General features: G+C 36.8%; 10 protein-coding genes, 1 long non-coding RNA gene and 1 pseudogene across 17 annotated transcripts; 6 read left to right on the top strand and 6 right to left on the bottom strand.

The window, feature by feature from the left end:
* Positions 1-19985: 19985 nt before the first annotated feature.
* On the bottom strand, positions 19986-20918 carry LOC147566603 (uncharacterized). The gene has a single exon (XM_086655009.1). It carries the CDS (start codon positions 20916-20918, stop codon positions 19986-19988), a length of 933 nt encoding a protein of 310 aa, XP_086511135.1.
* An 8983-nt stretch (positions 20919-29901) lies between these two features.
* Positions 29902-32481, bottom strand: LOC147566602 (uncharacterized). Its single transcript, XR_015237458.1, has 5 exons — positions 32111-32481; positions 31651-31695; positions 31404-31500; positions 30838-31017; positions 29902-30554 (listed from the first exon to the last, which is right to left on the bottom strand). It is a non-coding gene; the product is annotated as an uncharacterized LOC147566602 (long non-coding RNA).
* Positions 32482-42804: 10323 nt separating this feature from the next.
* On the top strand, positions 42805-45602 carry LOC147566601 (26S proteasome non-ATPase regulatory subunit 11 homolog pseudogene; annotated as a pseudogene). The gene is made up of 2 exons (XR_015230512.1): positions 42805-43019; positions 44098-45602. The product of XR_015230512.1 is annotated as a 26S proteasome non-ATPase regulatory subunit 11 homolog pseudogene (transcript).
* A 593-nt stretch (positions 45603-46195) lies between these two features.
* On the bottom strand, positions 46196-50507 carry LOC147566600 (uncharacterized). Its single transcript, XM_086653091.1, has 7 exons — positions 48602-50507; positions 48344-48434; positions 48026-48183; positions 47870-47921; positions 47350-47429; positions 47140-47233; positions 46196-47035 (listed from the first exon to the last, which is right to left on the bottom strand). The coding sequence occupies exons 1-7, from the start codon at positions 50198-50200 to the stop codon at positions 46290-46292; spliced, it is 2820 nt and encodes a 939-aa protein (XP_086509217.1). The 5' UTR covers positions 50201-50507; the 3' UTR covers positions 46196-46289.
* Positions 50508-59431: 8924 nt separating this feature from the next.
* On the bottom strand, positions 59432-61003 carry LOC147566599 (transcription termination factor MTERF8, chloroplastic-like). The gene has a single exon (XM_086653092.1). It carries the CDS (start codon positions 60895-60897, stop codon positions 59743-59745), a length of 1155 nt encoding a protein of 384 aa, XP_086509218.1. The 5' UTR covers positions 60898-61003; the 3' UTR covers positions 59432-59742.
* A 7939-nt stretch (positions 61004-68942) lies between these two features.
* Positions 68943-70097, top strand: LOC147566598 (transmembrane emp24 domain-containing protein p24delta9-like). The gene is made up of 4 exons (XM_086654999.1): positions 68943-69146; positions 69484-69702; positions 69779-69855; positions 69953-70097. The coding sequence occupies exons 1-4, from the start codon at positions 68943-68945 to the stop codon at positions 70095-70097; spliced, it is 645 nt and encodes a 214-aa protein (XP_086511125.1).
* A 5180-nt stretch (positions 70098-75277) lies between these two features.
* Positions 75278-78193, top strand: LOC147566597 (pectinesterase 31-like). Its single transcript, XM_086653090.1, has 6 exons — positions 75278-75884; positions 75957-76061; positions 76148-76225; positions 77092-77279; positions 77498-77671; positions 77793-78193. The coding sequence occupies exons 1-6, from the start codon at positions 75642-75644 to the stop codon at positions 77953-77955; spliced, it is 951 nt and encodes a 316-aa protein (XP_086509216.1). The 5' UTR covers positions 75278-75641; the 3' UTR covers positions 77956-78193.
* Positions 78194-79223: 1030 nt separating this feature from the next.
* On the top strand, positions 79224-82261 carry LOC147566596 (uncharacterized). Its single transcript, XM_086653089.1, has 4 exons — positions 79224-79491; positions 80508-80630; positions 81550-81652; positions 81737-82261. Exons 1-4 carry the CDS (start codon positions 79397-79399, stop codon positions 81980-81982), a joined length of 567 nt encoding a protein of 188 aa, XP_086509215.1. The 5' UTR covers positions 79224-79396; the 3' UTR covers positions 81983-82261.
* Positions 82262-82702: 441 nt separating this feature from the next.
* LOC147566595 (DNAJ heat shock N-terminal domain-containing protein) lies at positions 82703-93734 on the bottom strand. Of its 2 annotated transcripts, XR_015230511.1 has the most exons (21): positions 93171-93734; positions 93004-93073; positions 92481-92523; positions 91175-91252; positions 90983-91067; positions 90806-90888; positions 90142-90199; positions 89090-89200; positions 88503-88560; positions 88232-88328; positions 87821-87856; positions 86842-86978; positions 86509-86579; positions 86346-86399; positions 85114-85256; positions 84753-84896; positions 84087-84323; positions 83927-83986; positions 83288-83593; positions 82923-83158; positions 82703-82881 (listed from the first exon to the last, which is right to left on the bottom strand). XR_015230511.1 is itself a non-coding variant. In XM_086653087.1 (20 exons), the coding sequence occupies exons 1-20, from the start codon at positions 93292-93294 to the stop codon at positions 83030-83032; spliced, it is 2124 nt and encodes a 707-aa protein (XP_086509213.1). In that variant the 5' UTR covers positions 93295-93685; the 3' UTR covers positions 82773-83029. The 2 variants fall into 2 exon arrangements, 1 of the variants encoding a protein (XP_086509213.1); XM_086653087.1 differs by having other exon boundaries at positions 82773-83158; positions 93171-93685.
* Positions 93735-98549: 4815 nt separating this feature from the next.
* LOC147566594 (putative complex I intermediate-associated protein 30) lies at positions 98550-103688 on the top strand. Its single transcript, XM_086653081.1, has 7 exons — positions 98550-98852; positions 99207-99320; positions 99893-99943; positions 100518-100603; positions 101254-101334; positions 101598-101696; positions 103283-103688. Exons 1-7 carry the CDS (start codon positions 98633-98635, stop codon positions 103469-103471), a joined length of 840 nt encoding a protein of 279 aa, XP_086509207.1. The 5' UTR covers positions 98550-98632; the 3' UTR covers positions 103472-103688.
* Positions 103689-104998: 1310 nt separating this feature from the next.
* APC2 (anaphase-promoting complex/cyclosome 2) lies at positions 104999-114592 on the top strand. Of its 4 annotated transcripts, none has more exons than XM_086653084.1 (18): positions 104999-105030; positions 106505-106847; positions 107020-107109; positions 107355-107580; positions 109120-109412; positions 109602-109673; positions 110144-110388; positions 110613-111029; positions 111157-111358; positions 111489-111603; positions 112069-112151; positions 112324-112443; positions 112622-112710; positions 112783-112864; positions 113033-113215; positions 113697-113765; positions 113841-114019; positions 114239-114592. In XM_086653084.1, the coding sequence occupies exons 2-17, from the start codon at positions 106614-106616 to the stop codon at positions 113961-113963; spliced, it is 2643 nt and encodes an 880-aa protein (XP_086509210.1). In that variant the 5' UTR covers positions 104999-105030; positions 106505-106613; the 3' UTR covers positions 113964-114019; positions 114239-114592. The 4 variants fall into 4 exon arrangements, with proteins under 4 accessions (XP_086509210.1, XP_086509209.1, XP_086509212.1 ...); XM_086653083.1 differs by having other exon boundaries at positions 114234-114592; XM_086653086.1 differs by having other exon boundaries at positions 107012-107109.
* A 2765-nt stretch (positions 114593-117357) lies between these two features.
* LOC147566592 (NAC domain-containing protein 100-like) lies at positions 117358-119378 on the bottom strand. Of its 2 annotated transcripts, none has more exons than XM_086653079.1 (4): positions 119107-119378; positions 118598-118811; positions 118230-118507; positions 117358-118122 (listed from the first exon to the last, which is right to left on the bottom strand). In XM_086653079.1, exons 2-4 carry the CDS (start codon positions 118764-118766, stop codon positions 117508-117510), a joined length of 1062 nt encoding a protein of 353 aa, XP_086509205.1. In that variant the 5' UTR covers positions 118767-118811; positions 119107-119378; the 3' UTR covers positions 117358-117507. The 2 variants fall into 2 exon arrangements, with proteins under 2 accessions (XP_086509205.1, XP_086509206.1); XM_086653080.1 differs by lacking the exon at positions 119107-119378 and adding an exon at positions 118935-119067.
* Between the last annotated feature and the right edge of the window lie 2532 nt (positions 119379-121910).

The raw sequence follows: 121910 nt of genomic DNA, 5'->3' as shown, positions 1-121910 counted from the left end.
AACCAAGTTGCCGATTTCTGCATGGGGATCTGCAGTATTACATGCTGCTGCTTTGATCCGCCTATGACCTATTGCGAATGGTCAACATTCTCCTTTGCAACTTGTTTTGGGCCATCAACCAAATATAGCGCATTTGCGTATTTTTGGATGTGCGGTGCACGTGCCAATTACACCTCCTAAACGGGTAAAATTCGGACCTCAACGGCGTCTGGGGATATATGTTGGTTTTGATTCACCATCTATTATCAGGGATCTGGAACTTACGACAGGTGATACTTTCACTGCAAGATTTGCAGATTGCCATTTTGACGAAACAATTTTCCGCAATTAGGGGGAGAAAATTCGTCTGTAGTGAATAACAGGCAAATTGAATTGTGTTGGAGTACACACAATTTATCTCATCTTGATCCTTATACAAATTAATCTGAGCTAGAAGTAGAAAGGATAATGCATTTGCAAGGCATTGCAAATAAACTATCAGATGCATTTAATGATGCCGCAAGGGTAACAGAATCATATATCCCTGCTGCTAATGCTCGTTCACGAATTAATATTCCTAAAAGACCGGAGAAACTGCTATAGCAAATGAGTCGTCTAAAATACGTCAGAAGCATGGACGACCAATTAGTTCTAAAGATACTATCCCTAGAAAGAGGAATAACCAATCACAAAATAATAGTTCTTTAGAAGAGACTATAAATGATACACCCTCACTTTCTGAACAAATACCCCTTGAAGAGGGTGAAGCCCTTGATGAGGCAGAGATACCAAACAATGAGGAAATCTCTATAAATTATGAATGTTTAAAAGAAGTGTGGGACCGAAACGAAACAATTGTCGACGAGGTATTCTCTTTTGCAGTGGAAACCTCAATTCTGAAAGAGAATGATGATTATGAACCACGCTCTATTGAGGAATGTCGAAAAAGACCTGATTGGTCAAAATAGAAAGACGCAATTCAAGTAGAACTAGATTCACTCAATAAGCGTAGTGTTTTTGGACCTGTGGTCTTAACACCTAAGGATGTAAACCCAGTTGGGTTCAAATGGATTTTTGTGAAAAAACACAATGAAAATAATGAAATCGTTCGCTACAAAGCACGACTTGTGGCACAGGGTTTTCTGCAAAATCCTGGGGTAGATTATGAGGAAACATATTCCTCTTTTATGGATGCCATTACATTTAGATATTTAATCAGTCTGACAGCTCAAGAAGAACTCGATATGCATCTACTAAATGCTGTTACTGCATATCTATATGGCAATCTAGATACTGATATTTATATGAAAGTCTCTGGAGGATTTAAATTACCTGAGGAAAAACCACTGGTAATGTATTCACGTAGACTTAATAGAACTTTATATGGTTTAAAGCAATCAGGGCGAATGTGGTACAATCGCCTCAGTGAATACTTGGCTAAGGAAAGATATGTAAATGATCCTATTTGTCCATGTGTGTTCATTAAGAAATCAAATATTGGATTTGCTATCATTGCAATATATGTTGATGATATAAATCTAATTGAACGGTTGAAGATGTCTCAAAAGCTGCAGAATATTTGAAAAAAGAATTTGAGATGAAAGATCTTGGAAAAACAAAATTCTGCATTGGTTTACAAATTGAGAGGAGTACAAGTGGTATACTTGTCCATCAAAATTTATATACAGAAAAGGTTTTGAAAAGATTTCGCATGGATACTGCATATCCTCTTAGTACTCCAATGGTTGTCAGATCTTTAGATACCGAAAAAGATCCTTATCATCCAAAGGAAAATAATGAAGCACTACTTGGTCCTGAAATACCATATGTAAGTGCAATCGGTGCTTTATTATACTTGACTCAATGTACTAGACCTGATATTTCTTTTGCAGTAAATTTATTAGCCAGGTTCAGTTCGGCACCAAAACGACATTAGATGGGAATAAAACATATTTTATTCGAAGAATTCACCTGATGGTTGACAAGTAATAGGATACACTGACACGGGATATCTCTCTGACCCACATAAAGGAGTTTCACAAACAGGTTATATTTTTACTAGTGGCGGTACAACTTTCTCATGGCGATCAAGACAGCAAAGTATGCCCGCTACATCTTCTAACCACTCAGAGATTATTACTCTTCATGAAGCTTCCAGAGAATGTGTATGGCTAAGGTCTATTATCAGTCATATTAGATTTCCATGTGATCTTCCTGGAATTACCAAGTCACACACCATTATTTATGAAGACAATGCGGCTTGCATTGCCCAAAACAAAGAAGGATACATTAAAGGTGACAGAACGAAACACATTTCGCCAAAGTTATTTTTCTCGCACCATCTACAGAAAAATGGTGAAATTGATATTCAGAAGATACAATCATGTGAGAATTATGCTAACTTATTTACAAAGTCTCTACCTACTACAACATTCAGAAAACTAGTAGAATGTATCGGAATTCGAAACTTGAATAATCTAATGATGTAAAACTACAACAGTCCACGACATGATATTCATCAGGGGAGAATATTATCATATGAAGATTTCCACATCACTTGTACTGGATATCTACGCTCTGTACTCTTTTTCCTTCGTCCAGTTTTTATCCTTATGGGTTTTTCTGGCAAGGTTTTAACGAGGCAACATTTTGCGTATCCAGCGTCATTCAAGATTTTATTGAGACAGTTATTTCGCGTTGTGGTCATCCAAGGGGGAGTATTATAATATAGTGGATGTCCACATATATCTTATGAGTGCCTATAGTAATAATCCCAAAGGAGGTGTTGGTTACTTTGTTAGTAAGTATTGCTGATGTCGAAAATTGGCTCCCGGTTAAATCAACATGAAAAAGGGAGTTGATGGATGACAACCTCCGTTATGATAGAATATTATGTTTAGAGAGGTGAGATTCCTCTGTTCAGCTCTGCTTCTCTACTCTGCTCTGCTCCTTTGTTCTGCTTCTTTGATCCTTGCTCTTTGCTCCAGCTCCTGACTCCTTGCTCCAGCTTCTGATTCCTAGCTCCAGCTCCTGATTCCTTGCTCATGTTCGTCTGTTCCCAAGGGGGGGAAAACCTGCAAAGGATTTGAAAACCACTCCGACGCTCAAGACAGTCAGGGTGCTCTTTGCAGTAAAAGAATGAATATTGATTGATCCTTTTGGGGGGCGAGTTATGAGAATTCTGTTTTTGGGGGCGGCGATCCTTCTGGTATGAAGGGATCTTAGGTTTAGGAGAGATGATGTGTTTCTTCTCCAGAGATCGTGTCTTAGAGAAAGAGTCTGTTTTTCCCTCTGGAGGTCGTGCCCTTTGAAGGACGATGTAGGGGCCTTTTATAGGCGAAGGTAGGCCGACTGTCCTTAGTGGCGGTGGTGAGGCGGTGGTCGTCAAACCGTAATAGAAGTTACCTCTTTTGCGTATCTAGGGTTTCTCTTTGAGTCTATCCCGGATCTCTGATAAGTGAAAGTTCCTAAGTTCAAGGATACTTCGTTGATATCTTGCCAGAGTGATAGACCCTAAAGGAGAAGTTTCCTCCTTTAGATACATGAAGTCCAACCGGGCTTAAACACTTCAAGATGTGTAACCGACTGAGATCTTTCTGGAAAGTCTGGGATCAAGTCATTAGGTTGCGCATCACTGATATCTTCCCAGTTTGGGCGTAAGATATGGGTCGAACCTGTGGAGACCCCCTTTATTCCTTTAGAGATCCCAGGGCTGATCTATCCATGCCGAGGGCGTTTTGTGCAGAACTGGTTTCTTCTGGTCGACCTCCCAGTTAGGGGAATGTGTGGTGGACCGTCAGCGGTTTTAGCTATCCTGCTGCCTCGAGCCGAGCTGTTCAGAGAGACTTCTGATCTGATCTCTGACTCTTCATACGTTAGTCAACGTCTGGACATTTTATGCATCATCAAGTATTACATGTGGTAATTTAAGAATCCATATTTGATTGAGGATTGCCAACTCAATAGTTACCCACCACATCACCTACTCAATCCTATCTCTCCTCCGGCTATATAAAGCCATCGACCCCACTCTTTTGTAGATATAGAGAATGACTTTTACTATATATATATTGCAGTGAAGTGTTAATTAGTTTCTTTGAGAAATAAAGTGAAATTGATTTCTATCTTTCTTAATTAAGTTGAAGAACTTCTTTATTATCAACATAGTTACACTAAACTACAATTTGTATTCCATCCCGTGTTTGTCATAAAAAATCAATTATTTCTATGTCAGAAATAAAGATGACGGAGTAGGTTTTTATTTCTATATAAAATAGAAGAATTAGTTGCATAAATATGTAAGTTAGTCAATGCATATCATTTGTACTTTTTTTACATCTTGAATTGGTAGTCATTTTTTTTTTCTCTCAGGTTAATTTAGTGTCTCATTGTTATAATATTTTTTATGCATTTTTGGACAACACGGATTCCAATAATTAAAAATTCAAATTGGTGGGATATTTTTTCTTGCCTGTTTTTACATGTCTTAATTTGATTTATTTGTCTCAAGTAATTCCAAAATCAGTTCAAAATAGTCATTCAAACAAGCTGTTTTTTTGAGACATTCAAACAAGTTAAACACTCTAAACTATTCAACTCAATTCAGACTTTAAAACATACTTCACATCCGACTTAAAAAACAAACGGTACCTTCGAAGTCACCATTCGAAGTGGTGTATGGTAAGAGCCCGAAGGGAGTTGTCAATTTGAGGCGAGCGAAGCTTCGTAGACAAGGCTCGCCCCTATCTCTAAAGGGGTGTATACGTATTTTACGATAAACTCTAGTGGGCAGAAAAATTGCATTTCCTTCAAACTGGGCACAACAGGATAATTCACCACATTAAGTATATTTTTTAGAAAATCATCTATGATAAAAACAATCTTTCACTAAATTAGGATGTCAATGTTGTCTTTTGTGTTTATTTTTATTTTTGAGACACACGTCTTCTTTTTTGTGAGCATAACTTTTGGTTATTAGAGTATTGTTTTGTAGCCTATCATTATATAATTATTTAAACTTTTTTATCCTTTTGTGACATATCATTATATAATTGGGTTATTCTTTATGAAGAAATTCATAGTAGTTTTGGTTACATTTTCTAACACGATTGTGATGTTATTTTCTTTATATAAAATTCATTGTAATCGCCAATAACATTACAATATAGATAATCATCCAATTGTTTTACAACTTTTAATCAAGTTAATATTGTTTTCTGGAGAGTTTGGTAGTGGATTAAAGGTCTTCTGTGAATCTAGATTTCGTGCTCACCACAACGAGCAAACTGCACACTACAAGGAAGGATCATAGCTCTCATCACTACAAACTTGTGTATGTCCAATTGTGTCACTCTCCATTAAAAACAAATATATAAACCTGCTGGAGATGGATACTCCACGGATATAATTGACTGAGAAAGTGATTAAATTAGATTTTTGTCCATACTTTGCCTGTCGCACATTAAGTAATTTAAGTGATTTTCTCAACAAAAAAAAAAAAAGTAATTTAAGTGATTGGATAATAATGGGGCAACATTGTAATGCCCACTAATGCTTGATGTACTCAGTTAATTTCATCAATATGGTTTAAAGACAAAAAATTAGTGACAGATGTCGTCATACAACTTGTCTCTTAGTTACTCCATAGGTTACTGGACATTGTTTCAGTCACAAATTCTCCCAAAGTTTCATTACTCAAACACAACTGAATCTGTTCACGAATTCTCTCCATGAGAACTTCTTTTTCCTCTTATGTTAATGACACTGGAAGCGTTTTATCTCCATTCAATGTTCTCAACAAACCTTGTTTAACTAATGTGAAGAGGTACTAACCTCTTGATGATCGACTCGGATGAAGCCGAGGGTGATGTAGCAATATCTCGGTTGAAGCCGAGAAGTGGGAAGGAGATGCTCTCGGTGTGAACCGAGAGGAGGAGAAGTAACTCTCGGCTGAACCCGAGAGCTATGATAATGGCTCTCGGGTGAAACCGAGAGCGAGAGAAAGAGTAAACTCGGTTGAATCCGAGAGGACTGTGTAGCAGCTTCGGGTGAGACCGAGAGATGGAGTGAGAGAGCTTCGATGATGTCGAGAAGAAGAAGATGTTGATCGTGAGAGAGATTAGGTAAAACCTTTGTTTATTCACAATAACATGATTATTACATTATGGTTTGATCTCTTTATATAGGTTTACATTGAAGAAGTTTTAGAAATAGAAAATAGAAATAGAAAAACTAATTACTACAACATTCCTAATTAAACTAGGACTAGGATTCCTAATTATAGTAGGAAACCTTTTCCTAATCAATGGACTAATCCACTCGGTTTAGCCGAGTGGAGTAGACTCTCTAACACTCCCCCTCAAGTTAGAGCGGGAATGGAAGTAACGCCTAACTTGCCAATAATGTTCTTGAACGGTTCTGCCCCAAGTGGCTTTGTGAAGATATCCGCTAACTGATTTTCTGTACTGGTGAAGCGTGTGGCAATGACGTTGTCTTTAATCTTTTCACGAACGATGTGGCAATCTATCTCAATGTGTTTTGTACGTTCGTGGAAGACGGGGTTATCAGCAATGTGGAGAGCGGCCCGATTGTCACAGTAAACTGTCATCGGGTCAGAGTGATTGATTCCAAAATCAAGTAGTAAATACTTGAGCCATTGTAATTCGCATGTGAGGATGGCTAAAGCTCGATATTCTGCTTCTGCCGAAGATTTTGCAACTGTGGGTTGCTTCTTTGATTTCCAGGAGAGGGGGCTGGATCCCAACATTGTGAAATACCCAGTAGTAGATCTACGGGTTGAAGGACAGCCAGCCCAATCCGAATCACAGTATCCTGTAATATGGAGAGAGCTGTCTGCGGATAAGAAGACTCCTTTATCAAGAGTACCCTTCAAGTATCGTAGAACGCGATGAGCTGCGTCTAAGTGTACTTGGCTAGGTGTTTGCATGAATTGACTGAGGTTGTTTACGGCAAAGGTGATATCCGGCCGTGTAACCGTTAAGTAAAGTAATCTGCCTATGAGACGGCGGTAAACTGACGGATCTGGTAAAGGTGTACCGTCAGTGGGACTGAGGCGGAGTTTTTGTTCCATTGGAAACTCAGAAGGACGTGCAGCGGTGAGTCCAGAATCTTTCAAAATATCAAGCGCATATTTTCTTTGACATAGAAAAATGCCTTGTGATGAGCGAGATACTTCGATACCAAGGAAGTACTGTAGACGGCCCATATCTTTTAGTGAAAAAGCTTTATTTAAGAATATTTTTAACTGGGAAATAGCATGATCATTATTTCCTGTAATAATTATGTCGTCAACATAGACAAGGACATAAATTTGAGTGGAGTGAGATCGAAAAGTGAAAAGAGAATAGTCACTTTTAGACTGAGAAAAGCCTCGTTCGATGAGAACGGAGGAAAACTTGGAAAACCATTGCCGGGATGCTTGTTTGAGACCATAAAGGGATTTATGGAGACGACATACCTTAGACTCCCCCTGAGATGAAAAACCGGGGGGTAATTTCATGTAAACCTCTTCATCGAGGTCGCCTTGAAGAAAGGCGTTATTGACATCCAATTGATGGAGATTCCAACCTTTAATGGCGGCAATTGAAAGAAGGACACGAACGGTTACTAATTTAGCAACCGGAGCAAAAGTGTCATGATAATCCAACCCCTCGATTTGGGTGTATCCTTTGGCTACTAAGCGGGCTTTATATCGTTCTATAGAACCATCGGATTTGAACTTAATTTTATACACCCATTTACAACCGATGGGCTTTTTACCGGGTGGTAAAACAGTGATTGTCCAGGTTTTATTTTCTTCCAAGGCTGAGATTTCCTTGGCCATTGCCTCTTTCCAATGAGGGGACTTCATTGCTTGAGTGAAAGAGGTTGGTTCGGTAGTTGATAAAACCGAAGAGAGAAATTGTTGATGAGAATTTGAAAACGAATTGATGGAAAAGTAGTTTTCAAGAGGATATTTAATATTGCTTGTATTGGAACACACGTAATCATCAAGGTGACTAGGTGGTCGGCGGGACCGGACTGGTCGGCCGGAATCGGCAACAGCGGTGTCGGAAGAAGGATACGGCAATGAGGATTCATTGCTCGTCGGTGGAGTATACTGTTCTGGAGGCACTCCAGAGACTGGATCCCCATCACGGTCTGCTGAAGGCACTCCTGATGGGGAAGATGGTCCTGTGTGAACAGGGCCTGTAGGCGGGTCATCGGGGGTGTCTGAAGGCACCCCCTGTCCCGAATTCAGACTCGCCGGAACAGCAACAGCAGGTTCATCGTTGAATCTGCTGCTGTCCGGCGGTGATATTGATCGAGGTTTATCGGTTGCCGGAAACTCGAATGTGTCGTCGTCGTCGATGGAGATGAAAGGTGTCGGGCGCGAGCTAGACGGTTTATCCGTCGGTTCGGTTGACATCGGAAAACGATTTTCAAAAAAAGTCACATCACGAGAAGTATATATACGTCGTGTGGAGATATCATAAATTCGATAACCCTTTTGTCCATTAGGATAACCAAGGAAGATGCCGGCGGAGGAACGAGCGTCCATCTTGGTGTTGACCAAAGGGATTCGGGCGTAACAAAGACAACCGAATACACGTAAGTGTGTAAGATTTGGAGGAGAACCCATGAGGACTTCATGAGGTGATTTTCCATCAAGGATAGGTGTAGGTAACTTGTTAATGAGATAGACGGCGGTTAGGACGCACTCTCCCCAAAAGTAAAGCGGGAGATGAGCTTGAAGGCGTAAAGAACGTGCCACTTCAAGAATGTGACGGTGTTTGCGCTCAACAACTCCGTTTTGTTGAGGTGTATAGGTACAACTACGTTGGTGGGAAATTCCTTTTTCAAGAAACCAATGTTGTAAAGAATTGTTCATAAATTCGGAACCGTTATCCGAACGAATTGTCTTAATATTGCAATTGAATTGCGTGTTAACGTAATTAGAAAAATTTATAATTAACGTATTTGAGTCCGATTTGGAACTCATGAGAAATATCCAAGTGCAACGAGAAAAATCGTCAACAAGGGTCAAAAAATAACGACACCCGGAGGTGGAGGGAACCGGAAAAGGACCCCATATATCGGCATGAACTAACTCAAATATATGAGTAGAAGAAGAAGTACTAAGTGGAAAGGGTAGCCTAGTTTGTTTAGAAAGTGGACAAACATCGCACGGTACTTTATTCGATAAAAACTTAAAATTTAAACATGGAAGTTTAGAATTAAAAAATTGAAAACGACTAAAGGATGGGTGTCCCAAACGGGAGTGCCATAAAAGAAAAGACTCTTGACTAGAACTATCTAAACTTGAAACCGAAAGGATGGGACGCTCCGTGCGAAGGAAGTAAAGATCATCATGAAGACTACCATGCCCAATCTCCGTCCTCGTTGATCGGTCCTGAAAAACACACAAATTGTGGTCAAATAGGACGGTACAACGAAGTGATTTAGATATTTGAGAAATAGATAAGAGATTAAATTGAAAAGATGGAATATGAAGCACATCTTGTAAATAAAATTTATTTGAGAAATAAATTGTACCAATATGATCAACCTTGATTCGGGAACCATCCGGTAATCGAACATAGAAATCCGGAGGTGCAAGAGAATAAGAAGAAAATCGAGAAAGATTTGAACAAATATGTTTAGCGGCTCCCGAATCAATGACCCAAGGAGGATGATAAGAGGAAGAATACGTACCCGTTAAGTTGACAAGAGGATCCTTGTTGGTGCCCTTAGAATTGGTAGATGTGGGCTGTTGAGATCGTTCCAATAGAGCAAGGACGTTTTGGTATTGTTCATTGGTTAAAGAAGTTGCTGTAGGCACCCCCATACTTTGATCTAAAACCGAGTTGGCCCTAGGGTCTTCTCGAGTGCGATTTCGATTGCGTTGGCCATAATTGGGTGGATAACCATGTATCTTATAACAAGAAGTGACGTCATGACCATGAATCTTGCAATTGTCACAAAAAGGTCTAGGTCTTTTTGTGCGTTGCCTCTCCGAACCGTTGTAACGGTTTTGATTATATTCATTGTTACCAACGGCAAGGGCAGCATTGTTGGAGTCGATATGCATAGGAGTAATGAGATTTTGTTGAACCTCTTCTTGTTTAATAAGGGAATGAATACGTAGGATTGATGGGAAGGGTTCAATCAATAGGATTTGACTCCTAATTGACGAGAATCGGTCATTAAGACCTTGGAGAAATTCCATAGCTCTATCTTGATTTGTTCGATCAATCAAGGATCTACCATGACCACATGTACAAGGCTCGGTAATTAGCAAAGAGTTGAGTTCATCTTGAAGAGCCTTGAGTTTGGTAAAGTATGTGGAAACATCAAAATTATCTTGTTTGAGACAAGAAATAGCTCTCTTCAATTGGAATATTTTGGGAGCATTGCTTTGGTGAAAGCGATCATATAGATTGTGCCATATATCAAAAGCCGATTCATCATATAAGATTGAATCACGAAGAGGTGGATCAACGGAATTGATGAGCCAACTAGAGACGAGATCGTTACATCGTCCCCATAATTCTAATTCTTTTGGATCGGTGGGTTTTTCAATGCTTCCATCAACGAAACCAAGTTTAGCTTTAGCCCTTAAGGCCTTAGTCATTCCTCGTGACCATGAGGAGTAATTGTCACCGGTTAGAAGCGGTGTGATGAGAATAGTAGTAGGAGAATCCGAGTGGTGAACATCAAACGGCCCACTATTGGTGCTAGGATTAGCTTGAGAGATTTCCGAAGATTCGGCGGTAGTCATCTTTCAAAAAAAAAATTTGAATTCTTTAGGCTCTTATACCATGTGAAGAGGTACTAACCTCTTGATGATCGACTCGGATGAAGCCGAGGGTGATGTAGCAATATCTCGGTTGAAGCCGAGAAGTGGGAAGGAGATGCTCTCGGTGTGAACCGAGAGGAGGAGAAGTAACTCTCGGCTGAACCCGAGAGCTATGATAATGGCTCTCGGGTGAAACCGAGAGCGAGAGAAAGAGTAAACTCGGTTGAATCCGAGAGGACTGTGTAGCAGCTTCGGGTGAGACCGAGAGATGGAGTGAGAGAGCTTCGATGATGTCGAGAAGAAGAAGATGTTGATCGTGAGAGAGATTAGGTAAAACCTTTGTTTATTCACAATAACATGATTATTACATTATGGTTTGATCTCTTTATATAGGTTTACATTGAAGAAGTTTTAGAAATAGAAAATAGAAATAGAAAAACTAATTACTACAACATTCCTAATTAAACTAGGACTAGGATTCCTAATTATAGTAGGAAACCTTTTCCTAATCAATGGACTAATCCACTCGGTTTAGCCGAGTGGAGTAGACTCTCTAACAACTAACACACTCGCAAGTTCCATTCCTACAACACTTTTTTTTTGGCAAAATAATGAGCTGGAGGTCTAAAAATTGGAGTGGGAATTCGAACCCATGGAAGACAAAAAATTCGGAACATGTCCAAATGTTAGGGAAAGAACAACTTTTTCCTGTATTTTTTTTTCTTCCCTTCTTGCCCTTGGCCGGGTCGTTTCCAGCTTTCTTGACAATCTGACGCGGTGACAACAAGAACATTAAATTCTCGTCCAATCATCAGAACAAAATCAGATCAAGAACCCAAAGAATCCGAAATTCCCGCTAAATCTGGGATATTTTCCTTCTATTTCTCCCTCTAAAACATTCAAATCTTATTTTCATCTCTTTCTCTCTCAAATTTTGATCTGTTGCGCCATTTTTTTCTGAAATTTTGGGATCCCGCCCATTACTTTGTTCCTTCTTCCGTTTTATTTATACATCCAAAGGTCTTAAACATCTAAAAGTTTTTTGTTCTTCTTTTTCAGGTGAATGGTTTCCTTTGATGTTTCTTTTCAAGATCGATATTTTGGGTTTCTTTCTCTCTCTAAAAGAAGATCAAAGATCGACTTCATATGGTTCAGAAGATCAAGGATCGTTGATGATTTATGATCGATTTCGTATGGTTAGGTTCTTATTAAGAGATTTTTGAATGAAATCTTGGATTTTTTGGATTCATGGATCTTAAAATCATAAATTCAAGATGTAGCATTTCTTAAAAATTAAATCGAACAACAACAAATCTGGTATCTTTAACCCACATTGAAGATCTCTGTTGATTTGTGAAGGATATGTCCCTTCGGTCTGAAGGAGATGTCCTTCCTAAGGAGCGTCCTTCGACCAAGATGACAATGCGCTTAATTTATCAGATATGAGAACTTATCCTGAAGATCATCTAGTCCGATCAAATTAGGGATCGTAATGCTTAGCTAGAAGCCAACTACGATCGTCGAATCAGTTCGGTACTTTGCGGCTAACATAGACCGAATCCTACAACGGGTTACACCAAAGAGTGGTGACTTGATCGGAGAGAATTGACTAGAGAAAACTAGGCAAATAGATGGATTTGATCCAACTAAATAGGCCTAAAAGTTCGAATGGGATTCATTCATGACAAAGATAGAAAGAACCAGGCCGAAAGGGAGACCCGGAAGAAGCTAAAGGGGGTCGGCAATGTGATAACCGCTAGGGTAATGGGTCGGCCAGGCCAAGCCCACTAAAAGGACTAATCTGGTCGGCCACACCAAAGGCAAACCCTCGATGGAAATCTGGTCCATCTAGGAATCCCAGTCAGAAAGAGTTTCTGACTTCATCTTTTTTGTTGTCTGAATTGAATCCTAGTTTGAATATGATACAAACTTTGGTGTTTCTATATAAGGAACATCATAGAACAGAAAATGTGTGGAATTTTCTCAGAGAGAAAATCAATCTCTACAATCATCAAGTGGAGAGAGAGATTTTAAACAAAAACTCTCATTCTATCTATCTAGTCAGAAAGAAGAGTCTTTCTTAACCTTCCATTAAAGTTCTAGCTGACATTAAGGAAGGGATGCCAAGTCAACTTGCTCAGGTGTCTCAAGTAGAGGAGCTACAATTGAAGCTCTCATCTTCGGGATAAAGACATCGAATTTACTTAGAAGGAAAGCGATTAAGGTAATCAATTATCCTATTGTAGTTCATTATTAGTTCTTGCATGTGGTACCGAAAACTAGTGTTGGACATATTAGGTGTCTGATTCCTCTTAGAACACTAGATGACACTAAAACCCAACAATTTGGTTTATTATTTGTGATCAAACTTGGGTTTATTTGTAAGAGGTTTGTAAGATCTGTTATTTTTTTGGTTATAATTAAGAGTTATGTGAATGAATTCTACAATTTTGTAAATCCCTGAAATTGTGAATGAAATCAGATCTATTTCACTATGTTTTATGATTTTTTTTGAATCTGGGTTATCATATTTAGTTTCCGTGAGTTAGTGAATGAATTTTTTTCTTCAAATGTAATGTACAGTACTGGACATAATTTATGTACTGTACGTAACAATTTTTTTTTTATGAATTTACAGTGAAACAGTTTACATTCTAGCAAGAATTATAGGAACAAAAAGTGTCCAGTACATAGCAAAATGTGCAGTATATAAAAAAATATCCCGTACATAACAAAATGTCCTATGGATTTTCATTGAAAATACTTTACGTTTTGGAAGTAATGTTCTTAAATGTCCATCACATAAGGAGAGAATGTTTGAGAGAATGAAAGTAGTTAAGATTGGAGAGATAAAATATGTTTAAAAAGAAAAAAAAAATATGGAGAGAATCATGAAACAAATTTACTAAAAATTGTGTATAAGATTATCTGTCGTTCTTTGTAAACAAGGAAACAAATCATGGGGTAATCATGAAACAAATCAATGAAACTACCAAAAATAAGGAAAGTATAAATTGAAAATGAAGAAAATCTGGAGAACAAAGTGAAAAGAGAGAAAGAATATGTTGAGGTTGGAGAGAGAAAACATGTGTGGGCGAAAATAAAAAGAGTAGAGAGAGAAAATAAAACAGTAGAGAGAAAAAGTTTGTAAATGGCAAGTCGGTAAATTTTGCAACGACAATTCCGTGAATCAACGACAAACAGATTTTTCATTTTGGAGGTGTAGTCCTCCTAAAATTGTCAAATAACTGGGGTGTCAATGTCTAAGTTAACCTAAATATCCAACGAAGGGTACTTTTGTCATAAGTCACGCATGTGGTTGGAACGTGAACCACTTAACTGATATTTAACAGAAAATTGAAAATGTGGGTCGACGTCATACATATTTTCACTTTGAGGGTGTAGTCCTAATATTGGTAAGTTGGGGGTCAATGTTTAAATAACACTTGTTCTTAAGATAATACGTTGTCTAAATTCATACAATGATTAACCAGTCTTTCTCACTCGTACAATTGTCCGCCCTGGTCTAAAATATTCGCCACATCAACCCTAACAAAGAGAAAAATGCAACTAAAAACGGTGAAGAACATTTATTTCGAAAATTTGTATTGCTATTACATTCCTTTATTTAACTTAATAGGTAATAAGGCATTGATTCCAACAAAAATTGGAACATCATGGGCTTGCGCAGCAGTCGTCGCAGCTTGGAACACCGTTTTTTATCACACACGAGCAACAATTGACACAAATACTGGCGCAAGCTGCAAAACAATATACAATAAAATAATTGGCTAAACTTTCTTGTTCGAGCTATTGTGCAAATCTTAAAAGCTATAATGGTTGCAACAAAGATTAGGTATCATGGGTTACTATTCTAGCTATATACCGATATATTTCATATAGTGTTTGTTCTATATCTAGGTGGAGATGAAATGGATTTTTTACTTGTGTGCTTGTTGCAATCTACTTACAGTTCTCTATTTGTCTATGCTCAAATAGTGAAAATCCCAAGGCTTCTAGGGGAGAAAGTACAGTTTTTCAATTTATCCAAAAAAAAACCAACACTTTTTGAAAAAAAAAAAAAAGTTCTCCTATTTGAGAGACAAAAATATATAGCACAAAATTTGTTAAAAGAATAATATATTTATTACCCTTTTAAAAATGTACCCATCCTTGACCCCGGAACAACATTTGCAAAAAGAATTTCTCATGTATCCACAATATTTCTTGTATTTGTACTTTGAGAAAAGTAAGATATTGTGTATTATCTGAATTTCAAATCTCACTATAATTTTATGACAATGTCGATTAAAAAAATTAGTAGCATAAACAATTTAATTAAAAAAGATATTTAAAGAGCTAAAACATATGAGGTGCCAATATTTTGAACTTACCACTATTTGCTAGAATATGACCATTAAGGAGACTTTTACGAACGACAGGGAGTGATAAACCATGACCGGGAAACTGTTCAGCATTTAGAAAGGATGAAAGAATAACGGTGAAAAACATGAAAAACAGAACTCGGGAACCCATTATTGATAAGTGAGAAGGTAGATAGAAAATGATATGGAAGGAGAAGATGTTCTTTAACAATAGCTTGCTGCTAATTCCTACTATGAGCTTCTTTGGGCTGCTATTTATAAGTTTATTTACAATACATATGACCCGCCCCTACACCATCTAAATTGATTTGATTCACCAAACACAATCATTGAGATAAAATCTCTAAAACTTACTAAATTTAATTGAAATAGATTTTGAGTGTTAGTGTTGATATTCGACCAACTTAACTATAATCATATCAGAATCCTTTTTCTTTTCATTTATTCCTCATTGTAAATTTTAATTCCCTATTTTAACCTCTCCAGATCCAATGTATACTTCATTTGAAGATTGTGAAATGACGAATTTAATAGGCCGCGACTTTGGGGATTAAAGAAAAATCTCGGCATTAATAATTAATCAATAAACATTGATTTAGAACTTATATTCATCATTTAATCCAAAAATTGACTTGATCAAATATTACACCATCTAAAATGATTTGATTGACCAAACACAATCATTAAAATGAAATCTCTAAAACTTACTAAATTAATTGAAATAGATTTTGAGTGCTAGTGTTGATATTCGACCAAGTTAAATATAATCGTATCAGAATCCTTATTATTTTCATTCATTCCTCATTATTAATTCTAATTCCCTATTTTAGCCTCTCTAGATACAATGTATAATTCATTTGAAGATTGTGAAATGACAAATTTAGTAGGCCGCGGCTTTGGGGATTAAAGAAAAATCTCGGCATTAAGAATTAGTCAATAAACGTTGATTTAGAGCTTATATTCATCTTTTAATCCAAAAATTAACTTGATCAACTATAACCCCCATAATCTTCATTTTCTATTTCTCTCTCTCCCTCCTCCCCCCTCCCCCCATTGTCTCACATTATCTCTCTCCCGTTCTCTCTCTCACACTATCTTTTTCGCTTTCACTTACTATCTTTATGTCGTTCTCACTCTAGATCTCTCTCCCTCTCTCCCTCTCTCCCTTTCATTATAGATTACTCTCATTTCTCTCTCAGTAGACATATCTCCCTCCATATTTTACCTTGTATATATTTTTCTATCTGTGTATTTTCTTCAGTATCCCTCTTTTTACATTCTTTAAATTTTATAGAACTATAAGCTAAAATCACTATCTAAATTTTTTATTTTAAATCAAAATTCGGTCATCAATTACATGAGAGGCCAACATTGGATCAACCCATAGGTGTTTACTCATTAGTTGTGACAGAGACCGAAAGGTATTGAAGAGATTAATGGAGGGAGAGACAAAAAGTTTATCAAAAACATAAAAAATTGATTAATGGGAGATTCCCAATGATCATGGTTGTTTTTGATGATCCAAAAATGGTCATCAACTGACTACGATCAATGAGTCAATAAAAGACCGAAAGTTCGTGGGTCGACCAACGTCAAGTTAACAGGGAGGTTGAATTCGAAAGACGCCTGTCACTCAAGCCCCGAAAATTCGTGGGTCGACTGATGAGACATGAAAATGTCCCATCTGAAGCTCTTAACTTGGACTAGTTAGTCCATTTAGAGCGGTTACTCTGATGAAATGTTTGTTTCTTTTACCCAGGTGCCTTCTAAGGAGTTTAATGCATAAAAACGGATAAAATCGGAAGAAAGACATACAAAAGGGCATCTTGGTCATTTGTTGATTCTGCTAATCTTGGCTAATGCTGGTGCTCGAGTGAGAAACGGGGTCGAATACGAACCCAACGACGAGAAAAGGAGTCCAATCGGAGTTTGGATGAGAGAAATTTAGCTAGTCAAAATCAGTCGGGCAAAAGTCAACACAAATCTTTCAGGGGTACGTGGCGCAACAGGGAAGAGGATCTTGCGACTTGGATGGGATTCGGGCTACCTTCTGTTAGAAATGGTAGTACCTCAGGAAATCCAGGTATCTTCGATTCAGTGCAACCCTATGCAAGTGTATTTTACAGCGTGTACCAGATTGGACGGATGAAATTATTACCGAGCACGTGTCTTGTTTCTAAGCGCGTCGCCCAGATTCCCCAGTAGCCCGCGAAGCATCCAATCAAACTGAAAGGCAACCAAATTTAAACGTGATTCCCTCTTCTTCTCTTATTATTATTTTTTTGAATAATTTGAATATATAAGAAAAGAAAGTGGATATTACACTCGGCTAAAAGCCAAGGGGGAGCCAAAACAAGCAAAGAAGAAACCCGGCACAAAAGAAAACCAAAAAGCTACCCACCCCACTCCAGCCAACACCTCTGGGGGACTCGAGGACTATCCATTAGAGAGAACACAGAAAACTGTCCCACGACTCAACCATGCTATTGAACGTAAAGGTTCTTGCCCACCCGCACGATCTGCTCGAGTGGTAAATAAGACATTTAGCCGCGAAGAAGATGTGCTCAGACGTACGATTTTTGTCTCTGAAAATTCCATCATTTCTAGCACTCCAAACTGCCCAAAGAATGGCTTTGGGGATGATGTTGAGAATGGCTTTCTTATGTTTACTTCCTTTGATCCCTTTTCAAGGCAGTAGAAGATCCGAAATTGAATTGGAAAAGGTCCAAACAATGCCCACACTCATTCAGAACTTGTTCCACACGCATCTCGAAGTGTCGCACAGAAGGAACAGGTGTGAACAAGATTCTTCATCCTTCCCACATAGCCCACAACGATTTGGCGAGATGAGGCCCCGTTTCCTCAAATTGTCCATAGTGGGAATTCTGTCCCAAACAACTGCCCACAAGAACACACTCACTCTCATGGGGATGTTTTTTCTCCAAATATCTTTAAAGATCTGATTAGTCCCCCTGCCATCACAGGTCAATATACTGAAAAGAGACTTCACGGATAACTCTTCCTTTCCAGGATTCGGATTGGAGATCCAAACCCTAGAATCTGGTTGATTATTGAGGCAGAAAGAGGAAATGTCGTTTAACAGTCCATTTGCCTCCTCCAGTTCCCAATCGAAAAGACCTCTTCTAAGATCCACCTTCTAGATTTTCGAATCAAAGTCGAAAAATTCGCTCACCGTTCCTTCCTTCGAAACGTTAGTAGGAACATATTTGGATATGCTTCCTTAAGGGAGATGTCCTTGACCCAGATATCAGCCAAAAAACTCGCGTTCTTCCCATCACCGACCTTAATCTTGGATATGGATTTGAACTTATGCCACCTATTGTAAATCCCCCTCCAAACCGAGACTCCGTACGCTCCTTTGGGGGATTTAGACATCCACCCTAACTCATCTTCCCCATACTTCTCCTTTATAATTCTCCTCCACAGATGATTCTTCTCCGCTCCAAATCTCCATAGCCATTTAGAGAGCAGCGCGTCATACATACTTCTCAGACTTTTGATTCCCAAACTCCCTTGAGACAAACGCTTATAAAGCATCTCCCATGCCACCCAGTGGATCCTCTTGTTGTCTTTATCTCCATCCCGAAAGAAATCCTTGAACTTCTTCTCCAACTCATTGCAAATCGAAATCGGAGCAGAGAAAAGAGACAGGAAATAAATGGGGAGAGCCGAGAGAACCGCCTTTACCAACGTCAGCTTCCCCCCTCGAGATAGAAATCTGGCCTTCCATGGAGACAGACGTCTAGCCACCTTCTCAGTGACTGGGTCCCACAAAAGTTTAGACCTATACGAGTAACCCAACGGCATACCAAGGTAAGAAATTGGTAAAAAGGCTTTACCGCAACCAAAAACCAAAGCCAAAGTCTCTAACTCCACCACCGTCCCCACTTCAATAACTTGACTTTTACTAAAGTTAACTTTGAGCCCAGACGCTGCTTCGAACCATATAAGAGTATCTTTCAACTTAAGGATTTGATTGATGTCGTCTTTAAGGAAAAATAGGGTATCGTCTGCAAATTGGAGATAGGTAATAGGAGTACCATTGTTAAAAATCCTGAAGTTATCGAACCATTGAATCTCTTCCCCTCTTTTAACCATGCAGCTCGGGACTTCCACGACGAGCAAAAATAACAGTGGCGATAATGGGTCTCCTTGCCGAATCCCTCTAGAATTCTGGAAAACCGAAGAAGTAGTCTCGTTGATCAAAGCCGAGAAAGAAACCGATGATATGCAGTTGAAAACCCAAGCTCTCCATTTATACTTGAATCCCATCTTAGTCATGATGTCATAAAGAAAATCCCAACTAATCTTGTCGTAAGCTTTTTCTAAATCGACCTTTACCATGATACCCGAGGAACGTGATTTTATCTTGGAGTCCAATAATTCTTTGGCTATCAAAACCCCATCAAGATTTTGTCTATCCGAAATGAAAGCCCTTTGATTTGGAGAAATGATGGAATCCAGAACCAACTTAAGACGATTAGCCAAAACCTTGGAGATGATCTTATAAGGCCCCCCCACTAAGCTTATCGGCCGATAGTCGTTCAGCGAATCTGTGATATCCTTCTTAGGAATAAGCACAAGAAACGATTGATTCAATCTTCAGTCTAACCTGCCCGAAAACCAGAACTCCGAGATAACTTTCATAAATTCGATCCCAATGAAACTCCAACATTTAACATAGAAATTAATGGTAAAACCGTCCGACCCAGGGGCTTTATCTTTGGTCAGGTCTTTGATCGGCAGAAGGACTTCCTCCTCCGAGAAAGCTCGGCTTGGACCTCCGAAATCGACGGCAAGTCTTAACTGCCCACCCCTGGTCTCCAAAAGGCCGGCTCTTTATAAATGTTAGCAAAATGCTCAACCACCCGACTTTTTATCTGCTTGTCCTCCATGATGAGCTCATCTCCGACTCTCAAAGCTGCTATCCTATTCGATCTCTTTCTGCAATTAATAATGCCATGGAAAAACTTCGAATTCCTGTCCCCTGCTTCTAGCCAATTAACACTCGATTTTTGTCTCAGACTGATTTCCTGGAGACTAAGATATTTCTCCAACTCCGATCTCATACTCTGTCTAAGCGACAGTTCCTCGTCATCCAAGTTGCGAGTCTCTTCTAATTTATCGAAATTGTGAATCCCCTCCTGAAGCCTATCCATCGTCTCCTTCTGCCTTTTGAACTTACCTCTCGACCATTTCTTCGCCTTCTCTTTCAATAAGTTGAGCTTGGCCCAAAAGGTGATATTACTGTCCATCTCCTCCCACCACAATTTAACTTGTGGGATTAAATCCTTATCCAAAAGCCAAATATCTTCAAGACGAAATGGGGGACTACCTGAGTTGTTGAGGTTAGATTTCAACAGAATGGGAGCGTGGTCCGAAAGAGGCTTCAGGAGAATAATTTGAGACACAAGAGGCAAACTATCCTCCCAAGCTTTGTTAATGAGAAACCTGTCCAAACGACTCATCGAAGGAATGAATTGATTGTTGGACCACGTGAAAGCCATCCCATTCTCTGGTAAATCAATAAGCTCATTCCTGCTCACCCACTCATCAAATCTCTTCATCTTAGAGGTGATGGAATGTTTATTTCTCTTCTCACAACCAAATCTGGTGACATTGAAATCCCCACTGATGCACCAAGGCAGGTTCCAAAGGTCTTGAGCTGAGTCTAATTCACACCAAAAGGCTTCCTTACTAGATGAGATACAAGGACCATAAACCGAAGAAGCCATCCATTCAAAACCATCCGACACATTACATAACTTAAGAGAAATAGAGAAACTACCTACTATCCAATCAGAGCATAGAAAAGAGGCGGGATCCCACATACATAAGATACCCCCAGCCGACCCGGTGGCTAGCAACGTGCACCAGGCCACATTATAGTTACCCCAAAGACTAAAAACTAAAACATCATTAACACTAACAAGCTTGGTCCTGTAAAAACACAAAATTTGCCTTCATCTCTATCCTTAGATTCCTGACTGCAACCTTCTTTTTTGCTGCTCCTAACCTCCTTATGTTCCAACTTAAAAAGTTAATCGACATAATCAAGACGAGTTACCACCCTAGAGCACGAACGAGACCTCCTGCTCCCCCTGACTCTGACTCTGACTCCCTAAGAATCCACTTTAGCCTTCTAGCCTCCCTTTCAGTCTTCGAAGTTGTTCCTGCCTTTTTCTGGCCGCTACTCTGATCAGGGGTTCTTTCTCCGTCGTCAGGTAAGGCCCCTTCTGAATCTGGAGTATGAATTAGGGCTCCATCACAACCCAGGGGTAAAGCCTTCTTGATAAGATCCTCATCTCCTGTCTCCACCAAGCTCAGAGACCGGACCTCTTCTGGAATAATGGTTGCTAAAGGCTGAGCTATTAGCACTGATTCGTCCTCACTATTGTCAGAGTTCTCCTTGAGTTCGGACCCGATCACCTTGAGAAGATTCTCCATCTTCTCCCTAGCCCCTTCTTGATCCACCTCAAAACCCAGCTCCTTGCATGTTGCCAAGAATTCTTCTATTCTCTGGTCCATGCTAGAGTTGATCAGCGCCAAAGGTAACTCCTGGGACAAGTTGTGATTCTGGATGACGACTGGATAAAGAGGAGAGAATACACATCTCCAAGCTTTGTCGAGAGACATACTCTTGGTGCTGATAGAGGGGCCTCTGCCCAGAACATCCTTGAAAGAGTCTATTAGGGCCTTACCCAAGTCCGAGACCTTAAAAGAAGGTGCCCTTGGAATCCTGATGGGCTTAAAGTGGCGTTTCCTTCTTTTGTAATGGATCTTGATTCTCTTATTGACTGGGCCAGACCTCTTAGGGCCCCCATCGCTCTCCCCTACCCGAGGCAAACTACCACTGTTGCTACCCGCAGAAATTTGAATCTTGTCCTTACCCTGACTGGACTCTGATTGATTGATCAGCGGTTCTGACGTTACAGCCTCAGACAAAAGTTGCGGCTGATCTAACACCAAAAGGTTATGATGATCAGACCCGAGTAGCAATTTCCCTTTACGAGGGTCCCTTACGTACCGAGATACCAAATTTCGTTTTTTCGGTGTTAGTCAACTCCTTGATTTGCTCCCTGCTACATTGGTCATAATCACTGTCACCCCGATCTTCGATATTCGATGAATGAGTTGACCCAAATGCCCTCTGGCCAACCTCCGGTAACGCCATTGTTTCCGGTAAGAAAATCCTGTGGAGAAAAATTTCTACCACATCTCCCCTATCCAGAAGAATCAATCTCTCAGGGATTTTCGCCGTGATATCGCATCTGATGTAAATGGACGCAAATGCTAACACCTTAAAAGACTTAGTGTCTTCATCAACCATCACGAAGTCTCCAAAAGTCTCTCCTATATCATGGAACACCTCTTCATTCCATAGGTTGAATTGAAGGCCGAAAATCTTCAGGTTTACTTTGCACATGGATAGGTTGACCTGGTTACACTCCGGGTGCCAACGTCTAAATAACATCCTCTCGTACTGAGATAGTAGTATTTCGCCTAAATCCAGAAGGGGTTTTGTATTATGCTTGGTCTTGATCACCGCTCGAACCCTGTTAAAAGGAATCAAAGATACCTCCCCTGTCTTCAATATCGCCTTGATTTGATCTTCCACGCTCCCCAGTCATCAATGATGTAGGTAGCTTCCACAAGCATGGTGTCTTCCCAACTGATATTTCCATTCGGTGATAAGGCCATGGTTCGATGAAGAGGGTTTGAGGGAATATTAGGGTTAGGGAAAGAGATGTTAGAACACTGAGATGGTCTTTGCTGGAGGAGTGCTGATTTATAGGAGATTGCGTGTGAGCGTGGGTTAGAGGAAAGGTTTAAAACTTGACTAGCTTTGGCGATCGTCACTCGTAATACTCTAGGCTTGTTGACAGATGTCGTGGAAGAATGGGTTATGGTCTTGGATTGGTTATTACTGAGGCGGGAAAGATGAAAGTGGTTGGGAGTGGCGTTGAAAGAAGAAGAAGATGAAACGATGGGGTTTAAAGGGTAGTCTATCTTGGAATGAGGAGGGGGTACCAAACTCCTCACAGGGGGTACAACTGACGGAGAAATGGATGAAGTATTATTAAGCCGGCGATGAATAATGGTCTTGGATTTCTGGAAAAACGGAAGAGTGAGATCTAAGTGATCCGCTATACTTTTCCAAAAGGTTCCGTTGACGCCAGTTGGAAAACAAAGAGAGCTCCGGGCATTCTCCTTGCCACCTGTATGGTACACTCTGATGAACGGGCCATAGTTGTTCTCCCTCATCTCCCAAAACCACACGAAACCATTATCCCTACACCGGCCTCTCTCCACCTTGTCCTCTTTGTTCGAAAACTTGAGAGCCTTGGATTTCACAAAACAAGCTAAATCGGATATCCCTACCGCCGGTAGGTTGCATGACCACTCAAGAGAGTTGCAGATCTCTCGAACCCTAGTAAACTTAGAGTTCATCTTCTCGAACTAGAATACCTTCTTCTCCACCTCCACAGAGAACGCTGCTTCCGCCATTTTTGCGCGATCTCGTTCTCTTCTTCTCTTATCTCACACTATTATTAAGGAAATGAAGGATGTATTTCCTTCACCAGTCGACAGTAGAGAGAGAGAGAGTAACAGGGAGAGAAAATGTATCTTTAGAAACAAATCAAGGATTAAAACAGAAAGATTGGAAGGTGGAGTATTTAGAAAGAGAGTTTATCTTCTCTTATGGAAAGAAATCGAAATATCATGGAATGATTCTTGGGTGTGGGCATCTTACCGATTGGGTTAGAGATTTAGAAAATCAAAGATTTCTAGAGAGAGGGGAGTTCGATTTTATCCCCGTCCTTATAAAATAAAGACGAGCCAAGAAGAAAGGACATCTCCGAACTGCTACAAAATAGTGAGCAACTTCTACTATCACGATCATCATCTCTCAACTCGGGGAGATTGGTTCTTCATCATTCCATTGTTCAACTAATTTTCAATCTTTTTATTTTCTTTGTGAGAGAGAAATAGAGTGGTTGTAGAGAGATTGATAGAGAAAATTGTAATCAAGAGGTTTTCATCATCTTATCTTCTTCTTCTTCTTCTGCTGTTTTCTGATTTTTTGTGAGAGAAAAAAAGAAACAGAGAGTTATAGAGAGAGAAAGGAAGAGTTTAGAAGGAGAGAGAGATAGAGTTTTCAGAAAGTAGAGAGAGAAAAAGAGTTGGGGAAGACGAGAATATCAGTGGGAAAATTATTTTCCCATAGAGAAATCGTTTCCAAGAAGACGAGAAAATCGATTTCCCTTAGGGTCTGTTTGGTCTGTTTTTCTAGAAAATAGCAAAAACAAAAGGAAAATACTTCCCTAAGGCCCTGTTTGGTTGCAAATCAGCAAGAAAGTTAATTCTCTTTACTCTCATACTTTTAATTGTTTAAATATTTATCTCTCTAAACATGAGTAGCTAATTTTCTTTTATCTAGGGTTAGGATGAAACCTTAGTTTTGTATGAATATTTGGCCATTTTCTCACAACGAATATCTTCGAGATGCTTTTATATTGAAATTTTATTTTTCTCACTTAGTTAATGATATTTCTTTCATTAACTATGCTTATGTTTTGATGTTTCATATTTAGACTTAGTGTCTTTAATTGTTCATGCTTAGGGTTGGATAGTTAATAGTTTGATTGTCTTATGAATATGTGTTTTGAAGTTAAAATATTAGATGTGTTTGTTCTAAAAAGTTTAGATTTTCCGAGGTCGGTATAATTGGCTACCTTCCCTTGAGTTATAAAATGAAGATTTGAGTTGTCGTTGATTAGGACACGATTTATACACGTTAAGGTGGATTCCGAAACCCTAGGTTTTCTCCTCATAAGTTTCTCCATTAACCATCTTTTCGTTATTTTTAAGTTTGTTATTTTAGATTTAGTTTTCTCATCACAAAAACCAATATCAAACAAAACCGTATTAGTTATAATATTTAGAATAGGTTGACTTAGTCTCTGCAGATCGACTCCGGTCATACCGGGTTTACTACTTGACACCCGTATACTTGCGGGTGGAGACCTATTTAAGAAACTTTCTAGGCCCATCATCAACTCAAATACAACCATGTTTTTCTTTGATTTACTAAAAGGATAGAGGGTCCACATAAGAAGGGTCGGTACCTTGATCTCGAAACACGGGGAGGTAGAAGCATGCCTCACACTTACCGACTTAATTCTCAATTTGATCAAAGATCTCAGTCGGTGAGGATCTTAAGCATTTAAGTGACTTGGGCTTCAGGAGTCTTGGAAGGAGGAAAAATCTCTTAAAGAATCTACAAACTTTTTTTTTTTGAATTGTTCAGCGTGTGCCTGGAACCCTTGACCTCTAAGGTGGAAGATTATACCTCTTACCACTCCAACCAAGGGTTGTTGGCAAGAATGTACAAACTTGGAAGCATATCTTTTAAGGACCCTTGAAAATAGGAACTCCTAATTAACCTCAAAGGGAAACCTTAATATTTCTAACTACGAAATAGTAGTTTTAATCCAACACGGTGGATCTAAACCGCCTCAATCACACCGCCTACCAACAGTCGGTCAAAGCAGCCTATATAAGGTAAACAAATCACCTTGAACAAGGTAAGAACTCCATAGTTCACTCAATACTCAATTGTTTTAACTGCAATGACAATCTGACTAACTTGAGCATCAGAGAGTTTTCCGAACTCCTTAAAGGTTTTTTCCCCAGCTTCAAAGGAGCATGAGCGGAAACAGGATTGATTATAGCAGGATCCAGCATCACAGATTCATTATTTAGACCGGCACCAAATTGACAATTTTTTACATCAACCGCCTCTACCATCCAAAATATTGTATCTCATGTATTTGTTTCATTACCAATTGTTTCATTTGGTTTTCTGTCATAGATCCATTGATTCCATGACTAGTAGATGAAACAAAATTTAAAAATTTTCATCTTAATTTTATCTTTTTTCTCTTTCCATATTTTTTCATCTTATAAATCTTAATTGTTAGATCTTATATTTTCTGTGATAAAGCTGATGTAATAAATTTTAGATTTGAAGGCTTGAAAGTTCATTATTTTTTCTCTTTTTGTGTGCATGAGGATGATGATATAGGGAATGACAACATATGTTTTGTTTTTTAGTTCGTATGATGCTGATGATACATGGGGATTGGTTTGTAATTCATTTGTTGATGTTAACAAATTTGATGTTAATCTTGTTAAAATTTGTAAAAAAATTAAAAAGTGTATAAGACATAATCATATGTACAGGACATGACACTTGATTATATACTGCTCAACAAAATGTCATATACTTAAAAATGACAAAAAGTGTAAGAAATTTGAAAAGTGTTAAGACATAATCATATATACAGTACAGTACATGACATATGCTTATGTACTGTACATAGCAACATATCCTATATTTTCCCCCATGGAGTGTAAGAAATTTCAAGCGTGCATAGGATATAATCATATGTACACTATAGTTGATTATTGTGTTGACCAAAAACTACACCACGCCCATCGACGATAAAATATCCATTGAGTGTCCAGCCCAATTTGACACACTTGTTCTTGTTCGGGTCCAACCTAAAAGTCTTTCGATAGACTCTTTTTTACTAAACCCTTAAATCTCATGTCGAACTCCAAACATGTACAAAGAGTTTTCACATGCACAAAATCCCACGTGTTTGAATCTCAAGCTGGAGCTCGACACGTCGAAATCTCCACGCACCACGTGGAATAGATCATTAAATGAAGTGATTATCCACGTGTTAAATGCACCCAGAACGGCAAGGATCTCAGACTTGGTCAACACGCCTCCTAAGACAAACATCCCCCTCATTGATGACACATGTAGCGTGGCAACATCTCACTCGTTGACGAGATCGTATACGCGCACACTCAGAGCAATTACCAGATAACACACACAACAGTTGTGCATGTACAACCAGTGTACACGTCACCCTATCCCAAGTATCACGCCATGCATTCACTTCGTAACAGTCAACCATTACTCCTTCCAACGGATCACTCTGTATGCCTACATAAAGAGGAACAACTCCATTTCTCAGATCATCGAATACAGAGCGAAGGAACACTTCTTCTTCTTCTCTACTCACTCTCTGATCTTCGATTGTTCTGGAGATATTTACTATTATGAGTTTTGTAATTACTAGATGTCTTATCCTCTTTACTTCACACGTTCATCAGGGTCTAGTTAGTCACGCTTTTCACATCGACTGAACATCTCGAAGGTGACCGAGGCTTACTCGACGCTTCCAGTGACAACGAAAGCTCATACCTCTGATCATCATCACTCCCGTAGACTTGAGCTCTGGTCATTCTACGAGCCTAGCCATTCTCTGATTACACGTCAACCGGGACATCCTCAACATTCTATTTATTATTTATCATTACAGTTTGGTGACTTGACCATCAGAGGCCCTTTGGCAGGTACCATCCTGGTGTCCCCCAAAATTTCACGGCTTTGTTTGTCTGTTCATCTTCTTCTGCAGGTTTCTTTTAGATGCTGCTGGTGCCTATCAATCAAGATCTCAACGTTTGGAATTCTAGAAGGCGTTCACGCTTTCGACCTTCTGACTTCTGACCGTCTATAATTATGTACTTTACAATTGATTTTGTTTTATTCATTTTTCTGATGGCCTACACGTTTTTAGAAGAAAGCTAGGTATAGAACATTTAATTTATGTAAAGTACATCTAGATTATGTGAGCTTAAATTTCATTAAAATAACTTATGTATTGGAAGGAATTTATAGGACATTTGGTTAGGTTATGCATATTTTCAAATGCTAAATGATTTTAAGGACGTTATTTTACATGCAGTATATTTGTGTTTTCTCTTACATATAAGAAAACTTAAATTTTTTGAAAAGAGTTTGCGCAAAATGTAAGAATAGAAAGTTAGAGAGACAAAGTGGTTAAAGAGATAAACAAATATTTGTAGAGAAAGAAAGTATAAAATGGAAAAAAAAATATTTAGATAAAAAAGTATAAATTAGAATACTAGAAAATCTAAAGTGAAAAAATTGTAAACAGAGAAAGAAATTTGTCGAGATTATAGAGAGAAAATAAAAAGACAGAAAAAAAAGATCCTTAAAAAATGAGAAACAAAGAATTTTTTTTAAAGAAAGAGAGTTTGTTTCAAAAAGTTAGAGGGGAGAATGTAAAAAACATATCTAACGTTTTTTTTTGTTGAGTAAATATATCTATCGTTGATAAAAAGTTAAATAGAGAGAGTATCTCTAACACAACACTCAATCTTAGAAATTTGGAATGCCATGTAAGACTTTAGAGTTTTTTTTTTAATCATCTCCAACGGAAAACTCAAATAAAATCTCAAAGATGAAGTGTTGAGGGTGGACCAGAGATATCTCAAGATGACATTCTATTTGTAGAGAGTCCTCTTAAGAGATCTCTAATTGTCCAACTCATCAATATTTGAATTTGAACCAATAGAAATCTAGGTTTCGTATATTTCCAAAATAACTAATTATTTCCTTATAAAAATAATTGTGCTACATAGATAAAGAAAACAAGTTTATAATTGGTCAGCGCTTTGGGGAAAGCTAAATAGTTTCCGGGGTGTGAAGACTTGGTCAATTTTGTTTGACAATTTTATTTAGGGGGAAAGCAAAATACTTCTCCACCTCAGCTCTCTCTCTCTCCACCTCACCTCTCTCTCTCTCCACCTCACCTCACTCTCTCTCCACCTCACCCCACCTCACCTCTTTATCTTCTCCGATTTGGTCGCCGGCCGGAAATTTTTCCCTCCGGCGAAGGGAAACCCCTTCACCGGAGTTTCTAGAGAGAGAGAGTGAAATTTTTTCTAGAGAGAGAGAGAGAGAGTGAGGTGAGGTGGAGTGTTTTTTTTTTATTTCCCCTTAAAATTTATTTCCCGGAAAATTTCTAAAATTCTACATATTCCTTTTAAAATTTCACACCCCGGAAACTATTTAGCTTTCCCCAAAGCGCTGGCCTTATAATTTTGCATTGGAGACATAAAAGAATTGAGGATCTCTCTTTTTGCTACTTAAAAGTGAGAATCTTAGATGGAGCTTGACAAATAGGACTAATTAAGATTTTTGTGCGTTTTGGTTGGAGTTGCTTTTAGGTGTCACTCAACGGTTGAGAGAGAAAAAAAGAAGATTTTATTTTTTTTTGAGAAAAAAAGAAGTTGAGGGGGAGAACGCGTAACTGAACATGTGACGCACATATATGCATGGCATATCTATACATTTTTCAATCGCAACTACGTAATAACGGTTTGTCAAATTTTTGTTTTTTCATTTTTGTAATTTTGTATCTAACCTTGGCACAATGGACTTGCACCTTATTTAAGATCTACAAAGGATCCGAACCTAGTTGTCAGAAAACCATTGGGATGCCTCATCTCCTGTTTATTTTATACTTTTGGAAGGACCTGCTTTTGAAGGGGTACTCCAATGATTCCAACACTATACCTCTTCCAAAATAGTTTAATGCATTTTAAATATAATATTTAAACAAAAACTCATTACTATATATATATATACTAGGTATAACCTGTGCCTCCGGCACAACTAAACTTGTGTGATGCATTATTTAGTTTGTAAGTGTGTATGTCTAGTGTGTCCTGTTAGTAGTCGTATGTTGTATTTGTTCATTTCTAAATTATTTGACTTCTTGTGATTGAATTTTTGAATAATTACATTATGTAGAGAGAAAAAAGACAGGGTCAATACCTTCTTCAGTAAAAAAATCCAATACAAAATCCTTAATAGTTTAACAAACGGGAAAATACTAATATAGAAATTGAACAACGAATTCCTCAAACTCCTTTGGACTGGCCTTGAAGATGACTACAATGGTTGTCTAATTTGAGCTAGAAAAATCCTTGAGATTAATAACGTACGTGTGGGAAAGGAAAAAAAACTAAAGAACCTAAGTTACTAATGGAAACACAAAAAGATTGCGACAACGACGGAAAGGGTCTTGCACGATTACTTAGAGTCTCACTAAGTGTTGGAGTGCTCTTCAGAATGAGATTAGCATTAATCAAAGCGTTCTTCATTGGTACAAATACATCATAAAATAATTGCTCAATTTTAGTTGTCAGAGTTCCTCTGGACTAATCCCAATGTGTTGCAAGAAGTGTTGGAAAATACCTACTGCCTAAGACAGAACGGTTGATAAATAGCTTGAAAGTTGGATCATACACCGCTGCAAGGTCATTCAGCAAGAGGACTACAAGCACCACATGAATGAATACCAATACAAAATTTACGGAACCACTTGTCGAGAAATTTTATTCACCTTGCATATGTTCTCCAAATCCACAAAAATAAACTGGAAAATGTCAAACCCATTCTTTGCAAACTCCTGTAAAGCCTATCCAAATAAAAAAAAAAGTGTTATAGTTTCAGAGAACTAATACCTATTGGGATAAATTTACACCAATATGTACATGCTATGAATGGAAGGTGAAGGAACAAAAAACAAATGCAATTGCTGGATTAAATTCATACACTAATGAATATGTTATGTTTATTGGCAACTCAAAGAATATGGTAATAGTTTAAGAAAATGAAGTTGTTGTGTCCGATTCTGAAAGCAACCCGATGACTGGCTTTGAACAAAATAATTTTAAAAAAATACTCATTGAAAAAAATACCTGATGCTTTACACTTAGAAGAGTTCTTTTAGTCTATCAACTAAAACAATTGCCTCTGTTCATCAAAATATTATGTGTAACCAACATTGTTCATCTATAGCCAACTAAGTAGCATATGGGTTATGGAGATCCTGTAAATGTTCTATAGCCAACTTAGTAAAATATGGTTGTGGAGATAACCTGAAAATGTTAGATACATATAACATTATACAGATTTCATATTAAAAGTATACAAGTAGTGCCAATATCTCGTATGAAGTACATGCGTGTATTTGACAAATATCCGAGTAACTGATACGAGTACCGACATCTAACAAAGCAATTTTAGCATCTTAGATCGAACCTTCTGCATAAGCTGTCTTCAAGGAATTGTTTGAAAAAGAGGCAACCTGTACCAACAGAATTAATATAAGTGAATTATTTTACGTGCAGATAAGTAATCACGCATCGTGCAAAAGGTCAGGAAAGCAACCAGGTGTTGCTTCTTTATCAGGGTCTTACCATAAAGAATACATGATCGACATGATAAAAGAATACAACCTTTGTTGTTACCCAGAGCTACTGACCTACTCTTTATTCATGTTCCAAGACAGAGTTGACTGAACTTCCTTCATATCACATGGAGAAAAAGATGAGCCCCAACTTCAGAATCTTTAGTAATCACTGGGAGGAAACAAATTGCAAATCAAAAAATGGGTAACCTAAAAACTAAGAGGACCATCCATTCTACTCCATCATGAGCATATCTTAGAGTAGTTTTATCGATGCACCATAGACTCAAACTCAAACGACAAAGTAACAAAAAAATACTACCTGCAGACAGGGAGAAAATGCTATATATTCCAAATACTTAATGCTCTGAAATTGAAGAAAATGAAAAAACTAAGCAAATAGAAGCAAAGATTATTAAGTGAATGACCATAACATGAATCGGATACTAAATGTACGCTAATCATTATCTAATAACAAAAACTACAAAGATTCAGCCAAAAAAATAAGACAATGAACCACTCAAAAAAGAGTAACTTGTGAATCTAAAAAAAATAAAATCGAAAATCTCCGTAAGAAAATCACTTCCACCTGAATCTCTAACATAATTTTTACTATTCCAAAATATAACAATTTCAGAACTTCTCTAAAAGAAGTCATTTCTTTTCAAATGAAGAAATCTTATGAGCAAATAGAAAGTTATAAGGTAAACTTCAAAATAAAATGAGCAAACTCATTGAAACATAATCACAAAGAGAAGGTTGAATTAGAGAAAGTTATTTACTTCAAAAATACCAATTGACTTGAAGAGATGTGACTTCAAGAAGTCGTCCAAATCCCCATTTATCAATGTAAATCCATCCCATAAGATTGGTAACTGAAGATTTGTTAATTTGATGAATACAAAAACCTAATGAATCCCAACCTATTAGAGCAGACTCATTCCTCAAATTTGTAACTGAACATTATTCATTTGGGTATCCACCCCTCAACTTATTAGAGGAAAATGAAGCATTTCTAACGAAATGAGGAAGGAAACGTTATGAAAGAAATGTATATAATCTACCCGTATATAATCTAACGGTTGATATTAGTGTTGATCTGGGACAGACGACTGGATTTATCTCCAATGTTCGTCCCAGTCAGCACTTTTCAACCTGTTTTATTATATAGATATACATTATATTAATATAGACATAATTATATAAAAAAACACTACTATATTAGATTAAGGTAACAAAAACATAAAAAAGAAGAAGATTGCACTAGTTAATTTAATATCAATGAATTGAATATAATGTCGAGTATTATTTAGCTGATGATATATATCTAAAATGGTCAACCCTTGTTCAAACCATCGCTCAACCTCAACGTCTGAAGAAATAACATTTCGCAATAATGCAAGAAACATGTAGCAAAGATGCTTTTTTTGTTACGAATGTAGCAAAGATGTTGAATGAGCATTTGGAATACTTCGAATCCGTTTTTCCATTCTGAAGGTACCATCACGTTTTTGGAGTAAAGATGTACTCCATGATATAACGATGGTGTGCACTATAACACATAACATGATTGTCAGTGGCGAAGCCAGAAACTTTCATGAGTGGGGTCACCTCTTTATTATAGGTAATGAAAGAATTCCACAACACACGATCAAACTAGAATCAAACAACAAATTCTTAACAAAATTTTATTTATAGTTTAGATATTCCGTGGTAATTTTGATGTATAACAATCAATCTCTAATTTTCTCAATATGGATCAAGGATCTTTCCTCCAACTGGATTCCAAAATATACTGAAATAAAAAACAAAAGAGGGGATGAAGAGATAATGGTGAAGATTAAGAAGAACGATGCTAGATGATGAAGAGGAAGTGTTCGTAATTGAAGAAAAGATGAAGATTAAGTTTTCTTTCTAATAACATGTTTATCAGAACAAAAGTCTAAAAAAGACAATTTTGAAATTCAAAATACAAGTCACCGGAAAATTAGACAAAATTTTAATAAGAACCAATTTTAAGCCAAGCATGACCTTTATAATGTATTTTTTATTTGGTAGTCATCTTAAACCAAACAATAATTTCAATTTTCAACTAACTTAAGTAGTAGATATTTTAGAAAAAAAAGGTGTAAGTAGTAGAAATTTTCTAGAAAAACAAAGAATGTTGTGTGTGGGACTCGATCCCTTGACCTCACGGATGAAACATAATCGCTTCACCAACTAAGCTGAGGAAGAATGGCATTTGAATAACGGAAATATATATATATATATATATATATATATAATATCTAATATAGCGGCAAATATCGCATAACATTAACGAGCCACGTTAGGGTCGTGGGGGCCTGCGCCCCCACGGGCCCCCATGTGAGCTCGCCCCTGATGATTGTAGAGGATGAGGGTGAAGATCACGTGTCTGCTGTAATTTATATGAAATATGTCCTCCTAACGTTGGTGTCAAAAAAGATGAAGCGCAACGTTTTCAACAATTTTTATCTCGACACAAGAAGACTAAAGATATCAAACTTCTTATGCGTTACGAGATGCTCTGATTGATCATTTTGGGCAAGAAAAAGTAATGCGAAAAGAAAAAAAATGTTTCGCATTACTGATTTCTGAATAAACTGTTACATACAAGAGAAAGAGTTATCTTAGTTGTCGGTTAACTTTATTTTTAGTTTTGAATTATACTGTTTTATTAATAAAAATTTGGTTATGTTAATCTTGATAAAATAATATTATATATATATATATATATATATATATATATATATATATATTGTACTTTTCTTTATTAATTACTATATAAATTACAATAAAACTTAATTACTGTATAGAAAATAAGACATAAAATAACGGGTAATTTTATATGGGCCCCCCATTCTTGTTAAAAGGGCCCCTCCTTGTGAATTCGGTACGAGACCACCGTATTCACAAGAGACTAGTGCGAGTCCACCAAATTCACAAGAGACTATTCGGTACGAGTCCATTGAAATTCACTCTAGTAGCCCATTTTTGTGAATTCGGTGGACTCGTACCGAATTGTGAATTAGGTAGAGTCATACCGAATTCACGATAGGGGCCCTTTTAACAAAAATGGAGGGCTTCTTTAAAATTTCTCAAAAATAACTATGGAGTATGGACTTAAAATCTATTATATTAAAACAACTCATAAGTCTGACCGTCCATTTTATTTTAGAGATTTGGCTGGAAACACATCCGACGGATGATATAAAATCTTTTTATGTAAATAGACTAAAAAAAGAAGCGTATCTATGTAAATTAGGCAAAATTGGTTAGAATAACTACTCCCCACATATTTTCTCCCTATTTTTTTCTCCCATGGATTGCATATTAGAAACTACCAACTTTACAGTAGAAAATAGTGGGAGAGATCGAAATAACGAACCCACTCTCTCATATCTTCCTAATTTCTCTCCCAACCACCTAACTATTTGACTTAAAATTGAAACTCTCATTTTCCTCTCCAAATTCTTTCTCTACACCATGCTTTCTCTTTCTCGACAACAAAGAAATTTTATTCAAAAAAAACAACAAAGAAATCTCCCAATTTTTTATCATATCTTTCCTGTTAGTAATTTTTATATGTTCTTCTTTCACATAAAATGTGATTTACCGGCGAAGTTAAGAGGGATCTACCGCGTCCTTAGGACGCGGCGGAAACCTAGTGAAAGAAAATAACAAGTCATACAATAAATTCGGACAAAATTAAAGAAACTAAAGACTGCATCAAAAAGTGAAAAAGACTTAAAATAGAGGGGCATGGTTCTTTTTTTTTTTTGTTGTTGAAAGGGGGCATTGTTCATTGTTGGAGCACCATTTTTTTTTTTAGGGGATAGATCTCCCTTGAAGATGCTCTTAGTCATCTTCCAAAAATTGTAAATTTAATTATCGGGTTTTATTATTTTGGGAGTCAATTTGTGTCAACCATTGAACGGGACTTTAAGTTGGACAAATTTGAAACCGTTGATTATTGATAATTTAGAACATTTCTAACGAGACACTGGAGAAAGAATTTAAACAATTTCAAGTGTCAATTAAGATCCTCTTTTCTAAAGTGGCAAAATAAAAACACTCTAAAATTTTTTTATCTCCGGTAGGTGTCTTTAAAATAACTCTAGAATAGTGTCTTTTTGGAATATCTCTATTCCACCCTCTACACGTCTCTTTGAAATCTTTGTTGACTTTTGCATTGGAGTCTTCTTGTGCTCTCAAAGATTTATTAGATTTGGTATCATAAATGTCCATTTAATGATATATTATCACTTAGATTTACATAATCTTTAACAATAATCTCTGAGTGTGTCATTGGAGATGCTCTTATGCTCTCAAAGATTTATTAGAATTTGGTCTCATAAATGTCTATTTAGTGATAGATTATCACTTAGATTTACATAATCTTTAACAGTAATCCAGGCCAATTAGGGGTCGGGATTATCATCAATATAATCTTATAAATAGGGGAACTCCTATGTAGTCTATATATGCAACTTAAATAACAACTAGTTATTAATACAAAATTTTTCAATTTCGTTTAGTTACTAATTTTCTTGCTTCCATCTTGCCAAAAATGTATGCCAAGACGGTTTTTTTTGTCATGTTTGTTCTGGTAACTATTTCATCGCTTGGGGAGGCTGAAGAATTGTCGGGCAATGACCATTCAGTGCCTGTTATTCGCAAAGGTCTCCTCGAAGGTCACATTCTATCCAGGAGAGGTAATAGGGACTACTTGAAGATAAATTATATTCACCCCTCTATTTGGTCCCTCCCCCAGCCCTCCGCTTGATGTCTTGATGTGTTGACATATCACTTGAGCGTGAGACAAATGAAGAGAGAATGATGAGAATATATGCTCAAATGATATGTCGCCACATCAGACAGAAAGGAGAGATCAAATAGAGGGATATATAAAAATTTTGGTACTTGAATGCCCCATCATATTTTACATTTGACTGGAATGCATACTTGCGTTAAAAGTTGTTATAATGTTAGAATACTTCCATATTGTTGTAAACCAATCCCACATTAGTGGTGAGATGGAGTGTGGTGCTCCTCTTAAGAGGTTAAGCACCCTTCCCTAGTGAGCTCTTTTAAAACCGTGAGGCCCAAGTGTGCCAAAGCGGACAATATCACTAGCGGCCCGGAAGGCTGGTCCGCACCATCCTATAACACGTTATCAGCACGATTCGCTCTACTATGATGTGGTCTTGGGAGCGTGTGTTGTAAAGCAATCCTGCATTGGTGGGAGACAGGAGTGTGGTGCTCCTCTTAAGAGGTTAGGCACCCTTCCCTAGTGAGGCCTTTCAAAACCGTGAGGCCCAGGTGTGTCAAAGCGGACAGTATCACTAGCAGCCCGGAAGGCTGGTCCGCACCATCCTATAACACATATTTTCTTTTACTAAAAAAAGAGAGTTTTTTTTTGAAAGAGTAAGATTCCAACAAAGGCCTGGTCCCCTTTAGTAGAGAGACACTCATGCTATTCAACACTGTTAATATGTTTCAATGAGAATAGAGCATGCTAATTGCTTTTCCTTTTCCTTTTCCTTTTCAGTTAATAACATTAGTGTCATGAACATTCAAGCATTACCTAGTTATATTTGTTTTGGAAATTGCAATTGATTGTCTCTTGGCTGAATTTTGGCTGACTAAATTTCTTGTTTTGCAGCTTGTGGTCATATATGTCCCGATTGTTGTATGTGCGTGATCTTTCACCGTAAACCATACTGCAGCGACTGTTGTAACAAGAAACCTCAAACATCCTCGAAATCAATATCCTAATATATCAATAACGAAAAAAATCATGTAACCTTAATTGAGATCTTAAATAAAACATTACTTACTTAACTGCTTGTATAGTATGTTTTACTTGTAGGGAGCTTTCTCTTACCAATATTTTTACAACTTTCTTTATGTCTAAAAAAACATCTAGTCGTAGGATTGCAAATTAAATTTCTTTAGGGTTTGAGTCCGAGATCTTGCTTGGGGTTCTCGTATTGGTCAGTCTAATAAAGATGTCTATGGATGTCGAAGGTCAAACGAGATTGACTAGAATCAATCCATTTTCAAGAGACCCACGGGGCAATTTTGGGAGGCGCCTATAGACGTTTTTTTTAAAAAAAAATTCCAAATCTTTGATCTATCACTGTTTATTTCTATATACCCCTTTCTCTTTTACTTTTGGGTTATTTCCCGAATGGTCTCCTAATTTATGATCAGCTTCCTGCATAGCCCCCCTAGCTTATCGAAAATACTCAAATGGTTTTTTTTTTGTCGTTACCGTCAAATGGTTGTTAAAGTCGGATTTTCTATTCTAAAGTTAACTTTCTTTTAATTCTTTCACAACAACTCTCTTTCTCTCTCTAAAAAAGTTCTCTTTCTTTCTCTATCTCGCTAGAAACTCTCAACTAGATCTTCTTCAAAACTAATAACCAACTGATTATACGAAAGAAATTGATTATGTTCTCATATATTCAGCACCGTCATGAAGTACACAACAAACAATTTCTTTATGATGCCCTTGATAAACTTTAATGGCTTCCCTGATGTCCATTTTCCACAGTCTTGCAATTGTATCAGATGAAGCTGTGACTAAATGTGCACCATCCACAAAAAAAACAGTCCCATACGCGTCGTTGATGACGCCATTGAACTCACTTCAAATTTTTGTTGCAGATTCATTTTATTAATATCTGCTCATCAAGTGGAGACAATACTCCATGACTAACTGCTCTATTAGTCTCTTCATTCTCCAAGCAAAGAAATGAGATTTTTTTAGAGAGAGAAAAACAAACTAAATCACAAATTCATCTTCATCACTCGAATCATATATCAGACCAAGCATATTCTGCAAAAGATGAAGATTTGGTGGAGGCACAGTTGGATCAGACGATTGATCTTGTTCAAGTGAATAACTGCTTATCTGATTCCCCAAACTCCTCTTAGAGCCCTAGAAAAATTATCAATATGCACATTTACACATCAATTAAGATTAAAAGATGTTAGAAGTGACTCGAATATGGATTGGTATCGAACCCGGTTTACGATCCGCCAACCCGCTTACAAGCCGAATTTTGGATCCGTTAGCGGAGCTGATTACTGAGACAGAGCTGGTATGCGAAGCAGAGCTGTGAGGCAGAGCTGGAATCCGAGACAGAGTTGGTATGCGGAAGTTAGGCTTATGTCGATAATTAGTGTTATCCGTGTATAATGTCGGTTGTAGAGAGAGTCAGTTGTAGAGAGTCGGTGAGGCGGTGGGATTAGAGTTTAGTGGCTATATAAACTAAACCCTAAGGAGATATCAGTAGCACAATCATACGAAATTTCTTATGTAACTTGTTTGCTTATCATAGAGGAAATCATCGCGCTGTTGTCGTCGTGGAGTAGGTCTCACCAACCGAACCACGTAAATCTCTGTGTTCTGTTCTTTATTGTTCTTTACTATTCCTATTGCTTGTCTTGGATTACTCGTATTGTTCACATTAAACCTCGATTAGCATAACAAAAGAAAAGGGGGTTAATACAAGAATCAAAATGGAAACTGAAACGGTGGAAGAAAGGTTAAATTGAATCAAAGTTGTGGTCGTAGCTTAAAAAAAAGATTAAAATTGGGAGATTTTTTTGGAGGATGAAGGTTATGTTTCACTAGCGATTTAGCAAGAATCAAAATCAAAATCGAAATGGTGATGGTGATTGGTTTTCGATTTTGAAGGGATTTAGCAAAAATCAAAATCAAAATAGTTATGGGTATTCTATTTTCCAGGGTTTTAGTAAGAACTAAAATCAAGTTCGAAATAAAATGGTGATGGGTATTCGATTTTCCAGGGATTTAGTTGTTGGGTTATGGTGTCACCTAGTGTCCTAAGCGGAATCTCAGACGTATAATACGTCTAACACTGGCTACCAGGATCACATGCAAGAACTAAACATGAACTAGAACGGGATATAGATTATACCTTAATCGCTTTTCCTCGAACTAAATCCGATACCTTTATCTCGAAGATGGGAGCTCCAACTTGCATCTCCTCTACTTGAGACATCAAGCAAACAACTAGAACCTTATCGAGAAGTTGAGACGAAAAAAATCTTCTTCTTTAGCTAGATAGATAAAATGAGAGTTTTTCTCTATAATCTCTCCCTCTCTATTGATGTGGTAGAGATAGATTTTCTCCATAGAGAAGTTCACACCGTTTTTGTTCTAATATTGTCCTTACTAGGTTTCCGCCGCGTCCAACGGACGCGACAAACACATCTTGGCTAACGTCGGAGATGACATTTAAATCGTGGGTAGGGAGATTAACTAACACATAAATAAGATGAAAATCCTGAGAGAAAATCGTGGGTAGTAATTATTGTAGGGATATCCTAACCAATTTTGGTCGACTGACACTAATATCCTTCTATTTTGTTTTAATTTACATGAAGTGGATTTCATATCAGTCATCCGATGAGATCTTTATCAAACTCCTAATAAAAATGGAAGGTCAGACTTATATCTCATGTAACCGACTGACCTGTTTTATTATAATAGATATAGAGAACCCCCAAAGTTAGAATTTCATTCAGATAAGGATTCAATAGGAACTCCATAAAAGATAAGACTTAGAATCTCATTCTAAGCAGAATTCCCAGATGGGAGTTCTGCCCCATCTAGAACTCCTTTAAGTGGTCGGCCAGGGAAGCGACATATGTGGGTTGGGCCTGGCCGCCCCTTTACCATGGTCGAGCATGACATGGTCAACCCCTTCCCTACGATCTGGGCCTCCCTTTCGCGTCTAATTACTTCTATCTTTGTCTGAATCTCATCCGAACTTTTTGGACCTATCATGTTGGATCTAATCCACCTTTTTACCCTGTTCCCTCTAGTTAAATCTCTCCGATGAAACCGTCACTCTTTGGTGTAACCCGTTCTAGCTAAGCATTACGATCCCTAAATCGTCTGGACTAGATGATCTTCTGGATTAAGTCATCATTGTCCTATTTGACAAATTGAACGCATTGCCATCTTAGTCGAAGCACATCTCCTTCAATCTCCCACTTGTACTTAGAACAAGTGGAATGTTCGATTTCCATGTCACTCCGTATCTCATCTGATACGTCATCCCTTTCAAACTTTCTTGATCTAGAGTACAACTGTCAATCAAATGATTAATCATTAATACAATTGAGCGTGCCCACGCATTTTCAGTTGCTAATCTTCAAGTTGCCTGAAGATACTAATCCTAACTTAGTTAGGAGGACATAATCCAGTCTTGTACTCCCACTTAGCTTCATGTTATAAGGAATCTCTCCAATCTTGTCTATGAGAGTTCATGGTGTTCATCTTTCGAAGAACTCACATTGTGGGTTATTCAGTGTACCATACACTTATGTAATTGACTTGAATACTGATATTCCGTTATCTTTAACATTTCGTTATCTTTAACATTCCGGCGACCCTACCGGTGAAGATGATGATGTGGCAAGTTGAAATGATGTGGGAGAGAGAGAAAATGACGTAGGAGAGAGAGAGAGAGTAACGGAATGTTAAAGATAACGGAAAAAGGGGGTCATACGAGAATTATTGCTAAAGTAGGGGGCAAGGCAGGAAGCTGGTCACAAAGTTGGGGGCATTTGGGAAATAACCCACAAAGAAATAATTCCAAGTTCACTTAATAGGATTTCATTTATCAGATCACGTATCTGACAAACTTATTTGAAATATTTCATTATTTTGGACTGCCTTTAATTATTAAACCACTTTTAAATGACGAAATAAATTTCTTTATTTATAATAACAAAAATTTGTAAATTTGAGTTTTTCTGCGTAACCCCTTACGCACTCATTTTACCAGTCTAATATTTTCTCAAGTATGCTTAATTCCTATGACCCTCGTATGATTTTTCATACTCGGTCTAAGGTGACAGTTTTTTAGTTCATAGATTTAACCTTTGTGAATTTTGCTCATTTTCACCCCAATTAAAGAACAATATTCTTTAGTATATCCATACTAAATTAAGGCTTCTCAAGCTTTAATTGTTTTTTTTCATTTCTAGAGTTCTGCAACAGTCTTCAGCCTGGAACTCTTTCCAGCTTACTGTTCCTCCAACTCAAGATCGACGTCTTAGTCTAGAAGTTTGCAATATATGGCTTTGACAACCATTTCATTTCCTCGTTTAATACCGAGATTCAATCCTCAGTGGTTCCCTAGTACTTTATGATGTTCTTCAGTTGCGGTCTAGATTAGCTTATCTGTGTTTGATTAGTGACGACTGTAGATACTATAATTATTTGAAACGTCTAGGCGAATGCTAATCATGTCTCGCATGACCGATCTTATGACCGAACATAACCATCTTTCTCATGTGTGCTCGGTCATCAAGGTCCTTCAGACGTTTTATCTTATTGAGTTGTGTGCCATGAGACTTAAGTAAAAGTATTCTACTAGAGTCTTGCATATTAGTCTTTTCAATAACTCTATCTTGAACTAGTCTTATCACCTTCTTGATCTATCCTTATAAATCTTTGATGCCCAAAAGCATCCACCTTTGTGTGTGGATCTTTTATTGAGTCAGTGTTAAACTGTTATTAACATCAGAATGTTGTTCTCAATCTATAATATGTTGTCTACATACCAGACCAAGAAAACTGGGTTACTCCCGCTAACATTCTTGAACTTCCTGAAATTCAAGATTTCTCTTCATTCTCCAAGAAATCAACCTTTGATTATCTTGTCGAATTGAAGATTATCTTGCTAAGGAGTTGGTTCTGACTTTCATTTGCTAGTATGTGACCATTATGGACTTAAGCATCATGATATGAGAGATGGTCTTTTCACAATCCATACCATGATTTTTGTGACCTTCATCCCCTAGTCTTGTTTTGGAAAACACTAATGCTTACATCCTTGTCTATTTTCACTTCGAAAAGAAATCCATTTGTGTCCAACAGGAATCCCCCCGTTAGGCAAATAGACCAAGTTCTAAACTTCATTTTAGACATGGATTCCACATCTGATCTTATGGATCCCAACCAATTTTCAGAGTCTGGTACCATCATAGCTTTTGTGTAGGTGTTTATCTCATTATCTTCTTTTAGCTGGACTTCAGTCCTCTAAGATCGATCTACGAGCCTTTGAGGCCTACTAGGGGTTGAACAACTTCGAAGCATTCTGAATTTTTCGAGATTTTCTGTTGAGACACCTTAATTCTTAAGAGTTCTCGTGTTGCTCATAACAAAAGTCTTCTTGGAAATGACTTTTATTTCAAGGAAGACACCATCACGAGCAAAAAACCAACGACCTATTTACATTTATCCCTGAAAATATTCTTATTTCCCTAAAACGCCAACCTATTCTTTTCTGGGTTTATGTTGTGATATCTTTATTAATAGACCAACAAGAGATTTTGAAAATAAAGATAAATTTGAGAGGACTAAAAAATCATTAGCACAAAATGGTTTCATGGGGCCAAAAGTCTAGGAGGAAAGTCCGAGAGCCTAAAAATCTAACAGGTCATAAATGAAGGACTTTTCAAGAATTAACCCTAAATGTTATTATATTAATGAGGGAGACTTACCTTGCCGGAAAAGAAAAGAGAAATTTCACTCTCTCTCTCTCTCTCTCTTTCCTGCTCACTAGATCGGATACTTAAATTTAGCTTCGTCCTCGTAGATCTTCAACTCATCTTCTCTTGGTAAGTTATTCCATCTGTTATCCTCACAAAATTTTTACTAAACTAATGTTTAGACGAACTAGGGTTTCGGATAATCAACCATTCGAGTGTGGTGCTATGGTTGCTTTTTTTTTTTAGATTAGTCTCGCTCTCTATTTGTTTAATCTGTTCGACCGATGAAAGTTATTGTATTCCGTTGAGGGTTTTCGAGATTCAGCAATAGTTTGCAAGATATATAATTGCATCTGTTCATTGTTTTGGCGCACTTTAGGGTTTCTATTAGGTATTTTAACTACAGTGTTTAATTAGAGAAATACCCATTGTAGAACTTTGAAGGAGTAATATCCTATGATACTAAGTGATAAAACCATAATGTTTGTTCTTAACATGAACTTATTTCTGCTTACTGTATAGTGCAATTTGTTTGTTTTAGAGTTCATTAACTTTTCGACATGGATCTTCCATGGAGGTAGATAGAAGACTGTTTCCTAGGATGACCCAACATGTTACTCAGTTTCTTAGAAATCATACTTCGGATAATTGAACTCCATTTTTTTTTGAGAATTCGACTATGATATACGTTAGTCATTACAAGGCATTAATACATCATGAAGATGCGATAAGCACGATAACTGTCTAAGATAAACTGATAGTGAGAGAGGCCTATAGCCCAATTAAGCATGGTCTAGAGCTCGACAATTTATTACATTATATAACCCAAGTTCAATAAACCAGAGAATCCACCTCCTCTGGGAATCGAACCTGGGACCTTCATGGTTTTGGAGTTTATGTCAACATTATCGACCACTTGGGCTACCCCATTGAACACCATTGTAGGTGCATTTAACATTTATTTCTCTACCCCATTCCTTCGGATCCCCGTATCACTAGGGGAGTTGAAAGAATAACATAAGGCTGATCTTTTTGCTGTTATCGGCAAAGCTGTATATGGGGATCATTCTCGCTTAGAAAATGTTCGTTGTGATATTTCTAAAGTTAAGAGAAATAGATAATGTGTTCCGTTGTTATTTATGGCTACATCGTAGTAGACTTTACTTCTAACATCTTCTCTAATAACTTGGTTAATATTGTTATGCAGAATTTGGTTTTCGTAGTTGTAGCCATGTCTTCATCGTTTCTTCCCGTAACAACGGATTCAGTAGCCATGGCTTTGGAAGCCATAAATCCATCTGAATCCATCTCCACCCTTTACCGTATACTTGAGAACCCTTCATCCTCTCCAGAAGCTATACGCGTAAAAGAACAGGTTATCTCCCATCTCTCCGACCTTCTTAGTGAAGAGAAAAGGGGAGAGGAACTTCGAAGTCTTCTGACTCAATTGAGGCCGTTCTTTTCCGTGATCCCCAAAGCCAAAACTGCAAAGATCGTACGGGGAATAATTGACGCTGTAGCCAAGATTCCTGGTACTTCTGATCTTCAGATATCCCTTTGCAGAGAAATGGTTCAATGGACTCGTGCAGAGAAGCGAACATTTCTCAGACAGCGTATTGAGGCAAGACTTGCAGCTCTTTTAATGGAAAGCAAGGAGTATTCAGAAGCATTGACACTTCTTTCTGGTTTAGTGAAGGAAGTGAGGAGGCTAGATGACAAGCTTCTTCTAGTTGACATAGACTTGTTAGAGAGCAAACTTCATTTCTCTTTGAGAAACCTGCCTAAGGCAAAAGCTGCCTTGACTGCTGCAAGAACCGCTGCAAATGCAATCTATGTTCCCCCTGGTCAACAAGGCACCATAGATTTGCAGAGTGGGATCCTCCATGCCGAAGAGAAGGACTATAAGACAGCGTACAGCTATTTCTTTGAAGCATTTGAAGCCTTCAAAGCTCTTGAAGATCCACGGGCCATTTTCTGTCTCAAGTACATGTTGCTGTGCAAGATCATGGTGAGCCAAGCGGATGATGTGGCTGGAATAATTTCTTCTAAGGCAGGCCTTCAGTATGTAGGCCCGGAACTTGATGCCATGAAAGCTGTTGCTGATGCTCATTCGAAACGATCGTTGAAGTTCTTTGAAACTGCTCTAAGAGATTACAAGGCACAGTTGGATGAAGACCCAATCGTACACCGACATCTTTCTTCCCTATACGATACACTTCTTGAGCAGAATCTTTGCAGGTTGATTGAGCCTTTCTCAAGGGTCGAGATTGATCATGTGGCTGAGTTGATTGAGCTTCCTGTAAGCCATGTTGAAAAGAAGTTGTCTCAGATGATTCTTGACAAGAAGTTTGCTGGTACCTTAGATCAGGGTGCAGGATTACTTGTTATCTTTGATGACCCGAAGACAGATGCAATTTTCCCGGCAACATTGGAAACTATTTCTAACATTGGAAAGGTCGTGGACAGTCTCTACATGAGGTCAGCAAAGATAATGTCGTGAGATTGTGGATCGTTTCCTGCAGTACTTCTACTTTTAAGTTCATTTTGTACTTCATTTGAAAGAGTTTAATCTGTGGATTCTTGCTTTCAGTTTTTAATGTGTTTTACGAGATAGACGTTTTCTCCAGACAGTAATTGCAGATTATAATCCGAAAACAGAATCATGGTGAAACTAACAGTAGAATTTAAACCATGTTCTTATTGAGTGTGAAATATTATTTTATGCCCTTAGAATTCGATATTTATCATGCCTATACTTATATCTGCCGAAATGTGTCTTTCTCATCAAAATATGGACAGAAGCACCATTTTCAGTTTGCAGATAATGGAATTTTTCTGAAACCAGGCGATCTGAATTTTTTCTCAAACCAGGCGATCTGAAATGTTCTCTTTCCCATCACATAGTTGAGGAAGATGGGTGACTAGAAACTTGTGTGTTTGTATCTGAATGATGGATTAGTGAGGTTCAATTTTTACACCGGAATGTGTTTGTTTTTTTGCAAATTTAACACTTGGTATTGTTTGTCTTCTTTAATTCAGATTTTGAGTTGTGAATTTGATCTGGATGGTCGAATTTGGTTGATTGCGATTTTTTTTGGTTTCATTTTGTTTCACTCTACTCGGACACTAACGAAAAGACACATACAACAAACCCCTAGTCAAGGACAATTGCTAATAAGAATTGACAAACTATTTTTGTAACAAACATTGTGTTCAATCCTGGTCCAATCCATCATTTGCTTCCTATAGCTGATTAATGCTAATTGCCAGACAAAAAAAATCATGGAGAAAAATGAGCAAGTAAATTTTACTGAAAAAGCTCAAATAAACTTTACCATTCAATTAATTCTCATGTTTTCAAAATTGTTACCAAATTACATATATTAGTTGGAAGAAAGTTCATCTAAATGAGAGGTTAGGTGCTGGAGCTCTGTTTGATTCTCTTGATCCAGGACCCAAAAGATTGATTTGATTTTTAAGCCGAAGAGGCAATCCGAAATTCTGATAAACTCTTAGTTCACCACCTAATCCTGCTGTTACAATAACCATTCCCCATGCTGATCTATTGTTATGGTTACTATCTTCACACCACCTTGACGACGACGAAGAACAATTACTTGAAGATGAAATAGAAGGAGAATGTCCAAACTTAAGAGAAGAAGAAGAAGAAGTAACTGAAGAAAACGAAGAACTATCGTTGACACCCGAGTCAATTCGAGATGCATTTGCTAGTTCTTCCTCCCCACAAGATGCCGCTCTTTCTGTCACGCCATTATTCTTCTTCGGGAGAGGTGGAAGATTTTTCTTATGGGTTGTGGTGGGTGGAAGTTCGTCAGTAGGAGGAGGTCCGGGAGGAAGAATTGGCGGTGGATTTGATCGAGATGAGTATCGTTTTGATCTTGAAGATAAAAGTGATGAAGGTTCATGTTTGATACTACCAGGCCATGGTACTGCCATTGAAACATCTTTACATTGAAAATGTTCATGAGATTGAGTAGTAACAAAACCTTTGTTTTTCCAAGCAACTATATTTCGAAGCTCGTCTCGTTTCCACATGTATACTTGTGAATCTTCACTTGCACATATAACATATTTCCCATCTGCAGTAAATGATGCTGATATTTGACTGTTTGTGTTCTGAAAACCTGTCAATTCACGGCGAAAATATCAACATTAGCTACCGAAAAACTTGTTCTATAACATAGATTAAAGGAATATATATAACTTGAATGAAGTTACAGTATGATACCTCTAAATTTCTGAATGATGGTAGTGCCCTCTAAGACCCGAATCCGAGAATCAGCAGAGGTAATCAATACTTCAGAAGGATTACCTGGATCGAACTTTTAAGATCGAGAAAGAGATGGGATTTAACGGTAGTTAAAATCGTGCTGGATGAAAGTTAAAACTTCTCTTTTTCTTGGATAACAACTTTCAAGCTTTTAGCTTTAACAAATACCTGGAAACCGGTTATCTTTTTAGCTTGTGATTTTTTTCTCGTTTGAACGGCTATCTGCTCCTTTTGAAGTAGTTTGCTCTCTGAAACATTATACAAGATGAGCATAAAGATAGATGTTATGCTTCTACATTTTTTGACGTGTAAATCATTAACGCTACAAATTAGTATGTCGCCAGATCGATCACGCATTGCTTAGGAAGACATTCCACACATGGTTGTAGCACATTATCTTACATTTAGAATAGTGCTTCTGCGTAGCGTGGGGGCCTAGGCGGGTCAGATGGGAAGCCTTAGGTGATCTAGACAGGTTCATCCGAAGAAAAAACCCCGTTCTATGTGGAGCCTTGGGTGGTGTAGGTAGGCCCATGACAAGAACGCGTACAATGTGGAGATAGACTTAATGTGTCTGGGTAGTGCCTAAACAACGAAAAATGCGGCTGCTATAAGGAAATTTCACCTGTTTTTTTTTTCCGAAAAGAAAATTTTACCAACATTCATCTTTATTTGGAAGATTTCATACCAGATGTGTCGTATAAGCGGCAAGTCCCTTTATGTGAACCAACCAAAGCACCCTTGAATGACAAAAGGAAACCGAAGAAATCTATGTCAACTGAAAGGCTAGTTTAAATCTTCTGAAAGCTAATTTAGTCAATTGAAGAGAAAAAAGACGACTTACTTGCCCATCAGGAGTATAACAAGCAGCAGTAACCATTTCGTGTAGATCAGTCCATTCGACAACATGTCGGTCTGGTATACTCCATAATCGAACCTTAGCATCAAGTGAACCACTTATGAAGTAGGTATCATCGATCGGGTTGAAGCTTATACAAGTAACTGCTCAAATAAACCAAAATATATAATATCTTATCTTTAGACATAAACGAAAAGTGTTCGTAAACGACAAGTTTGTGACTGAAATATTCAAAACGACATACAAGTCCTCTAAACCATTCGAGTAGATTAACGACTTGAAGAAGAAGAAGAAGCATCTCACCATAATCATTGTGTGCAAATAGCTTCAAACAACTCTTGCTTTCCATGTCCCATAACCTAACAGTTTTGTCCATCGAGGACGAAAGCAATTGCTGCAAGAAACACATATTTCAATCCCTTGGGAGATATCAAAATTCTATCAACCATAGATTTGTTTTCGAAATGTTTGATAGTTTCTTGATAATAGTCTTAAGGATCTTAAAGAACGTGCTAGGAAAGCAGAAATATCGATTCGAGGAAGTAATATTTGAAAGTGTACCTGTGATTTAGACCAAGAGAGATCCAAGACATCATCCAAATGACCATGGAAAGAGCAAATGGGTTTATCTGTCAATGAGAAAACAGTCTCTGGCACAACAATATAATCAGGGATTTTTCCCTTTCTACTACTTGATGAAACTTTCCCTCTTTTCTTCCTTTCTGATGGCATCGAAGGAGTTTCCGAAAGAGGAGGTTGTTCATGAGAATGGGAAATAGATTGAGAATGAGAAAGATTCGCCATTGGATGAGCCGGACTTGAGTTCGCTTCATCGAGAGGTTTAGCCGATAAAACATCACAATCTACAACTTCCCAAACATGAATCACTCTATCTTCACCTGCAGTTGCAAGGAATCGAGCATCGTGGCTAAACCTAATACACCAAATTGAGCCTTGATGAGCTTGAATTTCTTGACACATATATAGACCAGTTAGTTCCTTATGTGACTTCCCATGTTGATGAACTCTAGTCCATTGTGAGGTAGTACTTGGATTTGTTGAACTTTTCATTGATTGTTGATGAATTAATGCATCTTTATCAATCATAAGTCCATTAATCGAATTTGCAAAACCCTTTATGTTCTTCAACAAAGATACACCCATTTTCTTGCTTGATCTAAAGCTCTTACTAAAATGAGCATTGGAATTCATTTTCTCATTACCATCATTTCCACCATCTCTATCACAACTAACATTTTCTCGACGCATCAATTCCTTAACAATAGGAGAGTGACCCACCGTTTTCTCGAATTCTTCCATTGTTAAATGCTTTCCAGTTTGAGCATCACTTAAGCTATTCCACATTCCGTTTTTATCTAACGCATTGACGATAAATTCCTTACCCGTATCAAGATTCTTTATGAAAAATGAACCCTCACATATGCTTTCCGACATCGTTAATCTAGCACCACCAAAGCCTTTTAAACCTCCAATATCAGCCTCTAGTTTTAATGGTTTCATAGAATCAAGAGGACATTGTAAGTTCTTTTGAGAAACAGATGGAATTGGAGTTGAAGGTGATCTAATAAGATGATTACATCTTTTTGAATCAACACCGAGTAATTGTTCTTTTCGAAGTTTAGCATCGACATAAGCTTCTGTTGGTATGTCAATATCCGATTTACATCGAAAAATCATAGTTGGAACCAATGTGGGAGGTAAAGGCAAAGGTAGACCAGGTGATTGTTGATCTTTCTTTTTTACCTCAATAGAAGATGGGACTGGTTCTGATTTTGTAATTGATTTTTCGAATTGAGAAGTCACCATTCTCAATAGAGATCTATTGCTAGTCAAACCCATACCTTGAAAGAGACGTTTACGACGATCTTTAATCGATCCAGGAGCTTCCATCCAGATATCATAATTATGTGTTGGTTCTTCCTGTTCTTCGAAATCGATATTGGTGGCTTTAAGATTAATGTAGTCTTTAGAGGATACGCAAGAAGCGAATGACATTCGATTAAGATCGTCATCTTCGTCTGATCCTGAAGAGCCAAAGTCTAGAGTTATGGCAGATGAGATTCTATCGAAGGATTCGAAGAATTCGTCTTCGTTCCCTAATCCATCCCATTCCATCATCATCGTCTTCCTGTCTGCCATTGCTAATGCACATTGGGTAGGACACACATGCAAAGGAAGAGAGAGAGAGAGAGACAAAGAGAGAAGAAAGAATTTTGAATTTCTGAGGTTTTGTTTTCAGATGGAAACGGCGGGAAAGAGGGGGAAAGGGTAACGATCAAAAACTGATTTTTGTTTGTGGTTGGGAAAAAATCAATCCTAGTTTAGCCTAAAGGAATTGATATCCTTAATAGTGAAAGGTTTTGACCGTTTCTTCCCTTTGAAGGACCACTCTTGTGATTACTCTAAAATTAGGTAAAATTCTATTCATACCATACCCAACATGTGTAGTAACATGTGTAGTTCACATTATTTCTCATAAGTTTTGAAATTGCAAAATATAGTTTACCTCCCTTCAGTCTAGGACACTCCCTCTTAAGTTCATGAAGTCTTGGAATCGAGTGTCGATGGAAATAATTTAGGGAGATTTTGACCTTGATCCTCGCTATTATATCAATATTAGGACTACACCCCCATTTTCTATAAACTTTTGATTTACACCCCCACCTGGATGGAAAACAAAAAAACGTCGTTAAGTTTGAAGTGTGCGAATAACACATACGAATTTGGACAAAATTACCCTTCTCTATATTAATATCTCCAACTCAAGTCCATAATCTTCATCATCATCATCTTCTTCCTCTTCACCATCAATCACCTTTATCATCACCACCACTACACCCTCACCATCAATCACCACCACTACACCTTCAGTCCTTCACCACCATCAACCCATTACTAGTTACCCATCACCATCCATCTCGTTATGATTTTAACTAGAAGAAAAAATTACAGTTTTGTACTCATAAAAGATATTCATTACTTTCTCACTCTACCTTTCCTCTTCACAATTACAAGAAGAGCTAGACTTCCTAAACGCATTTAATTAGTTTGTATTTGATCTCATTTAATGGGAAAGGGGGAAGGAATTTCATAGATAAGTGCAATAGAAAGAGCTTTTAGGTCTCCTTCAAAGAAAAACGAAAATAGTTCTAATGCTCGATGAAGAGAAGAACGTGGACAAGCAGGGGCGGCCCAGGCCCAAAGCAGCCAAAGCAGCTGCTTTGGGCCCCATTTTGGAGAAGGCCCCAAAGGTATAGATTTTATAGGCACACAATCAGAAAAAAAATTAAAAAACTATTGTCCGTTTGAATTAGAGCAACTCCAACGTGGGGCTCGGGCTCCCAATTTTGGGAGCCCCTGAATTTTGGGAGCCCCGGGGCTTTCCTCAATTCCAACGTTGGGCTCCCAACCGGGGCTCCCAAATCAATATATTATACGTGTGCGAAGTATGTGTGCGAAATTTTGATTTTAAATTTCGACTATAAATTATTAGATTTCGACTATGAATTAAAATGTGATATTATTCGAGAGAGATAATTTCAAAAAGATAAACACAAAAAAAAACACAAAAATAAAAATTAGAGAAAAATACTTAAAAAAGTAGTATTTAAAATAATAAGAATATTAAAAAAAAAATTAGTTTAAAAAAAAAATTAAAAAAATTAAAAAAAAATAAAATAAGGTGGGGTGGATCCCCTTTTTAGGGGATCCACCCCAAAATAGTCGTTGGGAGACCCCCAACGGCTATATTTGGGGCTGGGAGCCCGGGAGCCCAGCCCCGGGGCTCCCGGGTTGGAGGGCTGGGGCTGGGGCTCCCAAAATTTGAATTGGGAGCCCCAGCCCCACCCACGTTGGAGCTGCTCTTAGTCCGCCATTCTTGAGAAGAATTGCGCGTCCCAGATTGTTAAGAGAAGTTGCACGTGACTCCTGGGCCTACCTCCAATTAATAAACCAACCAATTAAGAAAGAACCCAATTTGAAAAGGAAACCTAATAACCTAGGCTTCACCCAATTTCTATTTTATTAAACCTAAAACTAAACTCCTCTCTCTTTAATTTCCTGCTTTCCTGTTATGTTTAATTTTTCTACTTTCTTCTCTTTCTTTCTTTCTTTCCATCCCTTTTCATCTTAATAGCCTTATTTCTTATTCTTCTCTTTCTAAATTTTGTTATGTAAGTTAATTTTGTTATCTCTACAGTGTACTCATCTTCTATTGGTTGGTTATGTTATAGGATCTTTACGACTTTACCAACTACAATGTATGTAATTCTTAATTAGATCTTTCAATGTTATTTTTTTATGCAACAAATATGTGAAATAATTATTGTCACTATTACACTAGATATTTTTTCATATTATATGATGTTGAATTTATATAATTGGACTATTTGATAGACAATGATTGTCGGTCTAAACTTTTCTATTTTAGGTCTAAGTTTTGACATTATACTTAAATTATTTCATTGATATTTAGTGTAGCAATGAAGCATACATACGAATCAGGACATACTAAGAGAAAAAAGAAAAAAAGATTAGAGATATCAGCAAAATCTCAAGAAGGTTCTCTAAATAATTATTTTACGACAACTAAAAAACCTGAGAATAATTCCAGACAAGAACCTCATAATGTGATTGAAGAATCTAGTAATGGAAATATGGTCGAAGAAATTGTTGGTGATGACGTTTTTTTTTTTGATGAAATGTTGGTGATGACGTTGGCCATCATAACACAAATGAAGAACATGAAAAGAAACTATTCCTGAAGAACATAGATACGAAGACGTTAGTGAGGAACTAGCGAAGGAGAACATTGATGAAGATATCGAGAACAAGAATACTAATAAAGATTTTAGTGATCCGGCTAGTTGGATAACAATTGATCAACCATTAAGGGACGTGTTAGTCGAAAGGGGACCTATTAGAGTATTAAGAGATGAAGATGATTTTCCAAAATTAAGAGACGCTTCTCTTCGACGTATTATACTCAACATTTATCTAATGGAGATAGACAAGATATGAAGTGGCTTGTGCATCTCAAAAGGCGAGAAGAATGTTTTCAAAACATATTTAGCTCGTTTCTATATGTAAATTGGATGCACTTTTTATAAAGTTTATAATTCATTTATATTTTTTACTTATACTTTTAGTACTAATTTAAATTGACGGTAATTTTTTTTTATAGTTACTGCACAAAGGCCCCAAATTTTGGTTCGCTTTAGGCCCCCAAATTACTTGGGCCGGCCCTGTGGACAAGAAGAAGAAAATGAAAAGGTGGGATTTTATGTTCTTTTCATCTTTTTAATTCATTTTACTAATTATGTTTTCTAGCATTTGGTTAATTATTTAATTTCTTGATTAATGTAATCTAATCTAAATCTTGGCTATTAACATAAGAGAGAGAAGTGAAGATGGATTTTCAGAAAAACATCAAACCCTGTAGAAATCAGTGATACAACATCAATCTAAAGAAAAAACAACAGCAGCGACACCAACGAACACCATTCCAACTGCAATGGATGACGATGGTGGAGGTGATGACGATAAAGATTGTGGTGATGATGATGACGATAAAATGGTGATGACAAAGAAGATGATGGTGATGATGGTTCTGAAGATAGAGATTATGGTGGTTGTGTATGTCGAAAAAGGTGGTGGTTTATGATGGATTGTATATCGAATTTAACATCAAGAATGAAGAAGCTGTATAAATTTGTTCAATGGCTTAAAATACAGATGACCTACTCTGTGATTATAACTTGAAAATATGGCCGCCTCTCCCTCCTTTTTCAAATATGGAGGATTATCTGATTATTTTTTCTTCCATTTAATTAATCTATTTTGGATCGATCACTTTTCTTTGAATGAATGTGGCTCCTAATTTAAGTGAAAGTGATGAAATTAAATCTTATGGCCATAAAGAGATTGATGGTGATGGGTTAACTAGTAATGGGATGATGGTGGTGAAGGTGGAGTGGTGGTGATGATGAAGGTGATTGATGGTGAAGAGGAAGATGATGATGATGAAAAAGATGATGATGGACTTGAGTTGAAGATGTTTATGTAGAGAAGGGTAATTTTGTCCAAATTTGCATGTGTTATTCGCATAAACAGCTTTTTTTTTGTTTCCATTCAGGTGGGGGTGTAAATCAAAAGTTTTAAAAAAACGGGGGTGTAGTCCTAATATTGATATAATAGTGGGGGTCAAGGTCAAAATCTCCCAATAATTTATCATCAAGTTTTATGTAATTTGGGCAATAAATAAAGTAGAGGTAGGAATAGATGGATCTTCACGTCCCCTATAATAACCCCAAAGGCCCAAAATATCTTAATTGACGATTATACTGCTCATTCAAATTCATGATGTATTGCATATTATAATCATGATGCATCAGTGTAGTTCAAATATAATGACTCTTGGAGACCAATCTCAAAAAAAAAAATTACAAAAAAAATTAATAAAGTCTAATCAGACTTTAAAGTTTTAGTAGGGGTTAGCAACTCCAACCTGGTGCAGCTGGGGAGGTCCAACCCCAGCCGGTTGGGTCTTAGCCCCAACCGACTAAAAGCCTCAACAAACTGTTGGGGATGTACCCAACGGTCATGTTGGGGATTAAATCCAACCGTTGGATGTGATCCAACGGCCAGATCTAACTGTTGGATCACATCCAACGAGTCCAATTTTTGTTTTTAAATATATTATCTTTTAATCTATTTAGTTTTTGTTTTTTTCTTTTAAATGTAATAATTTTTTTTTTTATTTCTTTTCTAAAATTTGATTAGTTTTTTTTTTCAAATCAAATTAGTTTTTTTTTTTAAAAAAATTATTTCAAAAATAGTTCAAAATAGTTTAAACATTTTTCGCACACCCACAAAAAACCCAGATACGCGTTTTCCACATGCACAAATTTTAGGTCTCAAGAGAGACTGAGGTTAAAGTTGAATTTTTAGAGTTGAGCTGAGGCTGAAAGTTTTAAGTGAAAATGTGGGTTTTAGGGCCTAAGACAGGCCGAGGTTGGACTTGCTCTAAGAGCAACTCCAACCCGGACCTGGCTGAGGCCAAAAATTCAAATTTTTGGCCTCGGCCAGGATCTCCAACCCTAGTCGGTTGGGGCGGAGGCCCCAGCCTATGCTTCAGTCGCCCCTAACATTAGGGGCGACTGAAGGTCCCCAACGGTCATATTGGGGATGATCTTGGTTGTTGGAAAAAATCCAACGGCCAAGATCTTCTTTTTTTTCGTTTTTTTAATGTAATTAGTTTTAATTTTTTTTCAACTCTAAAAAAAACTTCCACATTAATAATTAAAATACATTTAACGAAAGTTTTTGTCCCCGAATAATTTTTCAACCTTGGAAAAAAAAAATATTATTTCGAAAATAGTTCAAACACGTATTTTGTATGTACACAAAACGACACACGTTTCTCGTACACCAACAAAGACGTCACACACGCATTTCCCACGTAAACAAATTTTCGGCCTCAAGAGAGGCTGGGGTTGGAGCTGAATTTTTTAGGCTGAGCTGAGGACAAAAATTTTGGGTGAAAAAGTGATTTTTTTCGACCTAAGACAGACTGGGGTTGGAGTTGCTCTAATAAAGTAAGGTCCTTCAAACAATTAATACAATTTCTTAAAAAGACAAATCTCATTGTATCCACTACCTCTTTTTCTTTTTCAAGTCAACACACCTTGTAATTTTTGAAGGATTTGTGAAGTCTATTATATATGTACTCCAAATATTAAATGGGAATATTGTACATTGGACAACTATGGTGGTAATGATAAATAACATAGTAATTACTAGTAGGGGTGAGCAGAAACCGAACCAATTGGCCGAACCAAACCAAGTCGAACCGTACCGACCGATTTTTAGGCCGAACCGATCACCGTTCGACTCGGTTCGGCCGAAAAACCGAACAACCCTAATTCGGCTTGGTTTGGCCTCGACTTGAGTTTCTAGAAACCGCCCAAACCGAACCGACCGAACCCTAAGAAAAAATGAAATAATAATTTTGTAAAGTTAGAAAGTGCTAAACTAAAAAATAAAAAAATTAGAAAACCACTAATCGAATCTTCCATACTACTATCCGTCCTCCTCCCTAGTTGTTGTTGTCGGCTTCATCAACCACCTATTCAACTTGATTTAAAAGTTTTGAAGGTAAGTCTTCACTGATTTTCTATTTACCACAACTTATTCTTAGTTAATAACTTAGAATTATAGATTTTCTATTCGTACTTCTATTTATTTATTTATTTATTTTTGTAATCGTGGAAAAGTACGATGAATTTTTAATTTTTATTTTCAGCATATGTAATGGTGGAAAAGTATGATAAGTTCTTAATTTTTATTTTCGGTGTATGCAATGAAATGAATGACATTAGTTTACAATTTTCTCTAAATTGTGATCGGTTAAACCGATCAATCGAACTCAACCGAGCCGAACCAAACCGAGTCGAACCATGTCGGCCGGCCGAATGTTCGGCTCGACTTCGGCCGACGATTTAGTCAAACCGTCACTTATTGGTTCGGCTTCGGCTCGAGCCAAAACCGAAAAAAACCGACCGTTTCTCACCCCTAATTACTAGCAAACCCATTACAATCTTAGCTAAAAAGTTCTCGTCACAATACGTTCAATCAGGGGCTGCCAGAGGCTCAATACAACCAAAGTAGCTTCCTCGTCACAATATGTGCAATCAGGGGCGGCCAGAGGCTCAATACAACCAAAGTAGCTTCTTGGGGACTCACATGAACTAGGGGTCTCAAAATAATAGTAGTAGCTTAAAGGCCCCCTTTAGTGACAAAAAAAGAAGCCAGCAACATGTTGCTTTTTGCTCTATAATGGGACTGCACCAACCTAGTAAACCATGACATGATGCAACACGTACGCTGAAAATGATACTTGGCCTAAAAATCTTGGTCGAGTATGGCCCGAGTGATGATATGACATATAGTATACTCAGCAAAAATGAACCTGCTACATCAGCGCTCAGACTATTATTCAAGTAAGTTATATTTCAGAGAGCTAAGGAAGAAAAATGTCTTCAACAAAAAAAAAAAGGAAGAAAAAGGTGATCTCCCAGATACTGGTGTTTGGAGATTTCTTTCCATTATTACTTGCAGTATTTATCATTAGTTTTGCTTCTATCATAATTTCCTGTAATTGTTGATTAGTAGAAGCGTCAAGATTTTATTTTCGAAACTATGTAAGAAAAGCCCAAAATTTGGGCTCAAATACGAAAAAAACCCACTCGGGGAATAATAATGTAAAAAAAACCCAATTTTTAAACTGTTGGCAACACTTTTGAAACTGTTGACAACATATATAATTATGTTCTTAATTATGTGTGAACAAAAACAAATTTGCTCATACATTTACAAAATTGTTGAGAGCAAATACAAAATTGTTGAGAGCAAACTGTGTTTTGTTCAGAAATTTGCAAAACTGTTTTGTAATTTCAACTTTTGGATTTTTTTTGCATTATTATTCCGGGTTGGGCTTCATTTGATATTTTGACCCGAATTTTGGGCCTTATAATTTTCCTCTCTTTTCTCTACATCAAGTGTTCCTATAAAGTTTTGAATGCATATTTTACAAACTTGGACGTTATAACGGCACAGCAAAATTTTGGGTATTATCGGACATTCGGTTGTACTAGGCTCTAAAGAATCATAGTTGAACTTTTTCTACCTCGTTTTCCATCTTGAATTCCGTCCGTTGGCAAGTATGTCCTTGTTTAAGCTTGTCCATTTCCTCAAAATCAAGATCCATATTTTGGCCCAGACCAACTACCTTCACTTCGATACCATTTTGAATCTTATTGTTGCGGGAGCCTCTATACAGTGTCTTCAGTTCCTGCTTTTCTTTTTCGTAATTGTCAACAAAATCTAAGGGGAATGATGTTGTGTCGCGAATCCAAGATCTCAAAGGTGGAAACCAACTTGGTAACTACTCAACCCCAGAGTTGTTTCTGGCCCATCGGTCAAGTATGATTCCAACCCATTTTCGGACTCCAATGAAAAAAGTAATCTTTCTTAACTAGGATTTACATCTCTCAGAGACAATAATATATTCATGCCTTTTAGTTCCTCCACAGTCAGAGTAATCTCAGTTGCCCAGAGTAGGTTTCTTCCTTCCAGAACATTTTTCAAAAATTTCTTACACAAAATCTACCCTAGGAATCAATCTGACTGAACCTTAGGCACCACAAGCTCATCTAATAGTCCTAGAGTGTTATTACATGGATCATCATCATAACCACAGAACTCATTTAGTAATTCTTCTACTTTCCCTTATTTCTTCTTCTTTTTCTTTCTCCCCATTTTCTTCCACTTTCTTCCATGGTGTTTTTAGATTGAGAAACAGAATAACAATTGCTAAACAAAAAAAAATAACAATAATCATGGTTCAAGTACTTCGGTGTTTCTTGAATCAGATTCAAATATCCAGTATCAGGTGTACATTGTACAGTATCAATTTAATTTCCTAATTTCTTGAATCAGATGCAAAAATGAGTTCTCTGGAATCTTGGAAAGAAGCCTAACTGATGGAAAAACAGTGTAGTTCTCCTATCTCCAGAAAGAACTGTAAAATTAGTGGAAAGAAGGAAAAGATATTCACCATGATCATGCCTTGGAAGAACTTGATAGTGCGAAAGAAGTGGTTATTTCTGAGATTTGCCATTATTGTTGGTTGAGAGTTTGCTTCTATGCAGGGACGGAACTAGGAGGAGTAGCCAAGGGGGGCCGAACCAAAAAAAAAAAAGTGAAAAATCTAAGTCTACCAGTGCTCGAACCCAGGTCTCTCACATATGAAACTCGGACCTCTACCATCTCACCCACACTACATATATGTTATGAGTATGACTCGAACTCTATTTAGCCGATAAACCAGAGAGCAATCAGCATTTCTAAAACAATTTACGGCAAGTCAAGGGGGGCCATGGCCCCCTTTGGCCTGCATGTAGATCCGTCCCTGCTTCTATGGTTGGAGGGAGGAAACTAAGAGAATATAAACAAGGGTAAAAAGTTATATAACAAACAAGTTTTGTGTCAATAGGTGGAGTGGAAACTTTAGATAATTGAGATTTAGACGAACATAACCTAAGAGCATAAATAAAAGCATCGTACTCGTAGCACCAAAGTGAACCACAAAATATCCACCCATCAAAGCGATATTGAGGTGTTGGCATCAACCAATCGACGTGTAAAACACTAATTACGGTAATCTTAAAGTAGCTGCCTATTCTTATAAAGTATTCGTGTTTCCTAAATTTATATATGTATATATATACATATATGATATACCGTGTATCTAATACCAGCACATTACGGGATAAGAACTTAACCCACATTATTGTCTGTTTTCAGTGAACATTGCACAAAGTGAACACATCAACATAATCTCTATCTATCTTTCAGTTTTTCCGAGCAAGTTTATCATACTTCGAACAAAAGATGTTGTAGCTTTAATATCACAATCAAAATTTGGAGAACGAAATACAAACAGCTTCAAATTTAAACCCTACAAAATTTCAACTACAAATACTCCAATGCATAAGATCTACACTAACACAGAAAATGAAACTATGGTTAAAGAATACGAAAGCTCTACCTCATCCAAATTGCAATGCTAGTCCGAAATGAATGACAAATCCAAACTCGGGTTTTCTTGCCGAAAATCAGGCTCATTCTTCTTCAATTAAATACTCCTCTATCGTTCCCCCTGTGCAGTCTTTATAAGCTCCAATAGATTCCGATCCAAGTTCATCCTTGAACTTATCAACATACTCCTTGATAAATCTATTATCATTCATGATAAAGATTTTATGAAACTTAACTTCATCCGGTACTAAACCCTTTGATTGCAAAACCCTAATAAAGTTATACCGAGGCATCATCTTTCGTCCAAGACTATGACGAAGTTGAGAACAATATTTCAAAAAGGTTGGCACATCATATCCTACTTCATTCATAAAGAAATCCAAATTCCTCTTCATATATTCATCGCTAGATCGAAAAAATGAAGGTAATGCCCTAAATAACTTAGCAACATCAGTATTTTCAAATCCATAACTACTCAAAATCTTCAATTTCCTAGAAAATTTCTCCTTGGGCATTATTATAACTACCTGAAGTGCATCAGCAAAATTAAAGTCTTTTGGATTAAACCCCATTTCTTCTACAGTCTTATAAACTGAAATCAAATGTTCAAATTTCAAAAGCAAAACGATTGGGGATTTATAAACAAGTGATGAAATTGAAGAAGAACTCAAACCCTTTTCCCTTAAAAAATTAAGGTTCTTAGATGGTTTATCATTGGGATCATTAGTTAGAACCCAAGCGCATTTTTTGATAACTCGACGAACTTTCTGATCATCATCTTGAAGTATCTGACGAAGGAAATTAATAGCAGGAATTAGTCTACCTTGAACACTATTACCCAAGCAGACAGCGGAAGAAGCAACAAGATCAGCAAGTTCTTCACCGGTGGCACCAAGAGATTCAAAGAGTTTGATTTTGGGGAGAAGATTGGTTTCGACATTGGACGTGAGGATGAGTGGTCGCCGGAGAACGGTGGAGGAGATTTGAGATTGGGTGAGACCGATTGAGCGGAGAAAAGAAAGGACTGAATTTGGTTTATGTGGGGTTTTTATATGGAGGAGACGTTTTGATGCGTTTAGGGCAATATCTCTGGAGATACCAAGGGATTGAATTAGGTAATCTACAATGAATGGAGATGAAGATGAAGATGAAGATGTGATTGATGAGAATTGTGAGATCCGAGAAGAAGACGTAAGAGAAGAAAAGGGGTTTGTAAAGAGAAATTTTAATCTCTTCATCTTCTTCTTCTTCTCGGATTGGATTATTGGAAGGAGGGAGAGGGTTTACGGGTGGTTTTTGTTGTTATCTAGTTGAGTGCACTAGTGAAAAGGGACAAACAAAGACAATTGTGAGAAGGGAAGTTTTTTTTTTAAAGCCCTCCACATGAACTCCTTGACTTGTTTCAGTCTCATTGACCATTGACCAAACTTGGGAATAGCCCTGGAAGAATGGGTGAAAGCCCCAAAAAATGCTGGGTTAATGAGGTATTGCCCCAGTCCAAATCGAAAATGAGAGGGAACTCCAAAATGTCAGAGTAACCTGACATTTCCCTGTTTTTCTTTTTTTTATACCTATCTTGCCCATGGACATTAAGCCGCCACTCTCTTTAATGTCCAAATTGATTGGATATGCATTAAATGCAGAATCCAAATCTTGACGCCCAAATCTTCCAAATTAGATTTCTTCCCTAATCTTGCGCCCTATTTCCTGGTTTTTAGTTCTTCTTTCTCTCTCTACAGATCTTTATTATCTCTTGCTCTCCATTTTCTCTCTCTATTTTAACTTTCCAGATTCAAGAAAAAAATAGATTACTAACTAGTTATGATTTTGGGGAGAGGCTTGTTAGTTTAAGACAGAGATTCATCAACAAGTAAGATCTAATTTTTTTCTTTATCTCTCTAGCAGTACAACAGTACAACAAGCTTAAATTTTTTTTCTAGGGTGAAGATCAAAGAGGTTTAGATCTAAATTGAAGACCCAAATTTTGTTGAATCTTTTAGTACAAAATTTGGTATTTTTGTACGATTTTAAGACTATGAAAGTTGAAGATTGAAGACTCAGATTCAGAATTCAAGAACATGAAAGTTAAAGTTTGAAGAGTCAGATCCAGACAATTTCAGTATGTATGTATTATTTCGGTTTTCAAAGGCTTGATGATATTTTTTTTTTACATATGAGGATGAGAATGATACGAGGAGGGATTGTGTCTTTTTTTTCTAGTGTGACGTTGGTGATGAAGAAGAAGAAGATGATGATAAAGTGGGATTGGTTTGTATTTCATTTGTTGATGTTAATAAATTCAGATCAACTATTTTTCGATTTAATGGTGAAGAGTTAGATCGGTGATTTTTGGTTTATGGAAAAAAGCCAGATTCATTGGGATGTGTAAGCAGTAAATTTGGAAGCAACAAGTTTGGACATTGATTTATTAATGGCGAAGAATTTAAGTCTAATGTTTGTGTCTCTCTCTCCATCTCTCACACAATCTGAATCTAGATAGGAACCCTAAATCCAGATTCGCAGAGATCTGGAAGCATCAACTTTGGATTTAGGGTTTAAAATACCAAATGTTGGTTCTCTTTTATATATTGTATTTTCTTAATTTTATCTTATTACTCTATCTACATTTCTTCATCTCTCCATCTTAAATAGTTTCCTGTACAAGTAGCCATTAACTTAGATTATATCTCAATTACAGTACATAATATAGTGTACCTCTAATAAATAAGTTTACAGTACATAAATAGATGTAGTGGAGCATTCTGGCATCTGATTTGTTTAGTAGTTTATCATTGATTTTTTTATCCACCCAACTGTTCGGAGAACATTACAACATGTACAAAATGTGCTATTTGGTTCTCTCTACATTGTTCACTTGAAAATGTTATATTATTTAAGCATCCCTATACATACGTCCATGAACTTACTATGTTTGAATGTTTACACAATTTTGTTCCATGTACACCAGATTCATTCGTTACAAAAAACCCGAGTAGATTAGAGCCAACAAGATATATCGAAGAGGAAGAGGAAGGTTACTGAAGAACAGTTAGAATGTAACATACTTGTATTACTATCGAACTGCCCCTACTACAATTAGAATTGTTTAGGAAATAGATTTGTGTACAAGAAAAAAATTTGTGTACAGGAAATATGTCCGGGTACAGGGGAAAAAGTTGTGTACATGGCAGAAAGTTGGGTTTAGAGGAGAATGAAATCAATATCTATTTCACTATGTTTCATGAAATTGTTTGAATATGGTTTATCATATTAAGTTTCCCTGAATTTGTGAATGATTTTTTCTTGAAATCTAATTTACAGTACTGGACATTGGATTGTGTATTGTACATAATAAAATTTCTTATACTTTCTATTCAAGAAGTGTCTAATACATAACAAAATATCCAGCACATAAAAAAATGTCCAGTACATAACAAAATGTCTTATGAATTTTCAATGAAATAGTTTACCTTTTGACATGAATGTATAGGAAATTTTATTATGTACTGTACATAACAAAATTTCCTACACTTTCTTTTCAATAAGTGTTCAGTGCATAACAAAATGCCCAGTACATATGAAAATGTCCAGTACATAACAAACTTTCCCATACTTTCTAATCATATGTCTAGTACATAACAAAATGTCTTATGAATTTTTAATGAAATAGTTTACCTTTTGAAAGGAATGTACAGGAAATTTTATTATGTACTGTACATAACAAAATTTCCTACACTTTCTTTTCAATAAGTGTTCAATACATAACAAAATGCCCAGTACATATGAAAATGTCCAGTACATAACAAACTTTCCCATACTTTCTAATCATATGTCTAGTACATAACAAAATTTCTTATGAATTTTTAATGAAATAGTTTACCTTTTGAAAGGAATGTACAGGAAATTTTATTATGTACTGTACATAACAAAATTTCCTACACTTTCTTTTCAATAAGTGTTCAGTACATAACAAAATGCCCAGTACATATGAACATGTCCAGTACATAACAAAATTTCCCATACTTTCTAATCATATGTACATTACAATACTTTTGGTTATGTATTTTACATAATAAAATGTCTTGTAAATTTTTATTAAAATAAGTTACATTTTGGAAGGAATGTATAGGATATTTGATTATGTATTATACACAAGAAAATTCCCTATACTTTCTTCCGAGAAAGTGAAAGAAAATAGCTAGAAAGAGAAAAAATAGAAAAGTAATTCATTTCCTGTGCATAACTTTTTTTTCCCTGTACAAAACTTTTTTTTCCCTGTACAGAAAAAATAGAAAAGTAATTTATTTCCTCTGAACCCGACTTTCTTCCCTGTACAGGTCTGTTTTTCATCTCACTTGTTGATCCCACTTCAGGTTTGAAGGACTTTCCCTTCTTTTTATTACTTTCTCCTATTGTTTCTTCGGGTGTTTTTCTCTTTCGTATAGACCGGTCGGGTACTTCAGTAGTTTCCGTAGCTGGAGTCTGTAAACAAAATAAACCAGGAACAAACTTGTGTTACCCATTATAACAAACACTTTATAACTGACATTAAAAGTTCAATGTTATTTCATGGACATACATTTTTTCAGTACATGGGGATAGGTACAGTGTGTTATTAATCGAGAATAAGCCTGTTTACAATACACAAAATGATGTACTAGAAATCAATGTTTGTTCTAGTGCATAGCGTCATGTACTGGGAATAAGAAAATGCACAGGAAACAACTTTATAGGAAGTAGAAGAAATCAGTATAACCCCATTAGGACTCTTAAAAGTTCAATGTTATTTCATGGACATACATTTTTCATTACATGGGGATAGGTACAGTGTGTTATGAAGACCCTTTTTTGGTTAGCACATTTTACATTAACTCCATGAAATGTACAGGAAATATAATTATGCACTGGAAGTATAATTATGCACTGGAAATATATATATATATGTACAGTAAGGAAATTACTTTAGTTTTTGGATGTAGGGCTGCTCCACTGGCTTCCCCCTTCCCCTTAGTTTTGCCTTGTGATTTGCTGCTTACAACAACAGCTTCCTGTCATTGAAGACCACTTTTTGGTTAACACATTTTTACAATAACTCAATTAAATATACAGGAAATAATACTGTTACATTATTAAGTGTCCATTCTACTCGTTGAAGTGTTCAGGAAGAAATCATATGTACTGGAAATATATTTACGTACAGGTAATAAAAACATGTACTTTGACCAAACTGGGGTACGGGTAATGTCAAGGATCCTCTTATACAACCAGAATGCATTTTGGGAATATGTACATGAAATAAATTTATGTACAGGGAATACACTTGTGTACTGAAATGAAATTTGTGGACTACCTTTAAAGAAGTAATGTAATGTCAAATTTTTCATGTAGGGTGCAATGTTTTATGTACTGTAAAATATTGTAAATAAAAGCAAGACTTGCCTTTTCATTTCTGTTGCTTCTTCGTTTTCCCCTCTGATCTTCAATATGATCCGATTTTGACAGAATCTTAGATCTTGTTGTCATTGGTTCAATGATCGTTACCCGTTTCGCCGTCTTTTTTTGTGAGTTAGGGTTTACCATCTGCATGAAGGAAAGGCAAAATAGAAAACCGAAACTCAAAAACAAACTCAAAATCCCTAAAAACATAAACCCTAAAAACAAAAACAAACTCAAAAACCCTAAACTCTGTTACGAAAAAAACCAAGAACAAGATGTAGAAGTGAAGAGGCTACTCACTGTTCCAATCGAAGATGATTTTGAAAAGATGAAAGAGGATGTTGTTCGATTTTTGGTTCCTTTTGGTTTAGGAGTAAGTTGTTTTGCCCTAATATCACTCTGAACAAGATCTTTGAAGAAGAAATTTTGAATAGAGAAGAAAGGTTTAAAGAGAACAAGAGATTTTTTTTGAAGAAGAAAGTGGTTTTACTTTGGTTTCTCACCCAAGAACAGGATGAAAGTAAAGATTTTAGTGGGAAGAAGAAAGGTTTTTGGAGAGAGAAAGAAAAAGTGGAAGGCGTGGGTTTGAATTGAGGGGATGGGACGGTTGAGTGTAAATCAGGAAAGAAAAAGAGGTGCGTCAGAGATTTGGGAGAGATTTGGCGCGATTTTTTTCATTGGTTTTTTCGTTATTTCTCGAAAAGCCTTTGCCCTTTTCGTAATTTGTACTGCCAAACTGACAGAGAGGACCTGCCCCTAAGACTTATTCTGACGCGGGCCTGCATCTTATTGATGCTTCGTTTTTGGGGGTTTTGCCCAAGCCCTCTATTAATATAAGGTTCCCATTTCTATGGTTATAAAATAAAAAAATAAAAAATGCATAATGCCTCGAAACGACTAACATAGATCGTAGTCGAATACCCAAAAGAAAAAAATGCTATTTAAGACGAAGCATTTAAGCCTACAGGGGAGCCGAATCACGGGAGGACGTGTCTCTTTCCCGTAAAAAAAAATTAGATTTTGGGTTATTTCAACTTTAGTCCATGAAAGGTCTGAATATTGCCTTTGTTTCCCGATCATATAACAAATTTGTGAAGTTAATTCTATCAACATTCTAGATCATAAATAAAACTTTTCACCCCAGTAAAACTCACATTTAGATTCCTTGAATTCTGAAGAGTTGAATAAACTGCGTTTTTTGTTTGATTTGAAATACAGATTAATTGTATTTTTCGAGTTCTTTGTGCATTTCTACTTTCTTTTAGTTTGATTAGTTGTTGGATAAGTATAATATGAATCAGTTGTTGGGTTTTATGTAGTGATGCTTAAAAGGCCGGGTCGGGGCGGCCCGGCCTGGGCCTGTCCAGGCCGGGCCGGGCCTAGCCAACCCGGGTTGAAAATTTCCCGGGCCGGGCTCAACCCGGGTTGGTTATACAAGGGCCCAGCCCGGGACTGGGTATAGACCCAGGCCTGGCCGGGCCGGGTTGAATCCGGGCCGGGCCGGGCCAGCCCGGATTTTCTATAATATATTTTTTTTTAAAATATTTGAAAAACCAAAATTTAAATTAAAAAAAATACAAATCTATTATTTATTTTGAATATAAAAAATTAAAACTTTAGAGACGATTTTCTATAAATAATGACATGATTTAGAAATGACTTTCGGAAAGATTTTAGGAATAGTTAATAGGATATAATTTTCATAAATAAGTATAGAAAAGATTTTTAGAAAGAGTTTTTTGAATTGATTTTAGAAATATTTTGTGGAAATAATTATTAGAGGGTGACTTACATAAATAAATTAAGAAAAATAAATTAATAAGTTTAGGAAAGATTCTATGAAAAGATTCTATGAAAATCTTTCCTAAACTTATTAATTTATATAAATAGAAAAGATTTTAGGAATAGTCTACAACTTATGAAAAGAAGATGATTTACATAAATAGGTTAACAAGTTTAAGAAAGATTTTTGAAAAGATTTCGTGAGAGTGATTTTAGAAGTTACGTTTTGGAAATAATATAGAGGATGATTTAAACAGATAAATTAACAAGTTAGGAAAGATTTTTCCAAAATATTTTATGGAAATGAATATTTTAGGAACGATTTTGTTGGATAGATCTTTTCGAAAAGGAATGTTTTCAAATTATCTATGAAATTTTTAAAATAAGGCATGAAATAAAAAAAGAAAAAAAAAAGTAGGTTTTGACGGGCCTGGCCCGTCGGGCCCAAACCATAGGGCCAGCCCGGGCCCGGAATAGAACCCGGGTTGGCCAGGCCCGTTTTCCGTACGGGCCAGGCCGGGCCGGGCCGGTCCCGGGCCCAACCCGGGCCGGCCTGGCCTTTATAGCAACACTAGTTTTATGCATGCTTGGGCTCATTTAATGTTTGGGTCCACTTGCATATTGTAATTAATTGTGAGTGAGCCTCACCCATTCAACACTAGTCAAGACTATCTTGTCTTGTAGCTAGCACATGGGTGGGGCTCACCTCTAGAGAGAAGATGTCATTCAAAGTTTTTTTCTCTAGACAAATGTCTCACATCTTCCAACTAGTAAATATAAAGATGCCGTACTCGGGTACTCGGGAGCTTAAAGTGAAATTACTCTTTTGCCCTGAGGAGTAGTTTAACTTTGAGTTAAAGTCGGATTATGACTAAGTCGGTTGGATTAACCTAATCAGTCATTGAGTTTATCTCAAACTGATTTCGTGGGGTTAGTCTGATCAGTTTCCGAATTTATCTCCCTAATTCTCTATCACGTTTCCTAGGCGGTTAGGGTTTTCTCTGAGGCTATATATACAGGCCGAATCTGAGAAGAGAAAATATACAACTCAATTTCGGCTATCTTCCTCTTTGGGAGTGATCGGAAATTAATAATTAGCACCACGGTTACTCCGAAATCACTTTCAAGACAGTGACATCCATACCACGACACAGTTAATAAAGTTCTTATCTACTCAACAGTTCCGTGGATCTACCCTATTTTCCAACATCAGTATCTACGACACGAGACCTAGAGGCAGAAATCAACCAGGTAACAACTTCAACCAAAGGTTATTGGTACTAAGTCAATAATTTTGTTTAAGAACATGCCATTTAGCTACCCACCAAAATATAAGTATCTGTCTGTGTTGTATATGTTTCCATCTTGCTCACGCATAGGATGTTATTAATTAAGTTTGAACTTTGATGTTTTAGCTCAAGTTCTAAGTTTCTTTTTCTTTTTCTTGCGTAGAGTTCGTCGAAGTGCGGATGAAGAATTGGAAGAAATCTATCAGATATGTTCAGAATAATATGTTTTATCTCAGAGAAATGTGTTTATATAGTTGAATACGATCTCGTTTTCGTTGATTTTTCGAATTGAGAGTTTATAATCAATTAGTACTATTATTTTGTGTGTTTTTAGAGACCAAAAGATGATGGAGCCCAACCAAACAACTTATAGTAGAATAGTATGGTTGACTTTCGGGCTTTCGGCTCACAATTCATCTCCTTGTCTATTGTAAGGTTGCACTTATGATATCTTATAACAATCTTTGAGAGGAAGAATCTCTTGGAGCTCCACAAAAACCTAGCTGATTTACACGACAACAAAATAAAAACCCAAAATTCCCTTTCCGGAACGACACAATGAGAGACAAAGAGTCAAAATACAATAAATTACCTAAAGACACTTAGGAGATAACTTATCAATATTTATGACTATGTTGTGATATAAATTAGTGAAACTTCTTGCATTTATAAAAACAAACTGATACATCTTTCATAATCTCTCAAGTTGAACTATTCCTCCATTTCTAACTCATTTAATCTCCAACCCCTCTGAATTGGCATCTACTGTTTTCGCCATGACGAGAATATTTGGAATTATCTTTCTACTTGTTGGAATTTTTTCGTTTTTGGCTCAATCTTTCAGATTTGATCTTAAATCCGGCAATACCAAGTGCATTGCTGAAAATATCAAAACTGGAACCTTGACAGTTGGGAAATACAATGTCATTAATCCAAATGAGGACCAAACAATTCCTGATACATATAAGATATCAGCTAGGGTAAGAAGCTTCCTGCATTTCTAACCTTTAATTTTACAAGTAACGAGAGAGAAAAAGAAAAATTAGACAGACTCTTAGACAAAAATCTTATGTAGTTTGTTGTGATTCGTGGTTTAGTGGATTAGAATCATCAAAAGCACGAATTATATCAAGCCACATAAGATTTCTGCAAGAATCTGCCTAGTTTTTCTACTTGCCCAAGTTCTTTTTTTAATCCTATTTGAATTAAGTTTATGTTCTCCAACCCATAACACTTTCACTCCCTAAATCGGGCCGGCCGACGTACATCTTCAACGGGGCAGGCATAGAGTCATTAATCTTAATTTTTAACGCGCAGGTTACTTCAGTTGGTGGGATTATTTATCACAGAGCAGATATTGTGGAATCAGGAGAATTTGGGTTTACAGGAAAGGAAGATGGTAATTATATTACTTGTTTTTGGCTTCCTAATTATAATCCTTCAGGGCCTCCTGTGACTGTAACTATTAATTTTGATTGGAGAAGTGGTGTTGCTGCTAAGAATTGGCGTCATGTAGTCTCCAAAGGCCAAATTGATGTAAGTAATCTCTCTGTACTTTCCCATTTTATTTTCAATTGTAAGTACGAAAATAATTTTCTTTTTTTTCGTAAAGTTTGTGGAAGTGCAGTTGAAGAACTTGGAGGATACTATCACATCTGTTCACGATGAAATGTTTTATCTTCGAGAAAGGTGTTTATATAGTCAAGAACAATCTCAGTTTCATTAATTATAGTAATTGAGATTTTATAATCTACTAATATTGTTTTTTTTTGGGGGGGGATTTCAGGGAGGAAGAAATGATGGAGTTGAACCAAGCAACTAATACTAGAATGGCATGTTTGAGTTTCTGCTCACTGTTCATTAGCTTGTCTGTTGCAGGATTGCAGCTATGGCATTTGAAAACTTTCTTTGAAAGGAAGAAGCTCTTGTAGCTCCGCAATAACGTAGTTAATTTACACGGGAACGAAATAAAACCCAAAAATTTGTCTTCGAACTGACACACTGAGTGACCAAAGACTCTAACAAACAAACTCGAAAAGAGCAACACGATGAAAGTCAAATAAATATCTCTCGGCCCCTTGTCTGCTTATAATGTCTTGTAAAATTGTAGAGGCTTCGCTCGGATTAACAAACAAGCTAGATTACATGGATTCTTTTTCTCTCTCTCTGTCTCTAAAAGTTGAAACTTCTTGTATTTTTCAAAAATAAACCGTGGACATTTATAATCCTTTAAGTTGAATTCAACCATTTCTAACTCATTTAATCTCCAAACCACTGACTTGATCATCTAAGGTTTCCAAGATAACGAAAAACATTAGTTCTGTATGGTTCTCCACTTCTATGCTCTTCGGGTCTGGTCATTCAGGTCGACTAGAGCAGTTAGCTCTGGATCTTTTGTCGTTTGGATTGCGCTGACCACAATGAGCTTCATCTTCCTCACATCGTATTTCTACTCTAAGGGAGAGATGTGTTAATGGTGGTCATTACCTCCCAATGGCCCATTGTCCGAGGATGAGAGGAATTGGGATAAGTAAACTTGGGAATGATGATTGCAGAGAGTGTTTCTCGAAAGAGAGTTTGCATTGTGAGTTTCTTGTCTGCAATACTGCCTGAAATCTCCCCTTTGTTGTTCAACTTGTATACTGGTTTATCGTCCTATATTAAACAACGATAACTCCCTTCTGAAACCAATTCAGAGATTCTTTATGTAAAACAGATTGTTCTTATTCTGTTTTTAAAATTCCAAATAAGAATCATATTATAAAATAATAAAATAAGAAAAGAGATAGAGAACAGAAAATAGATTAATTAGAACAGAGGCAAGGGATCTCTTTCCTTAAGACTATAATTCGTCATGTTTAATGTACCAACAGTATAGGCGATTTGTCTCCCAGGATAAACCGGATTACCTTTTCGGGTCGGAGGTACTTGGATCTGAAAATCTTTCGAACGTCAGTAAGTATTGAGAACTCTTGAATGCTTTAAACTCCTTAATTCAAAGTGGATCTGAAAATCTTTCGAACGTCACATCTGGAGGGAACAGTCACAACCCTCTTGAAGAAAGGAGGTACAGATCCACGGGTTTAATCTGATCTGTCGGAACTAGATTTAATCTTGTCCGTCAGATTGTTGTTGGTATAAAAATAAAAATAAAGGCATCTATGCTCCTAGCGACGATGCGCACGTGCGTGCATCTCTAAAGCGTCCTAAACACCCATTCGCCCACACGCGTGCGCGGTTTGCGTGGTGCAAGCCACGCAAAGCATTGGACCTTTATGTCATTCATACTATAGTATGAGAGAGAAACTTATTATAAGTCTTTTATCTTCCTTTAACTTACCCGATACGAGACTTTCCTTAAATATTTCACATCTTTCCATACTTTAACCTAATACTTAAAAAATTAATATCTTATTCATACGAAACCGGTTTTGAGCAAACCAAAACTTGAAATTCAAGCCCTTGGCGAGACGAACGCAACGATACGTTATTTGAGTTGTTTCGACAATGAAAACTTCATCAAAAAGGCAAAAAACGCTCCTACTGGAGTGTCGATTCCAACACCCTTCTCCCTATGGAGTCATTGTACTTATATGGGGGATAATGGGGTCTTAATAATGCAAAGTCGATAACGGAGGCGTGAGAATGTAATTTTCGTGAAAGGATTTAGGGTCTTTAAAAACCTGAATTAAACCGTGAGGGATACGTGGCAGACATCGAGGAAGGTCCGACTATTGATGGTCCTTTAGATTTTTATGATGCGGCCAAGCTCGGAGAGTTAGTTGTGCTCGGGAAAGTCTAGATGTAAGCTTGTGGTTCTAAGCTCGTGGATCACGTATGTTATTCCTTTGATGGGCGTTAGCCAAGAAGTCATCACTCGGTGGTTGGATTAAGATTGGTTAGATCTTTAACAGTTGTTGCGTGGAGCGTGTGAGCCACATGAGTGGGATCGTTGGACAGTTCGGGACATAAATCGACTTTTTTGTTTAAGGCTCTAGAGGTTAGTCGGTTTCGCGGTCTAAAGGGTCGCTCGATCCCTGCTTATTTCATCGAAAGTGTACTTGCGACATAGACCGCGGCCGCTAATGTGCTTCCTCGAGTAGGACGACGCTCTGACTTTTGGTTCAGATACGGTGTGATGCCCCAAGCCTTAACAACTATTGATATTTTCCCTTATCCAGACACCTCAGGCCTAAGCCCATAGGTATAGGATTTTGTTTTTTGAGAAGGCTGCACGAGCACACCCAAATGACCTCGACACTTACTAAGCTTGAGCGTTCATCTATAGTCTACACCAGCGACACCCTCGCGAGCGATGTGAGACTATCACAATCTCCCATCCTCAGCGAAGAGTCGTTCTCGATTTTGATGCCACTTGTGACGTTCCAAGCCTTAGTGGTTATCGATATCGTCCCTCCTTTATACACATCAGACTCAAGTACACATGTAAGGATTTTGTTCTTGGCGAAGACTCTACAAGTTCACCCAAAAGGTCTTGTCTCTTACTAAGTTTGAGCGTTCACCTATAATTCAGACCCTGGACACTGTTGCAAGCCATGTGGGATTATCACATACGGATTTTTGCCCACATGATAATCAAATTTTAACTTAAATAATTATTAATTGAAAAAAAAACTATTAAAATCCATTTTCAATTCATTAAAACAATTTATAATTATAAATCGTCAAAGAAGTCCAAAAAATTTTATATATTATTTTGTCTTTGTGGAACAAATGATGATATATATGGACCATTTGGTGGTACCAAATCAATTTCAAAAAAAGATAAATGCAAAGCGAATACTTTAACTCGTTTATCTCAAATGCATCAGATTCGTAGAATAGATCAAAAGCAAAGATGTAAAGCTGGAAGTGGAACAAGTTGATTTTCAACTAATATAAGTAAAAGTTCTCACTATTTACTCTTTAAAAAATTATTTTTTGATCTAAAGAGTTACGTCTTAATAAAAAAAAAATACGCGTAAGAGAAAAAAATAGAGAAATCCGAGAGAGAATACGAGAAACAAATCTGGGAGAGAGACATAGCTGAGGGTGAGAGAGAGAGAAAAAAATCCAAGAAAAATAAAGAAAAAATTCAAGAAAAAGGTAGATTCAAAAGAGAGGAAAAAAATGATGATTTTGGCTAGAAATGGATGGTCAAGATGCCCAAGATGCTCATTTATTTTTTATATAAATGAGCATTACTGGACATTCTTTTTTTTTTTTGAAGGGAGCATTACTGGACGTTCAAACCGTTGAATACTCCAACAGTATAAATTACAGACGATTGAGAATTGAAATTCAAAAGTACAGAGAGAAAGAAAGAGAGAGAGAGAAAGAGAGAGAGAGAGAGAGAGTTGAATGGCAAGTCAATTTCATTCATACTATAGTATGAGAGAGAAACTTATTATAAGTCTTTTATCTTCCTTTAACTTACCCGATATGGAACTTTCCTTAAATATTTCACATCTTTCCATATTTTAACCTAATACTTAAAAAATTAATATCTTATTCATACGGAATCGGTTTTGAGCTAACCAAAACTTGAAATTCAAGCCCTTGGCGAGATGAATGCAACGATACGTCATTTGAGTCGTTTCGACAATGAAAACTTCATCAAAAAGGCAAAAAATGCTCCTGCTGAAGTGTCGATTCCAACACCCTTCTCCCCTTGGAGTCATTGTACTTATATGGAGGATAATGGGATCTTAATAGCGCAAAGTCGATAACGGAGGTGTGAGAATGTAACTTTCATGCAAGGATTTAGGGTCTTTAAAAACCTGAATCAAACCGTGAGGGATACGTGGCAGACATATCTAAGAAGGTCCGATCATTGGTGGTCCTTAAGATTTTTATGATGCGGCCAAGCTCGGAGAGTTAGTTGTGCTCGGGAAAGTCTAGATGTAAGCTTGTGGTTCTAAGCTCGTGGATCACGTATGTTATTCCTTTGATGGGCGTTAGCCAAGGAGTCATCACTCGGTGGTTGGATTAAGATTGGTTAGATCTTTAACCGTTGTTGCGTGGAGCGTGTGAGCCACATGAGTGGGATCGTTGGACAGTTCGGGACATAAATCAACTTTTTTGTTTAAGGCTCTAGAGGTTAGTCGGTTTCGCGGTCTAAAGGGTCGCTCGATCCTTGCTTATTTCATCGAAAGTGTACTTGCGACATAGACCGCGGACGCTAATGTGCTTCCTCGAGTAGGACGACGCTCTGAACTTTTGGTTCAGATACGGTGTGATGCCCCAAGCCTCTATCGATATTTTCCCTTATTCAGACACCTCAGGCCTAAGCCCATAGGTATAGGATTTTGTTTTTTGAAAAGGCTGCACGAGCCCACCCCAATAACCTCGACACTTATTAAGCTTGAGCGTTCATCTATAGTCTACACCAGCGACACCCTCGCGAGCGATGTGAGACTATCACAATCTCCCATCCTCAGCGAAGAGTCGTTCTCGATTTTGATGTCACTTGTGACGTTTCAAGCCTTAGTGGTTATCAATATTGTCCATCTTTTATACACATCAGACTCAAGTACACATGTAAGGATTTTGTTCTTGGCGAAGGCTCCACAAGTTCACCCAAAAGGTCTTGTGATCTTGTCTCTTACTAAGTTTGAGCATTCACCTATAATTCAGACCCTGGACACTCTTGCAAGCCATGTGGGATTATCACATACGGATTTTTGCCCACATGATAATCAAATTTTAACTTAAATAATTATTAATTGAAAAAAATAAACTATTAAAATCAATTTTCAATTAATTAAAACAATTTATAATTATAAATCGTCAAAGAAGTCCAAAAAATTTTATATATTATTTTGTCTTTGTGGAACAAATGATGATATATTTGGACCATTTGGTGGTACCAAATCAATTGCAAAAAAAGATAAATGGAAAGCGAATACTATAACTCGTTTTATCTCAAATGCATCAGATTCGTAGAATAGATCAAAAGCAAAGATGTAAAGCTGAAAGTGGAACAAGTTGATTTTCAACTAATATAAGTAAAAGTTCTCACTATTTACTCTTTAAAAAATTATTTTTTGATCTAAAGAGTTACGTCTTAATAAAAAAAATACAGGTAAGAGAAAAAAATAGAGAAATCCGAGAGAGAATACGAGAAACAAATCTGGGAGAGAGACATAGCTGAGGGTGAGAGAGAGAGAAAAAAATCCAAGAAAAATAAAGAAAAAATTCAAGAAAAAAGTAGATTCAAAAGAGAGGGAAAAAAATGATGATTTTGGCTAGAAATGGATGGTCAAGATGCCCAAGATGCTCATTTATTTTTTATATAAATGAGCATTACTGGACATTCTTTTTTTTGAAGGGAGCATTACTGGACGTTCAAACCGTTGAATACTCCAACAGTATAAATTACAGACGATTGAGAATTGAAATTCAAAAGTACAGAGAGAAAGAAAGAGAGAGAGAGAAAGAGAGAGAGAGAGAGAGAGAGAGAGAGAGAGAGTTGAATGGCAAGTCAATTTCTGACAGTATCTCAAGATGGAGCAGGAAATTTCCGAACGGTACAAGAAGCAATCGACGTTGTTCCACTTCGCAACACAATCCGTACAGTAATTCGAATTTCACCTGGGGTTTACAAACAACCAATTTATATACCCAAAACCAAAAATTTCATTACCTTTGCTGGTTTAAATCCAGAAGATACAATTCTCACCTGGAATAATACCGCCACCCAAATTGATCATCACCAGGTAATTAATTAATTATACCCTTTTCTCTGTTTTTCATCAAACCCCTGTTTTGATCTCTCTTTCTCTTTTTAGGGTTCCCGTTTGATTGGAACAGGAACGTTTGGATGTGGGAGTACAATAATTGAGGGTGAAGATTTTATTGCAGAGAATATCACATTTGAGAACTCTGCTCCTGAGGTAAGATACTAGATAGGGTTGTTAAGAAGTAAGGGTTTTTTTCTTGTTCATGTTTCTCAATTTTTGTTCATCATTTGATCTTTTAGGGTTCAGGTCAAGCTGTTGCCATTAGACTAACTGCTGATAGGTGTGCTTTCTATAATTGCAGATTTCTTGGATGGCAGGTAAGATTTTAGTTTTCATAGTTGATTTACTTTTGATTCATTCAATATGACTATAGGAGATTTTTGTGATTTTGATCTCATGACCTATAGCTAGAACATTTTTGTCAGTTTGTAAATGTCTAGAATGATGAAAGATGTGTAGTGAAATTGTGCAAGGAAAACCCACATAGAAGGTTACAAACTACAAGTATACTAAGTAGAGTGTCTTAAATTTTGTATGCTTAAATCAATATAAAACACGTGAAAATGAACACCTACCTATCTTCGTAGTTCCTTTCAACAAAAAAAAAAATACCTATCTTCGTAGTTATGAATTCTTCAAAATGAAAGCTACTTCATTTCAGATACTAAATATGTAGTTCTACATAATTTATGCAGACATGTAGTGAAAACTCTCTTGCTTTGTCTATAGAAGTTAGATATAGATAGATGGATGGATCATTTATGTAGCAAAAATCAGAACCATCATCAATTTTATTTTCAATGTAGTCGGGGCCAGTTGTGGCGTTAGCTACAACGAATGTGCGAAACGTTATTTTTCATGAATGCTCAAAATTTTGTCCAATTCCGGCACCCGTAGCTTCGCTTTTGACCGTTTCAGTCGCTTGCCTTTATTTTGGTTGCATCTATTTTTCGGCCAATTCCTCTACATCAGTTATTACATAGAATTCTCTACTTTTAACTTAGATTTGAAATTTGAATATTTTACGGATACAACGTTAGAGCCATGTTCTTGGTTCATATGAATATGATCTCGCATTTTTTCCTTCTTCTATCTTTCTTGCTTTGCTTTGAATCATGGAGTTTGTCTTCCAAGGTCTTCTTTTTTCTCACTTAAAGCTCTTTTCTTAATATATTTGGTGAAGGATACCTTGTATTTACATCATGGAAAGCAATATTTGAAAGATTGTTACATCGAAGGAAGTGTGGACTTTATCTTTGGGAATAGCACGGCTCTTTTTGAACATTGCCACATTCATTGCAAATCACCAGGATTCATAACCGCACAGAGCAGGAAATCATCTCAGGAGTCCACTGGTTATGTTTTCCTCAGGTGTTGGTTAACTCTACTTGTTAAACTACGATTTATAATCCTTTCGGAAATCCTAATTTGTGTTGCTAGAAATAACGAACTGACCCATATGATGTATGCTGGTTTCATCTCCGCTTTACTTTTTTTTTTCCTCTCTTTCTACATCTTCTAGAGATATTTTTGTTGTTTATTTTAACTTTCTTCGATGAAAATTGAATGATAAATTTAATTGAATTCAGGTGTACGATAACGGGGAATGGAAAAACTTGTTATGCGCATCTAGGTCGACCATGGGGACCTTTTGGAAGGGTAGTCTTTGCATTCACATGGATGGATGCATGTATAAAACTTGAAGGCTGGAACAACTGGGGCAAATCTGAAAATGAAAGAACTGCTTGTTTTTACGAATACAGGCAAGTTTTTTTCCTTTTTACTTAAGATTCGTAATCGAGCTAGCATTGACAAAAAGAAAAAATTAAATTCACCCGTGTGTAAATATTTGCATTTTGAGTTTCGTTCTTGGTAAATATGTAGGTGTTTTGGGCCAGGTAGCTCCCCAACTAAACGGGTAAACTGGGCACGCGAACTGATGAATGAAGAAGCAGCTCAGTTTCTGATGCATAGTTTTATTGATCCTGAACCAGACAGACCATGGTTGATTCAGAGAATGGGACTAAAGATACCATACTCCGCCTAATGAAATCATTAGTTACCGATTTGTTGTTGAACACCAAGAAAGTCGATGTTAAATAAAACTACCTATCTCTCTCTCTCAACGAGAATAATAGTTGTTCAGTAACTTGTGCCTGGAAGTTTGATGCTTGTGTTGTGTGGAGTGTAATTTACTTGTTACATTAATGAGGAAGTATTTCGAGTACGTTTTTTTTTATACTTATTTGATGATAGATAAATTCTTCTGGCTGAAGTATTAACCATATAATAGGTTACCAACCACTCATTAAAACTTAGAAAAAGAAAACGATATTAGACCTGTATCAAACGGATACATTTTCAGCTAACATGAATAAAATTTAAATTTATTTTGCTGCATTAACCTAGGGCACTGAGAGATTATAGGAAAATCTGGGACTGATTCTCTCCAAAATATGATTATAATCCTTTCATCAAGCATAGTTTACAACAACTAGCAAAGCGAACATCCTAATTTCATTAAACATTTAGAACATGTTTGTTTATGTAAACTTTCTTGGTTTTGTTGCAGAAAGAATCAACAAGCCTTGTTCGAATATTTACACATATACAAAGATACAAGTACACTAACAAAGATGTAACGACTGTCTAAGTAGGTGGCCGATATCATAGATAGGCTTCAAAATATCGGTATTTCTCGTTAGAAACCATTTATAATTTTCTTTTTTTTTTTAATGATCTTATCTTTTGATCTAGTTTTTGAAGTGGTTAAGTCCTTAGAAAGGATTTATCATAGATTTTAAGTTGAGTTCTAGTTATTTATAAGTAAAGAATCCGTTCCTCCAAATTTGAAAAATTCGAGTAGTCTCAGACTCGAACTAGGCCGAGACCCTCTGATTGGACAATCAGAGGCCAAGCCTGGCTTTGGCTCTCGAACTATCATGGACGGCTCTCGAACTATCTTGGACTGCCCAGTCTGAGAGCCAAAGCCAGACCCTCTTACTATCTGGTCTGAGATTTCTTTGACTGGTTCGATTCTGAGAGCATATTTACTTTCTTAGACTCTCCAGTTCGAGAAAAGTGTGCATTTCATTCAAAACAGAGCATGTTTACTTTCTTAGACTCTCCAGTTCGAGAAAAGTGTGCATTTCATTCAAAACTGTCTGACTCTGGCTGGTTCGATTCCGAGAGCAGTTTACTTTCTTAGACTCTCCCGTACGAGAAAAGTGTGCATTTCAGTCAAAACTGTCTGACTGAAGTCAACTCCTGTCTGACTGAAGTCAATCTCTTTTGAGGTGCCCTAAGAGCAATTTTGGGTGGGGAGGTGTGAAAATATGGGTGTGTTTAGTAATTTGTGCGTGTGAGTGTGTGAAATTTCGAAACCAAAATCCACAAGGGAGAAAGAAGCGAGTAACTTTGTAGTAGTAGAGTAGAGAGAAGAAATAGAGAGAAGAAATAGAGAGAGAGAGAGAGAGAGAGAGAGAGAGATGTCGTTCATGAAAGGAGATCTGCTAACAAAGACGAGGAAACTGGTTAAGGGTCTAGCTAAAGCCCAACCTGTATGGCTCAAAGCTATGGAAGAGTCAGTTTTCTCTCCCTTCTTCACTTTCTTCTTCATTGCTTTTCTTTTTCTTTTTCTTTTTTTTGTCATTCCAAATGATTTACTCTCTCTTTAACAGACAGAGGGAGTCTTTTATCTAATTGCATATAAAATGGATTTATTTGGTTTCCAACTAATAAAAGTCTTCTCTATTTTTATCATTGAAAACGAATTTAGGTTCAGGGGATCGATTCGTTCAGTAAAACCCTAATCTAGCTAATTAGTTTTTTTTTTGGGGGGTGGGGTGGGGGGCTGTGTTTGACCTATAGAGCTAATGGGCGCCTTTTCTATATTGAATCTTCTGTTTTTGACGAATTTATGTTTAGGGGAACGATTCATGACACAATTACATCATTTAGCTTATTAGATAGTGGAATTAGGTCATAAGTCATAACTGTGGTGACACTGATACTTTAGAAGATTGAATAAGTACACAACTACCATGAAAAAAATGACTGCCCAAAGGTCTACGAAAAGAACCCTCAAAATGGCATGATGACAAACCCTCAAGGGCATCAAGAACTACATTTACATTATATATGTAATATACACACACACACACACAGGAGAGCATAACCCGTGCTCACCGGGCACGAACAATGTTATCAAATGCCTAATTTCTACCCCTGAAGATAAGTTTGAGAGGTGTAATTTTAGCCATTGAAGAGGGTTTGGAGATAAGTTTAGGAGGTATAGTCTCCCCCTTTGAGATAATTTTGAGAAGTTTAATCTTAGCCATTGAAGAGGGTTTGAAGATAAGTTTAGGAGGTATAATCTCAACCTTGGAGATAAGTTTGGAGGTGTAATCTTAGCCATTGAAGAGGAGGGTATAACTAAAAAACACACCCTCCTCCCTTATTATATAGATATGCGGTACTCTAGAATTTCTCTAAGTTGAAGGCTGGATGGATATCCTACGCTAATTTGTGCATGTTAATCTATTTTTGATGTATTAGTAGTATAATCTGACTGCATTTTACATGTTCATGAATCATTAGGGCTCCACCTGTGACATTTCCTCGAACAGATGGAAAATTTGAAAAGATTACCCTTCCTGAAGATATATATGTAAAGAAATTCTTTCAGAAGCATCCGGAATCTAAATACGAAGATGCTATCAGGTATTATGTGTTTAACTTTCTTTTTCTGTTGATTGATTTGAGTAAGTTTACTTGAAGATATATAACCATGGCTGAGTTTATTATTGTATTTGTTGAAACTTCTGGCGTTAGAAATATACCTACTAAACGGAATTATATTGGTTGAAGTGAGTTTTGTGTCACATCTTTTAATCAATGTTGGATACTTCAATTTTATTCATAAATTTATGGAACTTCCAGCAAATAAAAATAATTGAAAGTACTTGGGTTAAAAAATGAGAAAATGTTTTTCTCATTAGCAATTGATTTTCAAGGGATGCTTCTAAAATTACTTGTTTCAATATCATAATCGTTATCATTAATTGAGATTATCAGAGGAATCAAACTTCATAATCAACAACAACAGCAGAAGCAGAAGCAACATTGTGAGAATTGAATGGATAAATACTTCAATTCTAGTTCGTCTTTGATGTTGTTAGCATTAACTGTATCACTTTTATTATTACCATTACTACTTCCACCTTTGCCTCCGCAGCCGTTGATGTTACTTCTTGTACAGTTGGGAAACATAGTTGGTCTTATGTTTCTTGTTTTATTTCCTTCTTATGTTACTAATGTAGTCATTTCATCTTCCTAGCATGTATAAAAGAAAAAAGGTTTTTGTTCAAATCCTTTTAGTTCAAGAAATCGGTTAGTAGTACAATACGATTAGTAGATAGTATTCAATGAAAGAAAACAAACAATAGTTGGAACAATCAATATGCGTGATGCAACTGTTGTCGCATTACATCCAAAAATTCCTTCTTGAGCAGCTCCGAGGATAGGACTCTTTATAACATGGAAAGACAACATGTAGAACCTAGAGCAAAAAAATATTATTTTTTGAAATTTTATGATATTAATTGTCTTTAACTACTTTGGGGTTTTTATGGTTCAACAGGTTTAGTGGTTTTGATCCTCCTCCAGCTCGTGTTTTTGGTTGGAGGGTGCTCGAACTTAAAGAGCAGGGAGTGAGTGAAGAGGAAGCCATGGCTGTAGCTGATGTATGTACACTTCTCTTAAAAGCTACATTTTCCCTCCACTTATTTTTATTAAATGCCTATTTTCTCCTGTTCTGGTGCATGCAGATGGAATATAGACAAGAGAAGAAAGGAAAGAAACAAGCATACAAAAGGTTGAAGGAAATTGCACGGCTTCAAGGAACAAAGGCACCTCCAAACCCTTATCCGAGTGCCATTAAGGAAATACAAGCCGAGGAAAGGAAGTATGTTCGTGAGCGTTTCAATAATCCGAAGATTCTTGAAATCGTGCAGAAGATGAAAGAGGATAAGGCGTTTGAAATGGCTGAAAGGCGAAAAGCGGGTGGTTGGTAGGTAGTCTCCTCTCACAAAGATTGGATTAGTACTCTGAATTACTTCATCCACCAAATATTGTTATGAGGTTGATACCTAACTGAATTTTGATCAATCAGACCCATAGAGTAAGAGCTTTCTGTTTTGGTTATGCCCTTGTATCTCTTGATGAAGAAATAATCATGCATACATGAGAAATAATAGTACATCACTTCTGTATTCGAAATTCTTTTTAGTCATATGAACTAAAATATATGCTTCAGATTAGGTTAAGGAGAAGTTGGATTCTTCTTACTCCAATGTATACTGTGCTTATTCTTTTTATTGGTTAAAACTCTCTGCAAGTAATTTGGACCTATTACTAGTTGAGCCTCAATTCCAAGGTGAACCCATTAAGGGACCCCAAGTATCACCCCCAAAATGCTAATCTAGGTGGTGTTTGGTTAAATTTGAATTGGGGAAGACAAACAGAAGATGAAGACAACTAAAGCAAGTAAACTTATTTCTTTCTTTTTTCCAGCTAAAAGAGGCCCTTTTATATGAACAAGAAATTGGACTTTTTAAAGTTAAAAGACAAGTTATTATTTGCTTGGTAAAAAATCCAACATTCGTATTTTGTTTGTTTAAAAACTCAATAATTTTGCAATACTTGTACAATTTATTGTAAATCTTTTGCAAACAATTGTAAACTTCTTGCAAATAGTTGCAAATAATTAAAATACTAAGTAAGAGAGATGAAGGCTATAACAAATGTTCTTTTTAGAGAATGAACATAAGAACCCAAGTAGGAAGAACGAACACGAAGAACGTATTTACAGAGCTTAAAATACCGCTTCTCCTGAAAGATTTTATGTATTCTTTACTTTCTCTTTTTTACTTTCAAAATTCGTTATTCAATATCAAAGTCCGAAAATCAAATACTAACATTACTGCTAATTAGGATCTCAATAGTCGATTTTACACTAACATTATTTGCTAAGAAACGAACCCTCGAGATTTGTTTGATTATGTCCAATTCCATGCAAGTGAGAGGTTCGAGTTTTTCCTTTTTGTTGATTAAATCACCTATCAAGAATCCGAATCTGAAGGTAACAATTGATATGCATCCTTAGGTTCATCATCTGTTATGGAAGGAGGAGGTGGATCTTTCTTTGATGCTTTTCTTCTACGAGTTCTCTTTTCTCGACTGGCTTTTTCCTGAAAATTTATTTCATGTGCATTAGAGACCAAAAAGGATCAAACCTTTCGTCACTCTCCTTCGACATTAAAACATTAATGATAAACCCTCTATGAAGGTAATAAACCAATAGAAGTTAGACCTCTTACCTCAGTGGTCGGCTGGCTTGATTCACTTGTCTGAGTTGATTCACGTGTCTGAGTTGGCTGATTTCTCTGGCCTGTTTGATTCGCTTGGCTCGGCTGACTCCTCTGAAACCAGATGCTACCAAAAGATATGGCTGCTGCTAGGAGCAAGAACGGACCAAGCCTTGGATCTCTGGTACGGTCATGTAAATTTGTTATGAATCCTTGAACCCTTTGTTTCAGTCCATGTCTCGTAGATAAAACTCTTTCAGTGCCTCTTGACCAGATAGGGGTTGAGTCCTCAGGAATGAGATCAGGACTCTTCATCCTCTACAAGAAGATCAAAACATTATTAAACGAAATTAGAAAAAAAACACAGAAGAACTGAAATTGTTGAAAGCAGAATAGAAGCAAGTATATAATGAGAATACAAAAGCTCAATTCAATAAACAATCAGTTAAAAGAGAAACCTAAGAAATTATGAAATCTTAATATTTTATTTTCATAACCCGGAGAAGTGTGGCGCTGCTCTCTAAAGGAGCCCTCTATTGGACCATTACTAAACTCGTTAGTCAACTACGGCATGCACATGCTCCTCTCTAAATAATGTGGCCAGATAGTATAATATATTGAACCCTGTAAATGATGATAATGAAAACTTACAAAGAAAGGGAGCTCTGTAGAGTCGCCATCCTTCACAATTTTAGAGACCCATTCGATGATCTGCAAAGTGAAATTTATATTAATACGATTTCCATAAGGGTGGTTACAACTTACTAGCATCTCAAACTACCCAGTATATGTAATAAACAGAATTTCATACCTGTGGAACGTCCCCTGAACCGTTGTTATACGTAGCAACAAGCTGTGAGGCAAGATCCTCGTCGTCCTCTTGCAACGAATCCCATATGCTTTTAGGTTTTTTCTTAGTTTTGGTTTCAACCTTGGTAGAATTTCTCTTGTAACGAACGATAAATAGTTGTGGTACATCTATTATATCTCTCCTTGGTCCACAAGTTTCAAAGCTGGTCTCTGAATGTAGATAGAAGAAACAGTATTTCTGGATGAAATAGTTCCGTGTTAGAGCACAGGCAATAAAAAATGATGTATATAAGGCTAAGGTTATTTCAGAAAATCAAAAGGAAATGCAAGAGAGAACTTTAACTCTAATGAATTGCAGAAATGGTTTATATTTTTGAAATGTAGATGCAAAATGGTAAATCTTTTCCATCTCATTAGGCCCTTAGCGTTGTGCCGTTGCCTCACCTGGGATGTGGTCCCTAATGAACAATGTTGGCTTGAAACAAAATTACAGTCAATTAGATGCTTATAGGCTTAGAATTGATTATGGAAATTTCATATTACAAAGCCCGTAATTAATATAAATATTAAGTAATACGGTTTTTTTATTTAAAAGTTTTGGACTAGTAGTAAAAATTAAAACAATTTCTTGCATTTTTGCTATTGAAACAAATCGCATAAGACTTACTTGTTGAGCTTCTCCATCAAGCCAAGCAAATGTCAATCGCTTTTCTTTTAATGCAGCAGCAGCTGGAAGTGCTGACGTGTTATCCGTATCATCAGCATTTGACTTGTCATTATTCGATAACATATCTTGAACCCTGACCATGGTCTATGAAAATGTGCAATTAGTTAAAGATCGTATGAGGCAGTTAATATAACTATCAGCCCTAAAAAGACTAGAGCATAAAATGATAGAGTGTAGAAGAAATTTGGATCATTCAAAAAAGGAAACAAAGTAAAAACAGTGAGAATAATAAAGTTTAATGGAAAGAAAATCATGGCATATAAATAATTTATTAACCACATTTAGGTAAAAGATAACTTACTTCACGCATTTTGTTGAGTTCTAAACTTGGTCTTCCTGCAAGAATCACACAGTACCAGGTCATTGCCTCATAACCTGCACGAGAATACCCTCGTGCATCACAACCCAACTCCATGGATGTTATGCTCCTTAGTTGAGGAAGACCTAACAGAAACAAATGAGGGTTTAAGATATTGATCCCCTTTAGTTCGAATATAGGATTTCTTTTAACAGAAAAACTTCTCAAGCAATTAATCCGAAACATGGTAAAACATACTGTTGCCAAGGATAAACCCATAGCTACAGAAAGAGGCAAAGATCTCTTAAACTGCAAATTCTAAGTTCAGAGATTCTTTATGTAAACATGAACTCTATTAGGTGCATGCAGTATTTACTTTGTTAAAAGACTAAATTCAATATCTCGAAGTGCCAACAACTGCTTGGCCTGTTGGTTGTGCATCTACTCCGAAAACCCAGACGTCATGGTGGAGGGAGAATCCATCATTTATTTTGTGTCAAGGTATATGAATAAAGTAAAGATATGAATGGGTTTTCATGCCTGTAGGATAGTCTTAAGGGTCTTTGTATGGCCTTTAGGGTCCAAGATGTCTTCGATGATGGTAGTTATAGAGCTTATTCAAATTCATGTATTTATTCGTGATGTATCAATGCCATATTGAATGTAATGACTCTTGGAGTCCATGCCAAAAAAAAAAAAAATTATCTGGAAGCATCATTGTCTACCTTCTTTAGAAAATCCACAACCACCTCCTCAAGAATTGATCTTACGAAGGTATTGCTTGGTGTACATATTTTATAGAAAATTAGGGAACTAAATCAACATGACAGCTAATTCCAACCATCTATTATCGTCATTCAGTTCTATGTGGCATAGAAGAAGTTCATGTGGGGTTGTAGTCCAAATAAAAGAACTTCTCAATCTTTATTATGAGATAAAGGTTATGTATCAGAGAAGAAACCTTATCCTTAAGGTGATTGTGACTTCACAATTTGGCCAGGGGGATAAGCTAATTTTCTAAGCAAGAAGGTAACCCCATAGTTGTCTATAGTCTATGCATCTAACTATGTTTAACAATGAAAGCATCTCAATCCTCCGCCTAAAAAGGAGAGTTTCACGAGGCACTCAAAACATGAAGTATGTCTCTAGAGTGAAAGGGCGATAGTAGACAGAACTGCTAAGGTCTCAAACTGACTGTCTAATTTAGCAACAAGATACTAATAATATTAGCTTACCATGCTGCTTATTTTGTTCCATGATATTTAAAAACGATGAACTATTGACAGCTCCTGCAAGGACAGAAGAGTTAGCAAGTCAAATGAAAAGGAAACTTGCACATTGAACTTTAAGAAACAAAAATAGAGAATCTAAAAACAAACAGAAAGGAAACAAACATACCATGGAAGACAACAGGTTTCACACCCGGATCCTTCATAAACACTAACGCTGGGGCAGAGTCCACCTCAAACCTGTTCTCAATGATAAAACGGGCAGTTATAAGTCATCTATATCAGGAATACCGTAACAGTAAACAATGATGATAAGTTCAGACACATATTGAACAATTTTTCCAACAACACCATTGTATGCTACACGTAATAACTTGTACCGGGAAGAACGGGGAGCAAATACCGAGATGAAATAAGGTAACCATAATGTGCTTATTTATTGCTTTTAACTTATTTAGGTTTTTGCTATAGCACTTTTAACTCTTTGAGAGTTTATACATACGTGTTCCACCAGATGGAAGATTCCTCCTCTTTCCATAGAACAGATGCAAATGAAGCATAGGTCCAATAATCTTTTGCAGCTTGACGCAAATATGGAGGAGCGCGCTCTCCTGTCTTTGAGAAGTAAAGAACCTTTACCTATTGACACGTGTAACCAATAAGCAATATCTAAAATTGAAAAACCAAATAAAAAGTTGACTAGCAAATGTAAAGCTCATGTTATCTAGTGCCAAGATCACCATTGGCATGTGGTATCATATTGATAATAAAAATGAAATCCAGAAAAACCAATATAAAGTATTCTTTTATAAACAAGTCTGCTAAGTGGAATGCGCTGAAAATTTATAGATTATGTTACCAAGAGAGTGACAGACTTAGTTACCATAGTTGATGTTTCAAAGAAAAGTTCAATTCTTACTCCCTAAGAAAGTTCTCTATTTCACAAGTTCTTAGTAACATATCAACAGGCCGATAGGTCGAAACTCTTGATAGTTGCCAGTATCATTCCATCTTTGGTTTTAAGCAGGCTACCTTAAATCTTAGGGATCCGAAGAAAACAAGATTCTTTTCAGATGGAAGATAGCTTATCTCCTCACATATAGACTTATAGTATAGATTGCTAATCTCAATCAGTGATCTAAGATTGAGTCATGGATTCAACTTCTCCTGCAATGTCTTAGGCGATAAATGGAAGAGTAAGGTCACCGGCTTATAACTGCAGTATCACTAGATTCACTACCCGAAAGCAGAAACTAAAATTGTAACTACGTTCAGCACTTCAGCTGCATATATTCAGACAAACAGAAAGTACAAATTATAAAGCAGGCTAAATAACACGGATGAATGCAGGGGAGGTTGCAAGAGAGTCCATCTACTAGTAGTTCCCAGTTAATCATGATAAACCTTTTTCAGCTGTGTATTGTACTTGAAAAAAAAGAAAAATCTCTAGCAACATGTGAATCTGAAAAAAACAAGTTTACCTTATGATGGCCACTTTTCGCAATAAAGTGCTGTCCCTGAAATTGAAATAGAAATTTCTAATGATTTCATTAGAAAGAGAAGATAAACAGTAACTAAATGCATGGTAAGTTTTTAACACAATAGACTACGGTAACATGGTAACCACATACTTATGTGCTTAAAGACTCCGATTATTTTATTAGTTTCTAATTTTCTGAAGGTAGTTGATAACAGACCAATCGGGGACCCTCAACATTGTCTGAAATGATGATATGTTGATTAAGATGGCTCTAGGTCCGAACATGAAATTTATGTGGATGCAGTCCAGATAAATAAGGACAGACCGAACATCTAGCTTAGAATGATTATGAGAAACTTCAGGAAAAGAAAACTAAGAATGCCCTTCAAACTTCAAAGGTTCCATGAATTACCAGGGACTCCTTTGTGTAGTACAAAATCCGTGGTAAACCAAGTATGCTTGTTGCAAACCAATCAGTAACTCCGTCCACCGAGAGATCCCCTTGGTACCTAGAAGAATTAATGTGAGAAATAGAAGCTGTAGTTTTCCATGCACACAGGAGGCGTGAAAAACGCATTTCTTGTAGACTTGTACTAACAAAATAGAAAGACGAGCACTTCTAGGTTCTGCGCGCGTGATCAACTTGTGATTTGCTTCACTTAGCTAATAATTGGGGAACTCACCTGACAAGACATTCTGAACTTCTACAACCTGGCGGCAATGCAACAAGTGAAGGGAGACCTGTAAACGTGATTAGAAGTCAAGAAACACGAGAATCAGAAAGAAGGATTAAGAACTTACAGAAAGGATTTTAAAAATGGAAGGGGACTCTAAGAAAATGAAGTAAGGAGATAGAATATGAAAAACGACTGCATTACACTGTCTGAGTAACAAACAGTTCACAAGTGATGTTACACGTTTCATTCCCCACTTGTATGTAATGGAGAAGTATTTATTTTTTGTACAGTTGTAAAATAAGCAATAGTTAGCTTCCCAAACATCAGGCAAGAATCTGAGTAACCCTTAAAATTCAGAAGTAAACTTAGATAAGCTAATATTTATCCTCTCATCTCTGACATCAAGAAGCCAATTTACTTGCTAATTGCTACATCAAATCTGAGAAGTGTAATGTTTGCATGAATCTCAGATCCTACTATACAGTATCGTAACATATACCAAAGAAAGCCTCCAGTCCATCGTATATTCGAGCAAGTTTCTAATTGAAACTTGAAAGCAAGCAGTAGTGTAGTTAAGCTGGAAAAGATAATACCATTTCTGAAGAAGGGTTGTCCTGTCGACATCCTTTCTGCAAGGAACATTGAAACCCGAACTTCACCAAGTTCAACCATACCGGTGCTAGCGACCCCATCCAATATACTAGCTGGATTCAAACATGTGTTAATATTGGCTTTTCAGTACTGACTCAGTGCACATAAAAATAGATAAAACAAAATGGAATTAATCCAACAAGCATGAACACAGGCAAGAAATTAAACTGCTCCATAGTAAGACTTGTGCAGACAACACATTGACCTGAATAGTTTATCGCATGATGGCACTCTACATCCGGTGTTTAAGAGGGATAATTTTATAGAATCAGGTTTTTGACAAGTATGGTAGTTTATACAGAGGAATAACAGCATGCTTAAGATATAACGTTCGCCACAGAAAATTCAACAAGTATATTTTTCACATATGGAAGAACCTGATAAACAGATTTGAACATCTCTGCGCATTAACAAGTTGAATAGTGTGCTCCTAAAGGACCTAAACTAGTACTTCGTTAGTTCGTTAAACTCGCCATATTTAATTAAACCAGAATGTACTCAATATCATTAGAATGAGTAAGTTTAAGAGGTGGTTTTAAATATAAGAAAATGAAAATGCGTGCCAAATCCACCCAAGTAACGAAACTCAGTTGACTTTCATTTCAAGTTGGAATTATTATGGTAATTTGAATGAACGTTTGCAGCTTTTATTTCACAGGAAGGTCAAGTCTGTGCAGAAAAATGAAGAAGCTCAATTGCTCAATGCCATAACAGAAAGTTAAAGCACTTCATAACAAAGTGGAGCAATTGCAGAAGAAATGCGCAAGAGAATGCCCCAGTTTATTTTGAAGTCATCTATATAAATTTTATAACAATGCGAACAAGAAAAAGAAGTATGCATGACGCTGTTGTTTGCACGATAAAAATTGCGTCAAGATTTGCACAGGGGGAGAAATAGAACATGCATATAAAGTGAATACAAAAAATAAACCCTTCACAATGTGACAACAGTTAAGTTCCATAAAGTAACAAGCTGATAGTAGAGGAAACATACAGATTCTTTTCCAGTTACTTGAGAATTGCGCAGAGTGGTTGCTCCCAGATGAATAAATCTGATCACATATCATAGGCACAAGTTCAAAAAGGTCGAGATAATGGCAATCTTTTCGTTAATTATCTAAAGAAACTAACAGTGACTAATCATGCGATAGAGATGTAGGACAAGCATATTGCAGACACCATTCATGGTGAATTGGCGATCATAGAGTCAAAAACAGTCCACGAATATACCTTAGAGTTTGGACAACATTTTTTTCCGATTACAGTAGATTAGTAGAACCTCTAACAAGTATTTGACTACATTTGAAGTTTGAAAGTCTTGGACAATCATGTCTTACTATTTGTAGGAGATCTGAGTTTCCATTTTAAGAACATATCTGGCATCTGAGCAACCAATATAGGAAATAGCCCAGATAAGGTGCACATGCAATCAACAACTAATAATAGTACTCTGTTTTTAATATCTTGAAAAGGTACTCATATTAAGGCCAAACTTATGCATTTCATTGCCGACAACCCTTGGCTGGAGGGCTCACAAAATATGTTTCTATCCTCCAGGTATTGGGTTCGAGGCTTCACGGGTTTCATATTCCCTTGAGAACACTGACCAATACCAAAAAAACTTATGCATTTTACCGTAGTTGATGAAATGAGTATACCTGAATTAGCCAAGCCTTGCTGCTGCCAATTGTAGTTTGGAATTCTTCAGTACTGAGAACATTGAAAGCATGGTCCGGAATATCTAAGGGAAAAAAACATGGTTATTCATGGGTTAACTTATCGTTTATAAAAAATTATATGTAACAGAAAAAAAATTCAAGGAATTGTTGCCCAACCAGTGGATGAAGCAGCAAGTAGTGGAACTGGTACTTCTGAAAATGTTTTCTCAGCATATTTCTCTTTAAGCTTCTCCAACATATGCTACAGTAACAAGTCAGCATATTCAAATTCTACAAGGAAACTATGAAAACTGATACCATGTAAAGCGAAGAAACATACTGGTCCTGCATAGACACCTAAGTACTTACAAGCTGTTCATCAATGCCAAACATATCATAGTCTCTTTTCCATAGTGAATCTGTTAGCAGCTCAAAGGCATAGCGGATCTGTAGAGGACTCAGCATAAATAAAATTGTACAACTATGAGTAGTGAATCTACTGGTAACAGACAAAAGAACAATGTTAAAATGGGAAAATGATGAGATACGAAAGTTTCATGTGTAAGGCACTTGAACCCACATTGATTAAAAAGACCTTCAATACCTGGATTATAACATAACACCTTGTCTTACATTTCGGCTATGCCTTTTGGGTGAGTTTGACACCTCAATTGGCCAGGTTAGGTAGCTTGGGGAAGCAGATTCATGCCAAGGAAAAACCTTGTCCCATGTGAGCACTAAGCCAGTGCACCTGGATGGCACCCAAATCAAGGAAAATATGGCTAGTATTGAAACAGGTGGTACATCAAACGGTATCGAGACCCTAGGACGCTCTCTCTAAGTGGTGGTGGATGATGAAATGTAAGTAAGCACTTAGTCCCGCATCGACTAAGAGACCTTCAAGACCTAGGTTACAACATAACACCTTGTCTTACATACCAGATAGGCCTTTTGGGTAAGTCCGGTGTCTCGATCGGCCAGGTGGGGAGGCCAGGAGTGGTCTAAAGCAGGCTCATGCGAAGGAAAAACCTTGCACATGTGGAAATAGGCCAGAGGGCCTGGATGGTGCCTAAATCAAGGACAATATGACAGTTATTGAGACAGGTATTACATCAGAAAACCCCGCAATATGTAACATTGAAGAACTACTGCTCCTGCTGCTGCTACCGCCAGGTCTTCAACTAATATATACTTATGTTTGTAATGTTGGCGGCTCAGTTTTCCTCATTATTCACAGATTTTATCCTAACACTTACTGTCAAGAAATTGTCCAAGTTCATCTCAATACAGACTTTATCCACGAAATCAGTAGTTTTATTTTTCTGACTATTCTATCTAGCAACCAAGAATATAATGTCTAGGTCATCTCCGCTCATTTCCAATTGGTTTTGAGTTGTAACATGGTATCTGAGCTAGGGTCACGCGTGATAGGCTTAAAATTAAAAGCCACGCGTGCTCCATGTCACCCAAAAAAAACACGTGTTAGGCTAACCACGCCACAAGTGAGGGAGCGTGTGAGAATAGTCCCACATGGGAGAAGGGCTATCTGGCAACCAAGAATACAATGTCTAGGTCCTCTCTGCTCATTGTCAATTGGTTTCGAGTTGGACGACCACAAACTTAACAATAACTTGTTACAAAGACATTGGTTACAATATAAATTATGAATTCTAACCTTAATAAAATTAGCTGCCGTGACGGCTCCTTCGCCTGAATTCCTGTAATGTTCAATCATCCCAATTCAGCAAGTAAGTGTACAGAGTCCGTCCTAACTATCAGTCAGCAGTAACAACAACACACTTATGATTGCCAATTGATCAGTTTAACATATCCCACTCGGTGCCATATATGTGTCTTTACTCCTATTTGACTCGTAGACAGTCGAAACTAATGTTAGCTGAAAACTGTTCGGACGATTTTCTATTCAATTTATGCCAAAATAAATGTTTAGATTCTACTGAAACCTAGTCTTCGATCTCAATTGTTAAAATCACAATTGAATCTAGTTGAAACTTAACTAGATACACAACTTTCAATTTGAGTAACTATCTACGGATTTCTCTTCTCAACTTCTCAAAAACTTTTTCCTTCTTTATTTTTACGATAGGCCAAAAAGTTCTTCTCAATTATTCAATAAGCAATGAGATATATATGAAACTATAAACAAAACAGAGAATCGATTGCTAAAGAATCATCACCATTTTGACGAAAGCTTCTCGTAGGCGTCAGTGACTTCTTCAATAGAACTGTAACGCTTGATTCCAAGAACTAAAAACACAAACAAAATCAAATAACAATATTAGTATACAGCAAAGAAAACCTAATTTATAGAATGGTATTGAGAAACAGAAGAAGGTAAATTCACCGTCGTAATGTGAAGGAGGGAAAGAAGTAGGAATAATGAAAAGCTGGAAAAACACAGCTAGGAGAAAGAGAAGTAGTGGAACTGAATAGGCTTTGAGAAGAGAAGCCATTGAAGAAGTTGCCATTGTTTATGAAACCCTAATTATGCTTTTCATTCAAAGATATAAAGGGGAAGGAGATCCGGATCGGACTGTGATTGCGCGCTAGATTTTTACATGAACACGAGAAAGGAAAGGAAAGGAAAGGTGGCCCACAAAATCAGTAAGCGAGTAAACAAACTCGCTCTGCCGAATGCTGACCGTTGGAAGTGCTCTACTGCTGTCTTAAGGGAAGTTACTGTGAAAATTCAGACCCACGAATGATCAAACCGTGAGGGAGAGAGAGATAGCCGAGTGAGAGATAGTAGAGATGGCTCTTCGTAAAATATTTCTTATACTTATATACAAAGAGAAATCCTAATTCCTAATACTATACAAACTAGGATACATCACTTTACACGTATTTATACACAAATACAAATCCTAATGCTATACAAACTAGGATACATACTAATAGAAATCCTAATGCTATACAAACTAGGATACATACAAAATATATATGATAGTTATCTAATAACTATCCTAAAACCCTAAAGCTAACCGACGGGATCGGTGAGATCCAGCCGGGTCGGGTAGCCCATACGGCTACCCATAATACTACCCCCCAAGTTGGAGCAGGAATGGTAATTAGGCCCATCTTGTGAATATTTTTGTTTAATGCTTCAGCTCCAAGCGGCTTCGTAAGTATGTCTGTGAGTTTATCGGAAGTCGACGTATATTGAGGGAGAATAAGATTAGATTTAATTTTCTCACGAACTAAGTGACACTCAATCTCGATATGTTTGGTACGTTCATGAAATACCGGATTATCAGTAATATGCAAAGCTGCTTTATTGTCACAATGCACATGCATTGGATCAGGACGTGGAATCCCGGAATCATGTAGAAGAGACTTCAACCATTGAAGTTCACAAGTCAAAGTGGCCAAAACCCTATACTCGGTCTCAGCGGAAGAGCGAGCAACTGTATGTTGCTTTTTAGATTTCCAAGATAAGGGGCTAGATCCTAACATGGTAAAATAGCCCGTAGTAGAACGATGGGTGGAAGGACAACTAGCCCTATCAGAATCATAATACATGTAGATCAGAAGGGAACTAGAAGCGAAGAGGAAGAACCCTTTTCCAATAGAGCCATTCAGATAGCGAAGAATGAGATGAGCCGTATTTAAATGAACTTACGTTGGGGATTGTAAAATAGCCCTTAATGGGCTTAGTCTGCCCGGCCCACACCCCTTTTATGGGTGGCCAGGGCTCTCCCCTTAAGGGATTCCCTTGTTGGCCCAAAAAGTTGGTTTTTGCTCCTTTTCGGGCTTCCCTTTCGAGCCCGATTCTTTTTTATCTTTTAAGCACTATTAGACTAGATCACATCCATCTATATGCTAGTTCCCAGCAGTCAATTCTCACTGCTCAAGTTATCATTCTTATGTGTAATCCGTTGTAGAATCTGGTCTATGTTAGCCGCGGATAACCAAAGTGATCCGACAATCGTAAACGGCTTCTAACTAAGCATTGTGTCTCCTAATTGAACCGGATTGATTGATCCTCTAAATAAGGTCATCATTATTCTATGAGTCAAATCGTACGCATTGCCATCTTGGTCGAAGGACATTCCTTCGGAAGGATATACCTTCAGACCTTAAGGATATATATCCTTCATGGAGGTAGCAGGGTGTTGCTGGTCCAGGAGTGTGTTTAAGAAATTAAACTACTACTGGGTCATAGAAGAACGACACCCCTTGGTTGCTCGAGTTGGATACCGAACCTACAATAGGGTTCGGTCGATTCTTAGGCGGGTACCCATAGAGCTTGTAGCAGGTGGACATGTGATGACCGTGAACCCGACAATGGTCACAGTAGGGTCGCGGTCGTTTAGTTCGTTGTTTATCGGCGCGGTTCATGCGATCGGAACGAGATGAATCAAATCATGAAACCGCATGAGCAGCACCCTCGATTTCTTGAGTAGTTCTAAGAATGATATTTTGTTGAGTTTCATCTTGTTTCACAAGACTATGAATTTTTAACAAGGATGGAAACAGATCCACTAATAAAATTTGGCTACGAATAACCGAGAATCGATCATGGAGTTCTTGAAGAAACTCCATAGCTCGGTCTTGATTAGTTTAATCGAGAAGAGACTTTCCTTGTCCACAAAGAAAAGGATTAATAATCAAGAGACATTGTAGTTCGTCTTGAAGTGATTTGAGCTTCGTAAAATAAGTTGATGTAGGGAATTACATGTCTCTAAGACTACCTTAATCATCTAACTAGTATTGGTAGCGGAATCTCAAACATCTAATGTTTAACACTAAGTTATCCAGGATCATATACATGAACTAATAATGAACTAGAAGGAAGAAGAATAACTTCATTCGTTTTCCCACGAACTAAATTCCGACCAGTATTCGGAAGATAAAGAGCTTCAAGTGTAGCTCCTCTACTTGAGACACCGAATGTATAACTTGAACTCCCTTCTTTCAGTCAGCTAGGACCTTCTTGAAGGTTGAGATGAAGAACACCTTCTTCTAGACTTGTTGATAGAATGGGAAACTTTTTCTCTAAAATCCTCTCTCCAATAGGTGTGTGAAGAGAGTGATTTTCTTCCTGAGAAAATTCTAAACCTTTTCTGAACTCTGAACTGGTTCTTATATAGGCATTACCTTAGTAGTGTCCTACTCAAATAAGGATTCCTAAAAGTCCCCAACAAAAGATAAGCATCGGTTAGAGTCCCATCTAACTAGGAATTCTAATTAGGGCTAAAACCCTAATTAGGTTTATCCACTAATGTGGTCGGCCAGACTAGCCTTTAACGGGCTTAGTCTGCCCGGGCGATGTCCCTCTTATGGCCGTCCAGGGATCTCCCTTTAAGGGGTTTCCCTTGTTGGCCCAAAAGTGGGTTTTTGCTCTTTTTCGGGCTTCCCTTTCGAGACCGATTGTTTTCTATCTTTTAAGCACTATTATACTGGATCATATCAATCTATATGCTAGTTCCCATCAGTCTATTCTCACTGTTCAAGTTACCATTCTTATGTGTAACCCGTTGTAGGATCCGGTCTATGTTAGCCGCGGATAACCAAAGTGATCCGACAATAGTAAGTGGGTTCTAGCTAAGCATTACGACTCCTAATTGAACCGGATTGATTAATCTTCCTAATAAGGTCATCATTATCCTATGAGCCAAATCGTACGCATTGCCATCTTGGTCGAAGGATATTCCTTCGGAAGGATATACCTTCAGACTTTTAAGGATGTATATCTTTCAGTTGAAACATCAAGACCTTCTTGTTTTAAAGAAGACATAGCACGCTTCAATTGAAAAATATTAGGTACATTAGTTTAGTGAAACCGTTCATATAGATTTCGCCATATATTAGCGGCGGTTTCATCATAGAGACTCACGAATGTCCGAGAATTCACTAGCAAACTAGCTACTAAGTCGTTACCACGACCCCAAGCATGTAAGTCAAAAGAAGTTGATGGTTTTGGGACTGTACCGTCAACAAAACCAAATTTATCCTTGACACCCACGAGACCAAGAGACATGGTTATCTCCACTTAAGAATTGAGTGATTAAGATAGTAGCCGGAGAATCTGAGTGATGAACATAAAAAACTGGAGTGGAACCAGTAGTAGTCTGAGTAGGAATAGTTTCAGAAGAATGATCAAAAGAAGAAGCCATGCGAAGTTCATACCCACGTATGATAAACCGTGAGGGAGAGAGTGAGAGAGATGGTAGAGAGAGATAACCCTTGGTAAAATATTTCTTGTATATTATTAAACATCACTTTACATGTATTTATACACAAATAAACCTTATGTTATACAAAGTAGGATACATACGAAATATATATGATAGTTATCTAATAACTATCCTAAAACCTCAAAGTTAACCGACTGGATCGGTGAGATCCAACCGGGTCGGGTAGTCCATACGGCTACCCATAATAGTTACTGTCGCTACTTTGGACGCTTGAAATCTTGCCCTTATTTTTAACAAGTCTATTAGTCTATATGACCCGTCTCTTTGGAATCCCGCTTGAACCACTTGTGAGAGAAATAAAGATTTACTTCTCCACGTGACTGAACGTGTGAGAGGAGAGAGAAACTCTTGTTTCTCTCATAGGCGGTTCAAGTGGGAGTCCCAAGAAGCGTGTTGAGTATACTTTTTATAATTTTAATGCTTTTTCGGTTTGAAAAAGAAGAATTTTCAGACGTTGAGTGTGTTAAAATGTGGTCGTTTTTTAGTACATAGAACCTCGCATAAGAATTTTCAGACGTTCAGTGTATTGTAATAATACTCTTGTTGCTTAATGAAATTTCACCTTTCAACAAAAAAAAAAAGGTAAATTCATTTCTTTTTCAATTAGATGAAGTCATGTTTTCGAATGTTTTGAAACTTAAAGAGAAATTTTGTGAGATTTCGAATTAGAACATGTCACTAAAAAAAATTGAGTTAATTCCTATATGGCCCCCTACTTTGTGACCAGCTTCCTTTTTGGCCCCCTTTTTTCGTAAATTCAAATATATCCCCCTATTTTCAAGTAAATGTCCTAATTCTCCTTTTTGGCTCTCTATCTCCACCTTTCTTTCTGTCTCTCTCTCCACTTTTCTTTCTCTCTCTCTCTCTCTTTCCACCTTTTTTTTTCTCGCTCTCTCTCTCTCTTTCCAGTTTCCACCTCTCCCTCTTTGTGTTCTCCGGCAAGGTCGCCGACCGGAAAATTTTCCGGGCGGCGACCTTAAAAAAAAAAACTCTCATCTCTCTCTTTGAAAAGATTTCGGCGAAGTGGTTACCCTTCGCCGGAATCTGTTGAACCAGACCTTCAGATCTGAAGGTTTGTTCCGAACAAATCTGAAGGTCTGGTTCAACAGATTCCGGCGAAGGGTCCCCTTCGCCGGAATCTTTTGAGAGAGAGATGAGAGTTTTTTTTTTAAGGTCGCCGGCCGGAAATTTTTCCGGCCGGCGAACTTGATCAGAGAAGACAGAGTGAGGTGAAGAGAGAGAGAGGGAGGTTAGGTGGAGAGAGGGGTGAGATGGAGAGAGATAGAGAGAGAGGTGAGGTGGAGAGAGAGAGATGAGGTGGAGAGAGAGAGAGGTGAGGTGGAAATAATTATGTTTTTAATATTTTATTTAGAAATTAGGAAGGGTATTTACGCCATTTACATAAAAATAGGGGGCCATATTTGAATTTACGAAAAAAAAGGGGGCCAAAAAGGAAGCTGGTCACAAAGTAGGGGGCCATATAGGAATTAACTCAAAAAAATTACTTAGTTTGCGGTGACAATTCATCCCACTGGTGTGTAGGCGACTAGGCGTAACTAATATCTGGTCAAAGACTTTTGACCTAGTCCAAGATAGGGAGTGTTTGTTCATGGTAAAACTGGTTTTGCCCCAATACTTCCCAAGAGATTACCAGGGAGATTCAGTTGTTGGCATCAGAGTAGGACACAAATCAGCGATTCAAAAACCTTTTTATAATTCCTTCACTCCTAATCGATTCTTCACAGTCGTCTCTTCTTTCAGTTCGGGCAGCAGCAAAATGTCTAGATTTCGAGCAATTTGGCGAGCTTCAGTCGACGCCACAAAGAAAGGTATTCCAAACATTTATATGTTGTTCTGATTGTTTTATTGATAAAGCATTCATATTTCATCTATTCTCTTGTTTTTCTTTAATGAGTTTTAATTAGATCATCATTTTCTTTTGGTTCCAATCTCTCTCTCTTTCTCTCTCTCGAAATTACCATTGGGTTTTAGTGTTGTGCCATGGTTATTAAACCCTAATTTCAATCATTTGAGTTATTCATCTCATAAATTATCTCTAAGCATGGAAAAGAGGAATTCAATTTCTATTTACTGCAAAATATATAACATCATGTTTGATAATTTTATTTGTTATGATTGATGAGCTCAAAATTTGATGTTTATTTGTTGTTGTATAATTTTAGCTCTAACATGGAGTCCCGAGGATCTTATTCCTCCAACTGAGAAGTATATATTTAATTTCAATTCGAAAGAGGAGCTAAAAAGGTGGCATCTATACTCAGATTCGGAGTATGGAGGTAATGTATATAATGATACGATCATACGACTCTATATGTCTTTCCCTTCGTTACTCTGCTTCGCATCTTGGTCACTTGTTGGTAAGGAAGAAGCTCTCTGCTCTCACACCTAATAGCCTAGTTCGACATAAGACACAGTTTTTCCTTGGTATGGGCATACCTTCAACCACGCCTAGTGACCAATCTAGGCGGCAACTCTCCTAACAGACCCACAAACATATAAGACAAGGTGTTATGCTACAACCTAAATCTGAAAGGTCTTAACTTCTACACAATGTGGACTAAGTGCCTTGCACGTGAAAGCTTCGTTTCTCATCAAGCTTCAATTTTGATCTCGTGGATAGGGCATCCTATTCACGACCTGGACACATGCTGACCCACATTTTTCAGCGCTTACTCAGATTATTTAGTTGATTTCGGCTAAATCCTTCATTACTTTCAACCTAATTCTGGATCATGTTACTCTTTTATTGATCAATAAACTTCATTGTTTCTTAATTTCTGTTTGTGTAGCTGTTTTGTGCTTTGTTCTTTGAGTGTTCTGGTCTTAAACCTTATTACATCAATCTCAGGTTTGTCTTCTGCATCATTGGAGATTAAAGATGCTGGGAATGGATCAAATGGTATCTTGTCCTACTTGATTTTATTTCAATTACCATATAACATTGAATTATAGTTCTTTCCAGATAATTTGTTGACCTAATAACCATTTATGGAATAATGAATGATGATCTTCAAAGACTTCCGGAGCTTATATCGAGAGAAAGTCCAGTTTAAGACCAATTGCTATTCTTAGTGCATAATTTTTATTCTGGTTGTTGATCTAAGCTTCTAAAAATGTGTGAGCTTCATTTCATATGTAGACGAGAAAAAATGTAAGGGCATATGTAGGAATTGGGATGGATATTATCGCCAACTAATAAGGATAGTCAGTGCTTCAGTTTCCTTTTCCTTTGGTAATTAAAGTCTTCAATGAAAGTCTGGCATTCTCAAACAAAAATTAAAGAAGAGCCACTCTTTGCTATACTATTGGTCCATTTCTATACTTTCTAGTCTAGATTACCCACTAACCTGATTGTGAATAAGCGTAATCCATGGCTTCCACTCTCTGGTCATCTATGTCTAGATTTTTGTGTCTGTGCTAAAGCTATCCACTTAATAGTGTCCTGAATTGATTCTTTTGCTTGCTTTCTTAAGGTGTCTTCTCAGGGAACCTCTCTCTTGACGTAACCGAAGGTCTAAAAATTAATCGCAGCGGCTTTTGTGGAATGCGGTCCAAGAAGGTAGTTTGAACATTATCATAGTTATAGAGTTATCGACCTATTGGTCAAGAGTTTAAGAGGCTTTCGGAGCTTACTGTGTTTCACTGGCATCAATATTTTGCATAAAGATCTCTCTTAGGCATGATCAATAAAGTGCAGGTCCAAGATCCCATAGTGAAATTTATTTAAAATGTCGATTATAGTCTAGGCCTGGTAGATGTATTATGTTGGTCTGGCTCATTTCTATTAGGATTTTTAGTAATTCTCAACTTTTGAATTGTATTCTTCTGTTTCTTTGATGCTAAGGAAATGCTGTAAAAATATTATGGCCGACTCGCATTTGGTTAAGTTGAACCTCACGATGCATATTGCTATGAATCAAATGGAAGTATTTTTCACTTCCTGAAATCTTCAACAAGAATTTCAGCCTTTCAATATAGAACAATGTAGTCCATATTTCACCATAGATTCACGAAAGAATTAATTTGGTTAGTCTCTCTTTCTCTATAATAACTTTTGGTTGTAGTAACATTGTTCCCTACGTAAAAAAAAAAAAAATCAACCAATGCCTTCTTTAATTTACTCAAACCTATGATTGTTGTGCCATTGGACTACTAATATCAACTTGAAGGGCAGGGTTCTTTGTTCTAACGTATTTTTCTTATTTGTAGTTTGATGGCTTCATTGACTTGGATGCATATGATACATTGGCAATGAAGCTTAAAGGAGATGGAAGATGCTACATTTCTACTGTAAGTACCCCATTTCAATTTAACAATAGAAAAAAGAAATAGAGAGGGGAAAACTAAAGCTAGTTGGGCAGAGTATTGTGCCGTGCCCACATTGTGTAGATTTATATGAATATATGATTATTTTGCATCTCAGATTATTATAGAAAATTCTTATTTGATTAAGATCAAAATGGCCAAAACTCCCTACTCCAAATTTTCTTCTGCCAAAAAGGATTCATCAATATTTTTTTCGTTGCAATTGTTGATGGTTCATTTGGGTGCAGATATACACTGAGAATTGGGTTAACTCTCCAGGGCAACAAGAAGACAATTCATGGCAAGCTTTCGTTTTTCTACCTAAAGACAATTGGTATATAACAAAGGCAAGTATATATTCTCATTCCTTCTTCTTTTTGAAATGCTATTTCTTTTAACCATGTGGAATCTATCTACTGTTCAAGAAAATCATCAATTACATATAATCATAAGTGATGCAGTGGAAAATATGATAAAAAGCTTAGAACGTCGGCTAAAGCTTTTGAACCAATAAAATTCCTTCACTTCGGGGAGAAGTTATGAAATACTACAATACTATAGAATAATTTAATTGATTAAACTTACTTGACTTGATTCATTTTTAAAACTTGTAGAGAAACCTCTTTATATAGTATTAGAGGCTTTCTAAAGTTAGATAACTTTTTCATCTGCACATAATATTCCATCTTTATTCTAGATGTATGTGTTGTTTATAATCTTCATCTGCTTCTTTTATAACATTACACCCTCAATCAGCGTAATACTATTTCTCCATATTGATTGATAACAAAATTGATAGAGGAAAAATAATGTAAACTTTTCTTTGAATAAGAGAATTACCTCTAAACCAACTTTAGATGCATCTTTGGCAAATTGATGTGTTCTGAAGTGATGTTCCCTAGATGATATTGAACTAAGCAAATCCTCACTCAGATGCCAACCGACACAACGGGGACAATACGATAAAAAACTTCAAATGTCGGTGTAAAGCTTTTTTCTGTTTTCTTTTTTGAGAAATCGACTACGATCTACGTCAGTCATTACAAGGCATTGATACATCATGAAGATGTGATGAGCATGATAACCGCCTAATTTAAACCATAATGAAAGAGGCCTAAAGCCCGACAACATGAAAGAAACCTATAGCCCGACAAATTTATTATATTATTTACTTTATATATTGCATAAATTACATGAGATAAATCTTGATGGCAAACTACTTCCACCGAGACTCGATCCCCACAACCTCATGGGCTTAAGAGGGGTGTCCAACCGCTGCACCAAAGGGTGGTGGACGGTGTAAAGCTTTTGAACTGATAAAAGTCCTCAAATTAGGAAAAATTATGAACCATAGAAAATTGTAGAATAATTTAATTGAATTTATTGACTTAATTAATTTCTAAAACTTGTAGAGAAACCTCCTTATGTAGTATTAGATGTTTTTCCTAAATCGATACAACTCCTGATAAAGAATTTCTTAATAAATAACATACTAAAATCCTTAAACTATGAAGTTTCGTAAGAATATAAAGCTACTAAATATTATATTTTTATACTAACCTAAACTACTCAAGTTCATAAATTCTAATTAATTTGAGATTCTTGTAAATCTTCTGAAAATTTCCATGCATCAATAATCTCCCTGCATCAATAAGTTTGGAGGTTAATTTACCAAAATTGCTTTACCTGCATGTTAAGACGTCAACTGTTTTCTTTTTTAGTTAGAATTTTGGAATATATGGGAAGTTGAACTTTGACTTGTTAAAAGTCGAAAAAATCACATATTAGAAAAAACTGCCAAAGTTTATGATTTGAAGTGAGGTTATCTCTTTATGTTTGATGATAACTTAAAACATCATGTAGAAGATATGATTTCTTTTGTTTTGTGGTTCTTGGTTATTCAATTTAAATCTAGTTTATGTGCAAATTTCAGATTCCACTTGAACGTTATCTACCGACTTGGAGGGGGAATATTATTGATGCAAAGTTGGAAATGAATCCGTCCCGAATCGTGGGCATGTCTCTTTCTGTCAATGCGGAAGCTGGTTATCGTGATGCTAAAACTGGACCTGGTGATTTCAAAGTGGAAATTGATTGGATTAAAGCTTTAAGAACGGAGTAAGTTAACTACTGAGAGTAAATGTAATATCTCTTAGCAATACTAATATAGTGCCAAGAAGCCCCTCTTTCTTGTTTCCATTGTGAAATATTTCACTCTAAGCCTTCACATAAAAGGTTGTTTTTGGCAGAGCAATTGTTTTAGAGCTGAGTTGTGAAGATGTTTCTCCAGAGTTTGTTTTTAGTTACAGGAAAAAGATATTCCAATTTACTTTGCCTTATGTTTTGGTATTGGTAATAACTTATGAGCATGAGAATCAACATACAGGAACCTCATTAAGAGCCCAAGCTAATAGATATCATGCCCAAGATCGGTCGGAATTAGCCCTTTGGCTCTGTGCTCGGACCCAACTGACTTTTAGATAGGATGGTCCGAAGCGGCCTGATAGACTAAACTCTCAGCTCGACCCTGGTCCGATCTGACCCATCTAGCCATCAGATGGGCCTGGCCCAGGCATGATGTCGGCCGTTGTAATCGGAGTACTAGTGGGACTAACGGCTGACGTTTCCTATCTACTCCAAGATGCAGCAAAGGAGCCACATGCAACTCCACCTGACTCCTATCTAATGCAAGATGCAGAAAGGGAGCCTAAGGCAGCCCCTACGGACTAGAATGGTAAAGGCCGCTGGTATTATAAAGCACAAAGGGACCAAATAAAACATTGGTTTTTGTAGATCATTTAAGGACTAAATGAAAAACTTCATGGGGCCCAATTGATAATAAGTGATACTTTTTCTATAGATTTAGAAGATATTTTTTTTCTTCTTTCTCCAAACTTTACCACGCCCTTCGGCAACCAACCACCCACCACCATCAACCACCAAAGTTGAAGCATCACTTAAGTTCATTTTTCTTACATTAATTAAGAAAGCTGGCGTTCATGAAGTTGCAGAGATTGACATGGAAGAAGTTTTATTAGTGGAGGAGGCTTCATGAGTCCAACTACAGAGTCCAACTACAAAAAGTTCTTCGTTTCTATAACAATACTCTTAGCGAAGACTTTGGAGTAAGATAAATTTTTCTATAGTCATTATTAGAACAAAAAATCGTTTTTCTTTTTATATTTATTTTTTTAAGCTCTCAAATATTTAACCAATAAACAGTCTTTGCGATGAACATTTTCAATTACCTTTTTATCCAAATTTTGGTTAGTGAATAACAAAGTGATCAAATTTCACCCTCTACACAAATTTAGATAAAACAAAGGTGAATGACAAATGAACCAAGACTTCATAATGTATTAATGTTAAATTTAGATAAAATATTTAAAAAAAATATATGGTAATAATAATATAATAATAAAAAAGATAAGCAATGTATGACAATGAGAAAATGATTGATATTTGGTCATTTATGTCGAAAAAATCATCTTCTTCGCTGCCTATCTACTGAAAATGTCGTCTTTCTCGTGTCATTTTGTTGTCCCGAGTTTAAATTTTGTACCACAAAAAATATATAAAACCCAAGCTCACACCAACAAAATCTAGTTGTATTTAATTTCCTTTTTTTTTTTTGAATAATCTAAGATTTAATTGTATACCAGCGGTAGACTGAAACCTTCAGTTTTTTTTTTTTTTTTTAATTCAATGCAAACTTTATTATTTATCGAACAAAAGTTTACAAGGGAAAGCAAAGGTTACATCAGCCAAGCACAAAGATTTAAATTGTAAGGCCCATAACCAGATGTTAGCTGATTCCTTCAAATGCAAGGTAGCTGCTATAAAGATAGTAGATATCGAAGAAGACCATAACTGCCACACCTGCCATGAGTTAGAAAACTCAGCAAAACCAACCCACTCCAAGCTACTGGTGATGATGCCAATCCAAATCTGCTTTATAAACCAAGACAAACTAAACCTCTCCCAGATAGGGTGAAAATAGAAATCAAAACCTTCCACTAAAGCTTTGGACTTCATAAAAGCAGAACTAAAAAGTTCAAGATTACCCTCCAGAATTCCCTCGAAGGGACAATATCCAACCAATCTTCAGAAGAAAATGTGTTAGACACCTGGTAATTAGGGTTGCCAACCCGGTCCGAATTCGAAAACTCAACCGAGCCAGAAATAAGAAGCAGTGAAACTGCTAAAGGCGGGAGGAGAGGCAAGTGATCGGTACCATTGAATAACAAGCCAGAATTTAAGCCCTTCTGTATCATTGCATCATCAGAGAGGGGGGATATTCCACAATAAATATCATAAGTAAACCCGGACCATTCACCAAGATTGAAATCTTTACCAAACAGAAGGAAGGCCCAGACCCAATTAAGTACCCCCGGGTCGAAAGGTCGGCCTAAGGAATAGTAAGAACAAGCCCATCCATTAAAGGAAACATTGGGCCAGCCGACTATCCCCAGGCCCATTAGGTAGAGCAACCCATTAGGTGGAGTAGAATAAACACACGTGTAAACCCCTAATTCTAGAACTACTTCACGATTGACAGGTGCTCTATCTTCTAACTCTAACCGGTGTTTGATGCCGGCGTCGGAGTTACTCAACTCAACGACCATCAAGTAATAGTAGTGATAATCAAACATGTGGATAAAATAGGGTTGATCCATATTATGTGCTCTACGATTCCAGGGGAGAAACAAAATTAAGAGACAAGTTGGATTAACAACTAGGTAGAAGTGAGTGATCAAGAATTTACAAAAGTTAAAGTGCAAGTAGGAGAAAGAAGATTTAGATGGAGAAAGTGAGATTTGAACACATACAAGAAGGGAAATCTTAAATTAGGTAAACTTTTAGTAGATCTGGAAGTTCTTGAAGATAAGAGGAGTGGGTAATTTAAGGAAAGATAATTTGATAAATCATAAAGAGTAACTTGATAGATCATAAGGAGAAACCTAGAACTAAACAGAAAGAGTAGATTTGAGTAGAGAAATTACCAATTTTGCAAAGAATGATAAGATTAAAGGGAAGTAGATGAAAACCTAGAAGATGGAAGTAGTCAAAAAAACCCAAAACTCTAATGACGTCAGCCCACTCCTTCTCTCTCCTCGGCCATCTATACTAAATTATTCTGAAACCTTCAGTTCAGTTCTTCAATCGCTTTGCCGTCTAGAGAGCGAAAGAGAGATATCTCGAATCTCTGACAGTTAGGGTTTCTGAGGTTTAGTGTTCTTCTACGTCTAAATATTGGTTTTGAAATGATGATCGAAGCAATCTCCTCTACTTGTAATTTAGGGATTTTGGATTCACTGAATGAGGAATCCATTAACCAGCTTTTAGAAAGCTGGGAAGCCTTCCATATCAGTACTCAACTTCTTCTAAAAGACAACGGAAATCTTTCAATGCGTCCTGATTTCGTTTCTAGTGTACATACTCTCTGTCAACACGGCCTCCTTTCTCCCGTTCATGATTCATTTCTAAGTTCGCTAGAGGTAATCAATCATATATGCTAAAAATCAATTACTCATGAATTTTGTATAAAAGCTTTTCCTTTTTTTTATTCACTGAAATGGATTAACTTCCTAGAGTTTGCTTCATTTTGATCATAAACAAAGAAGATTACGTTTTTAGACTCATCTTTCAATTTTTTCACAAGTGTTGCAGGAAGCATTTGAGAGAAATGGGGCTTCAAATTTTTGGCGGCATTTTGATGCTAACAGTAATTTAGCTGCTTCTCAGATCAATCAATTTGAGGTATGATACCTTAGTTTTTGTTAATTTGGGTGTGTCTATGTACATACATACATATTTAGGGTTTAGGGTTTAACGAGTATCATTTTAATAAACCGTCATCTTTCATAGTTCTTGAGGCTCTCTGTAGTTTGTAGTTTATAGTTTAAAGGTTGTACTTTTATGTTTACATTCTCTTGGTTACTACATCATTTATGGTTAGCTAATTTTGCTATTGTATCGAATTGGTTTGGTCGATACAAATGCAGGACAGATCTGTTCAGGAAGTATTATGTAAAGCCTTAGAAGAGATATGTTTAGAAAAACAATATCAAGAGAAGTGCCTTTTGATGCTTGTTCACGCTTTACAGTCATATCAAGATGTAATATCTAAGGGAAGACATCCTTCAGATGTAGAAAGAACTCTTCTTTTTTCTCGGTACCAAATGATGGTGTCGTCAGTTCTTATGACATCTCTTCCCCGCCATTTCCCTGGTATGTTGCTTCGAATTGGTCATTATTTATATCTCTAGTTGGTATATTTTCGGATGGGTATTTGTAAATTGTAATTCCTTATAGGATCGTCCAAGGCCTTTACCTTACTACATATATTCTCTAGGTGTACAACCTGCCCCAATTCTTTAATTTATCACCTACACCTAGGGATTGTGTCAGGATTGCTTCTGGTACTCTGTTATATTCTCGCTTTTACAGCCAATGACTAACTTAACTGGTCATTTAAAATGCCTTAGACGAGAACTGCCAATTTTATCTTTAGAATGTGTTTGATTACAATAGGGGGAAAGAAAAAATAATGGGGTAAAGATTTCTTAGTGAAATATATTTTTAGAGAAACTGATTCTTGAGAAATATTTCCATACTTCTATTGTTTGTTTCGCTATGCAAAAAGTTGTTGGTTTTACCAAATTTTCTATTTTTCAAGTTTCATTATTAAAATGTTTTTTCTAAAATTTTATATCATTACCAAAGTACTCTAGTATGTTCGTCTTTTTGTAAGCTTCTACAAATGAAACTTCAATTTTGGACAACTATTTTGCTACAGTTAACAGATTTTCAAGTCCAAAAATCACCGCTACGCAACTTAAAAAAATCTTAATCTAATATAGTTAAAATATAAAAAAGCAAAACATATCACCATCAACTTATCATATAAAAACAACCAATTTTTTCCATTATATATGGTGGAGAAAGACATATAAAGAGGAGAAAATAAACAAGCCTTAAGGAATAGATAATGACCAAAAATAATAGGGAACGAGAAAAAAAGACGGAAGAGACAATAAGAAAAAGATATAATTATGAAGATATTTGATTAGGGGAAACAGATTTTTAAGTGGGAGATGGGTCACAGTTTTCGTTTTCAGCAAAAATTTGGAAAATGCTTCTTTTGTTTAAAATACCAACCAAAGGAAATTTCATTGTTTGAGAACTTTTATATTTTTTCTGCGGAAAAATGGCAATAACACAACCATAGACTTTTTGTCCAAATCCTCAGATGTCTGGTCGGTACCTGACAACATATCGAATTTGACCAGATTGCAGCGCATGCCATGTCCAGTAACATAGCCTTGCGTTCGGATAATGCATTGTACAAATCGTTGGTTTTAACAAAACAAACCTTAAGCTTGGATAACAGGATCCAAGTAGGTAAAAGGTCTCGATTTTGAGATCAGGGAAGAGAGCTAGATCATATCGAAGTAGGAAGTAGCGTAGTCAACTATTTCTGATAGGCTGGGAGCATTCATTTGCGTTTTAGGCAACTGCCATTTGGTACTCTGCTTGCTTGTTTTTGTCCGTTTCTCCTCTCTCAGAGTTTCCGGTTTATTAACTTCACACCCACTTATTTTTTCAGTAGCCGTTTTGCATTAACTAGTGCTGTTATTGGATGGTGTAGTTAGTCACATTTTTTGAGATAAACCGTTTCTCCCTTTATTTCTTTCTTAGCTTCCTAACTGAATCTGTTTTACATGCTTACCATTTATTTAACTTTATCATTTTACCTCCATCTTCCAGAGATACTTCGTTTGTACTTTAAGGAAAAACTGGAAGAGTTGAGTACAATGATGGCCACAGAAGATGAAGATGGTAGCGAATTCGAAGTTAAAGATGATATGGAACTTGATGGAAGAAACAAGTTCTCCAGAGTTGGTGATATGGACGTTGATGAAACTTTTCACGAGAGAAAACTTTCAGAGAACAACAAATTGGTCAAAAACATTGGTAAAGTTGTTCGTGATCTCAGAAGTCTGGGATTTACATCTATGACCGAGGATGCCTATGCTTCCGCCATATTCTTGCTTCTTAAGGTTTGTCCTTCTAAACGCAATGGGTACTTGTTCTCTCCACTTCTCCTTTATAATGCTCCATTTGCTGCATTTCATAATGTTTTGGATGCAAAGTTCAATCTGTTAATAGTCCATTCTGACCCCAATTATTTGTATGCCATACATTTTGCGTTGTTTTTTGTTTTAATGCCTTACCTGTTTGTGTTGCAGAGTAAAGTTCACAATTTAGCTGGAGAAGACTACAGGACATCTGTTTTGGAGTCCATTAAAGGGTGGATCCAGGTAATTTTGGTGTCCGTTACAACCATATGTTCAGTTATCATTAAGTTTGCTTTGTAAACCAAGCTATGTGGTCAAAGGCATGCTAGGTTAGGTGAGGCAAGTCACCAGTTTTGTGGCCTCGCATCTTGCTTAATACAACATAGAGATCAAGTTTGACAAAAGTAGATCAGTTCATCACCAAACTAGTACTCCTCAACAAGTTTAGCATCTAGTAGTTCAAAGTCCAGAGCAAACGGAAGTTAATTAACATGATTGATAGTGTCCAAAAACGACCATTAAAGAAAGACTATTTCAGTTCTGCAATTGTGCTTTCTCTATTTCCTATGTTGCTTTTAAGGGTAACTTCCATAATGAGCAGTTACTTCATGTTGCATATAACTTATATAAACATGCTTTTGCATAATGTCCGCTTCTTAATTGCTGAATGATGCGAGGGTATGCTTCCAATATCATTTTCTACTTTGTTGCAGTCTGTTCCTCTCCAGTTCTTGCATGCTCTTCTAGCTTACCTTGGTGATTCAGTTAGTTACGATAACTCATCATCTGGTCTTAAATCACCCTTGGCTTCACATCCCACTTCTTGTTACCCTGGAATAGACACTCCATCTGAAGGACTTGTTAGATGGCAATTGCGCCTTGAGTATTTTGCATATGAAACCCTGCAAGATCTAAGGATAGGCAAGCTCTTTGAGATTATTGTGGATTATCCAGACAGGTACTATTTCCTAAACATAATTACTGCTGATAATTTGTCTTATTAGGTAGACTTTGTACTTTTGCTTCAAATACACTGACTTGTTCAGACTTCAGACTGGTTACTCCCTTGAACATGTAAATAATTGCAGTTTGCACAACTGCACGCCGTTATTTCGTACGTGGGTTTATCCCTTTATCTTTTCTGAAAAGTCTACTTATGCATTTAGTAACCGTTTTTGGCAGCTCTCCTGCAATTGAAGATTTGAAGCAGTGTCTAGAATATACTGGCCAGCATTCAAAGCTTGTTGATTCATTTATTTCTGCTCTTCGATACCGCTTGCTTACTGCTGGTGCTTCAACTAACGACATATTACACCAGTATGTTTCAACCATCAAGGCGCTTAGGATAATAGACCCGACTGGTGTTTTCCTTGAAGCTGTAGGTGAACCAATAAGGGACTATTTGAGAGGGAGAAAAGATACTATTAAATGTATTGTGACCATGCTGACTGATGGGCCTGGTGGAAATCCTAATGGACCTGGTACTTCTGGGGATAGCCTTCTTGAAGAGTTAAATAGAGATGAAGAAAGTCAAGAAAATATTGGCTGTGATGATGATTTCGTCTCCGACGACAAACAAGCATGGGTCAATGCTGAAAGGTATTAATAAATTTTCATGAGCCAGATTACTAAAACGACGCAAGTTTTGAGCTTAAGTTAGTATCTGAGAGCTGCTAGTGTGGGGAATAAGTGCTTATGTGTGGCCTTTTGTCTTTTGTTTTTTAAGTTGGGAGCCTGACCCCGTAGAAGCTGATCCGTTGAAGGGTAGTAGGAATAGAAGGAAGATTGACATACTTGGGATGATTGTTGGCATTATTGGTTCAAAGGACCAGCTAGTAAATGAATACCGTGTTATGCTGGCTGAGAAGCTCTTAAACAAATCTGATTATGACATCGACTCAGAGATACGTACTGTAGAACTCCTTAAGGTATATATTCTCTATCAGAGATTGACAAGTGTTATGATGTTATTATTAAATAGGAATCCTTGTATCTCTTATTCTATTTGTGTAGTTTAAACCGATTATTGATGCTCATTCTGATGATGTCATTTGCCAGATACACTTCGGAGAGAGCAGCATGCAAAGGTGTGAAATTATGCTTAACGATCTCATTGATTCCAAGAGGACGAATGCAAATATAAAACAGACCATAACTCAATCATCTCAAGCAGGTACTTAAAAAAAACGTTTATAGAATTTTTGGACTTGTTATATAATAGCAAGTGCATATCACAATTGGTACATTTTTTGAGGCCCAGCGGACCTAACTCTTCTTGAAAACCAGTTGGCGGAGGAAAAGGTCACCCAACTTTACACTTTACAGATAATTATGCTCAGGTGATGGGGATAATACTAATATTCCTCCCCTCAGCGGCCAGCGCTAGGACTGGAGCCATTTGACACTTCCTGTCCATGATGGAATGGAGATAGCAAGTTAACAACCCAATTGGGTATAACAAATCCGTTGAAATTCCTGCTATAATAACAAGTAAACACCAATTGGGCCTTACTCCATGAGAACTATATTAAAAGGAAAGGGTTGCCTGAGCCTTATACAATTCATAGAAACAAAGCTCTCAAGCAACGTGGGAACATGTTGAAGATGACCAAAATAAATTGATTTGTTGTATTTGCAGGTGGTGAACATGGAGAAAGTGAAGTGTCTCTACATCAGCTTGATGCAACAATCATATCTTCAAATTTCTGGCCACCTATACAGGTATATAAACGAAAAGAGTTAATTTTATGCTTCCAACTAGTTTCATCTGGTGAGCCTATAATTTCTTAGGCTTTTAATGATATGCTAGTTCTACTTTCATCTAAAAGTTTAATTTTTAACTTTTTTGTACCAAAATTTGGTTACTCACACTGACCTTGATGAGAAATGGCAGGATGAGTCCCTTAACATACCTAACGCTGTGGATCATTTGCTGTCTGATTATGCGAAAAGGTTCCATGAAATCAAAACTCCTCGCAAGCTAATGTGGAAGAAAAACCTTGGTACAGTCAAGGTAATACTTACAAGTTGCAACAACTTGACAACATCATTATCCGTTGGTTTTCTTATGGGTTATATTCCTCAATTGAATGTATTGAACATTTCGAGAACTAGTTTTTGCACCTGACATCATCTGCAGCATTCAGTGTTTATTTCTTCTAGAAAATGTTTCTAATCCAGTGCTATTGTAGTTGGAATTGCAATTTGAAGATCGAGCAGTGCAGTTCACTGTGCCCCCGGTTCACGCAGCAATCATTATGCAATTTCAAGATAAAAAAAGGTAGGACATCATATGTCTATTATTTCTGGTCATGTAGAATCTTCTAACTATATTTGCATTGTCCATTTTCAGTTGGACGTCTAGGGACCTGTCAGCTGTTATTGGGCTACCTGTCGACGCACTTAATCGGAGGATACATTTTTGGATAAGTAAAGTGAGTCAGATATAGTTATTTTGGATAAGTATCTATGCTCGAGACTCCTGGCCTAAATGAACAAATTCTTAGTGAACTTTCACAACCAAGGATTGCATTGCTAATGTAATAAAAATCTTACGATGCAATTTACTTACTTTCGCATTATACCCTCTATGCAAACCGCAGGGAATTCTTTCAGAATCACTTGAGGCAGAGTCAGATAATCACATTTTTACACTTGTTGATGGAATGGTTGATCCGGGCAGGACTGATGTGAATCATGAGGAGCTTATGGCAGCTGATGATGAGGGAGAAAGTTCCGTGGCCTCGGTTGAGGAGCAGCTGCTGAAAGAGATGACTGTATACGAGGTTTATTTCATGCTACTTTCCTCATCTTATTTGAAATCTCATTTCCTTGTCAGAAATCTAATTTCTACCTTCATTTAAACTCAAGTTATTTGTGACCCACTTGTTTTTTACTTTTCCAATCTGAGTATCAAACCCAGGCATATTAGGAAATATAGATCCTATGTATTAAAAACAATCTTAAGAAGAGATTTTCGTTTGTAATACTAGATGTCCTGCCTTTTTTAGAAACTGGAGAATGAAAATTCAGAATACTCTTGCCTGCTTAAATAGTTGATATTGGATATTGGACCATATCTTCAAAGGGTGATGAACTGTATGACCGATAATAACGAAAGAAGAATGAGAGAAAGATGAAGACCCAGATTTTTTCAGTTCAGTGGAGTTATTGTTGGGTTTGAAAGATTTACTGATATGATTGATACCACCCGACTAAGTAGTTTCTATGTGAACCTATTGATTTCATATTTGCTTATTGTTGCAGAAATTTATCATGGGGATGCTCACTAATTTCGGTAGCATGTCATTAGATCGTATCCATAATACTCTCAAGGTAATCCAAAGTTCTCAAAATCAAAATTGGTTTATAAAGGAAAACTGACAATGTCGATGACACTCCTTGTATCAGATGTTCTGTGTGGCGGATCCTGCGTATGACAAGTCTATCCAGCAGCTACAAAGCTTCTTATCTGGTCTTATATCGGAAGAAAAGTTAGAACTACGAGATGGGACATATATTCTGAAAAAATAGAAACCAGACAGTTGAAGATGAACCCAAATACCACAACCGGAGCATCAAATTGCAGGGTGAGTTGAATTTGTTCCGAAAATGTGGGTTTAAAGCTTCGTTACAGAATGGGTAATTAGCAATGTTATTATTCCATGAAAATATCATATTGATCTCTCTGTTCTCATACAAATATTTTGAGACTTCCAGTTGCTCCTGGAGTTCGTTTCATTCTTTTGCCTTTTATCTTAATGTTTTTCTGTGTATGGAAATGTGCTTCATGTTTGGCTTCAGAGCAGCAATCTCGGAGTTTATCCTTCGTCCCAAGTTTGGTCTTCGATTTAAAGAGACACTTCATGTGGTTAAACAGCTCGCTGTCGGTTCTCTGCAGAAGCCAGATTGGGGCTAATTTTCTGTGATACAGAGTATGTACATCTGTACTTCATCTTCGGCGTTCTTGATTAACAGAGATAATCCTTGTATCCTTTACCGGTTCGTGATATTTAAATTGGTTAATGTTTTAATGTTATCAAGTTAGTTCTTGATTGAAAATGTAGATGAAAGATGTAATCAGAATGTCCAATATACAAGTTGATATTGTAAGATTAACATATTATATTTTAAAAGGGAGTCAGTTCCTTAGTGTGATTAAATTTTATCCTGAAGTGTTGTTTTTGGTGATGATTTATGTGCCCAACTAGAACAGTTTAGGATGTGGTAGTGAGAACTAAAGTATAGACATGTACATCTAGTTACAGCACTAAGTAGCTGAATAAGAGCCATTGGATCTTGAGATGTTTATAAACAACCACAAGATTTTTAGGCTACTTAAAGTTTGCTTGTTTTACAAACCTCTCTAGTCTGTAGAATATAAAAGTGGACCTACTTTTGTACTCTGGCGCTACTGTTGAGCCATTTAAGTCTATGTACAGGCTCTCTTGCGGGAAAACTAAGGAAGCTCTCGCAGACGTGAGTAAGGGCTGATGAGAGAGGGCCTCGACGAGGGAGGAATGGTATGGGCCTGATAAGCACTAACAAGTGTCAAGACGTTAGAACGGCATGTCTAATTAGTTCAATTTACTTAGAACGTCATGTCTAATTGATTGATAGGAGGAGCGACTACCCATGCTAGAGCCGGTACGACGCATACTTCAAAAACCTGGAGGTCTCAAGTTTGAATCTCAGATTGGTGAATTTGGGTTATTAAAGATATAGGTTTTTTGGTATGTTGTTGGATTTTAGGCTCTTGATGGTTTAACTTCGGCGATTATCTTGCTTATGACATCTAATGACATATCAATGTCATATAATGACAGATGGTAGTCCATTTTCAAGAAAAAAAGATTACCAGTGTTAGAAACGGTAGAAACAAACAAGCTTTGGCTCAACTGGCAACTACATACCCCATCCAGTAGGGTAACAGTACTTTGGCCATGCCCCGTTGGGGCTATTAGGTCTCTTTCTATATTTTTTTTTGTTGCAATGGTCTCTTTCTATTTGAAATGTTTTGAATGGTATTTATCATTGGTCTAAAGTAACAAATTTTAAATATCTAACCCTATGAAAAGTGACGTTGTCCATGATCCATCTAGTGACTAGTCATCTTTGAAACTTCAAAACTAATTTCTGGCATGAATAGAAATTTTGTAACGTAATGCTTTTACATGAAAACGACATGTACTTATCTAGTTATCCGTAACTTTACACATAAAAGTCAGAGGGGCATAATTAGCCCAGTATGCATCGACCCCATGACTACAGTCATAGGTGTGCGGGATAGGGGAATGAACAGCGACCGGAGCAAGTTAAAAAAAGGATAAGGCTAACCAACCTCTGTTGCTTAGATGTCATGAGTTCAAGTTACAACTGGAATAGAGCGATACCATTCTCGTGACATACCATAATCCTATCGTTGTCATGATTGTTTTCAAGTTTGTCAAAAATGATCCAGTCATATCTCATATCAAGGAAATTATTCTGTTAGCCAATACAATAATAAGGCATAACTTCTTTTAAGTAATCATGCGTGCTAAATTTTAGGACATATATTGGTTCAAAGGTTATCGGTCCAAAGAATTTGACGATCTGATTTTTGTTCATCTGGAGGAGTGGCTAGACCTGCTAGACCGATACCCCATGGCCGCTCGCCCGCCCCCGGATCTCGACTGCTATCTTTAGGTCTATAAGAGTGAGACACGGCAGTGCATCTTTACCCTGAAGTCCTGAATAGTGATGAGTGCTTTCCAGCAGCCATATCTCTGTCTAGACCACGTAAGCGTTATTTCCAGCACAGAAGGTCCCACACACTTCCGCCGGCTCCGCGTTTATTGTGTGAAAGAATCACTGACGTAGACGAATTAAAGGAAAAAAGCAATGTTCCACGTCACGCTTTTTTTTCCACTCTTCTTTCACGTCAGCAAAACCCTAATTCAGGGTTAAGCCAAGCAACTGGGTCCTTAACCCTATACCATTTTCCCTATACAAAGTTACAAACAGTTGGTATGTTTTTGTAAGTTATGTCCCAAGTTTATGAAAAGTTTAAATAAATAGTTTGAAAGGGGATTAGATCCTTTAGTTATAATCTATTTTTCGTAGGGGTGATAATTTGAGGAATGAGATAACAAGGGAAGAGATAAATTAGGAAAAAGAATTTCAAGGACAAAAATGTAAAAAAAGAAAAAAATAATGGCCTCCGTTATTGTGATTTGTGAATGAAAAAGAGGATGAAGAAAATAGAAGATTGTGATTTGTGAAGAAAAAAAAAGAAGCCGGAAAGAAAAAAAAAGAAATAAATCAACAAATGGTTAATAGAAAAAAAAAACTTTAAAAAAGGAGTCACATGGGTATTTTGCACAAACTAGGGGGTCCGACAGAAAACTGGTCATAAACGAAAGGCCATTTGATAAATAACCCTAATTATTTCTTCAAATATGTAAAAAAGTTAAACTTTTTTAAAGTAACCCCATATTGATGGTGAGACGGAGTGTGGTGCTCCTCTTAAGAGGTTAAGCACCCTTCCCTATAGAGACCTTTTAAAACCGTGAGGTCCAGGTGTGCCAAAGCGGACAGTATCACTAGCAGTCTGGAAGGCTGGTCCACACCATCCTATAACACCAACAAAATAATCTTCTAATTGGAGCTCATTTCATAGATGTGATTGTTTCACATCGCTCACGAGAGTGTCCTGAGCCTGAGCTATAAGTGTAAGCTCAAGCTTAATAAGTACTGAGGTCTTTTCGGTGGGCTTGTGGTGTCTTTGCCAAAAACAAAATCCCGTACCCGTGGACTTGGGGCTGGGGTGGTTAAAGCGAGGATAATATCGATGACTAATAAGACTTGGGCCGATGCAAGAGATACAATATCTCATCCATATCTAATATGCTATTGAACTCAAAGAATTTGATTGAGAACAAGAGAATAAACAAGATAATATTTTCTATACATGATGTATTCTGTCTTTTCATTTCATGTTCTGTATGTAAATACAATTTGTATACACCCCAACCCACTAATTTCAGTCAATACTCTTACCTCTCTCTCTAACTTCAACTTCTTCTGTTTCCTTACTTCAATAATTCCATAAACAATCAAGATCTACTGGACCAGCAGAAGTAGAAGGATAACTATCATCTTTGAAAGACTGTATTCCCATTTCATGATTTAATGAAGAGATATCATTGTTCATATGAGAAGTAGTTAACCCTGTTTCATGGGAGATATTGACAGTTTGATCTCTCTCTGTTTTAAGTCTTTGTTGTTTGAATTTTGATCCATTATTTTCTAATAAAGCCCTAAAAAGGGTTTGATCTTGCATTAAACCAGATACTGAGCATTGAAAGTTTGTCGAATTCGATGGATATTGAGTTGAGTAAACTTGGTTTTGATGATGAGAGTATTTGGAGAAATTAAATGAAGGGTTTTGTGAAATCAAATCAGAATTAGGGTTTACAGAAATATTAGGAGGAGACTTGTAACAATCAAGTTTCTGAACTTCCATTGAATTGGAGAAGCAGGACACATGAGCTCTTGTTTTTCCATTATAATTTGATGAATCCATTAATGGTGGTAAAATAGGAGGATGACCCAATTCCTCTCCACAATAACTCAATCCAATCTGACCTGAAATTATTGTTTTCTTCCCTCCTGAATTCTTTTCAAATACTCTGCATATTACCCATTCATTCTGTAAAAACAATTTAGAGAGAGAAAATCATTAAAACCCAATATAAAAAACAGAACAAAAGTTAGAGAGAGAGAGAGAAAGATAAATTGAGCCCTAATTAAATTCACCTTTGCTGATTTAGAGAGATGGTAGAGAGAGATTTTTCCTTCTAATCTGTATTCATGCATGACCCAATTAGTTTTTTCACCTTTTGGAGCTCTTCCTTTATAAAAAACCAAAGTTTTTTTCATCCCAATTAGGGTTTTTCCTCTGTAAATTTCTTTATCTTTTCCAGTTGCTTTCCAATAACCAGCTTCAGTTGCTCTGTTTGTTCTTAATCCAGTTGGGTATTTTCTATCTCTAACACAGAAGAAATACCACTGTTTTCCACCCATTTTTGCTTTCACTTCAAAAAAAAAAAAAAACAAAAAAATTAAAGATTTCAGAAAAGAAAAATCAAGAACAAGAAACTTGAATTTGATTTTACAGGACTTACATGGAAGATCCCAAGGTTCACACTTATTCAAATCAACTTCACCAATTGCTCTAGCTATGAAACTATTATTACCAACTTTATTTGAAAGGTAATGAGTTATGAGTTCTTCATCAGTTGGATGAAATCTAAAACCAGGTGGTAATTCCATCTGATCATCTCCTTTTTCCATTTCTTGAAAATTCTTCAACCCAGAATCATAAACCTGAAAACAAAACTAAAAACAGAAGTGGGTTTTCATTAATTAATTTGAATTTTCAAAGAAGAGTGAAGATCTTTAGAAAATGAAAAAGTCAGAGGGATTCTGAATAAAAAAAAGAAGAAGAAATTTAGAATATACCCAAAGAAAGAAAAAAAGTAAACCAATGAAAAGATTGAAATGAAAGTATGAATCAAATTTCAAATAGAAAGAAAGACAGCTTAAAAAAAGGGGTTTTAAGGAAGTTAGGAAGAAGTGATAGAGGTGAAAAGACAAGGAAAGAAGAGAAACATGAACTGGAAAAGTTTCTAACCTGATGAGATGAGATGAGACTTTATCTTCTCTCTCTTTCTAGTCTCTCAGATATGAATGTTGTTAGAAGAAAAAAGTGTTTAAAGGAACAGAAATCCCTAAATAATGGTTGATGAGAGAGAAGGAAACGTGATTTGTAAGGAAACCTAGATAGGGATTTATTTTCTTCATCATTTTGACCAGATACTATCCATTAAAAATACCTATCTAAATTCTCTACATGTAAAAGTAAATTTGATAACCCATTCATTTTGCTGATATTTGAAAAATCCCATCAACCTTCTTTTTCTCAGTTTTCATATATAGATGGGGTGCCTTTAAGGCTGATCGAGGCCCACGGATTAGCAGTCAGAGGGTCCCGGACTGGCTCGAGTTCGTGTTATTTAAGACCAACATGAACTGGGCCGAGTCCAAAGACTCTCGGACTGCCCCTGAGTCCGTGTCATTATAAATATAAGGTAGAGTTATGTAGTAATGATGGGAGACTGTTATTATTGGCAGCGGCTTCGAGGGGCATAAATAAGAGTCTCTAGGGCAAAAGACTTAGTCAATCAAAGTTGACTTAGGAAACATATTTATTTTTTGTCATAAGTATTTGCTAAGTTGTCTCTTGACCCCTAATCTTCATCTTTCCCCAACCTCAACCCCACAAATTCCGACGACCACCACCGAAAATTAGGGGGCAAAAGACAACTTTGTAAATTTTTGGGCCAAAAACTAAATATTATCCCCTAAGTTAATCTTTATGGCCACCGCTTTGGGGAAAGCAAAAAAATTTCCGGTGAAGACGGTGGAAAACCAAAAAAATACGATCCAAACGCACCTTATCTCAACTCTCTCTTCTCCGGCCAACTTTCTGTCCAGCCACCGGCGACCGGCCGACGGTCTGTCTCTCCTCTCTCTATCTCTCTCTCTCTCCCTCTCCCTCTCTCTCTCTCTCTCTCTCTCTCTCTCTCTCTCTCTCTCTCTCTCTCTCTCTCTCTCTCTCTCTCTCTCTCTCTCTCTCTTCTCTCTGCTTTCTTTCTTTTCTCTCCCTTCTCTGCATCTCTCTTCTCCCTTTCTCTTTCTCTACGTTCTAGCGAAGGGAATGGTCCCTTCCCCGGAACCCTTTGTCTCGATCTGTACTCCAGATCCAGACGAGGGTTCCGACGAAGGGGACTAAGTTCAATATTCTTGGATTTGCACTTTCATGGGAGTGAACACGGGACCTCCGCATTGCAGAGTAAATGTTGGCAGAATAGGGACAATTAAGTGAACACCAGGGACGAGTGCATTTGTCCTGCAAATTCAAAAAAAGTTGCGCCAATACATTTTTGCAAAATTTTGGAGTAAAAATATTTTTTTTTGAGAAATTTATGTCCTGCAAATTAAAACCCACAGTTTCGACCCTCTAGGCCTCTCCCAATCGTGTTGAGCAGAACCTCCCCTCTTCTTCGTTAGTTGCTAGGGAAACTCTTCATTTCTTCTTCTTTAGCTGCTAGGGAAAATCTTCTTGTCTGTAACAGCTAGGATAATCATCGAACTCCATTGGTATCTTCTTCAGGTGAGTGAGGGTTCCTGTTGAGTAGCGAAAATCTTCTTCCTTTAATCTTCTTCAAATAGATCAATCCTTTAACTCCCTCATCTCTATGATAAATCATCTCTAACGTATATTGTAATAGGACTTCGCATAATGTAATCTGATTTTACAGAATCAGTAATATGGCTTTACATACTGTAATATGTACACTCATAATGTAATATGATCGAATTATCTTTTATGTGTACTTTTATTTTTGTCAAAAATATGATTTATGACAATTCATTATACATTAAGAACATAGAATAAATTAATATAAACAACACAATACAATGTGAAATTAGTGAAAAATTGTGAGATGCTAGACAAAAATAACATCCCAAAGTCATAACTTATTTTGAACAATTATTTCAAAAGTCTACTCATAATTCACGAAGACAAGGGTATAATCAGATATTTTAAAGAAGTCATCTAGCTCATTTTTTCTCTTAGCCTGGATGTTAGGTCTATTTTGACATTTGGAATGTATTTATGGACCATCTTGCTAATTTCACACGTGAAACGAATAATAGTCAATACCAATTGAAGAAAATTTCAAGAGATCGAGTCATTGCTAATTATAATTAAGTATTTGTTTTTTGTACTAGCTACCCCTTTTAGCTAAATTAACTAACGAGCAAATGTGTTATATAATAGTAGTCGGGTCAGAAGGTCTAGTTGATTAATTACCTACTTCTTTTAGTTATAGGTGAGGGTAAACCTGTATTCGTTGAGTACGAGCAATTCTATCAACGGCTAATCTTAATTTTCAGAGATAAATTTGAGAGATGTAATCTTAGCGACTGAAGAAAGTTGGAAGATAAGTTCAAGAGGTATAATCTCAACTTTTTGGAATAAGTTTTGGAGATTAATCTCAGCCATTGGATGACTTAAAGATATTTGAGAGATATAATTTCAACACTTGGAGATAAGTTTGGCAAGTGTAATCTTAATCATTGAAGATGAAGGTGTATATTAAAAAAGATATCCTCCTCCTTTATTACATAGACGGGAGTATAACCAGTGTTTGGTGGACACGAACAGTTCTATAATCTCAGCCGTTGGAGATGGAGAGGTATAATTTTAGCCACTGAAGACGAATCATGAGGAATTATAATCTCAATCCTTGAAAATAAGTTTGAAAATGTAATCACAACCCCTAGAAATAAATTTGAAAAATATAAACTTACCCGTTGAGGGAGGGTATATTCTAAAAAAAACACCCTCCTCCCTTGCTACAATAATTG

The sequence above is a fragment of the Eschscholzia californica genome, unplaced genomic scaffold (genome assembly GCF_041429995.1).
Source record: "Eschscholzia californica isolate CP2 unplaced genomic scaffold, dmEscCali1.0.p SCAF_1, whole genome shotgun sequence".
In the NCBI taxonomy this organism is placed as follows: Eukaryota; Viridiplantae; Streptophyta; class Magnoliopsida; order Ranunculales; family Papaveraceae; genus Eschscholzia; species Eschscholzia californica.
Note: the sequence above shows the minus strand (reverse complement) of the source record. Positions and strands in the feature narration are given on the sequence as shown.

Excerpts from the sequence above, each read along its gene's own strand:
- LOC147566603 (XM_086655009.1), bottom strand. The coding sequence starts at position 20,918 with ATGGCTTCTTCGGTTTATGGTCCTTGTATCTCATCTAGTAAGGAAGCC.
- LOC147566600 (XM_086653091.1), bottom strand. The coding sequence starts at position 50,200 with ATGGCAGACAGGAAGACGATGATGATGGAATGGGATGGATTAGGGAAC. Across the intron at positions 48,435-48,601 it reads TCTCTTGGTCTAAATCACAG|CAATTGCTTTCGTCCTCGAT; the intron begins GTACACTTTCAA and ends TGTTTCTTGCAG. Across the intron at positions 48,184-48,343 it reads ATTTGCACACAATGATTATG|TTACTTGTATAAGCTTCAAC; the intron begins GTGAGATGCTTC and ends TTATTTGAGCAG.
- LOC147566599 (XM_086653092.1), bottom strand. The coding sequence starts at position 60,897 with ATGAAGAGATTAAAATTTCTCTTTACAAACCCCTTTTCTTCTCTTACG.
- LOC147566598 (XM_086654999.1), top strand. The coding sequence starts at position 68,943 with ATGACGAGAATATTTGGAATTATCTTTCTACTTGTTGGAATTTTTTCG. Across the intron at positions 69,147-69,483 it reads CATATAAGATATCAGCTAGG|GTTACTTCAGTTGGTGGGAT; the intron begins GTAAGAAGCTTC and ends TTTAACGCGCAG. Across the intron at positions 69,856-69,952 it reads ATGTTTTATCTTCGAGAAAG|GGAGGAAGAAATGATGGAGT; the intron begins GTGTTTATATAG and ends GGGGGATTTCAG.
- LOC147566597 (XM_086653090.1), top strand. The coding sequence starts at position 75,642 with ATGGCAAGTCAATTTCTGACAGTATCTCAAGATGGAGCAGGAAATTTC. Across the intron at positions 76,226-77,091 it reads GCAGATTTCTTGGATGGCAG|GATACCTTGTATTTACATCA; the intron begins GTAAGATTTTAG and ends TATTTGGTGAAG. Across the intron at positions 77,280-77,497 it reads ACTGGTTATGTTTTCCTCAG|GTGTACGATAACGGGGAATG; the intron begins GTGTTGGTTAAC and ends AATTGAATTCAG.
- LOC147566596 (XM_086653089.1), top strand. The coding sequence starts at position 79,397 with ATGTCGTTCATGAAAGGAGATCTGCTAACAAAGACGAGGAAACTGGTT. Across the intron at positions 79,492-80,507 it reads TGGCTCAAAGCTATGGAAGA|GGCTCCACCTGTGACATTTC; the intron begins GTCAGTTTTCTC and ends ATGAATCATTAG. Across the intron at positions 81,653-81,736 it reads AAGCCATGGCTGTAGCTGAT|ATGGAATATAGACAAGAGAA; the intron begins GTATGTACACTT and ends TGGTGCATGCAG.
- LOC147566595 (XM_086653087.1), bottom strand. The coding sequence starts at position 93,294 with ATGGCAACTTCTTCAATGGCTTCTCTTCTCAAAGCCTATTCAGTTCCA. Across the intron at positions 86,580-86,841 it reads TCTTCCATCTGGTGGAACAC|GTTTGAGGTGGACTCTGCCC; the intron begins GTATGTATAAAC and ends CATTGAGAACAG. Across the intron at positions 83,159-83,287 it reads CAAGCCAGCCGACCACTGAG|GAAAAAGCCAGTCGAGAAAA; the intron begins GTAAGAGGTCTA and ends ATAAATTTTCAG.
- LOC147566594 (XM_086653081.1), top strand. The coding sequence starts at position 98,633 with ATGGTAAAACTGGTTTTGCCCCAATACTTCCCAAGAGATTACCAGGGA. Across the intron at positions 100,604-101,253 it reads GTGGAATGCGGTCCAAGAAG|TTTGATGGCTTCATTGACTT; the intron begins GTAGTTTGAACA and ends TCTTATTTGTAG. Across the intron at positions 101,335-101,597 it reads GAAGATGCTACATTTCTACT|ATATACACTGAGAATTGGGT; the intron begins GTAAGTACCCCA and ends ATTTGGGTGCAG.
- APC2 (XM_086653084.1), top strand. The coding sequence starts at position 106,614 with ATGATGATCGAAGCAATCTCCTCTACTTGTAATTTAGGGATTTTGGAT. Across the intron at positions 109,413-109,601 it reads CCATATTCTTGCTTCTTAAG|AGTAAAGTTCACAATTTAGC; the intron begins GTTTGTCCTTCT and ends TTTGTGTTGCAG. Across the intron at positions 111,030-111,156 it reads GCATGGGTCAATGCTGAAAG|TTGGGAGCCTGACCCCGTAG; the intron begins GTATTAATAAAT and ends TTGTTTTTTAAG.
- LOC147566592 (XM_086653079.1), bottom strand. The coding sequence starts at position 118,766 with ATGGAAAAAGGAGATGATCAGATGGAATTACCACCTGGTTTTAGATTT. Across the intron at positions 118,508-118,597 it reads TGAACCTTGGGATCTTCCAT|TGAAAGCAAAAATGGGTGGA; the intron begins GTAAGTCCTGTA and ends TTTTTTTTGAAG. Across the intron at positions 118,123-118,229 it reads ATCTCTCTAAATCAGCAAAG|AATGAATGGGTAATATGCAG; the intron begins GTGAATTTAATT and ends TTGTTTTTACAG.